Source organism: Anas acuta, chromosome 2 (assembly GCF_963932015.1).
Source record: "Anas acuta chromosome 2, bAnaAcu1.1, whole genome shotgun sequence".
NCBI classification, from domain to species: domain Eukaryota; kingdom Metazoa; phylum Chordata; class Aves; order Anseriformes; family Anatidae; genus Anas; species Anas acuta.
This window is the reverse complement of record NC_088980.1, coordinates 131,324,838-131,469,016: the sequence shown is the minus strand read 5'-3', so window position 1 is coordinate 131,469,016 and position 144,179 is coordinate 131,324,838. Positions and strand designations below refer to the sequence as shown.

The 144,179-nt window shown below is 36.0% G+C and overlaps 1 long non-coding RNA gene across 1 annotated transcript; it reads left to right on the top strand.

Moving 5' to 3' along the window:
* The first annotated feature begins 55,915 nt into the window (after positions 1-55,915).
* Positions 55,916-139,170, top strand: LOC137851827 (uncharacterized). The gene is made up of 3 exons (XR_011093507.1): positions 55,916-56,081; positions 64,713-64,814; positions 135,616-139,170. It is a non-coding gene; the product is annotated as an uncharacterized lncRNA (long non-coding RNA).
* The last annotated feature ends 5,009 nt before the right edge of the window (positions 139,171-144,179 follow it).

Sequence of the window (144,179 nt, the reverse complement as noted above, 5' to 3'; positions counted from 1 at the left end):
TTCATTAGAACTGTGAAAAGGCAGTCAAGCACAAAACCCTAACTGTTAACAACAATCAAACGAGTCTTCTGCTAAGGATCTGTATGATGCACTTTGTTTCATGGCCGTACACAGGAAATTTTGAGGCTCATTTTTATGAAATATCTGCCTGTGCCTGTTTTTGAAGACAATGAGAATAATAGCTCAAGTGGAGCATGGGAGAGTTCAGATGTCCTCTGGCTTGCGCAAGGAAATGACCTGAAAAGGAATGCAGGAGTCAGTCCTCTGAAATGATCCACCTTGTGACTTTGATATGTAATAAAATCTAGGTCTCTGCAAGGGTAGATGAAGTGTATGATATCCAGCAGCTATACAAACAGGGAAGATTTCTTGTTCCCGCTGGCATTTTGTTAGGCCCTCCAGAAGGTCAAAGGTATCAAGCTGACCCGAGTCTGAAAGCCTGTTACGTGTAAGTTTTCAAACTCTCTCAACTGCTGCTTGAAAGAGTCAAGTTACTTTTTTCTTCAATGGCACAGTCACTTTCATCCTAATTGGAGGCAGTGGGAGTGTTTGGTAAATTAAGAAGGCCTGTGCTGTTTAGACAGACTGCTCCAAGCACTTCAGTGAGACTGTGCTGAATTAGTTTTGGCTGGCTGTGGTTCTAAAAGAACATTCAGAGACAGAATCATTTTTTTAGCTCCAAGCTACAACGTATAATTTATGCTTTTAATTTCAAATTCTAAAATGTGGCAGGAGAGGTGGGGGCAAGCTGAAGTGAAGAGTATGTGTGTGTATTGGGGGGGGGGGGGGGGAAGAGGGTAACTACTTGTCAAAAAATCTAAATCAAGGATATTGATCTGGCATATATCCTGACTTTTTTATGTTCTAAAGATGTAAATGTTTATAAAATGTTGGTTTTTCCTTCAGTTTAAGTGCAGGAGATAATTCAGTTCAGATTCATCTTGTGTCTCATTTTGCTGCTGATGGATGAGTAAAAGGAGCATTTTTTTCAAAATACTACACATTCCAGATATCAGAAGCACATAAGCACTTTCCATCCAAAGTCTTATTTCCAGTAGTGACATAGGCACAGGGATGAAATCCTGGCCTTAATGAGCTCAAATACAGATCTCCCAGTGGAAACTGTCTTTTTCCATGAGAGCTTCTAAAGGCAAGGTGCCTCACCTTTGGTCTCCTAGGGGTTAGAAAGCATTTCAGTTATATTTAACTCTCCCTGAAAGGAGGCAGATTCAGCCCTGTTTTCCACACAAGCAAGGTGTATGATCTAAACTTTGGTTTCATGGAAAGTTACTATAGCATAAATGGGAATAAGTAGATCTTATACTATATTGTACCTTGCCTCCAATGGATGGCTGCAAAAGGAAAGAAAGTTTCTGAAAAGAAGTCTTTTTGTTTGGAATAAGTAGGTGAAACCATCCACTCTGATAATCCTAAAATACAGATAGATAAATCTACAATACAGGATACATTGGGATGCTTACATGCACTTAGCATATTCCATGTATCTTCCACATTCCTTCTTGGGCAGTCTGAATCTCAAGTGATTGTAAGAATCAATTAGTGATTCACAAGTGAATTCTTACAATCATAAGTGATTGTAAGAATTGTAAGAAACCTACCCATTAACTCCTAACCTTACACATTTTATATATTAAAATCTAATTAGTCTTTCCCATAAAAGATTTAGAGTGCATAGGTTTTACGGCTGAGGGGACCGCAATGGGAAAAAAAAAAAAAAAAAAAAGAGTCTCAAAACATTATAACAATGCTGGGATGAGCACAGGAATTTTTGGATTTCAGCATTAGATCGATCCATTAGAACATACTGCATCCCACCTTCTGTTCATGAATATTTCTTCTCCATCCTCTAGGAGGAATTAGAAACATAAATCTTCCATGTGCTGATGAGAGAAAACTTGTTCTTTCATCTTACTGTATACACATCTGGTACCTCCTATTCAAACAGATTGATTCTTACTTTAAAGACTCATTATATCCCATTATACAAGAAGTGTTTTGAGCTTTGAGTTATGTTTGTGTGTGCTAGAGCATATAACAAATACTATAAAGATAACGAATACTAACAGAAAACTTTCTGACATTTTTCCCTTTCAAAAAAAGCATTTTCCAAATTTTTCTCATTACTTTTATACTTCCTTAAAATTCAGAATTAGCCATTTCATGGTGGAGATATAATTTTATTACGCGGGGTTAATATCCTCTTTGGCTAACAATATTAAGTATCTGATCTGATTGTTCCTAGTGTCAATTCAACACCAGTTGTGGTTAGTTTGTATCTCAACTATTTTTAATGCAGTAGTAAATAGTTACAAACTTCACAGAGTCAGATACATGGCACAATATTTTAACTTGAAGGTAATTTTCCCAGACTCTCAGATCTTTTTCTCCCAGTAGTTTTCATTCATACACACACACAAAGACACACATATATATATTCTTTGTAGAATATCCTGAGTTGGAAGGGACCCTTAAGGATCATCAAGTCCAACTCTTGACACCGCACAGGTCTACCCAAAAGTTCAGACCATGTGACTAAGTGCACAGTCCAATCTCTTCTTAAATTCAGACAGGCTCGGTGCAGTGACCACTTCCCTGGGGAGCCTGTTCCAGTGTGCAACCACCCTCTCTGTGAAGAACCCCCTCCTTATGTCAAGCCTAAATTTCCCCTGCCTCAGCTTAACCCCGTTCCCGTGGGTCCTGTCGCTGGTGTTAATGGAGAAAAGGTCTCCTGCCTCTCAACACCCCCTTACGAGGAAGTTGTAGACTGTGATGAGGTCTCCCCTCAGCCTCCTCTTCTCCAGGCTGAACAGGCCCAGTGCCCTCAGCCGTTCCTCGTACGTCTTCCCCTCCAGGCCTTTCACCATCTTCGTAGCTCTCCTCTGGACACTCTCCAACAGTTTCATGTCCTTTTTATACTGTGGTGCCCAGAACTGCACACAGTACTCGAGGTGAGGCCGCACCAGCGCAGAGTAGAGCGGGACAATCACCTCCCTTGACCTACTAGCGATGCCGTGCTTGATGCACCCCAGGACACGGTTGGCTCTCCTGGCTGCCAGGGCACACTGCTGGCTCATATTCAACTTGCTGTCTTGTTGTAATGTTTTTGAAAGCTGTCCTACTTTCCTTGGCCATTTTATTGGCCCATAGCTGGGCAAGAAATATAAAAACTGCTCCATAAGTCTACTTCAAAGTATAAACTTCCCATCAACTTCTGTTGGCCTGAGATCAGACATTATGACCATGTTTTCAGGCTGAACACAGACGAGCAGAAGCCTATGTTACTGCTTCATTCCCCAGTGTCGGTTGGGTGCCCAGAAAAAATAACTTGCAAGATTGTCACTGCTCAAGTTTGGTTCACTGGCCACAACCTAACAAGATTCTCAGACATGCTTTAATGCATTTAAAATGCTCCAGTGCCTACCTGTGTACTTAAAATTAACTATGTGCTTATATGCTCTCCTGGAATAAGGCTTATCTTTATTAAGGCAGTGACTCTTTCTACCTTATATATTCTTTCCCTAGATTCTTCATTAAAGGGAGAGGAGAGAGAGAAGGTAGGGTGGGAGTGGAAAACAACAAAGAGAGATTTAAATCACACAAATCACACACATTAAGCTACTACTGATTTATCCGACTCTGCTTCTGAAGAAGCATCTCTCTGTTCTTCCGTGGAATATACATAGGAAGCCTTTATGGACTAGCCTATCAATGCTGATATCCTAAGTATATATATTTTGCCATAGTGTTCAATATCCTTTAAGATACCTGTCTTAACAATCTAGCTAAAAAAAAATAAAAATAAAAAATGTATGGGTATAGAGAGCAAAAAACAGCTTCATAAGCACTCTGAGCATTACATTTATGTATGACTGTCTCCAGCTGTGGCTCTATTAGTTAATTTTCAGAGATCATGTGGCACTTGGCCGGTGTGTGTGTGGCCTTTATAATTCAAGCAGACTTCTGTTCCCTTTTTGCCTACACAGAGAAAAATGGTTAATATTTTTTCCAAAGTGATGTGTTCTTAATATAGTTGTCATTACTTTAAATGCTTTCATAATAATTTTGCATTGTGTGGCAGGAAGCAGAAAGCAGGCCAGAAAAGAACACTGGATGAAAAGCAGATGAATGAAAGCTTCAGTGCTGCTTTTCAAAAGACAGAACAAAGCTTGTTTTTCTGAACAAGTTAAACCAGCATCTCAATTAATTTTACTATACATTCTAGAAAAACAAAACACAAGATAACCACTGAAAAGAAAAATCTTTATATTTTAATGTACATGTGATGGCTAATCCAGTGTGTATGGGGAAGTGTGCTTTGCTACCAAGAACTAAGAATTCATGTCTGTAGAGTGGCACATGCTGCTTGCACTGTTGGGCTGCTGGCATCCTGAAATGCCAGGGGCAAGGAAGCTGTTCCATGATGTATTTCCATCAGGGATAGAAGTTGTATTAAGACAGTTCCTTTCTTATCCACTACTGCTTGTTTCCAACCTCTTTACCTATCTCTTGGTTGCACTGATACATCTGTCTACATTGGATTGTGTCATAAGTCAAGAGTCATCTAACTTAGAAAGTGACATCCAAAAATACTTGGTTTAACTCGGGATATTTCAATGATCTGATAAACAACCCATCCTGCAGGTATGAAATGGGAGATGTGGAAATGCACAGCCTCCTGAATGGGAAGGAGGATATGGGCAAGAACCTCTGAAGCCAGCTTCACTCCTAGGGAAACATATTGAAAAGATAGAGCCTTGGTGCACTGGACATGCAATATCACATAAATCTTCCCTGTTATGTACTGCAAGTATATGTCTACAGAAATAGCATCTTTATCAGGGTTGTCTAAAATATGAGCCAGCAGTGTGCTCAGGTGGCCAAGAAGACCAACAGCATGCTGGCTTGTATAAGAAGCACTGTGGCCAGCAGGTCTAGGGAAGTGATTGTCCCCCTGTACTCGGCTCTGGTGAGGCCGCACCTCAAGTACTGTGTTCAGTTTTGGGTTCCTCGCTACAAGAAGGACATCGAGGTGCTCGAACAAGTCCAGAGTAGGGCGACAAAGATGGTGAGGGGTCTGGAGAACAAGTCCTGCAAGGAGCGGCTGAGGGAGCCGGGCTTTTCAGCCTGGAGAAAAGGAGGCTCAGGGGTGACCTTATTACTCTCTACAAGTACCTTAAAGGAGGCTGGGGGGTTGGTGGGTTGGTCTGTTCTCTCATGTGCCTGGTGACAGGATGAGGGGGAATGGGCTAATGTTGCGCCAGGGGAGTTTTAGGTTGGATGTTAGGAAGAACTTCTTTACTGAGAGGGTTGTGAGGCATTGGAATGGACTGCCCAGGAAACTGGCTGAGTCACCATCCCTGGAGGTCTTTAAAAGACGTTTAGATATTGAACTTAGCGATATGGTTTAGTGGACTTGTTAGTGTTATGTCAGAGGTTGGACTTGATGAGGTCTCTTTCAACCTAGACAATTCTGTGATTCTGTGATTATCAGTGTTCAAGCACCTTTATCAGGCTTTGTCAGGCTTTGTCACCCAAAGGGGGTGTCATGACCCTTGGTTTCTTCCTCAGTCAGCAAGAGTGAATAACAGGGATGTTAGTGTCAGCTGGTCAGTAGGGAAGAAGCACTCCAACAAGTGCAAATGAGGGTTTCAAGGACAAACAAGAGGCACCAAGCCCCTTGTCTGGCTGCTGACAGTGGCCTGGGTAATCTGCAGAAGTTGAGCAGCACAGAGGGCATGGGCACTAATGGGGTCCCCATACAGTAACTGTCCGTTCTCACCCAGGGGGATTTCCTGTAACCCTATCATCTGCCCATCAGGCTTATGTCAGAACCAAAGCTCATATTACTCTTTCTCATAATGTTTGTAATCCTTTTGTTTTGTTTTGTTTTGTTTTGTTTTCTCTGTATAATTACTTAAATTATAGTTGATTAGTCATGTAGTGACCTCTCCCTTAGAAAATTTCCTCAGACATGTAGGGTTACAGCATAGGATTGCAATGTATGCATGGGTGTTGAGCAAAGAGGACCAGATGGCTGATCCAAATTTGGATACCCTCCTTAGACTCCACCCTAACTCAAACCCCTGTTCAAATTAACCATATTTCTTCTCTAGGAATTTTCTGTCAGTCAGTTCAGAAACACTGCTTCTCTGTTTTCTTTTCAAAATGTGATTGTTCCTTGGCTGACAGAACACCTGAGCATACTTTCAGGCAAGAAGTGTGTGTATTACTGAATAGCTTTTTTTTCAGCTGATTTCACCTTTCTGTTTATAAGCCATCTGTGAACAGATTATGAAAGTCTCGATGGCAGTTTTAACATTAAAGTACTGTAGCATTCCTTTTAGAGACCATTTCCATGGCTACTGATAATGCCACACCACTTTCTATCTTGTCAGAACCTGTCACAATCCATGCACCCAGCACTCTAAACATCACGATGATTTGCAACCAATTTACTGAAAAACTCAAAATGTCTTCTAAAGTAATTTCTGACACTGGAAAAATGCCATTTTCCTAAGAGGCAGCTTCATATTTATCAGGCTGTATAACGCTCAGATATAATAGATTGTACATAAGACTACAATAGCTCACAATCTTAAAATCAGGTGTGAGCATCCTAGAAAGGAGTAGGCGATTAAAGCCTCAATGAAATCTGCATTGAGAGGAACTTGCTGGTGCTATATCCAGACTAACACACTTCATTCAAAAGAAAGGTGTGTAGTCTGTGGTGTTACACAGTTGCTGCTATTAGTTATTCCTGTGGTAATCTGGCATCAGTATATAATTACAGATTCAGCTATTACAGGACCTATGCAATTTCCTGAGTAGTTGGCAGTATTTTTTTCTACTCAAGCCTACAAAAGACAACAATTATATGTAATGGAATACATTTAATTTCTGACAACATCCGTAGGAGTTCAAGACAAAAAGGACTACTATAGTAAGAACATGTGAACAACTGTATTGGGCTGGACCAACCATTCGTCTAGCTCAGTATCCTGTTTATGACAATGGTAAATAGCAAATACTCGGAAAATAATAAAAGAAAAAGGTCAAAGATGCAAGAGAGAGTTTTTTCCTCATGTGCCCTTTTTGATTCCAGCAATCCACAAAGAGGTCCTGTGAAGGAGGTTACAGCTCCTCTCTGCATGACATGCTAATCTGACATCCTGAGAAAGATCATTTTTTTGAAGCAGTGGTAAAATAGCAAATAGTATTACAGAAAACAAACAAACAATAGGAAAAACAAACAAACAATAGGAAAAAAAAATCCCCACCTTAACTCTGTTTTAAAGTTTCCAGCTCTGGAAAAGCTGCCACCAATTTTGCGATGCTAAATCACCCAGATTCTATCTACTTGCTGTTGTAGAAACAATATCCCTCAGCTGAATTAGTGGAGCTTCTATTTTCGGTCATTAAATTTTTGTATTACAGGTTGTGACACCGTATTACTAAATATCAGATCCTTTTGCTAGTACATTTACATTGTGACTGAAATGCCACATTTTTATTTAACAATTACTTGTTAAAGTGCAGCTCCTTGATTTTCTTATTATAAGGCATTTATCTATTTTAAATAATTTTGTGGTTAGACTCTCAGTTTTGTAAACATCCTTGAAATGAGGGCACCAGATGAGGGCACCAGAACTGGACACAACATTCAGGAAGGCCTCAAGAAGCCAGTGCCTGCTTTGCACCTCTGTTCTCCAAGTGTGGTTTACATGTTCTAAAATCAATGACTTCCACTTGGTCCTTTTAAATAAGTCTTGTCTTGAACTGAATGGTCCAATCAATTTGTATTACTGATCTGTGGGCTGCACAAGGCCATGCTTTCCAATACATACATATTTTAACAGTATCAATTTTATTTTTTCTACTTTGTCAGAGTTTAAAACACCGTGACAGGATATTTCTTAAAAATATTTAGTGCTGCAGTGCTTCAGTCCCTTTTGGTGACCAAAGCCAACTGATAAAACCCCCAGATCCATATCCTATGTTTGTTTCAGAAGAGACAGTATATCCCACAGCAAGAATGGATTTATGGTCTGACTCATTCTGACCATAGTCATCTTCACAGACTGATCGTTACTGAGATGATTCTCTGTACCTGCTTTGTACATTTTACCTTTGTTTTGTGTAACAAAGATAACCAATTCTCTTAAACTTCCTCTGAACTGCAAGGCAATATCTTACAGCTCTTCCAAAACTCTTAGATCAGACTATCAGCTTCTAGTAATTTCAAAGGTTCTCGACTCTTTTGGGTCTTTTTCAGATTTTAAATTGTAATAAGAATTGCATTATTACTATTTGCCAAAAACTAACAAACAAAAAACCACCACTCTATCTGGCCTTTTTCTCTGATGATATATTAAATATTCACTCACCTTTATGATATATTCACTCACCTCTGATGATATATTAAATATTCACTCACCTTCTTTTGCTTTAATATTACGTGTTCTACCTTTTTCTACTGACTGATACACTAACGCTTATTCATGGCTCCTATTCTTCTTTCATTTTTAAAATCATTTCATGTTGTCCTTGAGTTTGATGGACACATCTCCTGTCCTTTTGCTTCCCTTCTCATTTTTTCTTCCATTTATATTCAATTTTGTTTTGTTACGGCTCACATCAGCTTGCTTTCTTTTTCTCATTTCCCTTTAGAAATCAAAAACTTCATCAGCTGGGCAGGAGGCATGTTCTAATTATTAATTATTTTTATCCTCTAAACAGGGTGACCACATGCAAACTGCCTATTTGGAGTCCTGTCTGTCATTAACAACCATTCTGTGTCAGAGAATAGTTAGAAAAAATGCTGGTTGATGCAGGCCAAAATCACATCAGTGATTATTCTAGCTATTTAGTGGGTATGGACAACAATGTTCCAACGCACAGAAAAGTTCCCCAGCATTGTTTAATTTTCTGGTATAGACATAGTCAGACAGTACCATTTTTTAAGACAATATACCACCATCCTCCCTTTGGAACAAGTGATTTCATGACTCTAATCTTTCCAAAAAAAATGTCAATGATAACACATCAGTGAAAATTACTTAATAGTTAACTAATACCACAACATTCCCTGGCACAGGATTTATACTTTTCACTTTCTGTGATGCTTTGATTCATTTTCTTCTCAATATTTTGATCCTAATAATAAAAAGAAATTTTATTATTTCTAGCTACATTTCCACTTTCTCCTCTTGGTGATAATTTAACACTCTCCTGAGCAGTTTTGCCATGGAGACTGGTTTTCCTTTGACTGAGGTGGAGAACTCCCAAATTTCACAGCTGCTTCTTCTTGCTGAAACTGGTCTATTGCCCCAAAATCCTAAACTCTTAATTTTAGTTTTACCCAGCAGCTGATTTCCAGAATTATCTATTATTCAGAAGACTGGAGGGATCTTTTGATTGAGGGTCCATTCCTTTTCTCCGTTATACTTCAGAAAGTCAATAAACTCTTTTTGATGTTTCTCTTAACACTGAAGAACATATTTTTTCCTCCCATTTATTTTAACACAGAAGTGTGTCTTTAGTTAGTTCAGATGATCTCTATGAGCATGTCTCATGGACTGGACTGAGACAACATCTTAATTTGACCACTTGGCTTTGAATGATAGCCTTTGCAGTTTTCCTTTAGAAACTTCACTGATATTTAAATATTTTTCATCTCGATTCCAGAATTAGTGTTTCTTTAAAATGACATTTTTTTTTAATAAATTGCCTCTGCAATCTGAGCATGATGTTTGATATCTGTTTACAAACCAAGCTTCTGCATGCTTTTGAGACTTTTATATGGATTATGTTCTTAAAGGTACGTACTTCTGTGTTTTATGTGACTGTAAGGGATTAGGTATTATTTCTGGAAAGCTATATTTTTCATCATATGAAGCAACAATAGTGTCTCAGTTTTTAACAGTATTTAAAACTTTCTGGAGTTCATACATATTCCCTACAGGTGGTCACCAACTTTCATAGTCTTTGGGGAAATATACTGTGTGTCAAAGTTGCTACCTGAGCCTTCCTGAAGAAAGGATACCTGTATACAAAGAAAAGCAAGAGAACACAGAAATCATTCTCAGTCTTTTGTTATTACAAGAAAATATACAAATTTTTAGGGAATATTTGAGCTAAAGAATTTTGGCATTGTGAGCTGTGCAGCAATAGCATGGAAATTAGTTGCAGTCTAAAATATATTTAAGAAGCTGAATAAATACTCAGGTTATTATTTGGTTTTGAGTTTATTTTTACCCCCTGCTAGTAGTTCTTTAAACTGAAAACTGATGATGCAACAGAGGCAGGATTCCCAGGGACCCAGAGCCCCATAAACACAGGAGGTCTGAGCCTAGTTTCAGTACAAGCATAAAGCATACAAGTTACAGTATAAGCATAAATAAGAAAAACTTGCATGAAATATCTTACAGTCACTGCGGTTGTAATCAGTATCCAATCTAATCTGTCTAAAAGCTTTTCTGATTAGGGGGCATATTCATGTGAGAAGCCATAATTAAGAAGAGCAACAGGGGGAACTATTACTGTCTGGCTTATGAGATCCCTTGTGGATAGCAAAAGCATTAGCAAAACAATTCGGGGGCTTTTAGCTAAACACTCAGTGCTGTCACAGCAATGTTTTTGACTAGCAATCTATATACAATTTTATCAGCAGTAATATTAATATGTATTTTTTTTCTTTTTCTTTTTAAAAGAATGTGTAGTAAGCAGTGCACAATTGTTTTACTTGTACTTAAACAGGACCCTTATTTGTAAACAGTGAATGCAGTGTCTATATTATAATAATCTAACCACAATAACCAGGACCCTACAAAATATAGCAGTACCATCAAAGACAGAATAGTAATGAGAAATATCACCAGCAGCAAATGGGTGAAAAAATGAAAAGAATGTATACAGGAAGAATTCAATTGAAGAGACAGTACCAGATAAAAGGACAGGCCATCCACATATATCTGGCAACCACAACTCATCATTAAAAGTCAACTTTGATTTGAAAATACCATTTCAGTAATCTGAGAACCAGTTGTCAATTACACTACTTATAAGGGAAAACTGTGGCAGCCTTACATTCACTGAGTAAGATGTCTCCTTCTCAGTTCACTGAGCTTAATGGCGAGGACTAAACTGAAGTTTAACATAAAACAACAGTTTTGATACACTTTGGCAACCCAGAATTCTGCAGTATTTTTGCTTATCTTGTTTCTGACAAGATACCCCAAATGGCTTCTGCCCTTCCATATTCTGCCAAGGTTCTTTGTCTTGATTCAGTCACTGTTGGAAGAAAGAAGAAGGAGGGAGGAAGAGAGAGAGAGAGAGACAGAAAGAGAGGCATAAATAGCTTCCCTGATATGACCAGACACAGAACAATCAATTTAAAAGAGGTTTCTTTTTCAATTTTGAAGGCTTTGATGTTCTTCTAAGAGATTTTCCTATCTCCTACATTTATTACACAGAAAGCTCTCTAAATATCAGCATTTCCACAGGGAAGCACCAAAGTAATGTTCATCCATTTCTCCTGATCAGGAAATCTTGTGGTATTTTTCATCATCTGTCTCTAATATGCTCTTCAAACAAATAGGAGGAATCATCACTGTCTTCACCAAATATTGCAAGTATTCCCTGATATCAGTGAGCTGAAGATGACAAAAGGAAGGAAGGGAGGGAGGGAGGGAGGGAGGGAGGGAGGGAGGAAGGAAGGAAGGAAGGAAGGAAGGAAGGAAGGAAGGAAGGAAGGAAGGAAGGAAGGAAGGAAGGAAGGAAGGAAGGAAGGAAGGAAGGAAAAAAGAAAAAGAAAAAGAAAGAGAAAGAGAAAGAGAAAGAGAAAGAGAAAGAGAAAGAGAAAGAGAAAGAGAAAGAAAAAGAAAAAGAAAAAGAAAAAGAAAAAGAAAAAGAAAAAGAAAAAGAAATAGAGAAAGAGAAAGAGAAAGAGAAAGAGAAAGAGAAAGAGAAAGAGAAAGAGAAAGAGAAAGAGAAAGAAAAAGAAAAAGAAAAAGAAAAAGAAAAAGAAAAAGAAAAAGAAAAAGAAAAAGAAAAAGAAAAAGAAAAAGAAAAAGAAAAAGAAAAAGAAAAAGAAAAAAGTAAAGACTAAGCAGAGGTAAGCCAGTTAGAAACAAAAACAAAACAAAACAAAACAAAACAAAAAGTTAATTCCCTTTGTAATATATGACTAAAATGTAAGAGAAAAATATCTTACTGATAAATTGTGCATTAAGGAATCATAGAATCATAGAATGGCTGGGGTTGGAAGGGACCTCAGAGGTCATCTAGTTCTATCCCCTGACATAGGCAGGTATACCACCTACTAGATAAGGTTGCTCAGAGCCTCATCTAACCTGGTCTTGAACTTCCAAGAGTGGGGCATCCACAACCTCTCTGGGCAACCCGTGCCAGTGCCTCACCACACTCTGAGTGAAGAGTTTTCTCCTAACCTCTAATCTAAATCTCCCCTCTTATTTTCAAACCATTCCCCCTCATCCTGTCAATATTTGAATTTTTGTTAGTGTCCTTCATGTACTGAAAGGTTGAAATGAGGTCATCCTGGAGCCTTCTTTTCTGTAGGCTGAACAGGCCCAGCCTTAATGTGAATAAACATACCATTCATACTGCTGAAGTTGTTTCTCCCATGTTTTCTGTTGTCAAAGCATATTGTTTCAAGTTAAAAAGTCATTGACACTTCAGTTAATAAGCCTCCTTGACATCTGAGACTAACCTGGCAAGTTAATTTTTTAAAACCAGGGTTAGTAGGTGAAAGAGACTGTGAGACTGTGTTAGATCATGCAGTAGTGACTCAGTAAAGATTGGAAAGCTGTATTGAAATATCTGGGGCCCTTGGTACCCTATTTAGAGAGCAATGTCTAATCTATATCACCCAAATAATATAGTTATGTTGATCACAATATCATATTTCATGACTTCCTCATTGTTTGTCAGATAACATTTTTAGGCTTTTTGTAGACATGCTGTTAGGAAGAAATCTAGAGATCTGATTAGGGTTCACCTCATTTAGTTTTCTCTCAGTATTCAGAACATGGAGCTATTTACAGTCAAAGGGAATGATGTTTCCAGATCATGAACTTTGTTTGCAATTTCTCTGAGTATCACTTCCAAATGTCACATGTACAGGAGAAATAAAAATATACAAAGTCAGAGACTAGTATTTTTCTTTGCAGATCTTGTATTTAACTATCAACTTTTATGGCTGGATTTCACTTGCCCTCAGAAAAGACATTTAAATGCTTAAGAAAGGTGGGACTGAAATAGTCTGGAAAAGTTTTGAAAATTTTAATATTTTAATCTTTACATAGAGAGAGGTAGGGAAGAAGTAGGAATGGTGGTATACTGATAGGAAACCAACTATGCTTCTCTGTTACTTAACATTGGCTTTAATTAAACCTGTTGGGTTGCAGTATTTCAATTTCTTTCCCTGGAAAAGGTACCTAAGTAACCTTCAAACAATTGAGAAACTCTGCCATGCTGATCAGCCTCAAGATATTTCCAGAGAGTACCTTTGTACTCATAAATAACCTTTCCAAGTTTTGTCAGGTACCAGGGAAGTCGTGTGTTTCATTAGGAAGTCATGTGTTTCACTAGGCCATGTATTAAGTTTATTTACTGTCTTCATTCCACATATCTAAATCAGGTGCAATTCAGCTGACTTCCCAGCTGTAGACAATGGTAAGTACTTTGACCATATCCTGACTGCATATCACCATAAGATTTGAGTAGAAATTATTCTTCTCTGTGCTTTGAATTTCAACAGAACAATCTCAGTAATCAAAACAAAAAGGAGGGAGCAATAATGCCTCCAGTGACCTGGCACCCAAGGAGCCAGGGCTGTAAACTAAATTTGCAGAGCTCAACAGCTCAGCAGTTTAGACAAAGCCAAGGAGGTGTAAATGGTATACATTTTTTAAGTCAGTTGTGCATAGAAAAAAGTAAAAAGAAAGAGAAATGTAATTTTTACTTCTGTCTTTCACACATAACAATCAGAGGAAACGCTAAGATAATTTTGCAAAGTAGCTGAAAAAGAAAGCTGAGAGAACTTGTTGCAAAAGTCTAAGCCAACAAGAAGTGCAAGTTTTAAGTCAAATGTTCAGAAAAAAAAAAATAAGGCATGATTACTGATGAAATGAACAATTTGTTTTGTGGGTGACAATTTGAGAAATTTTTCTTAGTCGATTTATTTTTTGGAAAATATAGCTATTGTGAGGACTGGGCCTCAACAAAAATGAAACAAAACAAAATGAAACAAAAACAAACAAACAAAAAAAAACTAACACCTTACCCAAACAGCTAGTGAATGCAAAAGAAACAAGCAAAACCTGTCATCCTTCCTCTGTAAAATTGGGAAACTTGCACATGTGGAGGTGTGCAAAAGAAAAAACAAAAACAAAAACAAAAACAAAGAAACATATTTTACTTTTACTTTGTCATATAAATGGCATTATACATTTTAGATCTCAGGAGTACAGTGATTTCTAACATAATGCTATTTAATGAAGGTACAGAAGTGAACTATTTTGTTTGTACCTCCAGTGCAAGACAAACAGTTTAGAAGGTTTATTCTGCTTCCTAATGATGAATTAAACATTCTGAGGGAGGATTTTAAAAGCTTAAATTTAATGCTTTAAAAAGCTGCATTCTCACAAGGTAGATACCATGTTTCTGCGTGCTGATTTGAAGTCAGGTGGGAGATCCTACTTCGCTCAGTCCCATTTCAGTTGGGAATTGGAGGTCAGCTAGAAAACAGCTCTGTTGTGAAACTTGTTGGTTATTTTATAGGCTTTTCAGGTTTCTGGCTCATGTTTCTTTTATGCTCTATGCCTGAAGTTTCCTCTTAGAGCTGTGAATTGCAACAGTCACACTTGACCTGTCCTTTCCTCCTCTCTCTTTTCCTGCCTCTTCCTCTATAACTGCCTCATCTCCACCTCATTTCATAGTAGTCACGTTTACCTGACATCTCAGCATTTCACAGTCAGCCAGATCTTTGGAAAATCAACCTGGGAATTTTACTCAAATTTTACTTCAGGGGTATTGAAACAGCCAGATGCCAACATTCAGCACAAAGTCAGAGGACAACAAAAAATCAAATCAGCAACATCAAATTTATTGCTCACTAGTCAGAATATTTTTTGTTAACACAGGTAAGTGGAAAGAAATCTGCAACTGAATTGTCCTCATACTTTTTGATTATATAATAAAGCAGTGGAGAAGATAACTAACTAGACTTTTACCTCTTCTACCATGAAGCGCAGATAAAGCTGGATGTGACTGGAACAATACCTGTGAGAAGGCCTGTTAGTGATGTATTTTATTTCAGTTTCTGCATGGCTTTGCTCACAAAATCTTCAAGGTTTGGGCAGGGCAGATGTAGGTGGAGCAATAGCTAGAGTAGACACTGCTGTGAGTGGTGGTAATTTTGAACAGAATTTTTCCATCACCCCTGTTGTCAGCAGTACATCACAGAAAAGGCATGAGTATTTTCACAACCGGAATTCTGCCACAGCATTGGTGAGCCTGGCTCACCAACCAATTCACAAGGAAAAAGCATGGACTCAAAGCTTTTGGAAGCAACGTTAAAATGTCCTTTCTCCTCTGATAATCAAACCCTTCCTCCTTGTTCCCTCCTCCCACACAAGCCAACCATGAAAATATTTGCCCTAAGCTAGAACATTTGCCCTTAACTTTGGCACTTTCAGACCATTCATATATTCAAGTAAGAAGACAAACTCAATTTGTTTTATTAGAATTAAAATTAAATCTCACATTTCTTCATCTTGCTATTGTGTTAAGGATTTTACTATGAAGGAAAGTAAGAAGGCTGCACAACACAGCACACTGAAACCCACTTTTTTCCTAGTGAGTGAAAAATAAAACAACTCGCTTTTTTTCCCTGGGGGAAAAAAAAAAAAAAGTGAGCAGCAGGGCCCACTGAAACAATTGAATATTCAGTTTCTAGAGTTAAAGCACACAGAACAAAACAATAACAGCTTGTATGTGAGAAAACCTTCACATTTACTGGAATTTAAAACCAACCAAACAAAGAACTGGTATTAAAATAAATTTCACTGTCAAACTTTTCAAATCAGGTTACTTATGCTAAGTTCCTAAAGGCCTGTTTAGGCAATTAAATTTACATGGGATGATTTCCAGTAGCTGTTGAGCATTCATAAATGTTAGTGAATTTAGGGAAAGCTGTAAGTGATGACTGCCCTTCAGAGTATCAACTAGGATATAGGATTTAGTAACTCCAACTTAGTATACCTGGTCTTAATAAACACAGCTTAATCTCAGTTGTAGCCATTGGCAGTCACACAGAACTCAGTCTTGGAGCCAGGATAGATAGTGCTCAGGGAAAATAAACATGCCAGAACCTGGCCCTCAAAAGGTCAGGCTGATGTTTCAGTCCAAGGAGAAGATGTTGTTATAAACCATATACAGAGGTTTCTTTTTGCAAGCCTAAATCCTCCTTCTGCCAAGGCAGCTCCATACATGATCCAAAACAAAATATTTCCTTCTGTTTTCCACTTAGTATGACATTTTAGCTAAAACCAAAAGTAGGACTTACAACTGGAGCTGCAGTTTTGTGGAAACACTTGCTCATAAATCATTGCAGAGAATTTCATTGTGTGGAAACAGAACTAAACGTTTCTGTGCAGCTGTTTAGTTTAATTTGCCAGGTTTCAGGTATTATATCACTGTTTACATTTTACTTCCAATACATTTCTGCTATCTAAAATCTCAACTATTTTTTCATGGTATTGCATTTTTACAGGAATTTTCAGAAAGTGTACTTGATCCTTGAATGATCTGAATCATCTTACTAGCTGTTAACAAATGAAAATAAGGAATAACAAATACTTAGTGCTGAAAAGTTGAAATACTTTTGGACTACCATGTATTCAGACAGCCATGTGAGCATCAGTTTACAGATTCCCATTCAGATGCCCCATGTAGAGGTATATGGAAGTATAGAATTTGAGTCTGAAAGACCTCTCCAGGAGATTTTACACAGAGAAATGGCATGTTGGTCTAGTGACAGCCTTAGTATTTCCCTCGTCTGATTAACAATTCTCATTCAAAAATAAATAAATAAATAAATAAATGAAATAAGAGAATCACTTCTTGTTATAATTCATCAGGCTATTTGACTAAACTCTTTTACCAGATTTCAAATAAAATATTAAAAGATAAAGGGGATCTTTACTAAATGAAATCACCTTAAAGTCTGTCCAAATGTGGCTTCCAAGGAAGCAAGAAGAGGAAGAGTACTTTCAATGAGTCACATTAATCACAGACACAAGGAAGGTTTCGCCTACCAGCATAAAAGAAAGAGAGATATACAAGAAAAAGTGAAAAATGTATTTCAGAAGCAAATATACTATTTCAGAATGAGTGTTTATTTCAAAATGATGCTGGTGCTTACCTTGGAAGTTGTAGTAGGCCTCAGCTTACAGGGATGTGAGCAACTATAAAAGAACAGAGAGGAAATCAATGTCACCAATGCATACATGAGGCAGAATAACAACTGGCTCTAAGTAATCTTGATCGAGACAAAAATCAACTGTAAGTAGAAATCTGAAGTAAATAACTAACTATCGTTGTTACAGGAAGGCTTGAGATAGAGTTCTGCTCTAGAGGGTTATCTACCAGGGTGTACTGCACACAAATTTTTAATGTAAGCCACAAATTTACATTTCATAGGAAAGTCCCTATCCCACAAATTCTTTCAGGACCATGGTGAAGTCTTTATTGGATTAATGCTTTTTCAGTAGTTCACGGCAGGTACCACCATTGTGCTGCAGCCTCTTAGTATCGTATTTGATTTTGCTTAATCTGGCATTTACAGGGAGAAGTAGAAAAAACTCCAGGCAGGTTGAGATCCACCTCAAGTGTCTGACATATCAGGGGCCATCCAGTGATAGCCTCAAGCACAGCTCTTCTCAATATTAAATGTCCCAAAGCCTTACAGCATGCATCCATGGTTAGGATCAAATTATGTTGGCCACGGATTAACAGAGAGCAGTAATTTCTAAATGCCACATAACCTTCAAGGTTATATCAGGATCTGTCACTGATTCTGGATCAGCTGAAAAAAACAAGGCTGGGCCTATACTATGAAATACTCAGTCTCAGTCCTTCTCTCACACATACACACTTCATTCTTCTCAGCTTGCATTTGTTCCTCCATAATTGCTCAGTAGAAAACAACTTTTTTCTCAAGGGAAAAAAGGGAAGGAAAAGCGAAGCTGTCTATAGTGGTCAACATAACATAAACCAGAAGGCTCTCTCACACTTCTAACACCCTTACCAATCTTGTCATTCCTCCCCTGACTGGGAAATGTAAACACAGACTTGTTCTGGCCTGGCTCCTTCCCTCAAAGGTCAGACAACTAAACGCAGTCTTCAGCTTTCTGCTTTTGATTCTGTGAGAAAAGCTCTCAAGAAACCAGGATCAGCTCCTTCTGATCACTAAGAAACAGAAGCAAATATTATATGTCCTTTTAGGATGCTGATTCCATGCTGCTATGTGGAGGAGTCCCAGCTATTATTCACAGCCTGAAAGGATCTGACAGCTTGAGAGTAGCTGGTAATGTGTCAATGAACCTATGCTTGCTCTCACTGCTGGGTGCTGATCCTAGCTTGGATGACAGTTTGGACTTGACAAGTGTGGCAAAAATAAACTTCAGCTGCATGGATGTGCCAACTGTTTTTCTACTTCCTTTTCAATGGATGTCCTTAAGTTGAGAGGTCTCCCTTTTTATCATGTCCTCACAGAGAGTAATGAGGACCACTGATCCTGATATATCACTAGAAAAAAAAAAAAAAAAAAAAAAAGATAAATGTCTTTGTATAAGCTCAGCTTGTTGAGATGTTCTGCACTTTCATCTCAGACAAACATCTGGTGATAGTTGCCTGCACATCCATCATCTTTGGACTAATTCACTATGTGTTGCTGACAAGGAAGAGAAGAGACTTCTCTTCCCAAGGGAGGTACCAGTGTAAACAGCTGTGCGTTGACTACCTCTTCAGTTATTCAAGGCTTCCAACATTACTCCTGTGCTCCCCAGTCTTCACTGGTTCTTTTCTTAACTTTTTAAACACAGGTTAATCTCAGAACCATCTGATGGATTAAAATCACTTCATTTATTTATTTTTGGTTGACTACTGCTCTTTTTAAAACTCTAATAAGACACCACTTCTGTTTTTCCTTTATTTTTGTGATTCTCTCTTCATTGCCCTCTCAACCTTGTGTAGCAGGCTTTTAGACATATTCTTCCACTTAGCGTAAAAATATTTCAACATTTAGTAACTGATAGAGAGAGATAAGGCTGTGAGGCACTAATTATGTAAAAAGATGATGGTTTCATCTCAAATCCGTTTACTTTTGACTTAGAAATCACATAAGAATAAGCCTCTCACATGCTTTTTCTTTTTTTAAAAAAAAAAAAAGATAATCAAAAAAAGGTATTAATACAGTCAGGTATTGTTAAAGGAGTTGGAAACCTAAATCCATATTTAGATTTTATTTATTTATTTATTTACTTTTTCAGTTTTGATTGTTTTGCAAAAAAAGCCATTACTGTCTCTGGTACTGCTGGGAAATCTTGTAGTGATATTGCTGCACATAAAATTACTTTTTAGGAATTCAGTTGTCTTATAATTGATGTCAGTATAAAGATCCAGACCAGCTGTAAAACTGAAAGTGAAATCCTAGCGGAGCTATTGCAAGTATTTTTAAAGAAATATAAGGTAATTCAAAACATGTGTCAGTATGTTTTAAAGTAGGGAAATCCTTTGAAGATAGACCACAAGTTATCATATAAAAATGCTTACTGTATTTTTAATATTGATGAATTAATCCCTTAAAACATGGTAGTCTTCTTGATTTAGAAAGATATTATACTATGGAATTAAAAAAAAAAAAAAAAAAAAGGAAAAATAAGACACCATTTTTAAAATTTGTCCTACACAGTTAGATGTTGTAGCCTATGATTATAAATTTTTATTTTTGCTGCTTAAAAGTTTTATTTTAAAGCATAATTCAAAATGAAAGGGGTCATTCAAAAATTGCTGCTTCTCTCTGGATCTTGTCATGGAAAATTAAGTCTTAGCCTACGGTGTATACAAAATGCAAGAAGGTATTTGAGACAGACATTGAAGTCATAGACTAGTGGAAATATGTTAAACTGCTCTGAAGACAATTTAAGTTCATTTTCCTTGTATTTTATCAAAAGGTTTATTTTACAAGATTTGTCTAGTCAATAAAGCATTAAAAAAAAAAAAAGTCAGAGTGAATATTAAAACAGAATATACTTGGACATAACAGAGTACATTCTATAAATTATTTTAAGAGCTTATAACAAAAGTTGGTTGGTTTGTTGTTTTTTGCTTTGGGACTACTTCAGGTGATTATGACCCTCCGTTCTGCCCTTGTGAGCCCTCACTTGGAGTACTGCATCAAGGTCTGGGGCCCCCAGCACAAGAAGGATGTGGTGCTGTTAGAACGGGCCCAGAGAAAGTTGATCAGAGGACTGAAGCATTTCTCTTATGAAGAAAGGCTGAGAGGGTTGGAGTTCAGCCTAGAGAAGAGGAGGTTCTGGGTGACCTTATCAATCAATTCAGCTTTTCAGTACTTAAAGGGGGCTTATAAAAAAGATAGGGAGCAATTTTTTTTGCTTAGTCAGGACAAGGGAATGATTTTAAAATAAAAGAGGGGAGATTTAGATTAGAGGCTAGGAGGAAATTCTTCACTCAGAGGGTGGTGAGGCACTGGAACAGGCTGCCCAGAGAAGTTGTAGATGCTCCATCCCTGGAGGTTTTCAAGTTGGACGAGGCCCTGGGCAATCTGATCCAGTGAGATGTGCCCCTGGACATGGCAGGGGGTTGGAACTAGATGATCTTTAAGGTCCCTTCCAATCCCGGCCATTCTATGATTCTATGTCTCTATACTTCAGGACGAAAACACTTCCAAATATTTTCCGAAGTGATGGTAATTAAAAAGAAAGAAGAAATAAAAAAGAAAAAAAAAAAGGAAAAAATGAAAAAAAAAAAAAAAAAAGAGCTCATCTCAACATTCTGTGATCTCTAAATTTTCAAAACAAGAGACATGCTATATCTTCATTTTAATGTAAAGAAGGTTTTTATTATTATTAAATAATATATTGTATTGTTGTGGACAGTAGTCTATTTTAATATATGGCCTGTCTCATTAGAAATTACATGCCCAGTTTATGAATCTAAAAGAAACTTGGTATCCTTTGATCACCACGTTAGAACATTACCAGTTTACATGTAGTTTACTGAGTGTTTAAAATCACTCAGTATCCATCTGCATCTGCAGGTACTAGAACACAGGAAGAGAGGGGGTCTTTTTCTATTACATGGCTTTATGCAGATTGAGAAACAAGTTTTGACATGATGGAAAACAATATTTTCATTAGCTCAGTCAGCAATCCTTCTATGAAGAAAAAATGAGTTTGGTCCAACGCTGTTTGCATAATGAAATCCCTTTATAGAAGTAGACAGAGTTTTCAGTAATTTTCAGCTGTGGTCAATAAAGCAGGATAGCAGTAAGATATTGCTGCAAAGTAATGCTCTTGCGTAAATCTAGTGTCCCAATTGCTGTTTCTTTGCTTAGAATGTGTCTTCACTTATGATATCTGAGATATATTCATTTATGAGAAAATAAAATGAGTTAGTGTCATTCAAAGAGCAATTTACACAAGAAAAGCTTAGTCCATGTTTTCTGCACAAGTAATGTGCAGAAAAGTTTATCAGGAGTAAATACAGTATTGTTGCCACATTAGGAACACGTTAACTGTGATATACGTCATTTCTGAAGGCACACTACTAGGGCTAATTCTTATGGGATATGCTTGATTTTTGGCAGATGATCACAATGGGAAGAATTGCCTTCAGATGTCAAGACTATTAAAAATACAGTTATACCAAAAGGAACATCAGAAAACAAGGTTCATGATAGGAAAATGGAAACTATCAAGTAAATAAAGCAACACATAAATGAAAGCAAAAAGATTAATTTAGAAGAACTAAAATGGCTGGTGAAAAAAAAAAGTGTTCTCTTCAACCTCTTTATCATTGAAAATATTAGCTGCCAGCCAAGTTGATGAGGTGAGTTATGCAGAAGACAGATAGCAGTTCTGTGTCTTCAATGAATACTGACTGTAGTGAGGCAGACTTCATTAGCAGCTCTGTTGACCTTTCCTCATTTGATGTAAATAGGGATTTATAGTATCAGAAAAATGTAGATGAATTGCCCTGAGGCATACGCCAGCTCAGTGTGTTTGTCTTGTAGCAGTGTCTTTTATTTCTTAAGCCCAGAAAGAATTTATACAGGAGAAAGAAAAAACAATAACCAGGACAACTGAATTTATAAACTTAGTGAAGCAGTAAATAGTAGAAATGAGCAGAAGAAGAAAAGTAGTTTTAAAAGACAAGAATGTTTCACTTAGATGTGAAGTAAAAACAGCCTGTTTTCTTATATGTTTTTGGTAAGCCTAATGACCTGGAAAAGCAGTCTAAGTATACTGTATGAAAAGGGTGGTTTATGTTTCCCAAATATAATGCTGTTTTAGAGATCCCCGAATTACTTTCCTAAGGCAGCTCAATATGAGATGCAATAAATCACTCTAAATCCTCCTAAAAATAAATGGAAATTTTCCTATGATAATCTCCCATAATATAGTATTCTCCTAAGTGAATTTTAGCTAGAAAATCAAGACGAGAAATCAAGATTACTCACTGTCTACTATGAATATATCAGTGCACAGGTAAACATAGGCAGACACCAAAAGCTGTTGTTACCATGGCCACTTACCTTGAATGGCCTTAGCTGCTAAAGACCAGTCTCTTAAATGGACTTGGGCTACATTCATGCAAAGAAAGTAAACAATATCTCTTTAGGTATTTGAATTCAACATTCAAATACAGAAGCCATTAACAAAATCTGTCTTGCAAGGGATGAACAACTGAACAGTTTCCATGCTAGATACTGATATTTAGAAATGTGTACAGTCTGGACATCACTGAGCTGGCAATGTTTATGCAGTGCTTATGTCCCAGTGAGAATCACTTTGGTTCACACCCTTTGAATGACTTGCAGAGAAACCCACATACCTGCTACTCAGGTGTGCACTAATTAAAGTATTGATTTTTGTTTGTTTGTTTCTTTTGCTTGCTTGTTTTTCTGCAGTAAAACAATGTTTGAAATAAAGAGGAGGGGAAGAGATGAATGTGCATTTGATAATGAATATTAAGTCTAGCTGCCTTTGAAGTCTGGTAAAAGCCTTCACAGTGCACTAGCTCATTGTAACAGTTAACATTCAAGAGCAATGCACAAGAGAAGATTAAGACTTTTAAATATATCTATATATATATGAATTTGTAATTTCTCCGTATCTTTTGAATGTGGTTAGTGATATTGAAGTATATAAAAGCATGTATTTACATTTTGATTTCAAATTGTCTGGATACTGCTGTAAAGCTGTTTTTTTTTTAGGATTGTCCTGCAAGAAAACTAGAAATCAATCAACCAAGTATGTTAAAGACCACAGTCTACATGCCCAGTACAGGAAATAGGGTGTTTCCTTCACATTTGATTTGCAGGTGAACATCTGGTGTGCAAGTCCAGTGTAGCACATACACAGAATGAGTTTTATTGGTTCATCTTATTGAAGATGTGGATCGTAGAAACTTCAGGAAAAAAAAAAAAAAAAAAAAAAAAAAAAAAACTTTTTTTTCACATGCTTACATGTTTTTGCTCCTAGAAAAGGGATTTTCTCAGTCTGTCCATTTAGAGTTCCAGGACAATGATAAGTGAAATCCAGCTGGCAATTTGTCACCAGTGGTGTTCCACAGGGGTCGGTGTTGGGGTCATCCTCTTTGATATCTTTGTTGATGATTTGGAAGAGGGAATTGAGTGCACCCTCAATAAGTTTGCAGCTGACAGCAAGTTGGGGAGTTGTGTCAATCTGCTGGAGGGTAGGAAGGCCCTGCAGAAACACCTGGACAGGATGTGCCCATGGGCAGAGGCCAGTGGGATGAGGTTCAACAGGGCTAAGTGCCGGGTCCTGCACTTTGGTCACAGCAACCCCATGCAACACTACAGGCTTGGGGCAGAGGGGCTTGAGAGCTGTTTAGAGGAAAAGTATCTGCGGGCATTAATCGATGCTTGCCTGAAAGTGCACTGGCAGTGTGCTCAGACGACCAAGAAGGTCAATGGTATCCCGGCTTGTATCAGGAACAGTGTAGCCAGCAGGACCATGGAGGTGATTGTTCCCCTGTGTTCTTCTCTGGTGAGGCTATACCACGAGTACTGTGTTCCGCTTTGGGCACCTCACTACAAGAAGGACATTGAGGCCCTGGAACATGTCAAGAGAAAAGCTACAGAGCTGTTGAATGGCCTGGAACACAAGTCCTATGAGGAGCGACTGAGGGGTCTGGGGTTTTTTATTCTGTGAAGAGAAGGCTCAGGGGAGACCTTATTGCTCTCTACAACTGCCTGAAAGAAAGGTGTATTTGTTCTAATGCCCCTTGAGAAAACAAACAAACAAACAAACAAACAAAAGTGTTTTGTTTTTTTGCTTTGTTATGTTTTGTTTTGCATTAAGGAAGACAAATATGAAAAGGAGAAATATGAGGAACTAGTTGAAGAGAAAATTGTACAGTACTGAAAATATATTTATCAGATGCATAGTGCTTAACCAGTACAGTTGCTGGGATATATATATTGTTGGTTTCTATTAATAGCTTTGACATAAATGTTACACTGCATTTCTGCAATTTGCTGATGTCATTAAGTTGAAGGCCTCATGCAGATAAATGATTAGAATATTGCACATTGAGAGAAAAACATCCTGAGAACTCAAGTTCACAGAAATGAAAAGAAAATGAAGAACTAATCAAAATAAGGTAAAATTATTTTGTTATTTGTGGAAAATTTATCTGTTGAAATCAAATAAGAGAGCATGCTATATTATCTCGTCATCTAATGAGCATACCTCTTCTGTGTGATTTTAGGATATAACAATATTTGAAGAGTTGATAGTCCATCCTATAAGAACAAAATTAATTGGATTCTACAGTCTTGCTAGACAAAAGCTGAAAAAGAAAACATTTGTTGTTATTTATGTACAACAGAGGCATAAATTCAAAGGTAGTTAGTACTTTAAAACAAGGTCGAATATTGACACAAAAAGAAAGTACTCTATCCTGAAAATAAATGCATAAGGAATAAAATTAGAAAAAGATAAATACTCACCAGGGCAGTAATGTTTTAAAATATTGAGTGTAACTATTTTAAAGATGTAAACGGCTAAGTGCAGTGAAGAGATGCCTGTTGCACCTCTATCAATGACAGAGTATAGTAAAAGATCATAGAATCGTAGAATGGTTTGGGTTGGAAGGGACTTGAAATACCACCTAATTCCAACTGTGTGCAATGGACAGGGACACCTCCCACCAGACCAGGTTTCTCAAAGCCCCATCCAGCCTGTCCTTAAACACTTCCAGGGATGTGCATCCACAGTTTCTTTGGGCAACCCGTGCCAGTGTCTCACAGAATGATACAGAAGGTCTCTTTTAGTCCAGCAGTTCTGGGGTTGCATTCCTATTTTCAGCATGTCTGAACTAATTTGTAAAGCTATTTAGAAATATAGGGTATTCATATCTTTGCACTGAATCAGACTTCCTGTAGTGGGTTTACGTGGCAAGGTTTGGTAGCAGGGGGCCATAGGGGTGGTTTCTGTGAGAAAGATCTAGAAGCCGCCCCATGTTTGGGAAGGGCCCCGTTGTTTTCCAAATCTGAGCCAATAAGCGACGTTGTTTTGCGCCTCTGTGGGAGCATATTTAAGACAGGGAAAAAAACGCTGCGCCACACAGCAGCCGGGAGAGTCAAGGGAGTGAGAAACAGCCTTGCAGGTGCCAAGGTCAGTGTAGAAGGAGGGGGAGAGGTGCTCCAGGCGCCGGAGCAGAAGTCCCCTGCGGCCTGTGGTGAGGACCATGGTGAAGCAGGATGTCCCCCTGCAGCCCATGGAGTACCACGGTGGAGCAGGGTTTCACGCTGCAGCCCGTGGAGGAGACCACGGTGGAGCAGGTGGCCCTGCACCGACGGAGGCTGCCGCCTGTGGAAGACCCCTGCCGGAGCAGATTCCGGGCCGGACCTGTAGCCCGTGGAGAGGAGCCCACGCAGGAGCAGGTGACCTGGCAGGAGCTGCTGCCCGTGGGGGAGCCAGGTTGGAGCAGTTTGCTCCTGAGGGATGGACCCTGTGGTACGGACCCATATCTGGAGCAGTTCTGGAAGAGCTGCTGCCTGTGGGAAGCCCACGCCGGATCAGTTCGTCAAGGACTGCATCCCGTGGGTGGGACCCCACAGCACAGGGGACAAGAGTGACCGAGAAGGAGCGGCAGAGAAGAAGTGCTGTAGACTGACCACAACCCCCATTCCCCCGTTCCCCTGCGCCGCTCGGGGGGAGGAGGTGGAAGAGGGTGGATGGGGGGGGAGGCGCTTTTGGTTTCTTTCCTTTGTTTCTCACTTCTCTAGCTTGTTAGTAATGAGCAATAAATCTTACTATCTGTCTTCTTATGCTGAGTCTGGTTTGCCTGTTACATTAATTATTGCGTGATTTTCTCGTCCTTATCTCAATCCTTGAGCCCCTTTCACATATTTTCTCCCCATTCCTCTTTGAGGAGGGGGAGTGAGAGAGCGGCTGTGGTGGAGCTCGGCTGCCCACTCGAGCGGAACCACGACACTTCCCTAACCCATGCCAAAACAGAAACCACATCTTGGAGCATAAAAATATTTAATTTACCTTTATTTAATTTTTCAGCACGCATTACCATGTATACATTATCATTTTTGTACAGTAATTCTGAAAAATTCTTTCAGCTATGTATCATAAATCAAGCAAGTTACTATGAATGTAGTAACATATAAATGATTTGATTGGTTATCATAGGTTGAGAACAATAATTTAATTTAAAAAATAAACAGTAGAATAATATTTATTGGAGAAGAGGACAAAAGAGAGTGTGTTCTAAAATTTGGCATAGTACCATATATTTTTGCAGTCCTAGATAATGTAGAGTGCTGTCAATCTGTCTAGCTATAAATAGATAATTGTGGCCCTGTAGCTTTCATGTTAACTCCACAAAAGTTAGGGTCAACAGAATTCACAAATATGGTATTTATAAAGTAAATTTATTTCACTGCATGTGATCATATGATTTTACTTTTGCTTAGACTTCCTGTAATTCATGTACTCTTCTTTTTCAATTACTGAAGATAATTTAATAATTATATATTTTGAACAAAGAACAAATATTGCTCAAAAGCCAAAGAATTTTTTTTTTTTTTTTTTTGGGGGGGGGGGGGGGAGTTCTTTTGATTTCTTCAAGAATTGAAATGTCAAAGCAGGTCATGTATAAGATGGCCTTGGCAATGCTTAGAAGGTTTTTGGCTCCACAAATCCATATATAATTGTGCGGAGGCAATGTACCTTTTTAGAACTTGGCTCAAATCAGCAGTTTGTTCCTGGTCCTGCATGTAACTGCCACTGATTTCTAACTTCATCCAGAAAGTGTTCTCAGAATTCCTGAAGGCAGTCGCATTTGAAGTAATTCTGGAAATTTCCAAAAACACATAAAAGATATAGCTATTAGGTTAATCTTTACTGTAACAAACAAAACATTCTTTTTCTTCCTGGTGAGTCAGAAGCTCATGGTTGTTCTTGTGTCTTATCTTTTTGTCAAGAGCAAAGAAAACCATCTTTCTTGACTACTTCATCATTCCCAACTTTTGTGTCAGATGTTTTTACCTATTTTTATTCATTGTTGTTCCATTGCCATTTAAACACTTTGCATATGATTCAACTTCAAATTCCATTATAATTTGTACAATATAACATTTATCTGTTAACTTTAGAGGAATGGTTCCCAGCTAGTTCTTTGCATCATTTTCATGTCTGTTTTATTTATTTTTTGTCCAGATCTTTACATACAGCAAGTAAACATGCTCATAGTCTTTTCTAGTGGATGATCATCTCTGGATGAATTGCATGATACATTTTTGTTGCATCTGTCATAAAACCCTCCTTTACTTATTAGTTCAGTAAACTATTATATTAATTATTTTAAATTTCCTTCAAAGGGAGATAGGTATTCCACCTCACTCTCAGTGATCTGTGAATGAATATAATCCATGATCTCTTGGATCTTGGAATTCATGGATCACCATGAATTCAAGAGTCAGTCTCCAGAAAAGCTTCAGAACCTGTATTTGATTTCAGTGGAAGAGAATTTGGTGTACTAACAGATGTCTTTCTACATCTAATACTATGTGTGTAATGATGGGAGCTATACTCGATAAGGACTACAGAAAGAAATAGTCTTTATACAAAAGAAAATAGACAAAAGATATTGGTGCTTGTCAGAATGGAAAATCTCCCTCTCTCACTCCCTCTCTCCCTCTCTCTCTCTCTCTCTCAAAACTTAAGTCTCAAAAGATGAATATACTGTTTCTTATTTGGAGAACTATATGGATGCTCTCTGATAAAATATTTGTTGTATTAATAAAGGCATATTCTTAAGTAATGATTGAAGTATAATGAGCTTCCACATAAAATACACAGCAAAATATCAGTAACTGTGTAGAGCCTGCTAAGTTAGAAATAAAAAGTGGGAAGAAAATGACAAGGCAGATGGTGCGGTTATCACTTAAAAAATAAATTAATAATAATAATAATAATAATAATAAAAAATCTGCAATACTGCTCCTAGTAAAAGCATCCAATTTAAAAACAAAAATCCTACCAGACCCAGTAGTCAGTAAACTAAAGCAAAGAATTGTAGGAGTTTTGGCACTTGGCATCTCAAAAATAAGTGTCCTACATATGGCAGAGTCTGCAGATCTGCAACACAGACAGACATGCTGTAAAATTTTGCAAAGTAAATAAAGTGCGTACACTCACAAAGTTTTAAACGGAAGTTGCAATTACAGCCACAAAGGAGTCACCTATGGAAACTACGTCCAGAGCAATACTCAAGATTAAAAAACAAAATCAAAATCAAAACAACAACAACAAAAACTCTCTTACAGGTAAACTTCAGATAGAAATCGAGTGCTCATATCAGAAGAATTCTGCCATAATAAACAGGCCTAAACGCAGGAAGGGAGGGAAGAATAACTGGAACAACCAACAAAAAAATCCAGGAATTTGACTGCCAACATTCAGCTTAATTTATCTTTAGAATGGATGGCCTAGGGATGGTGAAAACCTAGTTATTTGGAACTAGACAAGTGCTAGACAGTATAATATAGAGAAAAATGATTGTTCTGACATAAGAGAGAAATGGATGAGCTAATACACATTTCCATCTTAATTTTCCATTTCTAAGCCTTGTGATTTTATGCTTCCCAGATAGTGGAACTATTTTTCCTTTAGGAGTGAAAACTCTGTAAAACTCTGTTATTTTTATTAGAACAAGAAATAATTTCAATTTTTTCTATTTCTATCTGTAGTAGCATTCACTGTGGTGATTATTTTACAGGGACAGGACACAGCCACTGCCTGGAAGACAAAAGCAGCCGAGAACAGGCTGACTTCTACTTTTTCCTTTGCATACAGGAAAGACTCGTGTAAAAAGACCTCTAAAATCCATCTGTGGCACTTGGGGAATATGTGAAAGTTAGGAGCTAAAATCAGAGTTTGGGGGTTAGAGAGGGAACAGGTTGAGACAGAGCTAAAATGTCTAACTCTGTAGACATTTTAAAAGGTTTTGCTGACCTGTAAGGCCTATTATGGGTTCCTCTGTAATTATGGGTTGCCATATGACAAGGATGAAAGCAGGAAAAGACTTAATTTCTTAATCAATGCTCCTTGAAGCCTCTTGGAACAGCACATTTTCCACAGACCCCTGATCCTCACCTTCTTTTGTTGGAGGAATCCTATTTTATTTATTTTTTATTATTCTTAATCTCCTATGTTTACGTTACTGCCAAGAAGTGAATTTTGTTACGTAGATATGTCGAGCACAACAGTGTACAAATTCTGAACCAAGATCATAGGAAGTTTTTATTATAGAGGAAATTATAATCTTAACTTCATTATGCAAATGAAAACCAATTATTTATATGAAAACTGTCTAAGCCAGAGTATTATTATTTACAAAATACTAAGCAGAAGTAAGATGGAAATCAGAGTATTTTTTCCCCTGAATTTCACCATAAAATTGAGAATTTCATTTGAGATTTAAAAGTGTTACCTATTTTCTGCATGATAGACTTGATAACTCTTTTTATGTTATATGGTATTCCCTATCCCAGTGCTAATCGAGTGGTACAGGAGCATTGTTAATGTTTAGTAACACTATTTAAAATACAAGGAAGCATCAGTAATAAATGCTCTCACTAACTTACTTATTTTTAATCTTCACTCAAGAAGGAAAAATTAGGAAAGAGATTTTAGAAGGAGATTTTATTCCTTCTTCACAATTATTTCAAAATACACTTAGTGGAAATTTCTGTAGTCTATTATGAACACAAGTCTTAAAAATATATATATATATATGTATATATATATATATATATATATATATATATATTTAGCCCATGATATACTTTATTACTGCCCAAAGTACACAATTAATTCAGTTAGAAAATCATGAGAATGTATACATTCTTTCTTATTCTAATTATTGAAATGTGATTCGCTGTTCACTGACTCTACTTTTATTCGCTTTTATTTGCACCAGTGGTGCAAACTTGGACACCTAAAGACGAAATATTGTTTCTTAATAATCTCTTTCACTCAGCATCCATCATTTTCTCTCATTTCACAATGTGTCTGGATTGTCCGTCATGTATTTGTCTCACAGATAAATGGTCTATCCTTTTCACATTAAACCATTCCTCTCAAGCATGTTCATCAGCAGAACTGATGCTCTAAACAGCTAATATTTCTATGCAGTTTGTCTTTGTTTATTCTACAAAGCTCTAGCAGTCTACAGAGCTATTATCAAATCTCCTCAGAGATTAGACATATTCTAAAGGACTGAATTAAAACCTTCCAAAACTACAGAGAGCTCTTACAAGAAATCAAAACTGATGTCAGCTCGGTGTGGAGTGGAAGAAACTAAACACACTAGCTATGTCAGGGTCAGTGGGGAGAAATGCACAGGTAGAAAAAGCTGACAACCCATGGACTTGAGTGATACTGAAATGCGATGTGGGGTGACAGTGACTGCCTGCCAAGAAGCACTATCACAATATACAGACTCAGTGCATTACCCACCATGTGGCATCCTGTATGAGGAACAACTGCTTATTCATTCCACATTAAAGCAATCAGTAAACAACATATAGAAAGATGTCTTGAAAATAACACTTCAATAATTCTTGGTTTTCCTGGTCTCATGAGTCTTGCATTATTGTCTGCGGTGACATAGCTGTAGTCAGAAGGAAATGATAAACACCTCTGCAGAACTGATGAGAGGTGAAAATATATGTATGTGATGTAAGTAGAGGTATAAATAGGATATATATAAAATATATGTGTAGCCTAGAGGGTACAATTATGTTCTATCTCACTTATATTTACATAATTAAAATTGTATGACTAAATCTGAACTCATCCTGGTTTCCTTCATAGTCAATGGAGAACAATGTTTATTTGCATCCAGAAGGCCCATCTTGGCTCATCCTAGATAAGTATTAGGCTAAGATGAATTACCATCTACAAGTACCTTTGTCCTGCCTCATGTGTTACTTGCTCAGACTGAAATGATTCAACATTAAACATCTCAATTTGGGCAGAATAATTCAACCCTACATGTCAACCTGCTGAATGGAAAGGAGCAAAATCCTCACAAAAGACATTTACTAATCCATAAAATACTCCTAGATGCTCTCAGTTCAGTTCAGAAAAAAAAAAATATTCTAATCTAGCAGAACTTATTTTCAAATAGTTCACACATCTGTAGTTTCAATTACATGCATATTGTTCTTTGTGGATTGCAATTTTGTTTTACTGCCAACAGTAACAGAAAAGCTATTTCAGCTTTGTCAGTGTGGAACAGCAATGCCATCTGAAATTCAGTGACCTATTAAATACAGGTATTTGCACAGAATGTGTATGTGTGCATTGTGTCTGTTCATCCTCTGCCCACCCCTTTCTCCCTCCCCCCTTTCTCCTTCCCCCCCCCCCCAGTTTAAACACACACTTTTTCTCCCCTGAAAAAGCTTTCCTGAGTCTGAAGCTTATGTGAAACATTAAATGCAGCAGTATTTTGTGTTTCACTTTTAACTATGTCTTGTATCACTAACAAATGTTTTGATTTTCTAATTCATAGTCTTTTCTTGGATGTCTACATTCCACTGTAGAAATGTCTGGGATACTCATGGTATCCAGAAAATGGCAACAAAAGAGGAAATGGAGAATGTTAATGGTTATTGTTTCCAAGGAAACAAAGCATCAGAGAATATAAGAAAGCCAAGAGGGATGTAATTTCTTTTCCCTGAGAAAACAAGGGAATAGAGAGAATAGAGAAGCTAATGAATAAATGACTTAGTTAAATGACCAGCCACTTAAATAAATAAATAAATAAATAAATAAATAAAAATCTGAATTCTATAAGTTTTGTTAAATAAATAATGTTTTTTCATTTTCAACCACTGCCTTATCTTCATTTTTTTTTTCTTTTTCTTCCATAGCACTTCATATTCTGAAAGGAGAAATGCCATTTGTAAGGCATGCTTATGATGTCATACTAATCAATAAATGTTTTTATTCAGTATATTATCAGTGGATATATTCTTTAATTTTTGAAATTAAATCCTTACCGAACATATATAATTTTATAATTAACTGAAAAAAAAAAAAAGGAAAAAAAGTCTATTACAGCTTTCAAACATCCCTGTTTCAAATATCACTTCTCAGTCTAGATAAATACACTCATATCTTTAGATCCATGAAGACTTTGATGTTTTATTATCGAATAATAAATGCATAAATAGCAACATTACCCACAAGTTCAGAGCTTAATAATTTCAGCATTCAAATTTCTGAGTTTTGGAGGAAGAGTCAGATATATGTATAATATTAGAGATCCCAATTGGCTTGAGAAACACAGTTAGGGCAACAGTTAACTCATAGTCCTGAAGAAGGGATTAAAATGAACAGAAAACTGAAGTGTCAATGGGAGAAATGGGAAAATGGCCAGACTTAAGGAAGTAATTCAAGTCAAAGATACCTACGAAACTCCTGAGTGAAGAAGAGGAGTAACAGTGGGCCATGCTCTCAATTTTAATGTTTTGTTTGCAAATGGTTTGACTAAAGACAAGTTTGGAGAGATAGACCGTGCAACAGAATAGGTTTGAACTTTACAACTATATTGAATTTTTGTCAGAGTGGCAAACAACTGGCAAACAACTTTTTTTTTTCCTTTTTTTTTTTTTCTCCAGCTATCCTAAGGTTGGCTAAACAGCAGTTTACAAAATTTTTCTATTACTAAGCAAATAGGAAGTAACTGGACTGCATTATTTAGTGGAAGTTTAAGTCAGAAACATGCTAACTTGGCATGGGCCCAGCACAGATTACTGCACACACTCAGCTTGGGAGTAGAGACCATCCCTAAAGAGATTTGTTTATTGCATTCATTTGTCACATGTTAAAAGGAATTATTGTGTGGCAAAGTGCTGCTGGCAATTTCTGAACTGCAGGGAAGATGGCAGAGTAAATGTTTCAAGGCTTTATGATGATACTGGAATGACAGATGGGAGCTCTTGGAGCTTTTTTGTTTGAGAAAAGAATTGAGGAAGAGAAAATGGCGATGGAGACTGAGACTGTGAGCTTTTTGAAGTACCACTTCAAAAGTGAAGAATATGTCCATGGTGAGACAAAAAACTGTGAATGAGTCCAAGATGCCTCCTCACTAAGCTGTTTTGAAGTAAGTACCCCAACTGGCCACATCTCTTTAATTTCCATTCCTGTATGCAACAGATATTCTGAATATCAACTGCAGAAGGCACTTCATCCTGTTCCTTCCCTACATAGAAACAATATATACTAACCACCCAGCTAACTGCCCAATTATACAGTGCATACCAGAAGGTTACTAGATAAGAAGTTAACATTTATTCATTAAGATTGTGTAATAAAATCTGTGAACTGCTTTCCTTTATTTGCCTGAATAAGAGAATTGCAGGAGCTACTTCACTTTGCCAGTCCTGAAATCATGGAAATAGTAAGGTACTTTCCCCAAAACCTCTGGGTTTTATACTGTCAAAGACTGTAACCACTTCAATTGCAAATACCAGGTTAATTTCATAATTTAGGTCATCATTCTCCATTAACATTTTAAAATAAAATCTTTAAGTTAACAAAAGGTGGAAAGAAGAGGGGATCTACACCTTGGAAAAATGTAGAACAACAAATATATATTTTTTTCAGACTCTACTAGAAGACTCTTTTAAGTCTAAAAATAGAAGTGGCATATGGTCTTATATATTAAAAGAAAAATAATGTGTATATAATGAATATTTTTGTAATGTAACATAGCTAAAAACACACCATGACAAAGCAGAAAAATGTGAAGTAAACATTTTATGTTTTCCTCCGTGTATAAATTTAACAATGTCTCTTAAATATTTTTCTTAGTTTTGATTTCAGTGGATAAAGTTATCTTAATATAAGTCTTTCTTTGAGAAAGTATGTTGAGTTTATGGAAAATCATTTGGAAACCATTATCAAAGTGTTGAATGCTGAATGGTTGAAACCCAATGAAAAGATGAATGCAGATTATTTCATGGAAAATATTGGATATTGAGAGATTGAATACAGTGAGTATGCATGGTCCAGAAGTTTTATATTAGAAAATGGTCTAATGTTCTACCTTGAAATGGGAGCTTTTTCAATTTCTCAGAATATGTGGGATTTATTATGTCTATTTATACCATAAGTGCAAAGGTGGAGATAATATTTTCCTTACATAAGTAAACTGATGTAAGCTGTGAAGAACCGGAAATAAGATGATTATGTTAAAAGTGACTTTCAAATTAAAATTTAATTACACTTTTTGCAAAGATTTTTGTGAGTTTCTTTCCATATAAAATATATCTATATCTATATCTATATCTATATCTATATCTATATCTATCTATATCTATCTATCTATCTATCTATATATCTTGGAATTTATTAAAGCTGAGAATGAGCATCATTTAAATAATACACTAAAAGGCTAAGGACATTAGAAAAGACATTTTATATATATATATATATATATATATATATATATATTTAAAGCAAAGGGTGTTTCTCTAAAATGTCCTGGGAATTGTTCTTCCCCTCCTTTTTTTTTTTTTTTTTTTTTTTTGTCCTCATACAAATACTCTTTTTTGTTTCCACCTAAATTATATTTATTTCAATTGTACTTTGGTATTTTCTCTCATGATATCAAAAGATTTTCTCAGCTACCCAGCAAGTTAGAATCTGATAAAAATATCCACCTCATCTTTTTCTCATCATCACTCAGTCTGCTCAGGGATACTGATTTTTATTACTTTTTAAAGTTCTTAAATAGAAATCTGTAGGGATCGTGTTTAAATAAGTATCAGTACACACTCAAACTAGTAACAAGTTATTTAAGGGTGATACAAGAGGAGATACTTAAGCGGTTTTTTGTTTGTTTGTTTGCTTTATATTTGAACAAGAACACAAAATCTGTTTTAGAGATGTAATAATATTACTTCTGAATTACTCCTGAGTTACTACATTGGAATTACTCCTGAAACGGAGTGTTTTATTTAGTTCTCTAGTTATAAGAAATTATCTATTTTGCTATTCTTAATTTCAAGTATGCTTTGCTGGACTGGAAACCATACAAATTCGCTTTCCTAGAGGGCTTGTTAACATTCAAAGATGCAAGAGCTGGATTTATAAAGACAGTGGTGGATGCTCACCATTGGAGGAGCAACCCCAGCTTGCATTTTAGAGTGCATGTGAGAGCACAGTAAGTGCTGTGAGTGTTCCGTGGAAACATATGTGTGCAATATTTGTCTTTTTAACCTTCCTTTTTCATTGTAAGCATTTATTGTTGTGTGGGGAAATGTAAGAGAAAAGGAGCACTGATGGAGCAGAAGACAATGCCGGTTCTTGCTGCCACTGGGAATTCATCCTGCAGTTTTGATCTGGCATATCTGAATTAGATGGATTTTGTAAAACCTCTGGAGTAGAAAGTGTAGTCTTACATAAATAAAATCTTATTTAGTGTTAACTTGCTTAAAGTTACACAACCAATGAAATGCTTTTGGGAAAAGAAGGGATTTCTTAATTTCAATTAAGTTTAAAATCTGTACTTAAATGTCATCATAACAAGTAAATTAACAACCTTTGATGGGCATATATAGTTGTAGTGTTTTAATTTTTAACCGGTTTCTAAAAGAAAGCAAATAAGTAAATAGTTTGGGGTTTATTGGGCTTTTTGTTTGTTTGCTTGTTTATTTGTTTTATTTGAAAATCGTACATTGATATGCAGGGTATTCTTCATTCAGTAGCTCAGTGGAACTGTTCTGAATCTTCTCTTTTTTAGAGTGCAATGCTAACAAAAATGCTTAAGAGTAAAACATGGTGAAATAAACAATGTATTATGTTGTCCCTATCAATGGACTCATAGATCATATTTAAATTGAAATAACTTCAGAGTAAGTCCTTGTGAAACCCGGAAAAACATTTGATATATTTTAATAATTGGACTTCATTTTCAAAGGTTTTCTGGTCAGCCTTAGCAAATAAATTTCATGAGGTACTTCTAGAAAGTGGGATTCAGTTTTCTAGAGAATTTAAATAAAAACTAGTGTTTCACTTTTAATATATTGATTTACTCGATATTGATGAGAAGACTGAATTTAAAAATATCTGGTGGTGAATTTCTAGAAAATCTTTTTCTAGAAAAATTCTATGCCATACATACATGAACATTTACTGAAAGCCAATGGAGCTCAGTCAAGCAGGACTGAAAGCCACAAAACTTTAGTGGAGTTTCAGATACAAAATATTTCCATCTCTGTGAATACTACAGTACATTTCCAACCTAAGCTTTAAGCAATGCCACGTTCAATAACATATTCAAGTGCTCTACTGTAAACTGATAGAAAGAAATGCAATATATATTGTCTATTGTTATAAATAGTAAAAATTTTCTGGCTTGTAAAACAAATCAAATTCATTTTAGAATCTTCTATTACTACGGTTATTTTCTGTGATTAGATACCATAAATACACATCCTTGCAAACACATGACAAATGTTTTGTTTAGATGGTTCAAATATGGAAACGCTATTTTCACTACTGTCGTGGTTTAGCCCGGCTGGCAGCTAAACACCACGCAGCCGTTCGCTCACCCTCCCCCCTCCCTCTCTGGGACAGGGGAGAGAAATGGAAAGTGAAGCCCGTGAGTTGAGATAAAGACAGTTTAATAAGACAGGAAAATAATAATAACAATAATAATAATAATAATAATGATAATACAATGATGACAATAGTACTACCACCAATAATATGTACAAACAAGTGATGCACAATGCAATTGCTCACCACCCGCTGACCGATGCTCAGCCTAACCCCCAAGCAGTCAGGCCCCCTCCCCCGGCTAGCCACCCCTATATATTGTTTAGCATGACGTCAGATGGTATGGAATACCCCTTTGGCTAGTTTGGGTCACCTGTCCCGGGTCTGTCCCCTCCCAGCTTTTACTGCACCCCCAGCCTGCTCGTTGGCAGGACGGAGCATGGAACTGAGATGTCCTTGGCTTAGTATAAGCACTGCTCTGCAACAATTAAAACATCGGGGTGTTATCAGCACTCTTCTCATCCTAAGCCAAAACACAGCATTCCACCAGCTACTAGGAAGAAAATTAATTCTGTTCTAACTGAAACCAGGACAACTACTAATTCTTCTTTACAAAAAATTTGAAATTGATCAAAGTGATGACTTCAAAATTTTTATTACTAATATTTATTATAATTATATATTTTTATCACCCCTATTTGGGATATTCATTTTGATCTGTTAATAATATTTTTTTTATATAATATTTTTCCCCAGTACTGTCATAGACACTTGTTGATTGTTAAGAAAGTGTTGTTTCAGACTGTCATTGAATGGTGAACAAAGGTTAATATTAATCACCATATAATAATTAGGAACTGTGAAAATCCCCTCTCTTTCCAATGTATAATATTTTGGTTGATTTGAGGTTAGGGTCTCTCACTGACTTCAGCATGACTAGAAATGCACCATGATTTTGTAAGCTTAACCTATCAACATAAGACTATCTTATGCTTCTCTGAATTTATTCTATATTCCTTGCAATTCATATTATACCATCTTTCTCTGTTTCAACATCTTTACTGAACAGTAAACATTATGGTAAGATATTATAAGCAATGAATCTACTCAGTTAATGACAGGCATAGATGTCTTATTAGCCTTCTTTTTCAAAAGAAAACAATTTTTTTGTCTACTTGTCTTGGCCAATTTATATTGCCATTTGATGCAATATTGACACTTGTTTGATTGTCACAGTATAATTAACTGCTGTTCTGTGATAACTGCCTAATTTTTTTGTTTTGTTTTGTTTTGTTTTGTTTGTTGTTGTTGTTGTTTGTTTGTTTTTTATACAGTACATTTGTCACTGTTTTTCAGACCTCTGATGGGATGACTGTTATGCTTGAAATAACTAGAGCAGAAATTTAGTAGAAGTTCAATACAGAGCTGTGCAATTCAAAGCCAGATTGCACCATAAGCTAAAAGAGAGTAAATTCTCTTTGTTTGCAACTCAGACTGCCTGCTTTGAAGTGGAATCCTATCAAGAAAAGCCCTCAAGGCCTTGTCAACAGAGGAGATCAACTGTGGCCTGGGAGCTTATTTAAAGGTCATTATTTTGGAAGTATTTTTCAACAGAAATCACACTGCCTTTTTATAAATAAAAAATGCTATTACTTGTTTTAATATAAATCAGTATTAAAATATTGTGTTGTTTTGTTATTGTTGTTGTTTTGTTTTTGTTTGTTTGTTTGTTTAATTTGAGTTGTTAGTTATGTGGCTATACACAAATTGGGATGAAGAGGATTTTGGATACAACATTTCAGGATGTCATAAACCACAATGGGGAGAACATGTCATGTCTGCCGGAAGTTACTGACCACCTGACTGCAGGTTTTGAAAAAAAAGATCTGCTCCACTCAACAGTCATCTTCAAAAAACTAAAAACAAACAAACAAAAAAATATATCTGGCAATTCTGCAGCATTGGTGGGAATATGAAATTAGAAGTGTTAAAAATAAGGCATTATAGTATAAAAATAATATGGCAACGTAGGGTTGTTACCATTTTGGGGACTGGGCAATGAGTATGTTTACTGTTGAAAGAGTGTTGAAAGATATTAGTGGCATTTGACATTTTTCTCCATAGGTTTTGTTCTTCAGCATAAACAGGCTTATTTATTTTTTTAACCTTGACAAAAGGTGGAACAAAACCCAACCAAACTGTCCACAGAAAATTCTACAGTGCATGGTATTCACCAGAAGACCCAGGAACACAGACAGTGATGGCCTTTTCAGTCACCTTTTCCTTGGCATCTATATGGTCCTCAGGCATCTTATTTGAGAAAACTTACAGCCTAGAATTTTAAAAAGATCTCCATTCTCAAAATTTACTGGTCACTCTGATCAGAAGAAGATTTTATTCAAACGTTCTGCAACGTAATCAAATCCCTCTGACAACTACTGCTATAACCATGGACTACATTGTGAGCTTCTTTGGCATTCTCCATCCAGAAAATATGGAGTAATTAATTAAAACAATATTTTTAATAACCATCTGTTAAAAGCCATCTGTAACCAACCCTTTGGTATCCTCTGGGCAAGGATTTCCATGGTTAGCTCTTTTCAGGAAGATTTCATGATAAGTTCTTATGCGACATATACACAAAATGGTTTTACTGCCCTCTCATAAAATATGCTTTTGGAATGCTGCAATAACGTTATGGAATAATAGTTTCTGCAAAGTAATTGTTGTTCATGAATCAGTCTCAACTATATTGCTTTCTCTAAAATAAGTTTTCAAAGGTCAAGCCTTGCAGTCTTATTGTAACACGTTATTTTAATATGATACAATATGAGTTTGGAAAGAAAACATTGAATCACAATGGATGTATCTACTAAGAATACTTTCGACTCTTAAAATAAGCTGGTTTCAATGGTAGTTTCCATAACATCCTTCCAAACTGTCTCTTTTATTATGTAAGGTACCACAAATGATTTTCAAATATGCAACATTTCAATTTAAAATTTATATGTTTATATATTTACTGTCAATGTGAACTGTGTGTCTGAATTTAGGAACAGTGCAATACATATATTTGTGCTTCAGTTATACAAAGGTCTCTTGAGATATGGTACTGATTTGCCTCTAGAGATTATACTTTCTCTGAATGAGATGCCTATTTCAAAACAGTCCAAATATTAACAAATCAATTATTACTAAAAAATTCTCAGAAGGATATGGGTAAATTAAGCAAATGCAATCATAAAGAAACCTGTGGGAAAATCTGTTCTACCCTGAAAACAAAAGATTGAATAGTGCTACACTCAGTTTAAAATAAGTGAAGTACAGATTTCTTACTTGTTTGCTAGCCATTATGCAACTTTGATATTTTTAAAGAAAATAAACTCTCTTATTTTATATAATCCAACTTTCATTTCAAGACTGATAATTCTTCTAGGACATCATCAGTGGGATCATCATCTTAGAATAATCAATTTTTGGAAAGGAAATTTACTGAAAATAATATAACTCCTTTTTTTTTTTTTTAATACTGGAATGAAAATACTTGATGAGTAGTCAGAGCAGTTTGAAATGTTAGCATAAAGGCTGCCCCAATGAAAAGGGACATGGAATTTCTAAGTTATCAAGTAAAATAAGTGTATTTTCATGAACCATTTAAATAAGTATGGCAGTGAAAATCACTGCTTGTGGCTAATTGGATATAAATGGAAAATTGGTAGAAAGCTGGATGCATTGTTTTGAAGATGTTAACATTTTAATACTACTGAAAAAATATAATTATGCTAATGCAGTGAACTCTAAAACAGCTTTGAATGTTTTCTTTGTCATACATTCAAATGTGAATTATTTTTCTCAAATCCTATTTCACATGAAGAGAATGTAAAAGTAACATAGTCTTGTTTGTAAACAGATCATTGTTCCACTTAAAATTCAGTGTCTGAGGCTTTGAAATACTTTTCATAGTCAAGTAGGCTTTACCATTTTATTGTATTTGTTTATTTATTTACTACAGTGATTATTACAGATTTGTCTTTAGGTGAAGTAAAGCTCCATGGCTGAACATCCCGCCCTTCAAAACCTGCTTTGTCTTCTTCAGGAAAGAAAACAAATACAAAACAAAACAAAACAAAAATCAAACAAAACAAAACAAAACAAAAAGAGGAATTTGCAGTGCCAGGTGATCTCTTGGAGTATTTGTTCCACAACTTTACACAGTTCATAATGGGAGCACACTATAAAAGGCAAGAATTGCTTGGCAAAATAAATGACAACGTATCCATTCCTGAGCTTCAAGATTTGGACTAGTAAATAGGCATCTGGGTGAGGCTTAAAATGTTCATATGCTTTTTAAACTTCATGCTGTTTAGGGTAATTCTGATTTTCTCTTTTCCTAAGCCAGACATATCTCTGGTAGGTGTTATGAGGAAGATTTCACCTTTGAAGTCTTCCCAGATTTGTAATATACTGTCTCCTTGACCAGAATTCACTTAAAAATAAAATAAAATAATAATTAAAAATAACAATAATAATAATATTGCTGTTTCTTACTACCTTTGGGTAGGTAGAGCAAGGAAGCATGTCCAGCAGAAGGTTTTGATTCTCTGAGTTAAGGAAAGATAAACTTTCTCATTATAGTCCCTTTCCTTTTCTGCTTATTTCCTGTTCTGAAACCAGTTGCTAAATCTTACCAAAACCAAAACCAATAATAATGCAAATGTTGTGTCCGTTCTCCTGGAGACAACAATTGCCAGCTTGGGGATAAAATAAATAAATAAATAAGGCAAATAAAAATCATAGGAAACAAGGTTTTTTATGCTAACCAGAAAGCAAAAATCTTACATACTTTTAAAATATTATATATAGCTAATGGTATGCATGTATAATACGCATAATATATAAATTTTCCACATATATATATTTTTATATAATTGTTCACATGCTCCAGAGAAACATAGTTTTTCTTGGAAGATGAGAACAGTAAGGTTTTTCCTGAGTTAGGAATACAGTCCTAGTTCTGAGTGGCCTACTTTACTGATCTTACACTTTTGCTATCTTACACTGATAAACAATATATTAGAATCATAGAATCATATTATTGTCGTGGTGCCTGAAAATTCATGTTGTGCTAATGTGTTTTGTTTGGTTGTTTTTTTTTTAAGTATGCTTATGTGGACTTGAGCCCTTTTTGTAAATGGAAAAGTCTAGATAAAAAGAACTATTAAAATATCTGTGATTGAATGGCTTGGATCTAATCAATTGATAGAGCATTTTCCCTCCTTCCAGAGAAGCTCCAGAGAAAGGCAATAAAACATGACAAAAGATATCAAATACTCCAACATATAGCAGAGTAACATCCTGGGAGCGTGCATTAATAAGAGATTACATAATGCATCTAGAAGTGATATGTTAAGGTATGACTGACAAGAAATACATGTGATGTAAACTGGTTTATTCCCATAGATACTGAACAATTTGCTAATGTTTAACTGCTTTCTTTAGATAGATATATCTATATTAGAAACCTCATTAATATTTCATTATTACATGATATATCTATAATCTTCACATTATTTGAAGTCAACTGCAACCAAAATTTTCTATTTGTATACTAATAATGTTAACAAAAGCATGCTTTTCCTGGCAACTTATTCAAGCGAACACTTATTAGACTGGGTATAAAATGCGATAGAAAGACAAGTAGAACTGATAATTGATAAAAGAAAACTTACAATTTTATCCATGGTGGTGTAGAAAATAAAAGTAAAAACCCTCAAAGGACTAAATAAAGTGAAAGTTCATAGGCTGCACAAGTTAAGCAAAGCCCATAGTAATCTTATATTCATTTTATTTATCCTTCTTTAATTTGTCAGACCCTGCTTGGGTTGCAAATACTTTATAATGCTTTTGTCTCAGTGTCTTTTCTTGGTGTAGATTTTAAAGGCCAGAAGAATTTTACCTAGTAGGTTCAGCATGAAAACACCTATTACTAGTCTAATGGCATCTATTTCCAAAACCAAATCAAAGAAAGTTTTTGGAGCATTTTAAAATATGACAGCAGAGTTGAAACATGTATGCTTCATATATGTAGTGACTTTTCCCCTGTTATATAAAAAGCATTACAAATCCAATTAAGTCATTTTTATTTACAATTAAATAAAGCTTCAAGTGTTCTTGGAGTAAAATGAATATCGAGAACATTTATTTTTATTCAGTCAAAGCTCTCAAGGTCTCCTTAGATATTAGAACTACTGTTTGCTCTGTACAACATACCTGAACTAGTTGTGCTTGTGTCCCATCTTGATTTGCCTTTTGACTTCACATAAATTTATTTCTTTCTCATATGTTACCTTCTGTGAGATGTATGTTACCTATATGTGGGTGTTAACCTCTCTGAAAATGATGCATATTAAGATATGACATCAATGAAATCATTTTTATTGTCACAGCATATGGTCTCCTGCTGCTAATTAAATAGTAAGATATCAGAAATAAAAGTTGAAGCAAAGCCTAGGTGTTGATTCTGTGACAAGACTTAATTACAGTTATCTTATGTTGGATTATGTGATCAACATTGGTGGGATTTTCGGATTTAATGTATGGTCCTACTAGGAAATAACAGTCCTGCAACATTGCTGCCTTTCTTTTCTCTGGTTGGCTTAGGGAACAGATTAGTGAGATGCTTTGAGATACCAGAAAGCAACTTTATCATCAGAGATGTTTTGGCAGCTGAAAAGCTAACAATAAGATAATGGAATATTAATGAGGTTTCTAATATGCAACAGTGGATTAACTTGCTAATGGAAAAAGTAGGGTTGGAAAATCTTTGTTTTATAACCCAGTGAGAGAAATATAGATGGACAAATAAAAGAGAAATTTTGCAATTATGCAAGGTAATACAGCATATACTGTTTTCAATATACAGTACACGTAAACTAGTTACTAATAAATTAATATGACATACACTCAGATCTAAATTCTTAGCTACTTAAAGACTGAGCTTGCAATCTGTGTAATTCCTACAGATCCGAAAAAAAAAGTTAAGAAGGCGAGACCTTTTACATTTTTACTGAGTTTTTAATCAATTACCACAACTAATAATTTATTTAACATTATTACTTCTCTTTGTGTCCTCTGTTTGCATATCCTTTTTCCTGGCTTTGACATCCTTTTTAACAAAACAGACACATTTTCATAGAGAGATAAGACTGAGGAATGTTCCTATATGAGGCATAAATTGAATCTAAATACCAAGTTTGCAGCCTAATTCTATTATAGCAGTCAGCATACATACATATGACACTGACTTATACCTGCTGAGCAGCCATATTTACTTAGACAGAAATCCCAGAGATGGGAGTGCACATTTGAAGAAGGCTGCTGCAAAATTTATGATAACCAACACAGGATGGATGAGTACAGCTGTACTTTTTGACTGTTGTCTCTGATTAGCTATTCAACTTTTTGTATTACCATTGTCTAGGACCTGATTACAGTACAGTTTCATATAGATTGAGTATTTTTAGGCATACCTTGGTAGTCATAAATCACTATAGACTTGCAGTTTTCCATACAAATTGAAGATATTTGCAGTTTAATTGGTGAAATTCAATGACTTTCAAGCAAACAATGCACAGGATTGCTAGGATTATACAAAGAATGACAAAGAAAAGAAGCAACGAAGGGCCAATTCCAAGTATAATCATAGAATTCAATCAAAGACAAACATTCCTAGCTAAAACCCTTTGTGATAATTTCAGGGACAATTATTCTAAGTGCATTTGGTGTATTATTGAAAAAGTATCCTACAGAAGATGACAAACAATGAAACAGACGGTGCAAAGAAAGGAGATACTGGTTACATCCTGCTAGAGTGTAGGTAGCAATTAATGTTTTTGAACTGTAGCTTTGAATTTCACCTTTCTGTTGGTCTTACCAGCTTGCCACTTTTCTCATCAGATTGTCATCTTCCATGAAAAGAAAGAGCTAAAATGGATGAATTGCTAGCTGTGACAATATTTTCTTGGTTACTGGCCTATCTATTACTTTAGGAAAACAAACAAACAAACAAAAAACATAGGACAGTAAAGTGCTATTATGATGGAATTAGTTAAAGGTTCTGGTTGCCAATTTTGAGCTCTTCATAGGATCATAGATTCATAGAATCATTAAGGTTGGAAAAGACCTTCAAGATTATCAACCATCACCCTAACACCAGTATCTCCCACTAAACCATGTCCCTAAGCACCACATCCAACCTTTCCTTAAACACCCCCAGGGATGGTGACTCCACCACCTCTCTAGGCAACCCTTTTCAATGTCTGACTACTCTTTCTGAGAAGAAATGTCTCCCAATTTCTAATCTAAACCACCCCTCCCACAACTTGTGGCCAGCCCCTCCAGTCCTATCACTAGTTACTTGCGAGAAGAGGCTGCCCTAGCTCTCCATACCTTCCTTTCAAGTAGCTGTAGAGAGCAATAAGGTTTCCCCTGAGCATCCTCTTCTCCAGAATAAACAACCGCAGTTCCCTCAGCTGCTCCTCATAGGACTTGTGTTCCAGGCCCTTCAACAGCTTTGTAGCCCTTCTCTGGACATGCTCCAGGGCCTTGATGTCCTTCTTGTATTGAGGGGCCCGAAGCTGAACACAATACTCGAGGTGCAGCCTCACCAGCGCTTAGTACAAGGGGACAATCACCTCCCTGGTCCTGCTGGCTATACTACTGGTACAAGCCAGGATGCCATTGGCCTTCTTGGCCACCTGGGCACACTGCCAGCACACATTCAGGTGAGCATCAATTAACACTCACAGATCCTTTTCCCCTGAACAGCTCTCAAGCCACTCTGCCCCAAGCCTGTAGTGTTGCATGGGGTTGCTGTGACCGAAGTGCAGGATCCGGCATTTAGCCATGTTGAACCTCCTATTGGCCTCTGCCCATTGACCCGTCCTGTCCAGGTCTCTCTTCAGGGCCTTTCTGTCCTTTGGCAGATCAACACTACTCCCCAACTTGGTGTCATCCGCAACATTGTGTCATATGGCCTTGGACTACCTCCAGCAAAAATGTTTGTATTATTTGCTTTTTAATTATGTCATTGTTTTCATTTCACTGACTTATATGCAACTGAGACTACTTCTCATACACAGTAAATAGTTGTTGTTTTTTTTCTAAGTAGCTGTGCATAGTAGACATACAGCCCACTATGTCCCCAAATTCTTAGAATCAGTATTTACTCTTTAATTTCTTATATTCAAAGCCTATTCTAAAAAGTTTATACCTCAGAATGTAAAACACATCAAATCCATTTGATTTATGTTGCTGACCTTCTGACTGGAAGAAAGGAAGTTCTACCTGTAACCTATAAACAAGGCTTATAAAAGATGATTTTATATTTTACTGAGGATGAAACATCAGAGTCCCCAAAGGCTTATTAGGTTTTCGTCACACTCATATGACATTACTCATAAAACAACTGTACAGATGGCTTTTGGGTGACATTTGGAGGTTAGGACGGTATGAAAAATAAAAGAAAGATATTTTTTTCCTCATGAAACCACACATCTTGTGATTAACTAGTCTGTAGGCAGGCATCCGTGCATCTAATTATTGTGCATACTTCCTATTTAAGTCATCCTTTTCGTCCTGATGATTTTCCTCTTGGCAAATTCAGTTCAGCCTGATTAGTTTCAGAACCTGTGCTCTGACGGTTTAAAAAAAATACCTGTTAGAGGAAGAAAAACAACAACAACAATAAGAAAAAACACCTCTATTCATTTTCTCTGCCAAAGTTCAGAAAATACATACATCTTTACTGCATACTAATGCCTTCCATATACTTTGAACTCCTGAAAAAAGAAACACTGAAGTGTTAGTGGAACATTGTGAAGGAACATTATCAGTAAAAGGAACATACAGATCAGTGTCACAAGACTTCTTGTCTTGTGAATGAATGAAGTATACCGTGACTTGTCCTCAATGTTCCCATAGGGCTGTAAGAAGTGTTAAAACAAATTGCTCAATATCTGCTTTTGAATGAAGAGAAGTAAAAGTCTGTAAAGGATGTATTTCATTCTAACTTCCTACAGTTTTCCAGCATATTCAAAGGCATATGTCACAGCAGGTATGCAGTTAGTTCAAGCTACGTTTCCTCAGCAGTGGTGAGAAACCTGACACTGAACCATCAGACAAGGCCCTATACTCTGCAGAGTCCCAGAAGAGTCCAGAAGAAACGATAGTGGAAGGAAGGAGTTCTTAGGCTGTGAAACCAGACTGCAAGTCAAAACTGAACGAAAATGTTAACTTGAATCATCATTTTTCTTTTAGTGAACAAGAATAATGATAAAGAACTCCAGCTAGAGATTACAGTGAGATCGATGGACAAACAGTAGTATACACATTTCAGGCATAGATGTGTGTCATAACTATTTAATTTGGTGTACTTAACAAGTGTGCCAGATTCCTAGTTAATACAGCTAAGGTTTTCCTACTGGGAGAAAGAAACATAATTCCTGAATGTCTTACGTCCTACCAAAATTGCCTGTCACAACACTGCCTTTTCTATTCCTTTCTGTTCATCAAGGATTCACTTTGTGGTTTCTGTTTACTGTTACTTCTCTCTTTAACTTTTTTTTTGAAGTTAAAAAGCTTTGTAGTCTTGGACACTCTTGTTGCACTCTCAATGTTCCTTATTCCTGGCCTGACCTTTCCTCAGTAGCTTTGGTTATCAGCTCTTTCTCCTTGGGCATCAGCTTGTCTATGACATCTCCCCTCAATTAGGTTCCATATGTATAAGGGAAACTTAATTGTATGTACTTAAGTCTATATGGAATTAAATTAATGTAACTCTCCTAATTTCAGTATAGCTATTCAGATATACACTGAAAGTCAAAGGGCAATCAGATGAAAAGACAACAAAAATGTTGTCTTTGTTTTGTATTCTTCTTCTGTACATATACCCTACCTTTTCCTGTGATTTAAGCACATAAGGAATAATAAAGAGACCTTTGATATCTAATACTTACTTGGAGTGCACACCCAAATCTTGTCACCTTTCAAAAAAATTAGTTTCTTTCTTTACTAAACTTCCACCAGGACGTTTGTCTTTTTAGTTATTTTAATCATTTCAATTACTGTCAGTTCCTTATGGCTGACTGTCTTGATCAACATCATCTCCAAAAGATCTTAGAACACAAGAGTGAGAGATATTGAAATCATATTTTTGGAAGATCCAAATGATATACACCCCGTTCTAAAGCCTCTATTTCCCCAACATACAGATTCAACCTATTAATTTGCCATTACTTTTCAAGTCCTTTGTTCATATATGATTAGTTTAGTGTTTTATTCCTTTCCTGCTTTTTTTAACAGCTCATGCTTCTGAATCCCTTTTGTTCACAGATTAAACCTACTTGCCTACTTATTCCCATGTAATGTGATATTTTTCTTTATGTTTCCAAAGCAAAAAAGAAAATGTGTGCATATACATTAATATTCCAATAGTGAAAATGAAGTGGTAATTCATTTTTAATACATCCCATGGACTTTTGTTTTCAAAATTAATAGGACCCCCTACCCACAGAAATGCTGGTTCAAAATCTCTTTAAGTCATTTCAGCATGTTTGTTTGTTATAAAGCAATAATTCACTCAGGTAAATTACACTCCAGCTTTTGCTTGTCATTAATATTAAAAGGGTAAAGCCGCAGCACACTGCAGAAAACGGTCCCCATACTGGTCTCACATTGGAGTAAATCAAAGGAATGACTCCAGTATAAAACTAGAATGAAAACCAGCCCACTAAAACTAAAGTCTTATTTTGAATTTAATTTGTATTTAGCTTGAGATGATGCATTTAGTTTAAAAACAGCTTTATTTTATTAGTAGTATTATTTTTTAATGATAAAACATAAGAAATTTGTCAGTTTAGGGATCCAAATTGCAGACAGTGCTTGGATCAATACTTTAAATATACATATATTGAGAGATTCTTTCACAAATTGTGGGCTCAGATATCATAAAGTGAACTAGTAGGGAGACACTAGGTTACTTTTATCCACTCTTGGAGCAACTATTAAAAAAACTCAGATAAACCATTTACTTTGAATACTAATCTGCTTAATGTCTAACTTGATCACAGGGTATTATTTATAGATCACAGGGTATTATTTATAGATCTATCACAGCCAGGTGCCAGCTTCCTGTGAAAACAGCCTATATGTTTTAGGGTGATTTTTAATCTTTTAAATTTTTTTTTTTTTTTTTTTTTTTTTTTTATAACAGAGGCTGGTGAGCTACATATCTTTTTTTAGCTTTATCTATTGAGTAGAATGAATGAAGACTTTGCAATTTTTGATTTTGCAAAAGTGTTACAGTGACTACCACTTCTGCATGAACACCTGAATGTATTATATTTAGTATGTTTGCACATTCTAGAAAACATGGAAAAATATATGAATTCCCAGATGACTTGATTTCAATAGCACATGAGCCACATTCTTTTTACCGGGGACTGAGTTTATGCTATGTGTTCATAATGGGAACTGTATATAGTTTCTATAGTCTGCAACATGAACAATTGATTTTATTTATTTATTTATTTATTTATTTTGTAAAATAATCTCAGAATTGATGTTTTCATCTGAGCCTCTTCTGTTGTATCAAAAAAGTACTCTTAATTTATACAGAATTTCCTGATTTTTTTTCCTTAGTGAGCTAAAAGGCAAGACTGGACAAATATGAGAGAGGAGAACAGTGCAGTCAGTGGACTAATCAGTCCACTGCAAGAATTATATTCCAGAAAAGAGTGTGACTCAGTTATGATCCAAAGGCTGAATTATCATAGCTGGAGGGTCCTGAGTTCATAAAAATAATCCCAGCATTTCAGGCTGTGCAAAGAGATACTTTCAGGATTTGGCTCCACAGGAGCTTAATTCATACTAAGTCAAGATTGCTGTATATCAGTTCTCTCCCTCATGCTGGTAATGGTGCTCACATGGTTCAGTGAACAGATCTGGCCCGAAACTAATATGTATGTATATATATATACATATATCTGTATGTATTTTTTGCTGTTAGTTTCCAGTTGAATCAACTTCCCGAATCAGCGTCATTGAACAAACTCTGCTGCTCTCCCCCGGACTCATTAACTGTACCCTCTACAATAAAAGATTTTGATTCCTTTAAAACAACATAACCTTCAAGCTGGCAACAGATGCAGTTCACAGACTTCTTGTAATTCTCATCCTCATCTTTCTTCCGTCACCTAATGGTAGAGTCAGTGGCTGAGTCATAAAGTACAATTTCATGGGGCTGAGACAGGCAATTTCTGGCCATTTCATGTTCAGAATCTTCTCAGGTTGGTTTATTTCAGAGCATGACTCTTCCTCCTATCTTAGAATTAATAGTTTCTTACTCCATGATTTGACTGACTCAAATAAATACTGTGAGCTGGTATATATCACGTGCTTAGTATGTAGTGTTTAGTATGCATTGGAAGTCTACATCAACAGTGGCATATGTTTGACAAGTACTAAGAAAGATACCCAAATTCAGGCTTGCAACTTGATGCTGTCTAACTGAAGCTTCATAATGCTCTGGACTGCCATATATACTGCAAAGGCTTTAGAGATTATTACAATATATCATGCAGGGAATCTCCATAAAAATATCCTTATGTCATAACATATAATGTCAAAAATCCCAATGCAGCATTTTCAGGATATACTAATGGCCCATCAAACTGCATCAAGGTTTTATTATCTTTTGTCCTGTTATGGAAGAGTCTCAGTACCGACTCAAAAAAATGCTACTGGGAAGTACTTTGAAATATTTTAGGGAAACCAATTGCTTTTGCTAGTTAATTATTAAAATGAAATAATTTTGGAGTAAAGGCCATCACAGCAGTTAATGCAACCTGAACAAGAAAGCATTGCGTATAGTCTAGGATTTCATAAAATACCCTATCTAATCCCCTTTACATTGTAATATTCAGAAGGCACACTTCTTCCACTCTTTTTTTTAAAAAGATCAGATATATTTGTACTTTTAGTTTTTGGAACAGGATATCTATGGGACTCTCAGTCCTCTAATGCTGAGAAGAATAAATAATGTTGAGAAGAATAAAATGCATTAATAAGGACAACAGAGAGGGAACAAAACCATATGGCCTGCAAATATGACACAACTCAAGGAGAAATCCAGTAAGAGCTGGAAGTCTTTGCACTGGATGTTGCATATAAGATTGTTCATCCCATGGCAGATTAAATGCAGGTAGCTTGTGAAGTTTCATTGCATGCAGCTATAATAATTACTACAAACACCACCATCAACAAAATTTTATTGTAGCTTAATCATTTTATTATATTGTATTAAATGAATGAGATATAAATGACATATTAGAATTTTTCAGTTTTGCAGTTTTTCCTTACAGCTTCGGTGTACTCAGGTTCTTATGGTAATACAAGAAAATTATTTATTAAGTGACTGAATGACATCAGACCCAGAAATGTATAAAAATGAAAATAAAAATACACCAAACAACAAAAACAACAAAACCCACCACCCTTAACTTTGAGGGCTAATATATAATTGAAGTGTGATGAGAGAACTCAAAAACAGGTGAGTAGTACAGGAAAAATAAAAGATTTGTCATTGTTGTTTACTGTGCAGGACATGTCTACAGCAGAGCCTTTTTCAGAGCCTTTTTTTTTTTTTTTTCTTTTTTCTTCAGGGGACAAATGGACAAATATGAATCTTTGTCTCAATCTGAATTATAGAGAAGAGTGGCTTTAAATCAATCCAATAAAATTATAGTAATATCAATAAAAATAAATTAGGTAATAATATATGGTCACTACCTAAAATTGTCAAAGTATTACTTCTGTTATATATTCATCGAGTGTCTAATACTATGATCGATAACACTGTATATCCATACTGGGCAAATTGATTCAAACTGTAATAAAAAGTAATAGTATTAGTAAAAACATGGACAAATATGAAAAAGAAGAATCATAACTGTACATTCTTCTTCAGAAAAAAAAAATAATCCCCACAAAGCTATGAATGTTATTTGGAGGAATTAATGAGCATGTGACTATGTCCTGGTTAACACAATATACTTGGATTTTTAAAAATGCTGTTAGGCAACTGGCCCTGGATTTTTCTTGATTAAGATCAGTTTTAGTGTCTGACTAACAAAACACAGAACAGTAGACCCATTCATTCTGGAAGCACAAAACATTTCCTGTAGGAAACCATCAAAGGAAAACATTCATGCTCTATATATTATCTTTACTATCACTTGCTCCAATGATGAGTGCCTTCAAAATGCATGTATAGCATTATACATCCAAACTCTAAATATTGAATGTATATATATTTTTAGAGAACAGTCTAACAGCATAATTTTGTGAAGGGATGGTTATTTTTAGTGAAGAAATTCCATCCATTACATTATGTATCTTTTCTTTCTGAAGTACTTGAAATCATGAGCACAGCATTTCATTTAAATTGCTTTTATCTAATTCAAATAGCAAGATAGATGCATAATCACTTATTTATGTATTACTGAATGTTTGTATACTTTCAATGTCATTTCACATGTTAGGCAGCAGCAGCTCTGGTCAGGTATCTGGTAGAATCTGGTAGAATTGATAAACACACAAAATTGTACAAAATAGGATAGTCTTGGCTTACTCATGTTGTTTTCTGTTTTGCATTCATTCTGGCTGTTTACAATCTTTCATATGGTTTTCAGTTACATACCAGTGCTAGACATTATAATATAATAATGACTATATTATCGAATACATTTTTTTCCTGTCTTCTAAGCACAGAATTCCTCAAGAAAATCATATTGGCCCATCAGTCAAACTATGCAATATTCTGTATTGATCTGCCCCCAGTTTAATTTCTGGATACCTAGAATAAATAAATGCACAGATATGATATTAGAATGTAGTTTGCTACGTGTATTTCAAAAGGCATTATTGAAATGACATGAAAACAGGAAATGTTTACAAAAGTCTTTGATTTCTGCCTATCTTTCTGACAATGTAGTGACATTTCAGATAACTTATAGAGTTTATTGGGAGGAAAAAGATAAATGGTTCTTTCAGACAGTTCAAAGTAGATGTTGTTTGGAACACTGAGTTGTAGGCATACCTACCCTCTCGTGCAATTACATAGGCAGAGAGGGAAGAAAAGATGAGCAACATGTTGAGATTGAACTGTAATTTCCCATTAAGAGTTTAGCACACTTTTGAATAAGGACAAATTGGTGCAAAGAAAAAATTCTTTGTTAGTGCTGATTAGATTACCAATAGACAGTGCATGGAGCATTTATGAAAGCAACAAAAATAACCTGAAAATATGCAGTAGGAATTGAATGGTCAATTAACGACAGACAAAATATAACAAAAAAATGTTAGAAAGTAGTTTAATTTAAAGAAGACTCTTAAATATTAAAACCAGATAGCATTTAGGATTTGCATTCTCTGAAAGCTTTTGTATCTTTCAGCACATTTCAGCTCATTTGGCAGTTGCTGTTCAAAAAATTAGCCAGAAATGAAGTAGCAGAAAGTGTTTCAAAGCAGATTTGAGGTTCACTGGATCAATTGTTTGGTAAAAAAGCACTTATTGACTGTGCCTGCAGAGACAGTCCAAGAAAACTGAGTCTAGATGCACCAGTGTCACTGTAAAACTGTCATTCATTTCATCTCATGAGCAATGTGATGTACCTGACACTTACTGGCAATATATATAAATGGAACACTATATAACACAATCACTGCTTCTTTGTGTCTAACAAACTATAACCATAAATTTCTGCATTAATTGTATATTTAATCTTTATCCCAAAATGCCATTTATTTCTGGGATCAGACAGTTTCAGTGCTCTCATTCAGTGAGAGAAATGAGGATGAAGCCTTAATAATTGACTAAGAGTTTACATATTTTATCATCATTAAGAAACACTTGTTACAGCAAGGAACCCTAATTCTTCAAACAAGCTCTCGTGGGGAGGAGCATCAAAGCCAGTTTAAACAGGGCAAATTAAAAAAAAAAAAAAAAAAGAAAAGAAAAAAAAAAGAAAAAAGTCTGACAGATAAAGAGTCCGGAGGGGGGGGGGGGGGGGGGGGGGGGGGGGGGGGAGAGGCGGAAGGGGTAGAGGGGCAGGTGCTCATGGCTGCCTAGTAGAATACAACTTCTATTTCAGGTAAGAAGGAAACTTAGCAAAAACTGTGTGTACATCTGGTGGGCCTATGGGGCCTATACTAACCATTTCCTGTGTCATGTGAAAGACATATAGTTACAGTCAAGATATTGACTTAAGACAAGGCTTAAAGGCAAAAACTTTTTCAGAGGCAAGATATGTTATCTCAGGGTTAGTATCACAATAATATGGCCCCATGAACATGTCTCAGGAAAATCAGCAGGAGCAGAACAAGCTCACATTTGTCATCTATACACAACTAAGAAATGTCCCACTTTTGCTTGTAGTGAAACACAGTTTATATGCGGTTAAATATGCACATATGGCAAGTTTAAAAAATCCTTCCCACATCCCCCACCACAAATTGGAATGCCTCATTTAAACTGCTAAATGAAAGTACCGATGGCCAATCTCTTGGGTCCCTGAAGCAAAGCGCAGGTGCACAGAAAGCCACGGACCTGTACGTGGTTCATATAAATAGAGAAGCATGCTTGGGTCTGCTCTGGGAACTGAGGAATGACAAGATTTTCCCCTGAGGTGTGTAGTGGTGAGATGGCTCTCCCCGGAGACTGCTGTCTCAGACACTGTTAAGGATACAGTGGTGCAGCTGTCACAGAGCTGGAACTGGAGCAACAGCTTTCTGGGCAGGAGGCATCCCTTGGAACGCAGCTCCTGCAATTTATTTTTGTCAGCCAAATTACGCTAGAGTTTTGAGCTGCTGGAGTCCATCCCAGGCTGTGCAAAAATGAATGAAAGGTATGAGCAGTGAAGCCACAAAAGATTTTAAAATAATGTGATACAGCATTGCAGTTTCTTGTGCCCTGCTGTTTCAAGGCAGGCATCCCAATAAGTCAAGCTAAACAGCTCTCTGTGTATGTGCAAAGCTAAATTTTAAGACAGGGATCCATAAAAGCCAACTTGTTAATAGATGAGATGCTTAAACCAGTTAGTACAAAATACCAGAGGGAAAAAAAAAAAAAAAAAAAAAAAAAAAAAAAAAAAAAAAAGCAAAGCTTAATTCTCCTCCTCACAGAAAGAGAAACAGCTTACTGAGACCTGGAAGGGGGTGATTGTCTCTGCTTATGGTTGTCTGTGGAAAACCTTCTGGATTTCAGAGAAGGTATCACAATGGCTAATATCTGTTTGTCTGGGAATTTCTACTGGCCTGCTAGGTCTTAGGAAGATACTGAGGACTTAAACACTCAGCTCTTACTTCACAGTGAGTGCTCTGAAATCTGATATTAGGGTAGTTTCACACAGTGTTCTCCTACTTACCATTATTAAACCATTTCCCTTCACAGAAAACAGTAAATATTCATTAAGACAGAATGAAGAATTGTAAAACAGAAGAGACGTATCTAGAAGGGTGAAGCCTATGCTCCAGTCCTCACTTCAGTATTTCAACATTTCATGCCAAGTGAAATAGACTCTGGTAGAAATGGAAAGGGATACCCTATAAATACCCCAGAAGGTAAGTGAAAATTTAAATTCTTTTAGGCTGAGTTAAAAACTAAAACTGGACTTCATGTGCTCAAGCTGACTACTTTAACCAAGAAGTGTTTGCTTAGATGTGGTGATTTGTTTTACTTATCCTTCCAGCATTTTGTGTCAGACCTTGGAATCTATATGGAATTTTAAAAGTACCTTAAGGGGGAACAGAAAATTGGAAACCAGAACCAGTGAATGTTTGAACAATAAAGCCAGTTAAATTTAATCTGCAGTGGTACTATTCTCATGATGATGTGGAATGTTTCAGCATAACTAGTGCATTGTTTCAGAAACAATTAGTATGAAAAGTACTTCTGTTTTAACTGAGTACCAAGTATAAACCAGAGAGGGACTTCCTTTTCTTTTCTTTTTTTTTTTTTTTTTTTTTTTTTTCTGTATCTTGGGGGGGAAAAAAAAAAAGAAAAAAAAAAAAAAGAAAAAAAAAAGAAAAAAGACAGGAAGACAAGATTATGGTCAAAGATTATCACATACAAAACTGTATACACAAAGGTTACCTAGATGGTTTTTGTTTATAAAGCCCAGATGTTTGGTATTTAAAATAATTGAGAGGTTGTTCTAAAGAGACAACAAAGAAAACCTAGGTTAGTAGCATTTCCAGTTGCAGGAAATTGTAAAATAAGACACTGAACAAATACTTTGTATGTATAATGTCAGAACACATTAAGGGAATGAATGCTTGTATCTACTGGAATGCTTTATGTAACTAAAAGGTCATTTCCACATGGTTAAAAATATCCTAGACTCTGTCTTGTGCTTCTGTTTGCTATACTTGCTTATTAATATTTTGTAGTGTAAAAGCATTATTATTTTTCTTATATAATCATGGGAGAGCTCTACCTATCAGCCCTGACTCAATAGAGTGGATTATGTAAGGCTTAAACTTTTTGTCTGGCATCTTTTCTCCACAATAATTCACACCCCTAAATATTTCTGCTTTATCAGCTGTTTGCATGTAGAAACATCCATGTGGACATAAATATATTCCATGTATGTCTCCCATTACGAATTTTGTCACAGAAAATATTCAACTTAGAGGGCTGTCTTGAAACTTTCAGAAAGAGCTACAAGCAAGAATTATAAGTAACCAGTAAAATATACGACAGCAGAAGATTCATACGTCTTAGATTAGGTAATGTTTAAAAGTTTTAGCTATGCAAGTAAACCAGTAATAACAAACTAGGAATAGTTTACACAGGCAAAGTTAGTCCAATAACACAAATAAGCTTTTATTTTATTTTATTTTATTTTATTTTATTTTTAATTTTTATATATAATATAGCACAAAGATCACCAATATTCTCTGTGAACAAAGGAAACACTAACCGACTCTCATCAGCACTTCTCAAAGGAAACATAAGACATTACTATCGAATTTTAGCCAGGAGACACTCAAAGCACAATTCTGCCCCCAGCTCTCCTTTGCTCCCCAGACAGGAAAGCAATTTGCTGCGGATAAAACCTAACAGCTCTGCTCCTTTCTCTGAGGATCCTGCTGGTAAAAGTCTCAGATCGGATCTCAGTGAGTCGGTAGGGGGATAGTCATTCCTTCTCATGAGTTAGGCTCCTAAACTTTGCCATCCAATTTAAGAAGTAGTGAGGGTATAAAAGCTTTTCCAGAGAACAATTCAAAACTTAAATGGAAACTCTGAGATACCACTCTTCTATCCAAAACCTCTTTGTGTTCGTGACAAAGGAAGGTGAAGGCAAGTATGTGCTCAAAGCCAGTAGGTGCGAATGCTTTGTCTTATTAAAGAGAAGCCTAATCCCATGAAAGAAAGGAATCATAGTCCCACCAAGTTCTCCAGCAGATCAGTAAAACAAGGCAGGGTCTTAGTGTTAAGAGACTGTTTCCCCATCATGGAGTGCATACTTACTTGAAGACCTTTACCCCATGAGCACTATGATGTTTAGTGCACATTTATTAAGCCACTAGCCTTATTGAACTCATTGAGGCTAAACACACTTAAAATTCAGCATGTGTGCTGCTAGGATTACTGACTAATAACATATTTAAGGCAGAGCTGCCCTAGAGAGAGACTTGTGTTCTGAGGAAATACAAGTGTCATGTGAAGCTGAAAAGCACTTGAGGCAGAGCACTGTTTTTGTGTTGCAGTGCAATTTGAACATTTTCTTGTTGACATTAAGTAAGACCAAACCATGGATTGTTTACAGAACTGACAATGGGGCAAGATTTTTTTTTATTTTTTTTTCCAGCTTGAGATGAAAGAACAAAACTAAAACTTACTGTCAAGGCCTGGAAGGCCCTGCCACCCTGGCCTGTCTCTGCCAAACCCTGGGACTCCCCCACTCCCCCATCCTGCCTGGGCCCATGACCCCATGCCAGCCTCAGAGTGGTCAGACTGTAACCGGTGAGGCTACAGATGGGCTAGTCTCCAGGTCCCCACAGCTCTGCCCTGCACAGCCAAGGGCCTTGCAGAACCAGGCCCACCTGAGGGGACTAGCCTGGCTTCAGCCTGTCCCTGACCTCAGGGACTGTCCCTGATGCTAAGAGATAGGCCTGTGCCTGTGCCCCAAGCTGCCCAGCTCCTAGCTGTGGTGGTGGGACAGGATGGGCTGCCAGACCCTGACCTGATGCCCCCATGGGGAGCCCTTAACGCTCTTGGTCCTCAGGGAGCAATGGGCCCACACGTTGTCCAGACACTACCACCAGGTTGAGGAGCTACTTTCAGTTCCCATAGGTCTCCACGTGAGAATCAAGAAAATTCTACAGATGACAGCCTTTGACTCATCCCTACAAGCAAGCACTTTTACAAAAGGATAGAAGTCCAGGACTCTAACACACTCCAGGACTGAGGAATTTATTGCAGAGGATCACATTTCAACATTGGCATCATCTGTCTCAGGAAGGTTTCATTCTGCTAAATTTGATCAAGATATAGGTCCATATATTAAACCCAAATAAGGAAATCCATTTGCTCTCCTGCATGTTACCAGGCATCACCCTGGAGCGCCAAGACATTCCCAGAGCCCCAAAGCTTCAGTCTTCCCCTCTCCCACCCACTCTACAGCTGCTGTAGGTTGAGCCATGGTCCTTATCTGAGGTTTGCAGATGGCCCCTTTAGGTGTCAGTCTGGCCCTGTGAAGTGTACTTGGAAGAGCTGGAGGAATATAGCAGAATAATTACAAAAAGATATGAAGGAGCAAAATTTTAATAATTCATGAGATACACTTAAATTGCAAGATTTTAATTATATCTTTATCAGTTCTTTATTTAAACTTCCCATGTAGGGAGGAGAGCAGGAGAGAAAGTTAACATTTCCTGCTGTGGTGCACGATGGGCAAAATTTGGGAACACATAATTTCTGCATTGATTGTCAAAATAACTTTTAGTTCCTGATTAATACTTCACAAATATAGGTGTATGCTTACTCAAACAGTTAAAACACAGATTTCTGAGATTTAGAAAGCATATTTATTGTTATTAGAGCAATGATTACTTTTTTGTTGTTGTTAATCTAAAGTTGTAAATATAATGGAGAAAGGAACAATGTACTAAAGGTTATTGTTCTAAACAGATTAATAAGTTTTGTATAAATTCTTCAATCATTAATTCCATACTGGTGTTCTCAGTGAAATTAACCATTTCTGTGTATTTTGAGGCAAGGTTCTTATACATCAGTACTATTAATAACTGCTGGATCCTACAGTCAGTATTCGACTTCTTCAGTGACTTGTAATATCAACTGCTCACCTCACAGATGAGATGCAGAATCTGTCCCACACCCTGTATTTACATTTTCCAAAGAATATAAACCATTCTAATCATATACAACTTATGAAAATTAATTATGAATTATTTTAAAACTTTTTAATGAAGAATTGCATTTATGTAAAAATTTGCCCCACTGTTCAGTGGTTCAGCATCATGTTTTCTTCCAAAGCACCTCTATTAAGATTGCCTTAAGTGTATTGGTATGATCATATTATTTATATAACTCAAGGTCTTAAACTAAGATGCTAAAGAAAGCAATATGTTATAGGTAGGACTAAGACCTTGTAACGGTAAGGATTGTGAAGCTTTGGGACAGGTTTCCTGGGGAGCTACTGAGCTTCACTGGAGTCCTTTTTTAAGATGTCATTCAAACTTATGTCAAGAAAGACATATGTGTTCTTGATCCTGCCTCAAGGCAGGAGATTGGACCAGAAAATATCCTGATGTCCCTTCCAGCCATATTTTCTTCCGTGATTCTATGCTATTGTGCTTGTGACTGATAATTTATTGTTTGAAATTCCTTTGTTCAGTTTTGCCAGCTTATTCAGATTTGAGACCAGGGGATGATTTTTTCCCTTCCAACCCAGCCCAACTTGCTCAAGGCTGGTTCAATAATTTGAATTTATTTATTTATTTTTTATATTTCCCTGCCAACAGTCTTAGCAGAAACAGATTTCTTACAGAGAACACACAAATCTGGGGGAATTACATTTATTAAGTAATTTCTAGATGCCTATTTAATCAGCCCTTCACAGTCCTTTCACCTGTATCTTATTTTGCCCTTCCCCTCTTCTGAGTTCTAGGAAACACATAACTAGTCACCTCCAGGGATAAAATCAGGTAAATATACATTTACCTTTTTATATAGGTAAAACTTATTTCACTGCTTCTGAGACTAGCTTGTGGTCTTGGTTCCTCTGTTCTTATTGCTGCCAGCTCTAGACCCTTACTGAATCCCTTAGCAATAGCATGACTTGGACAGTGAGGAAACACAATCTAAGGATTATTTTTTTATGAAGAGTTAGCAGGGGTAAATTTAAAGTACAGGTATACAAAAAGAAGGGGAATGATGCATTTCAAACATGGAACAAATTAACCACCTGTCACCAGACACAAAAAGCCCATAAGCTGAGCTAGGCAAAGCCAGAATATAACATCCTTGATGGGAACCTAGCACATTTCTCACTTGGCAAGGTCAAGCCTACGAAAGGTTCAAGGCCCACCTGTTGTTTTTCCTCATTGTCACAGCAATTGGAGCCAGCATTCAGTCCCTCTAGTTAGGAGATAAAACAGAGAGCACTAACTAAAGCAGCAGAATCTTTCCACATATATTGTCCTGCTTTGTTCCCCATAATTCCCTTAATATTCTCTAATTATAGAGGGTCTAGCTAGTCTTTATAGAGGTGTTTTGATTGAATTGCCTTTGCTTTTTTTTATGTATATGTATATATATATATATATATATATTTGTGCTTATGATCTAGTGTTGAAAGGCTGTCCAAACAGCACTTCCAGTCTCCATTTTTAAAGGTAAAGTGGAGCTGCACATAAATCCAGCATTACTTAGAACTTTCATCTGGTTAAAAGTGTGTTCAAGAATAAAGGCCTAAGTTTATTTTACAGGTTTATTTACTTGAACAAAATAGTCATGTCAGATCATTTTTCTCAAAACCAGTATTTACTGAGCCAGCTGCAGCTGGATGGCTAGACATGTTAAGGAGCTAAGAGGTTGATGAGCAGTGACTTATGAAAAAAAAATAAAAATAAAAACAGCAACATTCATACACGTGCAAACATGAAAAAGAAATTCCAACAAAGAGTTTGTCTGCTTTTTAGGGACTGTTTTTTGATTTCTGAACAGAGGTCGCTCCACTCTTAAATGTACTCAGATTGAGAACAGAACAGTTCAGGTCTCCTGAATATTGTTGTGTCATGTGGCAGAGTCATAGCTGTGCTGACTGCTCCTTATCCCCATGTAGCTAGAGGCTGTGCCCACCCCTGCGTTTAAGATGGGGTGGCATTTTTCCCAGGCTTTATACTTGCTGACAGCCTAACTGGCTATTGTTCCTGACTCTTTTAAAAAATAAAAAATAAAAGAGGTTTTGGGTTGCTCCCCTGCCTTTTTGTCCTCTTGCAGATGTCTGTTCCCTGTTTCTGTCAGCTAAGCAGTCCAGCTGTAAGCTTTTGCAATAGTAATCACTACCCACACATTACCCAAAGAACAACATCCCTATTCCCACCCCTTCCCTGAAATAACAGGCTAAGGAAAAACATTGCAGACAACCAGGCATTTTTTTTAATTTTTTTTTTTTCAAGAATAGACTTTCTTGTGAGGTTTCCATCGTTATGTGGTTTTGGCTGGCTCAGTGAGACCATGCAAACAGAAATGCCTCTCTTGCGATTTTAAGGCCAATGCAAGAGACAGCTAGAATAAAAGAAGAAAACAAAAAAAGAAGTGTAATTTTTTTTTTTTTCCCAAGGCTCAAATACAAGTTTAAAAGGTTAAACTATGTCTCAGCTTTATTAGAATCACTTTGAATTCATTGACTCATAAACTATAGACAGGACAATTAAAAGAAGGTGACAGGAGATTGCTAATACATAGTTTAAAATAGTTACAAATATTTGTGTCAAATACTTTATTCCAGTTGATAATATTTATTGTGTTACATACTCACATACTGTACATATATTATTATCATTTATTAGTATTATTATCATTTGTGGTTTACCATTAAAAAAACAGCAAAACTTGCCTAATCAATCCGGAGTTAACCCTTCATCTCAGTCTCTTGCAGATCTGTGCCCCAGCCTCTCTCCTAATGGGCAATATCATAGAATCATAGAATGTCCTGAGTTGGAAGAGACCTCCAGGATCACCTAATTCCAACCCCACTGCCATAGGCAAGGATGTCACCCACTAGACCAGGTTGCTCAGGGCCTCTTCTAACCTGAACATTTCCAGGGACAGGGCATCCACTGTCTGGGTAACCTGTGCCAGTGCCTCACCACTCTCTGAGTGAACAATTTCCTTCTAACCTCTAATCTAAATCTCCCCTCTTTTAGTTTAAACCCATTCCCCTTTGTCCTATCATTATCCACCTGAGTAAAGAGTCCTTATTCATCATTTTTATCATTGAAAGGCTACGACCAGGTCACCCTGGAGCCTTCTCTTCTGTAGGCTGAACAGCCCCAGCTCTCAGCCTGTCTTCGTAGGAGAGGTGCTCTAGCCCGTTGATCATCTCTGTGGCCCTCCTCTGACCCACTCTAAGAGCTCTGAACAGAGGTCACTCTGCTCTTAAATGTACTCAGATTGAGAACAGAACAGTTCAGGTCTCCTGAATATTGTTGTGTCATGTGGCAGAGTCATAGCTGTGCTGACTGCTCCTTATCCCCATGTAGCTAGAGGCTTTGCTCTTTCGTCTTGTGGTGGGGGCCCCAGACCTGCATGGAGCACTCCTCACCAGGGCTGAGTCAAGGGGGACAATCACCTCCCTCGACCTGCTGGTGCACACTGCCAAGTCATGTTGATATCTGGTAACCCTGATCAAGGACCTCAGTTTGAAGTCATCGTCCCTGTCCTCCCCTCCCTCCCCCCAGACCAGCCCAGAGACAGACCTGAATCCAGGCCTTTGCACATCCTGAAAGTGGACATATACCTACCAGTATATGCTGTTTGCTCATGGGAAATACCAGGAGCTGAAAGGTGCCTTTTAATGACTTACACGCAGATCATACCCTTTGTGAAGTGAGTTAATTTTGAAGCTGACTTTGGTATCCAGGTAATTTGCCAAGATAACAAGATCTTTAGATCTCCAGGACTTTTCTGATTAAGGTATAATGTTAGAGTTGGCTGCTGAGGTATGTGACATAGGAAACTTACTTTACCTGTTATACTGATGTGGTGTGACAGTGATAAGGACCAACTTCATGTTCTAATTTACCATCATTCAAGAACATTATAATTGCTGTGACCTTGCACTGGGACCCAGTGTTCTCAGTATTTTTGGTAGTATGTAAGCAAGAGACAGGAAAAAATCTTCCCACTCAAACCTTACAAATAATTTGGTGTTTTACAGTATTTAGAGAGCACTAAACAACAAAACCCACAGAAAACATGGCCTCATCTTTCACAGGAAACTATTTTTGGTTTTGAGTAATTACTTGGAAAACAAGTTCTTGCATACATGTTCCTGTGAAAATTTTCCACAATAGTAAGCAGGTAAGTGAATATATAATGGCTGTGTTCTACTTATTACTGAGTAAAGAATTAAAAAGTATGTTTTTTGAAAGTGACTTCTAGACTTAGTTGTCAAGAAAACACTGCATTAGTTGCAATGATAAAAACAGCTTTTAATTAGTAATGTTCACCGTTTACTTTGTTCAGTAACAGATTTTTAGAGACCTAATTAAACCTACTTTAATTAATAAAAATTTTGCATTTTAATATACACGGTATGGATAACTTGTATTGTATTTAAAGAGCAAGACTTATATATGCACTAAAAAAAAAAAAAAGAAAAGAAAAGAAAAAAAAAAGAATTAGTGCTCTGACTACAACATTTGCAGTTGCCAAATCATAAAAAATATTACTTTTAAATGAAAAATTACTCCCAGAGTATATGAAAAAATTGAGTTCCTATGAGGTCAAGTACTATGCTCCTTCAGTTAAAACAGAATTAAATGTTAGTTTATAACCAAAATAGTTTTGTTTTTTCAACATTCAGGGTAGTGCTGCCAATTCTCATAATTTTAACTCCAATCTTTTAAGAAACATTATCTTTTTAATGTCATGACTCCTGTAATCGTTTGATGAAACTTACTTCTATGTATTATTTCTTGCATTTCTGGTTCACACAGACCTGGAGAAAACTGTGAAAAAGTAATACAAGCATGACAAGGACTGAAGTCAGGAGGCAAAGGAAGAAAACTTGAATAGATCTACCTTAAAAGCTGTTACAGGTTAGTTTGTAATTTCCACAATGATGTCATATGTCTAAAGAAGGTATAATTTCATTTTTTTCAGTAACATGGGAGTTTAACTTTGCTGATTATGTTCAGATGTGGTTAAACAATTCAAAACCTTTCTGAGAAAATATATTTAAATATATTTAAATAACAGGAGAAGAGCATTTGGAAATATAATAATCATCAAGTAAGTCTCTCACTAATGTAATAATGTAATATATTAAATATATTAAATATATTTAATATATTACATATATAAAACACTTTCCACTTTACGCATACTTTATGGACCATGTGCTATTTCTAGTTCAGTGGTTCAGTCTTGGCCAAAATACTGTAGATGGCACTGCAGAGCATATGAATATTATTTTTTTTCCTAATTTTTAGTCATTCCTTTAATGTTCCTTTACTGTTATTATTACTGCCCAGTAGGCATAGGCATAAATAGAAAATGCTTCTTGCAATTTCAGGATCTTTTCAAGGATCATTTCAGAATGTAGCTATTTAGTTCAGATCATGTGATATGTACAAAGCACAACTGATTAAAAGGTTGGTATAGTCAAAAATCTCTTTTTTATCTCAACTGTGGATCACCATGCCTCTCACAGCTGTACAACCATACCTAGTCATCCTTTGCATGCTTCTTATGATTAATAAGCATTAATGCTTGTTATAACAAAGATATTTTTTACAGAATTATGCCAGCTTTTGGACTTCAGAACAAAAGGGATTGCTATGAACCTGTCTATGTCCAGATTAAAGGGTAAAAGACAGTTTACACAGTCATCTCTCAATAACATCCCAAGCAATTACACTGTGAGCTGGACACTTTCTAAACATACCAGGTTCTGAATGTACAATACACAGAAAATTGCAACACAGGACTAGCTGTGAATGTTTTTAATTCTTTCAAGTGTTAGATGTGCGTAGTGTACCAGGTTTATCTGAAAAGCTCAGTGGATGTCCAAGGAGAGGCACTAAGCTCATCAAGTCAACAAACCCAGGGCCAGGAACAGGATTTCATCAGTGGTGGTTTAAACTAAGCTACTTTTACTTTACACTGAAGTGGCCAAGGACCACATACTCCTTGTAGACACAGCAGCAACTTGTCCCTTAAAAATATCTGTATTGCTGGGCATCTTACCAATCACAGCTGTGAAATAATTGGCTAGACAGAGTTTCCTCTCTTGAACTCATTTGCCTTTCTCCCAACAAGCTTCAAGTGCTAACAACATAGACAGAGGAAGCACGAGTCTTGGGCCTGAGATGACATACTAATATATCCATTTTATAATGGAACAGACAAAACAGAGAGGCAGTATTTCAGACCCTTTGAAGACTACTGCAAAGTAATGAAGGAGGTGTTGCATTTTCTAAAGGATACTACACTGAATCTACTTCTGAAAAATACTGTCTAATCGATATTATGTTATAAGCATAGTGTTAATGGTTTAAAACCCAGAAATTGAGTGCTTCACAGTCTTGAAAGTCAGCCTTACATTGATTAAATAGGCATAATTTATTTATCTTATCGAAGAGAAATTACAAGGTATACTTGATCACATTTTGTAAGTACTCACAAGGGAAGAAGATTTTTGATGGTAGGTTTTTTAATCTGAAAGACAAAAGGATAATGAACTCCAACAGCAAGTGAAGGAAAAATTACGCAAATTAAAACCAGTCAGCAAATGATAATTATAGAAGGAAACATGCCTAGGATAACTAACCACTGAAATATATCTCTGGGGAGAAGGGATGGGAGTTGATACTCTATAACCTTAAACCTTTGATTTTAGATGTGTTGTGTTGTTTTTTTTTTTGTTTGTTTGTTTTTTTGGTTGGTTGGTTTGGTTTGGTTTGAAGAGATATGTTATCACCCAACCACAAAGTTCCAAATTTGATGCACAAATTTCCAAGTAAAATACCATATCTTGTGCTATAAAGACAGGCTAGATAAAGGTTCTGCCTTTATAAAGGGTGTTATAAATAAATAAATGATCTTTGAATTTCCTAGTGCTGATAATAAACCTGTACTTTTATTATTATCATTTTAAACAACAACAACTTTGAATTCAAGACAGAGTATATAGATTCTGCATGAAAGTGTGACAGAAAACTAATTTTAATTTATGGTTGAACAGTAATTTTTCTTTTCCACTTCCTTGAATAAAATATTTCACAGGTTTTGCTGGAAAGAAGATTGCAGATATAGCCAATGAGGAAGAAAAAACAAACAAACGTCAAATATATATTTTTAAGAAATGAGACAGTTCAAGACATTTTTGCACAACTGTTTCATGCAAAAGCAAGAGGAGAAAATCTAACTCCAAAATGTTAAGCTTCTCCTGCCTCCTATGATGTCCTATGTAGTTCATTTTTTGTATCAGATTCAGTAAGACATTATTCATTATAGTCCTAAGCATTATTCCTTATAGTCCTAGGCATTAGTCCTTACAGAAAGACTATTCAAGGTTTTGGGCAGGTAAAGATTTCTAGCCAAAATGGTACATCATGCTTACTTCTATATCATGAAATAATGATGGCCAGTCAGCCTGCATTTTGAGGAAAATATAAAGCAGTTTGGGGACATTAATACATTCCTATTTTTATACAGATTACATGACCAGAGCATCCTCATTATATCAGACTTTCCTGCAATTATGGTACCGTTACCTCAATACTGTTGTCTAGAGAACTAGTATTTTGTGATTAAGTCCAAGGATGAAGGGAGTGACAACGTTTTATATCATTTTCATATTCTTCCCTGCACCAGATGCAAAATCACAGGCTATTCTGTCCCAAAGAAGTTTAAGTCAGCTGATTTCTGGTCTCATATGTTTATTTGATTTCGTGTATTTAAAAAAGATGTTACCAAATAATTTTTGAACAGCTGGGAGAAGATGAGAAAATTACTCTCCTGCAGCATAGTCAAAAAAGTATTAAATGCTGCACTATATTTTACAATTTTTTAGTGTATTCCTTATTCAATTCCTCTTAATCAAATCCCAAAGGACTTTTCCACAAAGACCCAGGGAGACAAATACCCATTTCCAAATTGGATGATAAATAGTCATAGAAGTTATTCTTCAGCGAACCTGCTAAAGTACTTATTCACAGGAAAAGAGAAGCAACTGAAAATACACCGTTTGATGAGTATTACTAGGATAGTTCTACAGAATTATCTTTCTCTGTCAATTCAATGTCAAAAAGAACACAATCATATGAAGGGTACCGTGACGGTAGCAGCATCTGTGCCACATGTTTCGACAGTATGATTAGGGAGAGACAAAAGACCAATTTTTAATTTCAAATTTAATTTTCAAATTTTAATTCAGGATTATTTTATATTTTACTGTGTCAGGCCATAAAAATACAGTGTGGATACAATTTTATTTTTTTCTAAAGTGGCATCTGTTTATCACTTTTTTAATTTTTGTAGTACTACAAGTTTGTTACACCAAGCCCCATGCAAAATGCAAAGTGCCTTTTGCAGCTTATGCGTACTTAAATTTAGGGAAGATAAACTACTTTTTTGTTATACAAACAGTTTATTGATATTTACCAAGTATTTTTTTCATTACAAAGATGTTGTGAAATAAGTTGTACTTTGACCCTCTGTACAAATAGCATTTACTGTTAAGACCCTGCCAAGGTGATAGGCCAAGTGTTATCAGCTCTTGCAGGGCAAAGCCTTAGGAAACACAAGTATTGAACACATGAATAGATAACATTTATCTAGTAGCAGATCACTGGAAAAAAAAAGAAAAAAAAAAAAAAAAACAAAGAAAAACATTTCAGACCACTGCTATATGAGTCTCCTCCTGCTATATGCTCTCCACCCTCCTCTCTGTTCTGTGTATCAGTTTGCATTGACTGACCTTCTTTTACTGTTTGACTGGACATCCTAGGGGGAAAGTTCCCAGGTCCTGCTATGGTCCTGCTATATAAGCAAAGAAAACCTCTTATTTTAATTTTTTACTTCAATCTCCAATTCATATGTTGAAAATGAAGGAAAAGAGCAGATAAAGTCATGGGATAAAAGGATAAAGATAAAAAAAAAAAAAAAAAAAAAAAAGAATTCATTAAAATATTATTTAGTGTTCGGTAAAATACTGGTAAAGGAAGTAACTTGAAGCAGCAGAAGAAAGGAAACTAGCAGATGAGAGAAGGAGGTGAAGAAAGAATCAAGATGATTTTAACAGAAACATTTTGAAGGGGAATCATTTGTGTGATGTTAAGAGCAGAAAAATTAAGCTGCAATGGATGAGATATGAAATAACAGAGGACCTTAAGATCCTTGGATTCTGGAAGACCCTGAAAGTTTATGTAGCTGGAAATGGTAAATGTAGAGAAACTCTGCATGTACAGGTCAAGAAGGAAAGTGAAGATTAAGTCAAATATCTCCAGACTGCATGCGTTTGGTGATGTAACCCAAGGTGACAGAGACAAGGAAAAAGAGAGATCAGAGAATTAGGTTTAGGCCTGTTGATCCTAAACCAAATTGAAAATATTCCTTCCATAATTTTGACAAGTTATATACTGGCACATGAGAAGAAATAAATGGAAAATCCAAGGTACCTAACACAGAGTTAGCACAGAATCCATCAAAGAAGGCTTTTCTGGCTCTTTGCTGACCCCTTCAATCAGAAATGATATGAATAATGCCAATGTTTTACCCATCACAGCACTACTTTGTCTAGATATGTGAAAATAGTTTTATTTTGTCTGGAGTACAAAATACTATTCTTAAATGCAAAGCAACAGGCAGCATGTGGCAGACATTATAGAAAACAATGGTGTAGAACATTTCCCAAAATAAAACCACATGTAATAGCTGTGTGTGAGTTAAGTCAGAATTACAGTTTTACATAAATGGAATTATTTTCCTCCTTTTTCCCATTGTTTTGTATTACAGCACTTTGCAAAACATTGCAATGAATTTTTACAGAGTAATTTTGGCATTACAATTACTCTAACCTTTATTAAATGTTACAAAAGAAATGTCAAAAAAGATGTCATGATCAGTTCATATAAATATTGGTTTAGTTAGGAAATCAAAGGGCAGGCAATAGGATAAAGAGGCGAAGAGACAAAAGGCCCTGAAAGATTGATTGATGTGGGCATATTTAAATAATAATAATAAAAAAAGAATAACACGATTCCCTAAAAGGCCTCCAACAGATTTATGCTTAATTCCACACAATCATTTATAAAATAAAGGTATTTCAATTCTCTTTGATCTTTCATCTAAGAAACTAGGTACTGTGTCAAGGCAAAATAGCCTTTCCTTCTCTACTAATAGTTTTATATATCCATCTCACCATGGAAATGAAGTGTTTTTGTTTGTTTGTTTTTTTGTTTGTTGTTGTTGTTGTTTTTAACAAAACAGAAATATTGCAAAGACAGAGCGGTTCCTTTTATCTAAGTAGGTGACAAAAAGAGTTCCAGGAAATCATGAATGGTTGCATTTGTTCATACATGGAAAGGCACTATGTGTTTTATAGGTGACTTCCTTTAAAGTAAAAGGGGAGAAAACAAATAAAAATATAGCTGTAATTCATTCAACCTGAAATTAGTTGAACTTCCTCTCTCTGTAAATACCTCCACCTCCCATTGCCTCACAGCAAGACCACTTCTCACTGGCAGAAAGATTCCTTGCACTTAGAAGGGTGGTGGTTTATTTTCAAAGAGAAACAAAGCAGACAGGCACCATACATCTCCATATAGTTACATGCTCTACACAAGCACACCCATCTAAAGAAAGGAAGTCATTTCCACTACTTACATGGAAAACAACAGTGCTGGAAAAGCGTAAGCAGTAGGCATAGATACAATAGAAACAATAGTGTAGTAACACAGAGTGGATTTCAGCCCAAAGCAGTTCAGCACAGTTACCAAAAGCTCAGCCAAAGAACACAATAGTCCTGGAACTCATGTGATGGGATTGCTGCCTACAGACCACAAGTATTTTGGTTCAGTCTCTAGTTGTGGTCATGCACAGAGTGCTCCAACAGAGTTCAAGGAATCATTTATGAACTGAAAGTTAAGCATATGTTCATCTGCCTTCACAGAGTGGACCAGAGTGTTTGGTGCTTCTCATGCTTGAGCCCAGCATGAAATCAGGCACTGAACAGATGCCTGCACTGTGTGCCTTCATTCCCACCCACTTATTGAATGAAAGAAAGAACGTTCCTCAAAGCAGACACCAGAATGCCTCTACTATATAACCAAAATACCCTGGCAAAGTCCTTACTAAACATGTTTTCTAAAATACCAGCAGTATGGCAAATGGTTATATGTTCAGTTTATACAAGTTATTCCATCACTAAACTCTAAAGATGTTTACTGGGGAATCCACTTGCTCAGTTTCACTAACCTTGCTTAGAAGACCTCTGTGCAAATCACATTTAAAGCTGCAAAGGTAACCAAGAACAATATGAAAATGAGGCACTATGAAAAGCAGCTTATAGTATAGAAAAACAATTATTTTGTCTATTTTTGCCTCTTGCAGTTTAACAGATATATGTACATTATTTGAATTTTCATCCCTGAACTCATCCTCTCTCTCTTTATAAAGTCTTGTGTTGGTGTCACAGTCTCATACATGTGACAGTTCTTTTGAGGCTGATGATTGCTGTCTCATTACAAAATTTTCTCCATTCAAAACAAATGATTAGCAGTCTGTTACAAAAAGTGTTTCAAGTGATTTAGCATAGTTTTTTCAAAGCAAGGCAGCTGAAACACCAGGTAATGATTTGAAACCTATATCATGCTTCCACAGTTTGTCTTTGACTGGCATTTTTAGCTTCACTAAAAAGAACCAAAATAGCCTTGTTATGCAAGGCCTGTCTCTTCAGCCGGTAAGGTAGCATTAGTTGAACTCTCTGTATTTATGGAATAGCAAAGAACAAGGTTACAATGGAGGAAACGTACCAGAGAAACAGTGGGTCATTCTCAGTGATATTGGATGCATACATATGACACACCTGTTACATATTTTTTCTTCCCCATTACAAGCTCTATGTGCTATAATTTGACCCACAGAAAGGTCTGTTCATAGATTTGCTTTTAACTTGTGGTGTGACTTTTGGCTGATCTTCTTCTGTTCCCATTTCTGTATTAAGCCTGTTTTGATTTTGGTCTTTATTAAGAATCTAAGCCTAAATCTAAACAGAAGCTGTTACTCATTATGGGTTCAGGCTTTCTCATGACAGTAGAAACATCTTGCTGTTGCTGTCTCCACAATCAGAAAAATAATCCTTTAAATAATTCTGTAATGCAATCAATTAGGGTGGTTTAAGTGCCTATTGCATTGTTTTGTGTATTTTCTACAACAATAGTAACATAAAAGCTCAACAGTTGAAGTTTAGTCACTTATTAGTCAATTATAAACACGCGTGAACCCTTGTAAGCCAGAGACAGGCCACCATTAGCTTTCTTTCAGTATCAGACTTCAACAGTGAATACAGCTTCATTTCTTGCATCTTTTAGGGCTGGACCAGGACCCTAAAACAGAGAAACATATTCCTGCAGCTAATACCCGCTTTCTTAATTGTAGGTGAAAGATAGTACGTGAAGAATTGCTTTTGGTCAGGCGAATAGATAGCAGAGCTACCTTCTCTGACTGCACCATGTACAGATGTTCCATTGCAACATGATTGGAGCAGGGCAGTTTCCTGGATTTATTTTGTGGAAAAAAATAAAAAATAAAAAAAAAGGCGTTGACACTAACAGGTGAGAGGCTTCTGAAATCCCTCAAATTAAAAATGCTTTGGATTGAATACAGCCTACCTTTGCTTCATATGTCTGCTTACAGTTTGTTATATACATATTTTATGTTGTCTTTGTAAGCCTGACTATTCTGGTTGCTGCTCTCTGTGCATCAGGGGAACTCCCTGGCAGCAACAGAGCACACATGTGCATCCAGCAGATAGTTCTGAAATACAGTTTGGGAGACAAAGCAAAAAGTCTGCAGGGACCAGCAGCCCAGCCTCTGAGATGATGGAAAGGCAGACAAACCTACAAAGTTAAAAGAGATTTCTTGTTTGCGAAAGGGTGCTGGACTGGACTGCTATCCTGAAGGAAGTTGGCAATCCAAGTGTTCATAGGAGATTTAAGTTTCATGGTCTGAAGACCTCAACTTTCTCTTATTCAAAAGGGATTTTTTGCTAGTAAAGCCCAGAAACACTGACTGCAAAATCTTTTAATCTTCTCATATTAAGGAAAAAGCTATGGACAGATTCACCTCAAGGTTCTGACTTTCCCTGAAATAAACTAACTGCAGAAAATGTTGATGATTGTAGGTCTTTCCTTCTTGTGCTTGCTTCTAGGAAGAAATCAAAGGAAAGTTTATTTAGAGTTGAGTATAATTCATATGACATAGCAGTTCATCTGTTCATTTGTTTCTTTCCTTTTTTTTCCATTTGGATTGGTACATTTTTTCTTAATATCTCTTGGTTTCTTATATGACCATTGCCTACCTCTTCGGTAGATTAGATCAAAGTTTTAAAGTTATATACAGTATTTAAATCAAATATTGACCCACATAATCTCTTTGCTTTCTCTTCTGAATAAATAAAATCAATATTATTATTATAAGAAAAATATTACTACTGTTGCAGTGAAATTATTCTACCGTGCACAAATATAGTCTCTATTTCTATTTCTCTCAATAAATTGGTCTCTAAAGAAAAAGGCCTGGCAAAATCATTGTACAGTATATACTGTACTAATAAAAAGCACTATTTTTTTTTAATTCATATGATGAAGACTTGACACTAGCAACCTTTTTATTATTATTATATATTTTATCAAGGAAATTCTTTGTTTCTTTTAACCTAAGTGAACCATAATAATATGATTCTGCAAAGTCTATATACTTCACAAAAATCTGCTGCATCTTATCTTTTGTGGTAAGTGTATAATGAAGACATGTTTCTAAATAATAGTTGTTGACAGGCAGCTAAATACTTTCAGTATAGTATTTTATTGTTAAGGAGTTTTGCTGAAAGTTTTTAACTATACAGAATATTTAAAGACATTTAAACAGAGTATCTTATAAGGTTTTGAGGTATTTTCCTGGTCTGTCCAAAACATCACATCAACTCCAGCCTTCAAACATTGACCAGCAACATTTCTGAGTGGGGGCTAATAGACACAGTTAAGTCTCAAGCCACTGTATTATGGAATTAGTATTCTCCTTTACAGAAAGGATATTCAAATCCAGGAACAAATTTCTGACCTAATATGAACTTCCTTCATTGATCTGAATACTCTGGTCAAATATTGACATCAATGCAGAGAGGAGGACAGTCAATGAGAAATGCAGTTTCTCAATTGAACTTTCTGCATCTGTTAAAAAAGGTCAGTGCAGTAAGCTTGCGGGTAATCAGCGACAAGCAGTTCAGTTGTGATGTCAATACTGTACCGCAGATCCGTTGGAGGAGCTCTGCTCTTTTGGTAGGCAGACCAAATCCTCAGCTACAGCAGGCTGAGATATTAGCAGCAAATCCTTATGAAGACCACCTGCATGCCCACACCATTCCAGAACCCCTGATTTTTTTTTTTTTGTCTCTAACACAGATGTAAAAATGACTAAAGATCCCCATTCCTTTATTCTCCAAGCTATTTCACAAATGCTTTTTAAGTGTTTTCATGCATGTTTAGGGTCATAAAAATGACTATTGAGGTAAGAGAGAGTATATTTTGTCCAGGAGAAATTTGAATTTTCCCTAAGAAATTGAGATCCCAAAGGCAGTAAGGTATTATCATTGCAACAGATAAGTTCATTGAAAAATATATTATAAATAAATAAATTTGATACAGCAAGAGATACCTGAAACTGATCTAAGAGCAAATGAATTTCCTTAGCATGGGGTGTACGTATAGACCTTCCCATTATTACAAACTCCATAACATATTTTTTCAATAAATGTTAGCAAAGAAAGAGTATAAGCAGCTTTACATTTTAAACAGTGTTTTTTTATAGATTAGAGAATAATTATTTTGCAATAAAGAAATATATTACTTTTTCTTCAGGTGAGTCACAGTCATATATTAAGACATGCCACTTGGACTGAAAAAGCTTATTTAAATACTTTTAATTCAATTCTGCTAGAAACAGAATTCTCAAGGGAAATGTTCTTTTGGTTTTTGGTGTTGTTTTTTTTTTTTTTTTTTTTTCTGATAAGGGCTACACACTTGTTATGCTGATGTGTTAATAAATCTAGATCTGGCATACTCTAAAATTTTTAATTATATTTTTGATCAGAATATGTCACAAAATTTTGAGCTGAACACCTCTATTATTCTGGATTTAATATGTGTCCTGCTAATATGATAAGTATCTATGGAAGCAAAAAGTCTGGTGTTTTAACTCTAAGTAGTCCAACTCAAAATTCAATTTTCTGCCCAAGAATAGACATAAAAGCTTAAATTAGTGAATTGAAGAATAGATTATAGGATGCGATGAATTATCTAAGATTTTTTTCAGAATTGTTTCATATAACAGAGGGAACTATGTGAACCTGACTTCAAGCTGTCTCAATTTTCTGTGATAGTGCTGGCAACCCACAATGCACTGTTGATCTGCCCCACAGGCTTTGCACCAGATGGTGATGCAAAGGGCACAAGTTTTACTAATCCACATTGCAGCATGCATTTTGTCAGTACAGCTTGTCGCTAGATGGCTGAAAGCATCCCATGAAGCTATCTGAGCATACATGTTCTCAGAAAAAAAACAAGAACGTAGCAGCTGGGTGCTAATACAAATGCTAGAACTAGTGATTTCAGAATAAATGTGGACTTGAAGTTACAGTGCAAATGTGTTTTCCATTGCCAAATGGAGAAACAAAAACTGATTGTAAATACTTACACAATTTCTGCAACAACTAAGCAGAAATAAAAATAGCATTTCCATGCAACTGAGAAAGGGTATTCTTAAAAAGCAGTCAGTATAAAAATAGAGTAAATTAGAATTACATCAAAGTCACACCTGGATGAACTTGGGCTAACAGAGCAGACTCTTACCAAACTCTCTTTTTGAAGTTAGGTAAAATTTTATTTTTGTGTATTAACACTGAGTCAGCTTTCCCCACATGCTTTCTTCCTCTGTAAAATGCACGGAAGGGAAAACATAGTCATAAGCTAGAAAGACTTCCACATCAAGTCTATGAGAAATTGAGAGAAAAATTGTGACTGTAACTAATCTTCCAAAGTCTTAATATCCTCTTCTAATATCCATGTCATATTGCAATCCCGGTTAAGTCTAACTTATTCAGCATGACACTCATATGACTGATGCTCGCATCTCATGTGCCTACAGTTCGCCTCTGAAACCTGACATAACTCTGTCTCTTGTACAAGAAGGTGATAATATTGGAGTGACAGCAAAATGCTAAGCACTTCCCTCCATTACAGCATAAAAAAGGAAAAAGAGAAGAGAAGAGAAGAGAAGAGAGAGAAGAGAAGAGAAGAGAAGAGAAGAGAAGAGAAGAGAAGAGAAGAGAAGAGAAGAGAAGAGAAGAGAAGAGAAGAGAAGAGAAGAGAAGAGAAGAGAAGAGAAGAGAAGAGAAGAGAAGAGAAGAGAAGAGAAGAGAAGAGAAGAGAAGAGGAAGAGAAGAGAAGAGAAGAGAAGAGAAGAGAAGAGAAGAGAAGAAAAAAAGAAAAGAAAAGAAAAGAAAAGAAAAGAAAAGAAAAGAAAAGAAAAGAAAAGAAAAGAAAAGAAAAGAAAAGAAAAGAAAAGAAAAGAAAAGAAAAGAAAAGAAAAGAAAAGAAAAGAAAAGAAAAGAAAAGAAAAGAAAAGAAAAGAAAAGAAAAGAAAAGAAAAAAGCAGAGTAAGCTTATAGGATATTCAGTTAGAAGCAAACAAAGCAAAAAGTAGAGTTTGCATGATCCAGGCTTGGGTCCCAGATAATCCATGTTAGAGTTTTCTCTGTCACCCACTGTTCACTCCTCTTGCTGCCCTCACCTTCTCTCTTTCCATCCAGTGTGAAAAGTACTGCAACAGAAGAGACACCCTTTCACCATATGGCAATGTAAATAGTGGGATTTATGTCTGTATATTTTTTAAATTCTTCTTTGCTAAAGAATATATACATATATGAATGCATACATACAGATAATTTTGAAATTCTTAAACATTTTGCTTTTCAGGATAACATTTACTTAGAGAAGTGGAGGAAATAAGGACCATAAATCTCTCTTCCACAATCTAGAGTCTTTGCCATCCTCTTCTGCAGTAATTCTTGCTCAGTATTCAGCAGTTCAAGTCAGTTGAGACATCAGCTTCACTGTGAGAATACTATTAATGACTTGTTTAACAAACATAAAAAGAGGCAGTCTCCCTGCAGATATCTAGTAGCTGTTGGCTTTAAAAGGACATTATTATATATATTCATTATTATATATATTCTATATTCTGTTAGTTTGTATATATAAAGTGTCTAAATTTCATCCAAAATGTAGTAAGTAATTCATACTTACTAATCTTCAAGATATGGAAATTTAACATCTATGTGAAATGTCCCTTGTGGACAACAGGAGGGCAGTAGGAACAATTTAGAAATTTAATTCAGTGAGGCTTTCTGCTATATAAGAAGGCAGGGGGAAGAGGTAAGGGATGGAGAGAGGCAGAAAAGAGGTGTTTCAGGAAGTGGTTCAGGACACCTTAAAACACTCTTGCTGACTTTTGTTCCTCAGATGGATACAAAATAAACTCACCAGGAAAAAGTATGCTCTTTAGGGGGTACTTCTGAAAGCTTCTTTGAAAAAAAAAAAAAAAAAAAAAGGCAATAAAGCAATAAAAAGGCAAAGGCCTTAGAACTGATACAGATTTACCTCTTTCAAAGGTACTTAGAGTCAGATACATGTTTAGGACAGAAGTGTTTATAGATGATGTATGTATTTCCTCCATGGCAGTACAGATTTTTGGATGTGGTTGGAAAATCCAATAGTATAAATGATGGTGAGCTGGAAAGTTTGTATTGCTTTTTTAATTACACCAATTAATAGTTTAACAGAATGAGTTTCATCCTAAAAGGACACCTTGCCCTAAATTACAACTCACTGATGTCTCTGACACAGCCTAGCATTTGCTGTCAAGTTAAAAAACAATAAAAACTACCAACAAACCAACCCTGAACTATCAGTGATATTGTGCCCACGCCTGTGGAGGATGTTATAACCAGGCTGGAGCTATTCCTGTTACCCAGCAACTCATCAATCTTTTTCTCCCTGACAAAACATTTAACCTATGTTTTTTTCACAATAGGTTCTAAAACAGGCAATTAGACAACAGGACGTTTTCCTCAGGTTGATGCATTATGTACTAAGACACAACTGACCTTCAAGGTATGAGAAATACCAGAAAGCAGCTCTTAAAACACTGAAATGAACTCAGATGCTAGAAAGGATGCCTTCAACCACCTATCTTGCCCATGCAAGTAGTAGATGACTGTGTTCCTTCCTTCCCACACACTGTGAACTGAAAGTAATATTTAACACTATAACTAAAGTTAAACTGGACTTCAGGGCCAATATATGATTTCTTTTGACTGCTGACAGTCTTTGAGTTGAGAACTGCACTTCTGGTTTTCCATTGAAAGGTTTTTAGATTGCATGCATAATGAAAGATATTAAGTAGAATGAATCATTTGTATTTTTCACCATTGTCCAAATTGTGGACACAGAGATACCAATATGTGTAAGGAATAGCAACTGGAAGAGGGAGTCTGGTTAGACACATGCACTTCTGTCAACCTCTTAACAGAGTGTCAGGTTTGGGGAATATGATTTTAGGTTATGTTCCAGGCAATCTGTGTGACCTAGCATTAAATGGCATACAAAGCTGCTGGCCTTTAGACTCCAGCCACTCATTAACTCTTCCTCTTGAGAGCAGTGGACAGACAGCAGTTTCCCTCCCAACTCTCTTCTTGAGGGACACAAGGGTAGAAGCTAAGTTTTCTTTCTAGCTTTCACTCCAAGTCCGCATCTGACTTGGTGCGAAGTTCCAGGTTCAAGACCACCTGATGAAACTGAACAGGTACAAGTCTATGGGGCATGACAACATGCATCTCAGGGTCCTGAGGGAATGGGCTGATGTAGTTGCCAAGCCTCTCTCCATCATATTGGAAAAGTCCTCGCAGTCAGGTGAAGTCCCTGGTGACTAGAAAAATGGAAAAGTCACTCACGTTTTTAATAAAAGTAAAAAGTAAGATGTGGGGAACTACAGAGGGGTGAGCCTCACCTCTGTGCCTGGGAAGATCATGGAACAGATCCTTCTGGAAGCAATTTCAAGGCACATATAAGAAAATAAATGATCCGAGATCACCCATAGGTTTACCAAAGGCAAATCATGTCTGAACAATCTAGTGGCCTTTATAATGGAGTGACTGTATAAGCTGACAAAGGAAGTTGTGGATGCCCCATCCCTGGAGGTGTTCAAGACCAGGTTAGATGAGGCCCTGAGCAACCTGATCTAGTGGGTGGCATTCCTGCCTATAGGGGAAATTGGAACTAGATGATCTTTGAGGTCCCTTCCAACTTGAGCCATTCTATGATGTGATATTCTATGATAAGAAAAAGTCCTGCCTATAGCAGAGGAGTTGTACATAGATGATCACACAGAATCACAGAATTGTCTAGGTTGGAAGAGACCTCAAGATCATCAAGTCCAACCTCTGACCTAACACTAACAAGTCCTCCACTAAACCATATCGCTAAGCTCTACATCTAAATGTCTTTTAAAGACCTCCAGGGATGGTGACTCCACCACTTCCCTAGGCAGCCCGTTCCAATGCCTAACAACCCTCTCAGTAAAGAAGTTATTCCTAATAACCAACCTAAAACATCCCTGGCACAACATTAGCCCATTCCCTCTTGTCCTGCCACCAGGCACATGAAAAAATAGACCAACCCCCGCCTCACTACAGCCTCCTTTAAGGTACTTATAAAGAGTGATAAGGTTGCCCCTGAGCCTCCTCTTCTCCAGGCTGAACAATCCCAGCTCCCTCAGCTGCTCCTCGTAAGACTTGTTCTCCAGACCCCTCACCAGCTTCGTCGCCCTTCTCTGGACTCGCTCGAGCACCTCGATGTCCTTCTTGTAGCGAGGGGCCCATGATATTTAAGGTCCCTTCCAACCTAAACCATTCTATGACTTTATGAAAAGTGCTTTTATTTCCACACTAGGAACAACAGAGTTAAAACTTAATCTGGCTGTTAACATATCTTTTGTGAAGAGGGATTGTCATTATGATGTTTTAGAGTGCTTCAGGGGTGCAGAATGTGATCAAGATGTTATGAATTGGTGTTTCTAGTTGAAAACCAGTAAAGGTCATACACATTGTACAAATGATTCTGATGCTGTCTAGTAAGTGGCATAAGAATAAATTGGATGAGCATAGAACTATCTTTTTTTTGTTTTGTTTTGTTTTTGAGCCAAAAAATAATAATTTTGTGCCAAATGTAGTTTTTATGCATAATTTCCATTAGATATTATGGAATTAATTTGAACATAAGACGTGATTTTGAAGTAGTTATTTCCAGTTGTATCTGTTACTTTGTAGCTGCATTTAATTACAGGCTGATTTTGGAGAATTCAAAAGTCTAATTACCTGACTGTCAAAGCAAGATACAAAATGGAAGTGAACTTGCAGGCTGTAATTTCAATCCAGAGTACTTAAAAAGCTCCTCTTAGGAACAACTACCAAATGTTCTACACCTAGACTAAAAATCTACTGTGGGCCCAAGGTGATGTTAAGATCATGCTAAATTTACTGTGATTTAAGCAGAGCATTGTGCAGAATATAAGCAACAGAAGTACTGTTTATACAGGAGGTTTTGTTGTATACAGTATTCAGAAGGTTTTGGTGTCTACTCCTAGCCCGCCACTTCCCCCAAAAAAATCTTGTTTTAAAACTGGCACAAGCACTTTTAGTGCCATAACACTCATGCTGGGCAATTCCTCTGTGGAAAAGCCATTCAAATGATAGTCTAGTTTCTTTCAGACCAACTGTTGTCACAGCTGCACTGGTGGTTCTTACACTCTCTTTCATTAAGCAGACACCACACAATTGTGAGAACATTGTCCTTTTAAATGCTTCCTCACAGAACATGTTGGATTCATGACAATAGAAGGAATCCTGGTGATGGTCCAATATTACTTCTCTAGACTCCTCTCCTGTACTCTCCTTGAAGATGTGTCATTACAGTATCACATATGTTATTCCTTCAAAGTTGGTTGATTTAGAGGACAACAGAGTAGGCACCATGCTAGTTAGTATCCCAATCCTTTCAATATAAAGAGCTTCAAACTACACATTAGCATATAGCAGGAGGTCATACAAAAATCCAAGCCCATTTCTGGATAACAAGAATAAAAACAAACAAACAAGCAAACAAACAAACAAAAATAAAACTATATACCACTTATAGTCCTGATTCTCTGAAAAGTGACTGTATAATTTTGGAGGGCCTAAGAGTCATAAGATCATTACGTAGATCTTCAGTCTTCACTCACTCATGAAAAGTTAACATGAAACAACTCTGCAAGTTGAAAAACAGGACTTTTGCTGAGGCTGTTTTCTTAGACTGAAGTAGGGGACAAAATTAGATCTCTTCCCTCTCTTCTCTGAGATTTGCTTTAATTTCCCAGTTCAGGGAGGCTTTGGATCCAAGGCATCTCTTTGAAAAGTCAAAAGCAGGAAGTTATCAGTATTCTGCACTGTCAGGTGGACATAGACTCATTTTGTACTTTAAGGATCATGGTGCATTGACCTTGGCCAGTGGAAAAGTGTCCACATAGCCACTTGTTCACTCCCCCTGCACCCAGGATGGGGGGTTAAAAAAAAAAAAAAAAGAAAGAAAATTTGTGGGTTATGATAAGACAGTTTAATGACAGTTTAATAGGTAAGTAACTTCGTCTAGTGGATGATGTCCCTGGGTTGGAATGAGATGATCTTTAAGGTCCCTTTGAACCCAAACCATTCCATGATTCTATGACGTGAAGGAAAAACAAGAGAAGGAAATAGCTCTCTCCCTCCCACAGGTAGACTGTTGCCCAGCTAGTCTCTAAACAACAACCACCTTGGATACCCCTTCTTTTTCCCCTACCTGTTTTTTTTTATAGCTGAGCATGAGATTATATGGCTGGAGTATCCCTTTGGTCAGCTTGGGTCAGCTGTCCTTGCTGTGTCTCTTTCCAGCATCTTACCAACCCCTAGCCTGATCACAGGGGCAGAATGGGAAAAAGAAAAAGCCCTGATGCTGTACAAGCACTGTTCAAATGCAAAACTATGGTGTGTTATCTGTTTTTTAGAGACAAATGCAAAACACAGTACCATATGAATGGCTATGAAGAAAGTTAACTCCATCCAACCAAAACCAGTACAAGAATACAGATTCACATTATGTTCACATCATCTGATCTATTTGACCACAACAGAGGACCATATCTTACGTTGGTCTCCTTCTCTTTCCTAGGCCTAATGACATTTATTCCCAAATGTTTCTTTTTAACAGATCTTCTGTCTGTATATACATGATAAGTGTGTATGTGTTTGTGTGTGTGTAAATATACATTTAGCGGGTTCTTTTCCTTTAGATAGGTTAGGTGATCTGAATGCATGATAGAGGAAAGAGTAAGATTATCTCATTCATTAACTGTACTGGATGGAGTGTAATGTCAAACTGCATGCTATGTTGCTCCTTTTGAGTTGGCTATCACAGTACATGACTTAAAAGAGATGGGGTCTGGTTAGGAAGGCTGTGGGGAGAAAGAGAATACACTGAGGAATAATCTGGAGAGGTCCCAGTAGACTGGAAGCTGGAAAATGTTGTGCTAATTTTCAAGAAGGGTAAGAAAGAAGACCCTAGCAATTACAGGCCTGTCAGTCTCATGTCAGTGCCTGGTAAAATTATGGAGAAGATGATTCTTGAAGTTATTGAAGCACACCCAGGGGGACAATGCAGTCATTGGTCCCAGCAAAAATGGGTTCATGAGGGGTAGATCCTGCCTAACAAATTTGATTTCCTTTTATGATAAGATCACCCATCTAGTTGACCAAGGGAAACCAGCTGATGTGATCTTTTGGGACTTCATCAAGGCTTTTGACATGATTTCCCATAGGATCCTACTGGACAAAATGTCCAGCATACAATTTAACAAAAACATCATATGATGGATGAGTAATTGGCTGACGGGCAGGGCTCAAAGGGCTGTGGTAAATGGAGCCACATCTGGCTAGCGGATGGTCACTAGTGGGGTCCCCCAAGGCTCCATTTTATGGCCAGACCTCTTCAATGTCTTTATAAATGATTTGGATGTAGGACTAGAAGGTGTTTTGAGCAAATTTGCCAATGACACCAAACTTGGAGGAGTCGCGGACACGGATTAAGGTGGAAAGGCCTTGCAGAGAGATCTGGACAGATTGGAGAGCTGGGTGATCACCAACCACATGAAGTATAACAAAAGCAAGTGCTGGGTCCCGCACCTGGGATGGGGCAACCCTGGCTATATGTACAGACTGGGCAACGAGACACTGGAGAGCAGCCCCACAGCAAGGGATCAGGGGGTTGTGGTTGACAGCAAGTTGAATATGAGCCAGCAGTGTGCCCTGGCAGCCAGGAGGGCCAACCGTGTCCTGGGGTGCATCAAGCATGTCATTGCTATTCAGTTGAGGGAGGCGATCGTCCCGCTCTACTCTGCACTGGTCTGGCCTCACCTCAAGTACTGTGTGTAGTTCTGGGCACTACAGTACAAAAAGGACATTAAACTGTTGGAGAGTGTCCAGAGGAGGGTGATGAAGATTCCCCTCTAGGGTGAAGGGACTAGAGGGGAAAACATATGAGGAGCAGCTGAGGTCACTGGGCCTGTTCAGCCTGGAGAAGTGGAGGCTGAGGAGGGACCCCATCGTGGTCTACAACTTCCTTGCAAGGGGGAGTGGAGAGGCAGATGACCTATTCTCTGTAAACAGCAGTGATAGGACCTGCAGGAATGGTGTTAAATTGACGCAGGGGAAGTTCAGGCTGGACATCAGGAAGAGGTTCTTCACCGAGAGGGTGGTCGCACACCAGAACAGGCCCCCCAGTGAAGCAGTCACTGCACCAAGCCCGTCTGAATTTAAGGAGCGATTGGACCATGCACTTGGTCACATGGTCTAAACTTTTAGGTAGACCTCTGTGGTGCCAGGAGTTGGACTTGATGATTGTTATGGTTCCCTTCTAACTTGGGATATTCTATCATTCTATGATTCTATGATAATCCTCAAGGAATCAGAACTAGAAGGAAGTTAAAACCTGAAAGACAACCATGAGTGATGAAAACTATTTTATGCTTAGCAAGTCACTGACAAGGCAATGATTTGCAGGTTCTAATGAATATGTCTTTTGTGATGTGCAGAACTGTGCTTCACTTGAAAGGGCACCAAACCTGCTTTCTTTACTATTGTTTTTAATAAAAGAATGGCTTATCTAATTGAAGCACTTTGTAAGGAATTCAGAAAATTATTATCCCTGCTGCTTTTAATAATGTATAAAAAGTGCTCTCAGAGTAACTACATGTTTCAAAAAAATATACAGGTTCCCTGTACTATTTTTTTTATTATTATTTCTCTCATTGTGGGGGGAGGGAGAGGGGAAGAAGTAAAAACAGATTGAGAAATCTAAAGAGATCACAGTGCAGGAGGTAGAAGGAGTAAGAAGAAAAATAAGATTGCCAAGGAGAAATAATTAACAGCTGCATGCTAGTCTACAGAAAAAACAGTGGGCAAAATGGTTAGTCTGGGAGGGCTGCTGGGAGAATAAAGGGAACAGTGCAGTGAGATTACTGCTGCCTTTCACTGCAGTCCCAAGCTTTTTAGGGAACAATTTAATTTAAATAGCAGCTGTGTGATGTCTGTTTGTTCATATTTGCCTTATTTTTCTTATTGACTCACTTCATGTCTTCATTTCACCAAACCAGGGCTAATTTCTCCATAAAACAATACCTCTTGCACTATTCTGTCCTTTAAAGTGTGTCAAAGAAAATGAGAAAGTAATTGTATGAAATTTAATGTCTAGCTTTGGCTAAACTCAGAGCAAAATCTGTTCTGTGTTACAACCTTCTTAATTCAATATACTCCAGTAAGAGGCATGGAAACTTGATTCTTCTTCCACTGCTAACACTGAAGTATGTTGGGATTAAGTCTATGGCAACTGGTGCTAATACACTGGTTTATAACTTGAACATTACTGCTCAACTGCAAAGAGCCTTCAGGTTTCACCATTTTATACTGAACATGCCAGAAGGGACCTGGAGCTACCTCAGCTTTTGGTGCATCCCAGTGGAGATTTTAAATAGATGACAATTCCCAAGCACAGCAAACCCTCCATGATTTTGATTTCTGACTGCAAATTGGGAATACCTTTGTATTCACAACAGTACTGTCACCACAAAACAGGCCATTTGATGGAAGCAATAACGAATCATCAAACCATTTAAGTTGTTTTTGTTGTGTTTTTTGTGTGTGTGTGTGTCAGTCACTGTAAGCTAATTCTTGCTAGAACTGGTACTTTGACATTTAGGTCTTGTAGTCGTCTTAAATTCTTAAAGCAGCTCTTGGTGTTATTTTGTTTGTTTGTTTGTTTTAACCTATTTATTTTTGTATTCACCTATTTTCATCTCTAGGGCACTCTATCTCACTTTGTTCTGTTTTTATTATGAATTAAATTTTCCTTTTATAATGTCTTCAATCCTCACATAATGCACAGAGAAGGCTTTGTAGGACTGATTGTTAAGATGAGGGTAAGAGTTTGGTTTTAGGTGGAGTTTTCATCATAGAGGTATCAGGTCACTTTTAAACTGAACACTGACAAAACTTGCCCAAACACAACATGTAGTGAGTTTTCTGTAGAATATTGTATTGTATTTCATAAAACTAAAACTTTCATAAATGAAACAAAAGTTTGGGGGATAGTTCTGGAGAAAAGCAAAAACATTCTGGTGATGCAAACACTAATGAGACATGAGTTTTATGTGCAAGAGGGAAATGACAGTAGGATATTGCTACCATTATGTCTAAAGGACTGTATTGTGGCAACCACAATTTAAAGAATAATGTAAGTATTTATGCAAATGTCACTGACTGAGCTAACTACTGCATAAACAAAAGGAAGTTTCCTTTACTTCTATTATCAAAGCTTTCTAAGCCATATCCACATATTTATTTTTAATTACATGAATGTTAATATTCTCAGTGTTGACCACTGTGGATTTTCCTGATTGCTGGGTTTATTCATAATTAAAATCAAAATTATTATTATTTAAAAAAACAACAGCAACAACAAAAACAGATTTTATTCCTTTAAAACAAATAATACTTCTTACCAAATTAAAATAATTAGAAAGTAGCTTTTGTTTGGATTTAGACTACACAGTACTCATAAATTTCATAGGGTTCATAAAAAGATATCCTTTAAATACCAGTAACACTTAACCTCAGATAAAAATTTACTTGATATAATTAGAGATCCATATTTACAAAACTTCATAAAGTTACTCTATAAAATATTCCAGAACTATAGTAAGATGATATAATTCCCTAATAATGAAACATACTTTTTAGTACCTTGATACTCTACTATTCTCTTTGCCCTTCTCTTTTTATGTATTCAGAGTTGACTTTCTCCTGAATGAACACAAAATAATTCTGATTACTCAATCCTTTTTTCAATTATTTAGTCTTTTAAGATCTAATTTCAGTTACTACATTATTTTATAATCCCTTCAATACTTTGTTATTTAATTTATATACTGCTACACAAAATATATTACCACAAACCACGGACAATAAAATTTTATCAAATAATGAAATGTCTTAAGTAACAATTCTCTACAAATAATTCAGTTAATTACCTGGAGAGGCCACAGCCATAAACAATGTTTTCCTCCAAGAGCTTAAGTTTACCTTTTTCTCCTACATATTTTTAAAATGCAATTGATGGTAAAGATTTTTTTTAAATACCTCAAATGTATTTCTAAACCAAGTTGAATGCAGACAGAATTTAAAAGTCCAGTAGATGTACTAAGTGAGCTCATTAATTTAGGATTAGGCCAAACATTTGTCTTGTTAACTCTCCCCTTGTTTGGGGGGTTCTGGTGACGTAATAATTTCAGGCCTTGAGTAAAATTCAGTGTAGAAAGAATGAAATCTATGACCAAAAGAACATTAAAAATAAATAAATAAATAAATAAATAAATAAATAAATAAATAAATATCCTTGGTACAGAATGAAAAAGGAGCTACCAGCAGAACCACTAAATCTCCAGTCAAAGTAATCCCTGCTCCATACAAGGGGAGGACAAGGACAGCCAGTATGGTAAAGTGGTGAACCTGAAGTTCACATCAGTTGACAGCCACTTGTATCTGACAGCTAGTGTTGCTTTCAGGTGGCTCCACAGGACTGGATGGAGAAGTAAGGCCTCTCTGGAGCTCAAAACCTGTCTTTAATAAATAAATAAATAAATAAATAAATAGGCAGGAAAGGAGGGAGGGAGAAAGAGAAATAGAGAGAAGGGGGATAGAGAGAAAGAAAGAGGGAGAGAGAAAGAAAGAGAGAGACAGAGAGAAAGAAAGAGAGGGAAAAAGGAGACAAACTGTGCTCCTATTCATAGTGTTAACCACAGTGGGCAGTAGCTTGAGATGAAGAAAATGTGTGGGTGGGAAGTAGAAATATAAGGACAGGGGTTTCAGCACAGATGAAATCTGCCAAGAGTCCTAGAAATTACCTTTTTAGCTCCACTGCAGGGAAAATTAGAGCTTACGTTTGAAATTTTGGATTTGTGAACTTATCAAAGGCAACAAGGGAAGTCAGAGTAAAATAGGAATCAAGAATCTGGAAACTGCAGGCTTCAAGTCCATTCTCTTGCTCTAAATGTCAGCTTCTTGCAGTGTATGTCTGTGTGTGGAAGCAATTTCCATTGGTTATTCTGCTGAGATTTTACCCTTGAGAGGAATGGCTGAACAGTTCAGAAAAGACAACAGAACCTTGGCAAACAGCTCAATAATTGTGTCCTGTCTGAGTCACTGAAGGTTTGATAAGAACTCACTGAATGCTAAGGATGGCTTTGTGCCAGGCTATAAATACACTTTAGAAACATTTAAAACCATTCAGAATAAACCACTAAGTTTTACAAGGATGGATAGCAGAACAGCCCTTATAATAACATTATTTTCTCCTTGTCATAAAGTGCATAAGAGAGAATATTCATATTCTTACCTCTCAAAGCATTATAATGGTACACTCCAAATGTGGTTTAAATTACTTTTCCCACATATGTTGCTACCTAAACTAAAATGCCCATGATTAATCACCACTACCTTTCTTTTGGCATTAATTAAAAGCACGATGAGAGGAAAGAGTAGAGAAAGGATTATTAATTTCAAGTAAAAAAAAATAATATTAATTTCAGGTAGAGATGCTGTTAAGGAGAAAAGTGGAAGAGTTCTTGGATCCATTAGGTATTTGACATGTTAATCACCAAAATTCTACATGTAACTGCCAGATACAATTAAAGTGCTATCAGCAGTCACTTTGAGCAATTTCTACAGCAAAAGAAGATGAAGTGTCAGCTAGAAAGGATGTAAGTTACTGTGCCAATCACTGGAAAGGATGAAGCAGTTCATAAGATGAGGAATGTAATTTAGATGGATTCTAAATAGAACACTGAAATAAGTAATGATGTTGATTTATAATTTTTAAACCAAAACAAAAATAATTTTCTGTATGCAAATGTGGTAGAAGTACTAAGTACTACTCAAAAAATCTGCACATTGTTTTGAAAACTATCTAACATACTCGTGCCTTTGTGACATAATATTGACATTAACCATTAGGTGTTAACATGAAAAAGGTATTAAGACTTTTTATAAACATGCTAATCTCCTTTTTGTGTGTTTTTGTTGTTGCTGTTGTTTTTCTTTCCTTGATCATGCCTGAAGTCTTTTATATCTTGTCTCCTTACCCTGTCCCCATCATTTGTAACTTAGTTTCCACTCCTGTTACTTTAACTGAAAAGCCCGACTTTGCTTCTTAGGTCAGAATCAGGCAGATTGTATTTAGATATATCCAGACATTAAAACTAAGATGATCTACATTTTCCTAGAAAGCCTCTCAGCTCAACATGTCTTTCCAAGAAATATCTGAACTGCTAAAAAAACTTGTTCTCTTTTCCTTAACCTAACTGTGTCAGTTTGGAACCCAAAATAAACATAACCAAATCATAAACCATGCTATGACATCTACTCACACTGCACTCCTAATAATCAACTTGCAAATCTCTAGAGCAAAATGTGGAAAAAAAAAATCAAATCATGTTACATTTCCCTAGCCAGAGAAATCCCTGCTGGCTCCACATCTGAAAAAAAAAAAAAAAAAAAAAAAAAAAAAAAAAAAATCGAACAGGCATATTGTTTCTTCCAAAGTCAATGTTAATACATGAATGCAGAAGACAAGCCAAGTTTTGTGTGTGTGTGTGTTTTATTCCCTCCTTCTCCTCTCCCTCCCCCCCCCTTTTTTTTTTTTCCTTTTTAATGGTATACAAAGAATTCTCTGTTTCTGGTGAACCTAAGAGATCTGCAATCATAGATGTGGAAGACAAATCAAGAGATATATGTGTTCCATAGGAAAACTGAATTTCAGGAGACAAGTGAAATGGGATGAGGCAGCTGCCAGCATTTAAATTTCTCAGCTTGAAATTTAGAAATACAGGGTTGATCTCTGCGCAATTTAGTATTACAAATGTTAATAGTTGACATTTTTCATTCTCATTTATATGATATGAAGGAAAGGGTATCTCTGCTGTCAACACTGTCAATAAAAATATTCCTTCTGAAGAATTCTATAAATAGGTAAGTATCATTAGCTGCTAAATCTGGCATTCCAGTGCAAATATAATAGTAATTGCACTTGAGAGGGAAGAAAGGTTACCTTTGTTTTCTTCTGTTATCAGAACATACCGAACATTTTCAGAGAATGTAACTTAGTAAGGTTGAGCAACATCAGCTGGCCTTTTTCTTGTCTGAGCTTAGTCTCTCCAGCCCAAACTGATATCATATAAAACTAAAAGATAGCATCAGCAACAAAACCTAAACATGATTTTACTCTTTGTAGTTAACTCTCAGTGGAACTATCTTCTCCACGTTTAGTAGTTTGCCTATAAGAAACACTTGAATTACCATTAACTGAAAACAATAATGCTCTGTTAACTCCTTGTGTTACTCCTGTTACTCTGTTAACTCCTATAGTGTTACTATAAAAAAAATGACAAAATAAGTGAGTAACTTTGTAAAATGACAAAACAGTGAGTCTAACAATGGATAACATAGAAGAACAATAGCTGATATCCTGATAAATGCCACAAAAATATAATAAAGAAATTACAAGCCTGTGTCACACAAATGAACCTTCAGTGTATAAAGATGGTCTTCCTTTCTCACAGACCCTTGGGAGAGAAAAATTACCTGAAAGATGCTTTAACATGACACATAAACTTCCTTTACTGTATTTAATATGTCTGTGTTAAGAGACTTCTTTCCTGCTTTCTTTTGGTTCTTAAACAGTAACTTCAAAGTCCATTCTTTTCTACATTTTTTTTTAAACAGGGATTGAATGGAATGCAGGTACTTGTGTCAGATTACAGCATGAACATTATTTATTTATTTATTTTCTGCTGCTCAGCAGAAAATTATGCCTTCTATTTTTCTTGCACATTTCAAGATAGAATCTGCATACTTTCCCTGTATTTTCTGTCTGTAACTGAAACAACATGAAGGTTTACTCAGTGGTTGTGTAAGAAACAGTCTAACAAATGATTTCCAGGGTTTTTCTGCTGGGTCAGAAGTTTGCAAACAATCTTTCAAATTCGTAACATTAAAATATTTTATTTCCCCAGCAGTCTATGGATAATAAAAGGAAGAACATCTGTACTTAATCTTTTTTTCCCTTAGGAAAATCCTTCAGAATATATGTGGGAAAAAAAAAAAAAAAAAAAAAGAAAAAAAAACACAAAACTCTGCTAGTGACCAGTTATTCCAGATGTCCCTTACTGCTGAATGTTTTCAGTAGGAATCTGATTATTATACTCAATCAAAGAAGTTAAAGTCATTTTGGGCTTTCATAGAATGCATAGTAAATATGACAGTACAACAAATCTTGCTGCTGTAGTGCTCCTACAACACTACAATACCATCCTATTAAGAATCAAAATTATATGTATCATTTTCTATTCTGATAAGCATATATTGGGCTAAAGCTATACTGAATATACTGGTCTGTTTCTCAAGTATAAGGGAAACTGCATTTCAGAATACTTGATCTTTGGGCCAATTCTTGGTAATCAACAGAGATCTCTAACCTTTAGAGATCTCTCTAGAGACCTTTCTAACCTCAGTTAAATCTATGATCAAGTTCCTGAATAATACGAACAAAACCGAGCTTAAATTGCTTAAATAAAGAATTAATTAATTAGCCTATATATGACATCAATTAAACCAGACATTTACCAATGCAGTTGTGTTCGTTTCTGAAGATGTAATCCCCTCCCCTACTACGATGCAAGCAGGATGCAAGCAGGTGCTTAAAGACCCAAGAGATATTTCCGAGAATCATTGTGTAGCTGTCCTGCAATGAAGTGCCAGAAGAAACAATGCTAGCCACTTTCTGTAGGTGCTGGGAGCAAAGCTGGGGGCTGCCTGCTTACTATAACAGCTCCTACAACCTGAGCAACAGAAACCACAAAGATTACTGAGACCTCCATGCCTGGACAAAACATGGTATTGTTTTAAAGTATTATTGGTATCATTTAACAAGCTCCAAAACATCTGCTAAAGGCAAAAGCAAAGTCATCTAATTCCATGTTTCCTAATAGCAGGTGTCCAGGAAAAGAACCTATTGTTACTGGATGTCCTTAATGAAAAATAAATAAATAAATGTTAAACCAGAAGAGGTATGTTCTTGAGGATCTTGAAGATACAGGAGACCTCAAATATATGTGGTTGATGAGATAAAAAGGATCTAATTCAGACTGTGTTAGTTTATTGATCAGACAAATGGCAGTCCTGTAGCCAAAAGAAACAAAATTTATACTTCTAGTGTGTCCCTAGAAGTCCAGAGACAGAAACAGTGCCCATTTGTTTTCAACTCAGAAAGCTAAGGGCACGCGAAGATTGAATGTCTGAAGGTACTTCATCACAGCAAGTCACAATGGAGAAAGGTTTAAAAATCCTATTGTCCTGTCATGAAAATATGCAATATAATCTACATACTTTAACAAGAGACCAAGAAAAAAAAAAAAAAAAAAAAAAAAGAACTGCACCAAAATCAAGATGGAACTTCCATGATTTAGATTCCTACAAACATATTACCAAATATCTCTTGTTTTCACTATAATTAGGTAATCAAGCACAAAAGCTGCTTTTCACATTCAGTGCAGAATATATAAGCTGTTCACAGAAAAACATGAAAGTAGGCATACTTGGTCAAGACTGATTTAGGGAAATTAATTTATTTCCTTGTTATAGTGCATTATACCTTTGCTCCATTGGTGCAAAGAAAAAAAACATATAGCAAAACAGCTTATATTAAAAAGCCAAGGTAAAGTGCAGTGACATATATTCAAGATAATATTTCCAATTTTTGCAGAATGCATTAATTCAAGTTTTATCTGTTCAGTCATGATAGGCTTTCCTGAATGAGACCTGTATTACCAAATACAGTATGAATAGGACTGGACATTCAGCATTGGGGCTCCTACAGAAATTAGCGTATGGTCATAGATCTAAGCTAGTATAAATTGGAATATGGCCTTCCATCTCCCATTGCCATTTAACAATCAGGTGTTTTTTTTTCACTAGAGGTAAGTGAACTCTTTTTACTTCTGCCTTCTCTGTCATTCTTTTCTAGTAATTACACATCGAATCAATGAAATGTTTAAGCATGTTCTAGGCTCCCCAAAGCAATTATTTTAGCCCTTCACATACCTGGACTCAGAATGGTACAGAACAAGCACAGCTTTCTGTTAGATTACTTCTGATGTGGTATGTGATCATTTATGGATGCACAGTACACTTGCTTTCTTGACAAACTGAGCGTGAATTAAACTGAATGTATCACTTTACATTATCACTTCACATTATAACAACATATTGGTTAGCAGATATTAAGCACACTGGTAATGTAATACCATATGTATTTTGACCAAAAGCATTTTTTTTTTTTTTTTTTATAGCTGAAATCACAGTTGTACAGATTAAGCAGGTGCTTATTAAGGAGGAGGCATAACTAAATGATGCTTTTAAATAGCATTAATGAAGCATAGTTTCAGTACATCAAAGGTATTGTTGAAAGTGTAGTTTTGAAGTCCAACAAACCATGTCCGTAAGACTCATCAGGTCCACCAGTTTATTAAAGAAGCCTGAAAGGACCTCTAAGGACCTATATGAGCAACATAATATCCAAGGCCTGCAATGCCTAATCTGTGTGGGTCTTGTCACCTACGTTAATATTCAGCCTTGTGCACAGGGAGACTTGGGCACTGGTGATGTTTTCAAAGACAAGGTGATGTCCAGTCACCAAGAGTAAAATAAGAAGATAGTAAAAGAATACAAAGGTAGGTAAGTACAAAGCCTGTCTTGGCATCTGCCCAGTCAGATGTCCCCAGTTATGATCCCCAGCTTCTTGACATTACTTCCTATAGGTTTTCAGATTTATTCTTGTGTTGTGGTGATAAGCCAAGATCTCTGAAGCTAGTTACTCTCAAAATCAGGTTGATTGACCTTAATAGTTTAAAATACTATTTTTGTTGTTGTAGTTTTGTTGTTGTTGTTGTTTTGTTTTGTTTTGTTTCATTTTTTAACACAGCTAATTTTCCTTAGCTAGCAGCAAAAATAGAAACACACATGCGCATCTGGCAGATTGGTTGTGTTAAGTAGCTGGAGGAAACAAGCAGATAAAGATCTGTTTCTTGAGAACAGTTGTTTGTAGATACACTGAAGAATATACAGCTGTGTCTGTCCCACAGTGGTATTGTTAAGTATGAGCTATTATAGCAGCTCATCTCCCACTTAAGGTGGGTGTGATATTCTCCTGTCCAGGAATGGATATCTACATCCAAGTCAGTTGTTCAGAGTCCCTGTGTAGTAACTTGAGCAAAGTGATCCTTGTGCAGCACAGTTCTCCATCATTTTATTACAGATATCTAACATAGTTCAGATTAATTACATTCTAAAAGTTCTTGTCTCTTTCTGTTCCTACAGAGGAGTCCTGGAGTAATTAGCACAGATGCAGAAATCTGCACTGGAGATATCTAAAGATAGGGACATCTATTTTAAGAATTAAATCCATCCAAGACCACACTCAGCACTCAGACCTTATTCAATTTACTACTATATATGTAGCCTCGGAGTCTTTTTCTTTCCAGACAAACACCTTAAACCCTGAACTATAGTTTTCAGATTTCTCTCACTTCCCTTAGAATGAAACCTGTCTTGTTATGCCATGCAAACTGTCTTCAGGGAGAGATAGCAAACATGTTCTGATAAAGAACACCTTTTTGCTTGATGACTAAGATACTTTCTGAAGACATAGATTGAAATTTCCTTTGACTGTAGTGGCTCTGTAAATCAAGAGCTGGAGTATTTGCCCAGGAAGTGTGCTATCAGACAGTTACCAATATGTTTTACAAAGAAACACAAAAAGAATTTCTCTGAAGCTCTGAATCTCACTTTCACCATGGAACTTAACTGAAAAAGCACCTCAGGTTCAGAATGTCACTTTTCTCTTTCCCACTTCTATCAGTGTATTCACATTTCCCGGTGCTCAGCTGTGGTGGTTTTACCATGCTCGGCAGCTAAACCCCACAACCGCTCTCTCACTCCCCCTCCTTTAGATGAGGAGGAGGAGAAGTAAAGCAAAGAACAACTCACGGGTTGAGACAAGGTTAATTTAATTAAAGGGAAATAATAATAACAATTAAATAAAGACTACCATGAACTAAACAATTTAACTAAGGGGAAATAAAAAGGGAAAAGGGAAAAGGGAGGGGAAAAGGGAAAAATAAAAAGGGAGGAAAATAAACAAACAAAATAAATGAAGGCTATATGGAAGTGCAGAGGAAAGAAATTACTCTCTACTTCCCACAAATGAGCGATGATTGACCACGTCCTTGAAGCAAGGCCTCAACGCACACAGCCGGTGTTCGAGAGGAAGACCGACGTTTTCCCAACGAGAGCCCACCCCTCCCCTCTTCTTCCTGTTTCCAACTTTTATTGCTGAGTGTGACATCACATGGTATGGAATATCCCTTTGGTTGGTTTAGGTCAGCTGCCCTTGTGATGTTTCTCTCCTCACTTTTTGCCCATCCCCTAGGAGGGTTAGAGAAAGGCCCAATGCTGTGCCACTGCTGCTCAGCAGTAGACACAACACTGGTGTGATAACACTGCTGTTCCAGCTACAAGTACAGAGTACGGCACTGTATAGGCTGCTGCTGGGAAAGTTAACATTCCAGCCAGCCTCAGTACACCAACATGCTAATATTCATTAATCCCTCCATATGAGATTAAGAGAAGCTCCACATACTGAGGCCCATACAGCATTTGAAGACATTGAAATACTGAGCATCACCATATCCAAAATTCTTTTTGAACTTCCTTTCAATGCCCAAAATGGCAATATTTCTCTCTGGAGGGTAAGAGACCTAGAAGCAAAGCAAATGCCATCTGCTGTGTCCAAATGTATTTACATTGAATTCTGCTGGACAATGAAGATGAATCTATTATTTGAATCCTAGGTTCACTGGTTTTTCACAAGCATGTATGAAATATCATACTTGTTTGAAGGACCCCATTTCAGGAATATTAGATGCTCAAAATGTTATCAGACCAGCTGCCAAATTCTTAACGTGAAGGACATAGAGAGATACTCTTGAATATCCTACTAAGTGTTCATTTAGATGTCTGCATTTAACTATAAACTGGTTATTACCTCCCATAAAATCACTTCTCAAGTTTGGATTCAGGTGTTTTGAGTATTTTATCCACGATATTGCTGTATCCTGTGTTATATGGTTTGATCTTTATACAATGTTCAAAAGGCAGAGGTACTATAACACTAGCATTAGAAAATTTCTATAGATCAGATATAGATCAGAATAATAGAATCATAGATCAGAATTTTTCTAACTCTGTAGTGACCATATTCTAACACTGTCAGTCACATGAAAGTATCTTAAATTTCAAATAGCCACATTGATTTAACTACACTATTCATGGTGTTCATTGCTATTCGGCTTAACACGGAAAAAAAAAAAAAAAAAAAAAAAGATGAAGTACATGACTACGTCATGTAGTCATGCAAAGCACTACTTTAATCTTACTTCGAAAATAATTGTAGTATCAGTGGATACTAATATACAATCCTAATATAGGTATCTCTTCCAAAATAAGATAATGTACAAGTCTATCAAACTGAAAAAAAGACAGATACGCTTTTAGATAATTGTGCATTTGCTGCTGCTGTGCAATTTTGAACATGAAAAGCTACTGTGAACAGTTACTATTGCAGTAAAAAAAACGTACTCTAAGTTTTAAGTAGAGTTTTAATTGACACCTGGTATTAAAAACATGCAAAAGCATGAAAATAAATATGACTGGAAAACAACTTCAAAAATCAGTTTTCACTTTGGGTTTGTGACTGCCAAATGCAGTATGAATGATTGGGATATTTTTTTCAGTTTCTTCCCAGCTGTGCAACACTCTTAGACTTCTAAATTAGACCCTTTTTGGCAAATCAATAACCATTCACATTTGGAAAACAGTAGTACTCATCAAAAGAGGCCAGGTTGTGGGAAAGTAATTACTCGTAATGTGGAAGAGAACAAGAAACCAAATCATTGAAAGAAAGACGCATTAATGAATCCATTTCCCACAGCTTCACAGATGAGGGGAAAAATAACTTGGCTCAATATAAATTATAATAACCATTTGTATCGTGACACAGACAGGAACTCAGTTCTTCTAACTTGAAGCTAGCACAGGGTTTGACATTATTCTTTAAAAATAAGGATAAACAGTTCAGGCCTCTAGTCCCAGGAAACACTAAAGCATTTGGCTTCATTTGGCTTCATTGCTCTATCTAGAATCTGGAAAGATCACTTTTGAATTACTCAAATGGGAACAGTAAATGGTGTTGTGGTTTTTTATGTGTGTTAGGACTTTTTTTTTCCTTTTTTTGACTAATGCTTCAAGACTCTAAAATATGGTTTCAACACCTAGGAAAGTTACCAAAATAACACTTAACTATTTACTGTAATTTTCATAAATCACTGGAAACATAGCCTAATGGGATGCATTTTGTTGATTACTTACAGAAAGTGAGTTTTGAATCAGGAGCTGATGTGGTTTTAGTCTCTAATGTCTAATTCTACATATATGATATATATGATACCATCCAGAAAAAGAAAACCAAATTTTCATGTATGTTCTCACTAGGTACCATACAGTGCATCCTTCTATTGTTGTCCAGCAAAGTGGCATTCAGTATGACTGTGAAAGTCTTGTCCATGTAAACTTCTCTGGGGGTTCAGGATGCAAATATAGAGCAATGAAAAGAAAATCAGATTGATCTAACCTCATTATTCTCATGAGATGTCCTCCAGCTATATTTTGAACATGAAAAATCATGCCAAAAGTACATGCTATGTATCTTCAAAAGAGACACTGATTGAAAAATAAATAAAATATAGCTTTCCAACAGTTTACATTTATGCTTCTTCTCTTGGACAATTTACAAAACAAAATTTGCAAGGAAACAGTGTTTATGCAAAGTAATTACAGAGCAATGTATGGGACTTCCATATTCCCTTCTCCATGAGATCTGTATAGCAAACTTCTATAAGACATTTTACTAATGAATGGTAGGATACAAAAACACCTAAAAAGCTAGTCACATTCCATCGTTCAGACATTTTATCTATGTTTAATAATCATAACATACCAAGTAATATGTTAAAATATTTAATTATAGCTAATTTTATTAAGTTGTGATTTAAAATACAACTGATTAGCTTTTTAACAATTTTTTTGGAGTGAAGAAACAGACCCAAAAATACAAGCTCCATGATTTCATAAGTTGTTCAGGGGACTTAAAAAGAACTAGATGTTTTCACATCTTTATGAGCCAGCATACGTTGTCATTTCCAGCTGTAATTGTTTAATGTGAAAAACAATAGCTTTCAGTTAACGGAGACTTATACAAGATGGCAAAATTATTTCCACTCATCACTTCTGTAATACATGTGTAGGAGTGGGAATGGTTATGAACAAGTTATCTTTCCTTTTTAAACTTATTTGATATATGGTAACTAGTTATTGAGATTTCAGTTCATAGAGGATCTGGATGCTCTTTGGGGAAATTAAAAAAAAAAAAAATTAAAAAAAAGCTTTTACAAAAAACAGAGCACCCAAATCCTGGCATTTCATCCCACTACTCTGAACTGTGCATAGAAAATACAAAAGTCAGTTTGAGTGACAAAACACTTGTAAATCAAATTTTTCAAATGGAAAAATGCAAGACATGAAACTCATAGGCCTTAAGTTTCTCTTTCTTAAGTTTCTCTTTCAAATGCTCAGAAGAAACCTCTCAAAAGTCCTTCCCTGGTAGACCAAAGGGTAATTCTCTAAAACTGAATTTCTCTCTCACAATAGTTTCTCGTCCTCTTGTTCATCTTAATATAGATATTACATTATCATGACTTTCCCTATTCCTACACTGGCTTATTTAGATCAGTGGTGATATCTGTAAGCACTGGTCTGAGACAGGCAAATATAATGTCCTCTGGTGTATTATATAGCTAAATTGTACCTATTTAATCTATGATTCCCCTGAGTTATTGAAATTGCCCCAGACTGCAGTGTGTCATTCCAGACACAGCTTTTTCTGTACCCTTTTCCCATATATAATTACTGTAGCAAGCTGAGACTGGGACTGCTGGGACTGGCAAAGAGCTATCATGACATTTAAAATATTTCACCCCTCTGGCTTCAATCCTCATGACTTATTTTTACTTCCAGTGTACTGAAATAGCAAGGCTTGTTTTTTTAGTTTTCCACCAGAAATATCTGCACCCTTCTGCTTTTTTTTTTTTTTTTTTTTTTTTTTTTGTGGTTGTAGTGTTTTTATACATATTTTTAACAGCAGCTTATAAGTGGAGTAGAAAAACAGCAATGGTCAAGTGAATTCACCCAACTGCAGACTTTATCTCTATGCCTGTCAATCAATAATCTCTCATGAGCTCTGAATTCCATGCATACAAAATTTTCTGCTGACATAAAGCCTATGTTACAGTCTTTAGCAGCTGAATAGTTATAGCTGTTACTAACTTGTTGGCATTGTATAACTTCTAGTGTTAAATAATCTACTTTTCAAAATGTAACTTGTTTTACGTTTGTAAAGTCCAGACTACACTCTTCCTTGTAGTATGCACTGTATTTTACAAGAAGCACTATGCCTGCAACACACATAAAAACAACCAAACAAATAAACAAACAACAACAACAAAACACTATTAATAACTTAAACAAATACTGATGTCAATGGTGCTAACTCTGAGAGGATTTTTGGATATCAAACAGGTATGGATTAATCTGTTTGTCTTCAGGAAACACTACTGTTCTTAAAAGGTATTGCTAGTATTAACATGCACCACTAAAAATCTTATGAGGATGCCAGTACTTTTAACTTTGGTATCTTTCACAGGTTTGGGATTTCAGAGAAGTAACTTTGTATTATGTATAGTTGAAAGGAAAAGTTCCGAAATCTCATATCATAAGATGTGTTATGTGGACTGCAAATCATCTATTTTGTATTACACTTTGTATAAACACTAGCTGTTTATAAGCTGTTTAGCAGGCCTTGGACTGTACCTTTTGTCTCACCTGAGATTAAAAATACTTTTAAAGGTATTTTTAAACAACAGAGGATCTTCAAACAGACAGGTGGAATCTGCTTAATTGGGGCACATTTGCTAAAACTTCTCAATTAACTGACCCAAATAGTGAAGCATTACTTTCCTTTCCTTTGTTTTTTGTTTGTTCATTTGTTTTGTTTTGTTTTGTTTGTTTGTTTTCAAGAAAATATTAACTTAACCTTTTTCCTGACATTTATTATTTGTACAATAGTGCAATTTAAAATTCAACAATTTACTTTGGATATTAACAGCAGCAAATTAATGCATAGGAAGGAAGGAATTAACAGATTAATGGCATGAAACAAGAAAAAATAAAGTTGTTGGAGATTTTCAAGATTCTCTTCCGCTGGGTACCTCAGACTGCCACACCTACTGTCCTGTTAACTAGAACCATGTCACTCAAGACACTTACAGTGAACACCATAAAAGCAGTTGTCAAAATCGTTAAAGGAGTTACAGATTGATCATGACTTGGTATATGTAAGTACACTGTCACCTCAGCCACAAAAAAAAATAAAATAATTTATCTAGCTGAAACAATTAACAAAGACCAATTATGCTCTTAACTCAAGATCAGGCATCATTGTGAAACAGTGTAAAGTAGATAATCAAATTAAGCCTGTTTCACTTTATTTGAATCTAATGTACTTCTCTTAGTTCCTGTTTCATTTCATCATCGCATTTTGTGCTGAAAATGGATTGGATATGTTAACCACTACTTGGTGGCATAAATATATCCCCAATGCTCATTTTGTTGATGAATTTAGTAAGCTCCTACTATCGAAGCAATACAATTTGCACATGGTTTTGCTTGATGCAAAGCAGCTTTATTTGTTTATTTAATTATTTGCTTGGTTTAAGTATCAACACAATAGTTACCCCATCTTTAATTTTCTTCTGTAAACAGGCTTCATAAAATTCTACTCTCCATTATCGCTAAATATCTCTTTCAAACCAGAAAAAAAGAATTACCTTTCTTGATTTCTCCATTGCTTTTGATATACTATGCTAGGTCTTTCTTCTGTAAATCATTGTTCCTCTTCGAAAATTCATTCCTTCTTCCATTACTTATTACTCTTTTATCATTCTTCATTTAGAGGACTACTTTGTCCATCCTCATCTAGATGTTTGGCTCTTGGTACTCCTCTTCTTTCCCCCAGCAAATCTGTCACACATGCAGGTTTACTGCCAAATATAAATTCAGGTATCATTTTATATGCTGAAAATCCACAAATATACTTCACTATTTCAACCCTATCTGTTCTGTCCAAATTAAATAAACCTTAATCCTTTCCACACTTCTCTAGTTACTTTTGGCCATTGCTACAAGGCCAACATGGGGAAAACTTGCTAAATCCTTTCCATTAAACCATTTGTTTTGTGTCTTTTATTGATCTCTGTGAACACCTCCTCTTCCACTCCACCTGCTTCCAGCTTTCTTCTTAATTAGGACTCAGGGCTCATCTCTCTGTAAGCTCAAATCCAGGTTATTCTAAATAGTGTAAACTGTTTAACTCTCAATGACAACCCTAAGATTATACTTGCTTAGTCATTTCTTAGACAAAACTTGTCCATGTTGTTGTTGACTGTTCACTTGCTACTACAGTAACTTTATTTCTTGACCTCAACACCCATATATTAGCAGAATATTCTAAATTAATTCCTAACTATTTGTGCAGTCATACCACTTCAATCACATTGTATCAAGTGCAAAGTCTGTTTTTCAGTGCTAGCTAAAACATGTACACTGTTCTATTTATTGAGTTGCTACCTCACAGTCCAATATAGGGGAGCATCATGGACTGAATCATTTTTATTCTAACATTAGATGTCATTTTATCCTGATATAGTGGAAGGCAATCCTCAAAAGTATTTGGGAAGATAGTGTACTCTCTGTCTTTAAAGACACCTTAAAATTCTTCTTTTCTGTGATGCCTATGAATAACTTTATTACAATTACACCAGAAACATTCACAGAAGTCACTACAAATCCCACTGACCAATACTATCCTATTTTTCCCCATGTTCTTTCCCATCTGTCTGCATTTGTCTGTTCTTTGTGTTGTATTTAGTTTGTAAGGTTCTCAAGTCTGTGACCATGTTTTGCTCTAACTCTCTGTAACAACTAGCTACCTCCAGTAATAAAATCCTGGAAGATTCAAAGGAAATGTAAAGATAAAAATTTCCTTTATCTGCTTCATCAGTGCTTTTGATGCAGTGACTTCTGAGAGCTATGAACTAGAACTGGGTCCATTAGATTCAATTTATAGGTGAACTTAAAGCAAGTATTAGGGAAATACTCTGATGCAGTGATTCAGCGGACTATATTTTTTTAAGAATTTACTGTGGCTTTTCAAGCAAACTTCATCTGATAACATTTACATGTCATAAAAATATGAAATTGAGTATTTCTGTTGTGACTAGTTTGTGACAGCTCTGAAAATTTATTGTAAGTTCTTGTGCTGTCACAAAGCATAGCTGCAAGCAATCCCCACATACTTACATTAGTAGGCAGATGAATTGACACAATAGCTCTTACTCACTTTGTGTTTCACTTTGCATTATTTTTCCCAGACAAATGCAAAAATATTGATTGCTACAGTCGTTTTCAGAATATTATACTACTTTGTGTTCTTAGCTAATGTGTTAGTATGCAATGAGCCATGCAGGAAAAAGAATACTCTCATCATAACCTTGTTCAAGTCTAATTTCCTCTTGAACAGTTTGAGGAAAATCCTCAACTGATACTATTATAATTGCACTGAGCTTAGGCTATGTAATTTCATTTATAAACACATAGAATCTGCAGATTCACTTACCTGTATGGTATTGCTGAATATTGTCTTAGCTCTTTGAAGAAGCATTTGAGCTACTTGACACAAACCTAAGGGGGGGAGAAAAAAAAAAAAAAGTGTGGTCTAATAATTTCCACGAGTGGTATATCTTAATGCCTATTTTAACTATTCTGAAGTCTGAATGCTGAAATGTACTGTGTCTCATTGAATTTCTGTCCTATAAACAATGGTTTTGGTTTGGTTAATCTTTGGTTTGGTTAATCTTTGCACTAAGATAGCATTTTATTTTATAGCATAAAATAACTTTAAGTATAATGGAGGCTAAACATGGAATACAGTTTAATGCAATGATGGCATTATAAAGTTATATATTATGGTGCAGCTTAAAAGACTCTTCTTCAGTTTGGGAAATAGCAGCTGTTTGCTGTTAGCCTATTACAGCAACAAATTACGGTCCTACATAACTTGCTGACACTAATTCTTCATCACACCCTACCTAGTTCCCTCAGGGGCCAGGGTATAACAATGTTGGAATGTGTACAGTGCCAACCTCATCACCTTCACCAACGTTGAAGGGGATTTTGGTTTTCCCTTACAAAGGGGATATATCTACCCCTAAATCTGTTTGGAAGTCCCATAAAAACAGCCTATTTTTCAACTCTTTGAAATACTTCCCATAAAACTATTAATATAAGTTCTGGCATATGCACATATGCAGGCAAGGTGAGATAAATTGAAAAAGCTGAGACAAGTCTCCATTAATGTACAGTTTCTACTGTTTTAAAACAATGTGACTTAGAATGGAATCTTGCCCAAGATTTTTTCCTTACAACACTTCACTCTAAAACAAATTTATAGGTGTAGGTGCATCAAGTAGATAGCAAACAGCAAAGAAACAGTAGAGAACTGTCAGGTTGCTCAGGGTCTGATCCTGCAAACATGAACAGGCATGCAGATCTTCATGAGAATTTGTTTTCCAATGGAGGCTGATAATATTATATGAACTTACTGTTCATTTACCATGTAATATTATACATTGTATAATATTGTATATAATAATATACATAATATATATGTATATGTATATGTATAATAATATACATTATAATAATATTGTATTATACAACTCATGTCTGCAAGATCAGATCTTTTTAGAAGATTTTTTAATTAGATCTTTTTTAGAAGATTTTGTAACTTCCAAAGTCATATCACAATAAAACTAAAAACACTGAAATCAACTGTTTTGCCCTATAATACAGGAGAGAATAAGCTAAGAATAGTGATAGCCACAGACAAAGTGAAATACAGGGTATAGGTCTGTTGAGTGGAGTAATCTGTTTTTGGCTTTCAATTGTACTGGCAGAGGTCATCCTCTCGGTGACAGAGAGATTAGTTGCTCCTGGCAAGGAGATTTACAAATGTTTATATCCAGGATGTTCTATGACTCTATTACATAACTATAGGTTAGCAGTAGTCATGGTTTTTGTCAAAGCTATGTAGATTATTAGATAATCATTACTCTCTTCTAGTGACAAGAATGCACTGTCCAGTTTGAAATGCTGACAGGTAGGCATGTGATGGATGGAGCAGAGGTCGAGCAGGCTTGTAATATAAATGGTGAGATAAAGCCAGCACATTCTCAATCTCTTCCTTTATGATGTTGACCCAGAGCCCCAAGCATGGTTGGATTGTCATCTAGGACATCATGAACCACATCATTTCTCAGAGGAAAAGACTTCAAGAACATGTTTATCTCAAGGCAGATCAGGCCAAAGGGCTTTCACCCTTTCTTTCTGCAAGTACCATCTTTTCTTTGTAACCCACTGCCCCATCTTACATGTGCCAGCCTAAGATCAAAAGGGCTGACTGTCTCTTCTGAGGCTGTAATGCTTCCCCAACCCAGTCATTAAGAAGCACTTGAGAGTGCACAGGAGACTGGCAATTTTATGATAAACTCTGTATCAGAAGAAGCAGTCTAAATGCTGAGCTCTGGTTGACCTCAGAGTCTTCCATTTTGTACCTACTATATCATTTTCTTATCTGTACTTCCACTTGTAGTGATGTCCAAGTGTACTTCTTCCTTTTACCTGTGACAAGATGGTTTGTTTTCCTCAATAAACAATGACTGACAAGTAAGAACCCCATTGCCATTTCCCATCACTAACAGACTGAACAGCATTTAATGGATCAAAATTCTACCTTACTGGCTAAAGTAAATGTCATTAAAACAAATAAACAAAACATGTTTCTTTTTATTTTTTTTTTAATATTTACTAAGCTGTGTCAAATAAAACTTATTCTAAGTAACAATTACAGCCTTAGTAACATTTGCTGATTTCAAAAGTAAAGCATCTTGCACTACTGACAAAAATTTAGCAATATGGATAAACATTCAGCAAAATATAAGAACTACTTCAGATTTAAAAACTCTTCTCAGCAGAATTAACTCCATTTAACCATCTATAAGTAATTAAATAGTATAACAGAAAGAAGGAATAAATACAATTCAGAAAATATAAACTTTCCCTTCTACAAAAAGGCAAAAAAAACAAATGTCTCAAATCATGTAACACAAAATTACTCAGTTCATAGATTAAATATAAAGAGTAGAAAATAACTTAACCAAGGAAGAGTAATAACTGGTCTGTTTATAAAGTACCTACCAATACTCCACTGAAAAATACTAGATGATATTTAGGAGTCCTTAAAAAAGCAGTATTACTATTTTTCAAATGGCAAAAAAATTACTAACTATAATTAATATTAGCACTTCAAAAACAGAACAAATCCTGATGTGGTTGAAAATACCTTTTTATTGAGTACATATTTAGCTGTTAAAAACAAACAAACAAAAACATTCTAACGGATCCTACTTATCAATACTATTTTTAATGAAACTGCAGAAAGATGAAAGTATCTACTTCTAGCCATATGAAGTCAACAAACTCCATGACTCCAACCTTGTCTGGCTTTTTCTAAACACCTTTAAAAAAGCAACTGGCAAAAATAAATAAATAAATAAATAAATAAATAAATAAATCAATAAATAAAATCTTTTTCCTCCAGAGAATTTCTTCTTAGAAAGCATTTACAAATATCCACTGAAAGGACATCATCTTGCATTACAAACAGCCACTCTACCATTTCAAAACTGGTTGCAGTGCAGCCCTGAAAAGCTATGAAGGGAACTCATATTATTGGGAAAGAAAGTTACTTGCCCTTCTCAGCAGTGTCACACCCAAAGATCCACAAGGAAAAGAGAGCTGTTGGAAGTAACAGAACTGAAATGAAAGGGTCTTTTTGCAGATGAAACACTTCCTAAAATTAGCCTCTACATGTATATGCAGCAGAAAACATGCGAAAGAAGAAAATACATCTTTAGATTTAGTGCTTATCTCAGTGTTAGAAAAAATAAGAGATGTTGACTGTGTTATATTCACTGTCAAACCATTTATCTTTATATAAAAAGTCACAAGGTGAAGTGTGTTCTGAAATCAATGACAGAACTCACAATGGGTTCAGAAAGCCCAGGACTTCATCAGCCTCATAGGCACGCATAAACACAAGGTGGCTGTGACTTTTATTTCTGAATTTCCCCCCCTTTTGGAAATTTTGCATCCATTTTATACTAAGCTTTGGCCAATGTACATACCACTGTCAATAATACTTGTGTGACACCTATTTGAAATCATGTCTGTTGTGGAGACTACAATTCATTTTTTGACTGATTATTGCTTTTTCCATTCTATTCCATTTTTATTTCTAATTCCAGGTCTTTTAAGCAATATGAATATTTCAGTGTGTAGAAGAGGAAAGCCTTTTGTCTTTTGTGGCAGACATTCCAATTTGTTATCCAAGATAACCTGAAATTCTGTTCTCATACGTTGTAAATATGGAAAAGATTCTCTTAGTACAACCATTCCCAATGCCATTCTATTGGATTTTTACTTAATAGATGTATTACAATATATTTCACAAAGCTTTAAAATATTTTTTTTTTTGAAATGTATAAAAGTTACACAACAGTACTTTTTTCTCAATGTTTAACTCAGCACTCATCTTTGCATTTTCTTATGTTTCAAGACCAGTAAGTGGACAACATGTGAAAACATATAGCAACATGAAAAAAAGAAAATGAAATAAGAAAAACAATATAGTTCTTACATAAACTTACAGATTATCAAATATATTTAGTGGGCGTATTGATAACCTTGTCTCTAAATGCTTTTAGGCCACTTCCTATTAACTCTTGGTAAGCATCTATTAGTCACAGTCTATTGCAGCTAATTCCTACTATTGATCTTCCCTGTTGCATTTTTAATCTTCTGCAATGCATTAAATTGCTTTTATCTGTACTTGTACAAGATCCCTTTCAACTATTTTATTTACCTCAGTTGCAATAGCATGTCTGATATCAATGTAAAATGTGCAGTACTCAAAGGAATCATTGTCAATATAGAGAATATTTCAGTATGACTGAGCCTAATCCCATTTCCAATGATTTCAGTAGGAGAAGCCTTTGTATTATTTCTCACCGTTGGCTACATTCAATCAACTGTCATAACGTATATATTGTTATTGGCTGTCTAGAGTCTGGAGTTTTCCTCTTTTTTCTTGTTTTTAGGAAGAAAACATGGATTTTGCAATATCATCTTAGACATATAAGGGGTTCAAAAGAGAAATTCATGCAGTTGTCAAGACAAGAACTCCTTTTAGTGTCTCAACTTTAAAGGTGGCATGCGTAATAGTTTATGTCAGCAAGAAGAAAAAAGTCATTTCCGTTCATGAAGTATCCTGAATAGCCATGAGTATGACCAGTGGGAGATGAAAAGCTTCATTACAACACATGTGCTTATCAGAATCTTACAAAGTACGCTTTCTGAATCTAGTTTAGTATTTTAACTATTCTTATTACTGCACCTTGGTATGCAACTCCAGTGTTAAGAAGCATGTCGTCACTCAAAGAAAAAGAGTATATATATTTATACTTCTTATCCTATTTTCATTCCTAGGTGAAAATGTACCCAGGAGTATTTTCTGTGTGATATATATTCATACAGAATGCCTTTTTCATTCTTACAGAAGAAAATGAAATTTAGTTTTAATAAGAAGGTTACTAGAACAAATATTTCAGTTTTTCAGTAGTTTATTTTATTGTGTTTTAATCATTTCTTTGAAATAATGTGTCTATTCAAAATTGACCTTGAATAGCTATGTCTATTTTTAAAGAATAAGTCATACTTCTAGAAACCTTTATTCAAACACTGGCTTATCAAACTTTAAATTTCTTTTGTTTGCATTGAGAAGGCTGAACCGATTTCCTACCTAGAATACCTAAAGACTGAATGTGCATCTCTTTGATATTTTCTAGAAAATTTGGTGGAACTCGAAAATTCACATTACATCTGATATTTATCTAGGATTACTCTTTTTTTTTTCTTTTTTTTCCTTTTTTTTTTTTTTTCTTTTTCATAAATTTAGTTTACCAGACTCAGACTCGGGGAATTCCTGAAATATATATCTGCTTTCTTTACACTATTATAGTTGTTCATGTCTACTCTTAATGGTTTTCCCCTGTGTTATCTCATGTATTGCGGCATCCCCCCAGTTGGCCTATTATTCTAATTATCCTTAGTGCCTGAGAAAAGAAAAGAAGAAAAATGTTTTCTGGATCACCAGGAAGGTCTGGCTGCACTTTTCAATGCACTAACACAAGCACACTAAGCTGCACCCTGCCACAGACTATCAGCTGAGGAATATGCCATGATTTTAGGTTATAAATCCATGAATGCAAGAAAGAAGGAAAGATAACTTCATAAGGAAATTGTATCTTTGAAAAAAAACACTTTGTTGGGCTGGTGGGTGTGGGATACTGTGGAAGATATTTTAAGGAAGATACAATGATTTTAAGCAGAATCTGGGCTGAGTACAGCCATAGGCCTTGATTATAGAGGCATGTATGTTAGCATGAATAACCACTATATTACTATATCACTAGTTCACTGAGCACAGCAAACAGATGCAGCAAATAGACACAGAAGTTTGCATGGCAGGGCACAAGAGGGCACCTTTGTTTCCAATCCTAGTAGCGTATGCTTTCTCAGATGTAGTCATGACACAACACAGACCATATTCCCCAGTAGCTGCTGGAGTCGCTGCATCAGCTACTTTGGAGGTCTCAACCCAGAGAGACCCTCTGACAGCAGATACATCTCTTCAGGTCTCAGGCTGCAGGGAGTGTGTGGGTCCTCTCTAGGAGGCCTGTACTGACAGCCAGCTCTCCTGCAGAAGCTATGCTGTTGTCCATGAGCTGTGTCATCAGGTGAGGGAGTTACAAGAGGAAGTCAGCAGGTTGTGAAGCATCTGAGAAGATGAGCAAGAGCCAGACAGGGTGTTCATGGAGACCATACAGCTCCAAGAGTCCTAAAGTCCCAACGCCATACAGCAGTGGAGTTGTAAGAGGGTTCTGCATGACATGAGGCAGTATGTCATAACACTACAGAAGAGGGCAAGAATTTGGTCACTCCTCGTAGGAGGAGAAAGTCTCTTACTCTTCCTGAAGCCTTGCTATTGAGGAACAGTTTCATTGCCCTCCAGGCTGAGGAGGAGCTGGGCAAGACTTCAAGGGAGGCAACTGGGCTGAGAGACCCTGTGCCTAGCAGGAACACCCAGAAGAAACTGCAGGTGATTTTTGTGATTGACTCCCTGCTGCAGGGTATGGAGGCACCTATTTGTTGACCTGACCTCATCTAGAAAGGTTTACTGCCTTCCAGGGGCTCAGATAAGAGATTTTTCTAGGAAAATATAGGTCTGCTGCTGAATGGGGTGGGTGACCTGGTGCTGAAGGATACAGAGAAGGCAGATTTACTGAATGCTGCCTTTGCTTCAGTCTGCACTGCTAAGATCAGCCCTCAGGAATCTCAGACCCTTGAGACGAGGGAAAGTCTGGAGAAAGAAATTTCCCTTGGTCAAGGAGGATCGTGTTAGAGCTCATTTAGGCCAACCTGACACCCCCAAATCCATAGACCCAGATGGGCTGAGTGCTAAGGGAGCTGGTGGATGTTAAAGCTAGGCCACTCACCATCATATCTGAAAGGTCATAGAGAACAGAAGTGTCTGAGGACTGGAAGAACGCCAGTGTCACTCCAGTTCTCAAAAAGGGCAAGAAGGAGGACCCAGGAATCTGCAAGACAGTCAGCCTCACCTCCATTCCTGGAAAGGTGATGGAACATCTCATCCTGGAGGTCATTTCCATGCACTTGGAGGATAAGCTGATCACGAGTAGTCAGCATGGATTCACCAAGGGGAAATCATTCATAAGGAAATCTGATAGTCTTCTATGATGGGGCAACTGGCTGGGTAGATGAAGGGAGAGCAATGAATGTTGTCTACCTTGACTTCAGGAAGGCTTTTGACACTGTCTCCCATAACATCCTCACAGACAAGCTCAGGAGGTGTAGGATAGATGAGTGGACAGTGAGGTGGGTTGAGAATTGGCTGGATGATAGAGCTCAGGGGGTTGTGCTCAGTGACACAGAGTCTACTGGAGGCTTTTAGCTAGCAGTGTTCCCCAGTGGTAAATTCAGTCTCGTTTCACTTCTTCATCAGTGACCTGTATGATGAAACAGAGTGCACTCTTAGCAAGTTTGCAGATGACACAAAGCTTGGAGGAATGGCTAACACACCAGAGGGCCATGCTGCAATTCAAAGAGATCTGGACAGGTTGGAGAGTTGGGTTGAGAGGAACCTCATGAAGTTCAGCAAAGGCAAGTGCAGGGTCTTTCACATAGGGATGAATAACCCCATGCACCAGTACAGGCTGAGGGCTCATCTGCTGAAAAGCAGCTCTGCAGAGAAGAACATGGGAGTCCTGGCAGACAACAAGTTAACCATGAGCCAGCTCTGTGACCTTGTGGCCAAGACCGCCAACGCTATCTTGGGGTCCATTCAAAAGAGTGTTGCCAGCAGGTCAATGGAGGTGATCCTCCTCCTCTACTCAGCCCTGGTGAGGCCACACCTGGAGTATTATGTCGAGTTCTGGGCTCCCCAGTACAAGAGGGACATGGAACTACTGGAGCGAGTCTAGCTACAAAGATGACTAAGGAACTGGAGCATCGGTAATACAAAGAGAGGCTGAGAGCTAGGCCTGTTTAGCTTGGAGAAAAAACTAAGAAGGCATCTTATATAAATATATATATATAAATAGTACATAAATATAAATATAAATATCTCAGTATATAAATACCTGAAGGGAGGGTGTCAAGAGGATGGAGATGGTCTCTTCAGTTGAGCCCAGCAACAGGATGAGAGGCAACAGGCACAAACTGAAACACAGGAAGTTCCAGCAGAATATGAGAAAATGCTTCTTTATGGTTTGTGTGACAGAGTGCTGGAACAAGCTGCCCAGAGAGGTTGTGGAGTCTCCTTCTATGAAGATATTCAAAACCTGCCTGGATGCTGTCCTGCACAATGTGCTCTAGGTGATCCTGCTGGCAGGGGATTGAACCAGATGATCTCCAGAGGTCCCTTCCAACCTCAATTATTTTGTGATTCTGTGTGATCCTGTGATTCCTACACAGATGTATACGAGTGGACCACTCTCAGTGAACCTTGCTGACCACTGGATGAACTTAAGTCATTACCTGCAGCAAAAATCCTTTTCATGGTTCTCAGACAGTACAAGTGTATGACACCCTTTACCTTGTCTGACCCTGAGATTATGCAGTTTATCTGCATGTAACAGTCTCTTATCTGACAGCATAAATTATGAATAGATTTGTTTACCTCTGTGGAAACCCAATAAATCTGTAAAGACCACAATGCCTCATCACAGATGGGATTTGCACAGTGTGCCATGATCAACATGAAGGGGCTTGTGTGATATTAAAACAGGTGTGTTCCCATGACCAGCAGGGACTATGCTATGATTGCTATGCTGATATTGCTATGATCTTTCTGATGCTTCCATTAACATCAGCAGGGACATAAGATTGTTATTACCTTTACTGCTATCACATTTTCTACTATACCTATGCTTTGAACAACAGTTAATTAACCTTGAGTGTCCATGCTTTTCTTCTTGATACCCAAATTTATAAATATATAAATAGACCATATAAATTAACCTCAAAATTGGTAGGACCTCCCTGTGGGAAAGGTCACTACCACATCACCCAGTTTCTCTTATTGAAACTAAAACCTTCTCCCCTTTAGACCTGATGTTTATTCTTTTCTGTGTAGACAAGCTGCCATATACTAATTCTGTGACTTTGCTATACAGCATAATGAGCATTACCAAGTATAAATAAATAAATAAATAAAATACATAAAGGAATAAGTCTGTATTTCCAGGCACTTCTAAAAAATCTTTAGATTACATCCTTTGTGATGTTCATAAAATAATTCAGATTGATCATTAGTTAGTTGCCAAGAAGGCCTCAAGCAAGAACAGTATCAAAAAGACACTGTAACCATGATAAGCTTCTATATGTAAATTAATAGGAAATAGAAATACATTTGAACAAGCTGGAGATTATTCATGGATTTTTGCTGTTTTATTTTTCCTAAAGCTGTAGAGAGTTTTGTGGCAGTTTCTGACTTTTATTCACAATGTTTTTTTTCTAGTTTGTTTTTGATTAAGTAGGAATTGATTACAACTCTAACATACAGAGATAGTGGGACGAAAATATCATTTCCATCACAGGAAAATTTGTGATGCCTATGCACTTGATCTCAAATTTTCACTTCTGTTCAAACTGCAAGACTTCGGGGTTTGGAAAGTTGTGCCAACTAAAAATGTGTTTTTTCTTCATAAATCACTCTGCCCATTTCAGGAATCATTATAAATTATCTCAAATAAAATGAGGAGAGAATGTAGTGATTTGGATCACTGATCTTTAAAACACTTTAGCTGAGTATAGCTTTTTTCTTGGATCAATGACATTAGAGGCTGAACACAGTGGATGACATGGAAAATGAGAATGAAATCCAAAGCCTTACCTAGGAAACAAAATCAGATGAGTTAAAGTTTTGTTCTATATCAGGGTCTTAGGTATATGGCTAAGTTATGAAATACCATTGGATCTGCAGTGCAGTTGCTGGCCATGGATCTAAAAAGATCACTACAGATGTGATAAGTTAGAACCTCAGTTATCACTGGAAGATGATCTAGTTTGAGTTACTTTTCCATTTTCCCATGACTGCAGTATGTGCAAATACAGTTACCACAGATCAGGAGGCATGTGGGATAAGTGTCCTCAGGGCAACAGGTTCATTCCTAAGTGCCCAGAGAAGTCCTTGCATTAAAAGGGCAGATCTGTTCTAACTGCATACACAAAGCAAAACCTTACAACTTCAGTGGTTGAAATAGGTGTTAGTGTTTTGTTCCCTGCCTAGACCTACTGAGCCATGCATCTTGGAGGGAATGAGATGGATTTTAATGTTTAATAAATGTGAATCCATTACCACCTGTTCAATCCCATTATCTTCAAGTGGCGTGTTAAGGCCTCTCTATGTGAGAATTTACTCTGGAACAGGCATATTTAAACTGCTCTTCCTGATTAACTCCATGTGTGAAATTCTTGGTTTCTGGAATAAGAGATATAATTGGATAAAGACATTTTCAGGAATCAGAGAATTGGCAGATGAATTTAATCAAGAGGAGTTAAGCCAGTTTAAATTTGCAGCCTACCTTATTCCAAACAAGTTTTCGTGCATATGGAATGATGAATCCTTAAGTCACGGTTGGAAGGCAAAGGATTTATAGTGAGTTTGGGTGAAAAACATGTTTGCTCTCTCATGAGAACAGTCAAGATTAACAGAATATTTCTGTCATACTATTTACTATAAACATTTTAATCTCACAATCCAGGGTCCAGCCAATTCAAACACTTTATTATACAGAGTTGCATAGTTCATTTTGTATTAAGAAAAAAAAAAAATTATTTTCATATATCTGTTAATATTTTTCTCTACTGGATTATTCCTTTTACCCATAAAAATAAAAAAAAACTGAACATTTTAAACTAGAAAATATCAAAATATATTGCCAACACAGGAAATGTGTTAAATGGCATACTCTGTAAAAGATAGTAAAGGCAGCAAAGCAAAAGAATTCTTTAAGAAAAAGAAAGTATCCTTATATCAAAGAAAAGGGAATTATAAAATTACCATTAATTCATTCCTTATATTTGAGTCCAGATTCAAATTAAATAACTAAAAGGATGCTGGTGAAAAGACACTTTTTTTTTTTTTTTCCTGGTAATTTCCATAGTCATTTCCTTTGTTTAAAACACAACAAACCCCTGATGAGTCACAGTACTATTTTTAATGGTTTTATGGAATTAGAAGTATATATATTAGGCACAAATCATGAAAGGATTAGATCCCAAATCTCTGATATTGATAGAACAGTGAAATTACAGGAAAACATCAACCAAAGTCATTGAAAAACTCTTGGGAGGAGCCTGACAAGTGTAATAAGCGTTGTGATGAAAACAGAAATTTATAGAAACTATGTGGTATATGTAACTTCATCTCTACCAAAACAAGTGAAAGCTCTGGACACCTGCTAATGCCTAGAAACTGAACCAAACCTTAGAAGAACACAATGTCAATTTCCTCTTTCTTATACAAAATAACAGCCACTTGTACAATTGTTGATTTTACATTGAATACAATTCTACAATGAATGGAATTTTAGAATACATTTTCAGGTATTATATGCATGTTCAATTCCATGTATAAGAACAGGTCAAATTCTAACTATTTGTACAGAGAAAGTTAAGCATAGTCAATTTATTTTTTTAATTTATTTGCAATAATTGCAAAATATTTCCTTTAAAAACCCGTTATCTCCTATCTGTCTGCTCCTCAAAACTCTAAGGGACCTGGGGGATTTGCTGTGGTTATCCAGCTTATCCAGGAATCTTAGAAAAGGTGAAGAATCTTAGGAAAGTTTCTTATTTTTCCAGGCATTGCAGGACAGGTACATAATTTTCTATTACAAGTAAAACTTCTCTATTTGTCATTGGATAAATCAGCTATAATTAGCCAGAATATCTGGCTGAATACGAAAGAGCACTCCAGCTGAATATGAGAGGGCACTTCTTTACTGTGAGGGATGACAGAGCACTGGAACAGGTTACCCAGAGAGGTTGTGGAATCTTCTTCTCTGGAGATATTCAAAACCTGCCTGGATGGCATCCTGCGCAATGTGCTCTAGGTGATTCTGTTCAGCAGTGGTATTGTTCTTCAGAGGTCCCTTCCAACCTCAGCCATTCTGTGATTCTGCGAGAATTTGTTTTCACTCCATCTCTGCATTTCATATTGTTATACAGAGTACCTGCACAGCTAGGGAGCAATAGAATCTCACAGTGTTACAACATTATGCAGTCACTACCATTATCCTGCTTAATAATGCCGGCATCTGTCATGGCAATAGATGAGAAAGCTCTGTATTTCTGTGCAATAGAAACATTATGGCACCCATTAACTATTATTAGCTTGGGATAACTATTCAGGACTTACACTGTTAAGGAACACTGCTTTGTTTTCTTTGTGACATAGATCACTTCAGTTTCAAAGACTAAAACTCATATTGGGTTTTATGTAGGTGTAATAGCCCACAAAATTTCACACATCCCTGAGATGGGGCTCCAGCTCTTGCTGTTCCTAGATTGGAGTTGGTTCCATTGGGAGCAGAAGAGATCCTCCTTGACCAAAAGCCATCACATTTCCCTCAGCAAATATTCCTCCAGCACAGAATGTAACTCACCAACCTTTATGCAGGTGCAGAAATATCAGTCTTACATAAAACTTTGTTGTACACTGTCTCTGTTGAGCAATTTTAAATGTTGCATAAACATACACCCAATGGTATTAACTCTACAGTATAACCTTTGAAATAAATGAACAGGAAAGTAGTGGAAGAAAAAAATATCCAAAATTATGCTGCATATCTTTTCAAACAATTAAACTGACATTGTAGAATTAAGCATACTAATTAAAGGTTTTGTGAAAGCCTAATTTGTCTCTTCCAAGGTTATACAAGGAAACAATGAAAAACAATGTTGATTCAGGTCTTCCAATAAAACAATAAAAATAAGGCCAGTTATTAGTAAGGCGCCTAAGGCCATTACCAGCAGTTGGGTGCTATGCAGGTACTCTTCAATACTGTGCAATAGCACAAGCAAAAAGCATTATTTTTTTCTTACATGTATGTGATTGCAGTGGTCTGATTATTCTTCTGAGAACAGGGGCAGAAAAGAGCATTGGCTTTTTTTTGTTGTTTTTTTGTTTGTTTGTTTGTTTGTTTGTTTTCTGTGCCATGAAAAGGTTATTTTATGGTATTTTATACTAGAGAAAAACAGATTACCTTATATTTAAAAATTACTCATTCAGTTTATTATAAAGGAAATAATGATTTCATATGTAGGTCCCACCATTTTACACACAAAGCCAATATAAAAATACAATGGGTCATTAGTCTCTGAAGGATAAATACAGATTATTTTTAACAAGTTATTAATTGTGTGCAATATAAGGCAACACCAAGTTGTTAATTTAATTTTACACAACTGTGAAAAGGTGAGATATCTTTTAAATAAATGTTATCTTTTAAATGTATATATTTTAAAGAAATCAATATTATAACATTTCCTTATAACCTACTGTTATTACCTTGTTTATGTTTAGTCATATCTCCCAAAAGTAGTAACTATGTGTTGAAATAAAACTGTACATTTTGTGAGTATTATCAGTGTGTAAATTATTGAGGTGAGAATTTATTCTTTTTTACATCAAAAGGGCTATTGTTAATAAATAGGCAACTTGAATTTATAATGTACCTGTTACTCAGTGTTCTGTAAAGTACACATAAAAACGGACTGTTCCCTAGGTATTTTTTCAAAACATTTTTTTTAGGAAAATAAAGTCATATTTAAAGTTTAGTCCATTACATTATATCTATTAATAAAAGTAAATTTTGTGTTTAACTGGTTGTTGGTGATCCCCAACTATCATGATCCCAGATTATCATAATGACTGAAATGAAACACTCTCAAGAGCAAATAGGGAAAGTAGTGCATATAAATCCATAGACGCACATAACACCCGGCAAATGCAACTGTATCAATGAGAATCCTGAAATGCACTTTACATATTTTTTCCAGCTATTAAGAAGTATTTGCCCAATTCAACATGCTAGGTATTTCTATGAAAACCGAGAAGCTGGACAAAGAAATCACTTGTCTGTAGCTGTGTATGAAGCTCTGATTTTTTTTTTCATTTCAGAAAAAAAAAAATAATAAAAAAAAAAATCACCCTTCACACTCAATTGTAGGAAGTCAACCACATTTATTTATAAATCTTTTGACAAACTGAAACAAACCTTCACTTCACTATCACTTCCCCTCCCCTCATGATTAAACAAATCTAAACAAAGTGAAAAAGCCCATACTTCTGTATCTACAACAGTATGTTTCCTTTCTGGTTTTCTGAGAAATGTAGAAAAAATAAAAAAAATGAAACCATATTCACAAAGCTGACAGAACAGGATGAGAAGTTATTTTACACATTTTTATTTTTATTTTTTTATCAATTGCTTAAGAGTAGGAGTACACAAATTCTTTTCCTCGGAGTGTTTGAACCCCAGCTCTCACTTCCCAAGAGGCCAATGGATTAAAATACATTAGGAAAAACAGCAGAGAAAGTGTCCTTAATCTCTCTTGTCTAGTCTGTTCTATATTGTATAAATAATTTAATATTCATTATGATTAGGAATGCAGGCTGGGTACCTCATCTTTCCAAAGAGCATCAGATGAGACTTATTCCCACTTTCTTATTCCATATTGCAGTGACTATTAAAGTACTTTATCTGAAAGGCAGAAGATTCAGAAAGGGAGGAATAGGAAAGTCTCCAGTTATAATATCTTATATAAGAAAATGATTGATTTAAGAGTTAAGAAAACATTGTTCAAGTCTTTATGCTGACAGAAAAATAATTATAGCATATGTCACCCACAGGTCATGTAGAATTCTCTACCCTACTCAAATCCATTCTTGGATTATCTGAAGATAATGATTTCATAAATTACAGGTTAAAACCAAGTCATTTTAAAGAATACATTTATTTAAGGAAGTAACACAGGATCTATGGCAAGTGGAAATGGGATAAAATCCAAAGTAAGTTATCCAAGAGTCACTGAATCAGATTAGCATGATATCTGCAGCCTACAACATAACATATGTGGGGAAATAACAATATACCTAATGTATCAGCTATGTGGTAAAAAAACATCTGATAAAGTACTTAAGGGAATTAACAAGTGGGAGAGCATGAGAGCTGGTACAAAAACTGTGTGGTGGATAGTGGCTGAAAAACAACTGGCAACTGATAGATCTGAGAAGGGAATAATCAAGCTAGGACCAATTACGAATACAGTTAGTCAAGGATTAGCCATGGTACGGATCTTGTTTAATATTTTTGTTATGTTACATTTTATGTAGACATAAAATATAAAGGCTAGCTGAAAAAAAAAAAAAATGTTAATAACACAACATGAAGAAGACCAGAGTATGACATATAAGCAACTGAAGCAATATGGCCATGGAGAGCTCTAATGCAAGCTGATAAATTTGAGGAAACAAAAGTAACTGCTCTAAACTGTGAGCTCATCAGTTGGAAGAGAAAGAAGAGTGATGTGGCTCAGTTAATTTTTGCCAGTAATGTGACATGTTCATCAAATAGCAAATGTAATTCTTAGAAGTATGAGATGAGAGTACCACAATCCATATGCAATAGACAAAAAGATCTTGTTTTGTTTAATTTAGTAAAATGAAGTGAGATGTGATAAGATTGTTCTACATAAATACAAGTATACGAGTGTTTTGGAAAAAAAAAAAAAAAAAAGGCTACTTAAAATAAACAACAATGTTGACCTAATAAAAAAATAAAAATATTTCTATATGAGCCATAAATACATTTGGGTTGGAAATTAGAAGTTGTAGTCTTCAGAGCCAGAAGATTCTGTAACAGCTTTCCAATAGGAATAGCAAAGGCAGTAAACCAAGCTAGTTTTAAGATGAAGCATGTTTCAGAAATAAAAATGTTGTATATAAACATCTGTTTCAACTAATGCTTGCCAAAACACAGACAAGTATCCAATAAAACCATAAAATAATAAAATCCAAGTATCCCTAGTAGTCTTGCCAAATTGCCCTGTGAATTCCAGGAGAGCAGAGATTACTAGGGTCTATGACTCTGAGATGACTCCTCCATGACAACTACTTGGAAACTGCAGATTTTAGAAGCTTTAAAAGCTTCATTTTTTTGAGGATTTTCTGCTTTTCAAAATTCAAAAGCTACTTGGTAGTTCAGGAAGTTCAATGTTGCATTTCAGATTTCCTTTTGTGGTGAGGTTTACAATGACATTTGGAAAATTTTTGGTAAAAAAAATAAAAATTTAACTATCATTCAGGCTGGGAATTAAAATTCATCTTAATAACTGCAACTTAAGGGGGAGGAGAGAGAGTGAATCTAAAATTTAGGTTTTAGGAAGCAACTTAGATTTGGCAATTCAGGAAGATCTTTACAAAGAGCAAGCAAAATATTTGGCTAAATTTTCTGTGTAACACGGAAATTACATCAGTTGATAAGCCTGCAAGAATGTTCAGGTAGTAAAAAATACAGACACCAAGCAAACCTTTATAGTCTTTTTAGCAAAATCCATTACAGAACTGGCCACGCTCCCACAAGATGTCAAAAATACAGTTCTTACAGAAGAATCAGGTCCAAATGCTTTGACAGTCTACAGCTCCTCTCAAAGAAAACCAGTAGAATTTAGTTATACTGGAATTAGGTCTTCATTGACATAAGCACCGATGAGATTCAGATTTTTTATTATCTGAGAAAGCCTAGTTTTCCAGAGAACAATGCAAGATGTCTTTGTCAATCATAAAGCCAACATCCAAACAAGCATAAATCAACAACTGACACCATACCATTCAGATACAGTCCCAAGATGTGTTGGTGCAAAGTTGCCTCAGGAACAGCTTTAAGAGAGAGAAAGAAGTACTTCAAAAATGTACATCTAGGTTAAGAGCATTCACTCAGAATAGCGTGTCTTGTCCTTTGAAATATTGTGTTGGATGTGAATGCATGTTTCTAACATATTTCCAAACCCTATGGGATATGTACATCAACATGAAAAGAACATCAGAATTAATTTTTGCTGCTCCAACCATGAGGAAAGCTTCCTTCTTTTGACTGTCAGAGGCAATGTCTTTTATAGACACATCTTTGGCTCCTCATATTGTCATTTTAGAAGTCATTTCTAACCACTTTATTACCATAGGTAATAAATGGTCTTCTGTTTTTTGAAGAATATGGCACCAGGCTACTCTGTCTGAAATTAAAAGCTAATGAAAAGTTCAAAGAAAAACGAAAAATTCAAAGTCTGTAGAGCCATAACATACTATAGTCTTTATTTCCATAACATAGAAAGACATGGTTATACTTGTTGAGAGAATTTATGATTTTCCAATAACAGATATTTACTCTTTATATTCATTAAATTAGCAAAAAATATGATCAGTTTTAAATGACTAATTAAATGAGTGCAAAGTACTTGCACGACTCATATGCACACCATCAATATACTCTTTCATTACAGACTGGTTTCTAAGTGATGTTTATAATAACATGTTAAATGTGAAAGTGAATGTTAAAAACAGGTTGAATCAAGGGGATCATAGTAATTGAAATTTATTGATTAACATTTCCTTCCTTAAATCTAAAGGTGAACTGTTGGTATGACCTGATGATTTTTTTTTTTTTTTTTGTGATCAATGAATTTCAGTACTTTACGTAGACCTGTTTTAACTCTCATTATACACAAGTAGGAGTGTTCATGTAGTCTGCTGTCACATTTCAGCTGTGTGGTAGCTTTTTATTAAGTTGTGCCAAAACCATCATCGGCAATTTTTTGTCATCTCCTTATTGTTAAAAATACATATTTTCAGAGGGAAAATGCAGATGACAAAAAACGAGTATACTTCTTTCTGCTGTTACATATATACATACATATACATATATATACATATATACATATACATATATATATACATATGTGTATATATATATATACACACACACCAAAAGCAATCACATACTTAAGCTCTGACGAGGACTGGCTATTGTTCACATTGTATCTGCAAAATCACAACCCTAATTGATTTGCTCAGAAAAAAAAATAATAATAATTAAAAAATAAAAATAATAAAAATAATAATAATAATAATCACCCATTGAAAATGTCACTTTAAAATGTTCACATACTTTGCTATGAATTTTTATTTTTAATTCAAACCAGAGAAATGAACAGTGACTGAAAAAAATCAGGTAAAACCGAGATTCACCATAGTAAAATTACATGACTATGTTACATAGACAGAGTTTCTAATAAAGTATAAAGCAGATTAGCAATGTTCAAAAGCAAGATTTGATCCTAATACCTAAATTCTAAATGAAGAGGTGTGTAGACCCTGATAGCTCCTGATAGTGTGTAAAGTATCACACTTTGCAAAAAGATACAGATTACAAATAGAAAATAGGATAAGGAACGGAGATGGTAAGACTTAAGGTAAGATCAGCATTCATAATATACCTATCAAAATCCCAACATAGTTCATGGAAAAAATGTCCTTACACAAGAGAGTCTGATGAGTATTTTAGTGTGTAGTGGGACTGAGCTTGGCCAGCTGGAAGGCACCCACCTAGCCCCTCTCTCAATTTCCCTCCTCAGCAGGACCAGGGAAGAAAATATGATGCAAGAGCTCGTGGACAAAGACAGGGAGATTGCTTACCAGTTTCCATCATTGGCAGAACTTTATTCCTGATTCGACTCCCTCCTCTGTCCCCCACCCTGAGCAGCACAGGGGGCTGGGTAATGGGGGGCGGTGGACAGCCTGTAACAGTTCCTCTCTGCCCCTCCTTCCTCCTCACACTTTTCCCATTTCAGCTTAGTGCCTTCTCCACAGGCTGCAGTCCCACAAGATAAACCTGTTGCACTGTGGCTCCTCCACAGGCCACAGCTCCTTCAGAAAATACCCACCTGCTCCACCATGGTACTCTCTGCAGGGGAATCTCTCCTCCAGTATCTGGAGCATCTCTTCCCCTCCTTCTCAAACCTTAGTGTTCCCATGACTGCTTCTCGCACTTTTTCTCTCACTCCTCACTGCCTGAGCAGCATTTTCTTCCCTTTCTTAAAAATGTTTTCCCAGAGGCACCATCACCATGGTTGCCTTGCTCGGAGGTGCCCCATGGTGGGGCCATTGAAGCTGGCTGGAACCAGCTAGTACCAGCTGGAACTGACCGTGTTTGGCATGGTGGAGGCCTGGCCTCTCCTTCAAGGGGAAGCCGTGCAGCCCCCACTGACAGCACCTTGGCACTGCCACCCATCTGCAGTGTTACAGTGAAGTGCTGAGGTGTCCATTTAAAAATATGAGTGGAAATAATCACAAAACCCAGATAAAATAAATAAATAAAATTTAAAAAACAAACAAACAAACAAACAAACAAAACAACTATGTATCATGTTGTGATAAAATGGTAAACAAGGTCCAAAGATTATTCCCTTTTCAGGATCTATTTTTTTAAAATGTGCAAGCTATGACAGCATCCTTATAGAAAATGGTGAGCCTAGTAGGACTTAAAAATTGAAACCTGAACAGGTCTAAAATCATCATTGAGCCTATTCGGTGGGTGAATCTGCCAGATGGCAAAGACTTTAATATATGTTTAGAAAAAGCACCTTCATGTGTGAAATGTTCATTTTTTTATAAAACAGCCTGATGTGTATTTTTCTTGCATCAGTTAACCTAATTAGTATAGAGAAACAACTGTATGATAGAAAGAGGTATCAATGCAATGGTAAAGAACAGATAATTATCTCAAAATTGCAGTGGCATTCAAATATTCTTCTCTTATTGTGAATCAACACCTATAAAAATTTATTAGATGATTTGTCATATTCTCATAAAGAAGCTTCATCATTTTTGTCTGAGGATGAGAATACGATGTCAAGGGTATGAATAACTTCATGAATCATAAAATAAATTACAGTTATTTACGCTGAACAGAAACACAATATTATAAAAGACTAATCTTGTGTATTTTCTGTGACTGCAATTAACCATGTGCCAAGGGCTGTTACATGCTATTTATACTATATTAATATCAGAAGTAAATGAAAGCCTTAATGGAGTGGGGAATATCAGGGGACTGCACAAATTAACCCATTTCACACGAGATGATGCTTGTACCATGTCAGCCAATGAGGGGTAGAGGAGTGAAAGTTCTCCTTCCACCCTAAACTCCATCCTCCAGTAAATTTTCATCTGAAAACATTCAAAATGTTACACAGGCTTTGAACTAACCTGCAACACAGTGACTGGGGAATGCCGTGTAACAGGGAAAAAGTCCACATAAAATTATTTGACGTGAGAGAAGCTTGCAAGATGAAGTCCTAAACATCTGTTGAATTGCTGGCCTATTTCTCATCCACTGCTGCATTGAGACCTCATTCCAGGACTCCAACAAATTTAGATTTTCTCATTCTTACATTGCAGTCAGAGAAAATATTGCAGTCTAAATCTCAGAAAAACATGACACCAGGATTGTGTATATCTGACAGGAAGACTATAACAATGTTATGTGGCATGCAATGGGAGATTTATCAAGTTTTTTCATAACCTTGAAAGGAGGAAGAACAAGGCTAAATGTTCTGATTAAAGTCAGCTATGTGGACTGAAAAACAGTCACATCTTTAAGCTTCTCTCATCTGTATGAATGGGCATGCCAAGAACAAAAGCTTTACTGCATACTCAGCATGTTATCAACATTGAGAATCCACATTTTGACAGCTGCTGTGGTGACGATTTCTTCTCCCTTATTTTTCAAACCTTGTTGAGAAACAAATGTCTCTTTGTTTAGCTTAACGTAATAGCTATGAAAAAGTCATGCACTCTAAAAGAAAAGAATAATACATGTATTCATATACATTCACACACATACATACATACTATATATTCTGGGGGCTTAATACATTTTACTTTAGATAATTGTACATACCAAAATGTTAGTGTTTTATGAGAAAAAGGGTCATGAATTTCTGGTTTTGTGCCTGAGAAAATTAATACAGTATTTATTTTCAAATTTCAATTCTAAGTCCAAGTAATCCATGTTCTTATGATATCTTCAAAAAAGGGCAACAGCCATGCATTAAATGTTGATAGTTTTGTTTTATTTCAAATTTTTATATATTTTCCCATTTGACATTAACCATTATTTTTCTTGATGACAAATCCATGAACATTATTGAAGTAATAGAGATAATGACTTTGAGAAAACATTATGTGATTTGGCCATCTGAAAACTGTAAGATATTGCTACAGTCCTTTTGGGGGAATAAACAAATCAAATTTCATTTACAGTGGCCAGCAATATCTGGGTGCACCAGTTTGAACATGGTTTCTGATGCAATGAACTCAGAGGACAGAAGGCAACTTACGAAAAATGTATCTTCTCCCTAAATTAATACAAGACATTAATGCAGTGCAATTAAAAATAAATAAATAAATATATACATTCATTTCAAACATATAGGAGTCCTGTGTCCCAATCTCTATTCCCTGATAATTTCCTCCATGCTCTTAGCCATGCATAATTTGTAGAAATTGAACAGAAAAGTAAGTGAAGTTTAAAAGAAAAATGGTACCTGTGATTGCACAGAAGACAGAGTGGCAGCTGAGAAAGTTTCTGTGCCATTACCTCCAAGAACAGTACCATTGCTATTCTGCAACTAGTGTTTTCAAATCTGACATAGGCACCACCTAGAGCATCATAAAACTTACAGTTTACATTTAAATTATGAAGCAGAAGTAGCCTATACACCTAGCTTGAAGACAAATGTACCAGCTGTTGACATCGTTTACCAAGTAGTGCATCCTAAAATCTGGCTCTTGGTAATCCATACTAATTGACCAATAAGAAGGGAAAAGGGAGGAAAGTTCATGCATGTCCTATACTTCAGAATGCCTTCATGTATGTATCCATCCAGAACAGGCAAGTAGCCCAGAACTCTGAGTGCACTGACTCAAGGGCCCAATACCTCTAGAGCTCATATCTTTTGTTTGCAACAAGGCCACAGAGCTTGCAATAAAGAAGCAAGAACCCCTTTGGACCATCCTAGAAAGTGAAAGACTTCAAGTCTTAGGACTAAGACTTAGGATCTAAGACTTCAGTCTTAGGACTGTCTTAGTTAATTGTTTGCAATTTTTTTTTTTCAAAATATCTTACAAAAGGATTTTATTTCCCTATCACATTTTTGTTTGTTTGTTTCTGATTTGGGATTTTGTTTTGGTCTGTTTTATTCCTTATTACTTTGTTCCAATACAGAACAATCTTTTCATGGATATGTTGACATTGCATTTGCTGCAATGGCCCCTAAAATCATGTCATCACTCTTCAGAAGCACCTTGTTCTTCCCACCCACTCTTATCACTCATGCTTGGGTGTTTCCAGATGAGCTGACACATTGGAAGAATTCAGCAGTCACAGATTGCCTCCAGCTCAGCTGAGCTCTTAAATTACCCTTTGGGTTTGTGTGGAAGATCTGATGTCCATGGGGAGATCTTCTAAGCTGACCCAGCCACAGTAAAGTAAACAACATTCAGCTTCTCCACACAGCTCACCCTCCCACCTCCATGCAGCATCCATCTACAGAACCATTACCCTCTTTTTGGAGAAATGTCTTTCTTTTCTGTTATGTAGGTGGAATTCCTTCTGTTACCACTGTCACTGCTGTCTTTTCTGGCCTTATTTGTTTTATGAGAAGTGCAGTGGGTGCCAAAACAGCACTCTGGCTATTCATATGGGCCATATTTCTCCTGTAAATAGATACCCTTAAGAAATACCAGCTATAGAATTTCAGAAATTGGAAACAAAAAAACAGCAAATCTTGCATGTGAGAGGATAATTCACCTTAACATATCAAGCCCACAACTTCTGTTTTATCTATTACATATATGTTATAGAACTATAGAGTGCTGATATAAAGTTCTTATTTAGGATGAAATTAATCAGATCTCTGAATAAATTACTCCACTATTTAATTGCCCTTGGCATTAAAAAATCTGAGATTTGTTTTGTTTCTATGTTTTAGTTTCAACTTTCAGTCTTGAAATGTAGTCTTCTCTAAATGATTTTTTTTTTTTTTTTTAGCAGAGTAAGGAATTATGTTCAATCAGAAAACTCTTCTTCATGCAGGTATTTAACTTATCAGATGACCTGATATTCAGATCAACCCAGTAGTTCAAAATTCTTTAATCATAATATAATGTAATTTCTGGATTACAACTTTTTTTTTTTTTTTTTTTTTTGGCAGGGGGAAATGTAAGGAGAATCCTTTTTAGCTACTGACAACATTTTGAATTTGTTGATTACCAAAATTGAAACAATGGGACTTATCAATGACTACTTCAACTTACTACAACTATAATGTATTTTAGCTATATCTATGACTATTCTTATGTCCATGCATTCAAAGACCACATTAGGCCACTTGCTAATCATGCTGAAAGTAAGTTTATTATCCTTGGTTCTCAAATCCTTTCCACAGTTGTTACTAACAAGAATAGGTTCTTCCATTTCATGTCCACAAAGCTTTACAGTTTTTTTTTTACATGTCCTTTACAGCATACAAATTGCATTCTGCTTGGGAGTTATAAAACTTATCTCACAGTCTAAGCTGGATTGATCACTTCATTGCTTCAATATATGTCGTGCATTGCTTCAATATATGTCGTGTCTTTTTTTATTTTTAATTTTTATTTTTATTTTTTTGATATACAGTAAATACATGGGTAAACTCACCAGGAAAGTTCTAACAAGAAGAGTGAAAAAAAAAACAACAGCAAATAACAAAAACAAAAATAAACAAGAAAATGAAACAAACAAACAAAAGCAAGTAAAACACTGATTCAAAACGTTATCGAACTTATTTTTTTTCCCAGTGGTTGCTCTACAAGTACTTTGACTTCTCTGTAAGTATTACAGAATCAAGAGCTAATAAATCCTATGAATGCACTTATTTCAGCTGGTTTTGCTAGCTATACAACAAGAAAGGCATGTGCAAAAAAAAAAAAAAAAAAAAAAGCACAAAAAAAAAAACACAAAAAAAGACATTGTAAGTTCTCTTGTATCAAAAAGAAGACTTATAATGCATTGTGAAAATATATTTTATATATACACTAAAGCTATATTATTAACTCTCTATTAACCTGCATTCAGTTATACTATCAACTGTTGGCATCTACAGGACATCTGTGGGGAGCCATTAAGATGTCATTAATTTAAGGTCAGTATCTTAACTTTACCAATAATTACGGTATAGACTTGCTACTGCAATAAAGCTGTAATAATAATACACATAAATAATAATTGACATGTTAAATTACAATGTATTTAGGTATATGCCATTTCTTAACAAAGCAAACTGATACTCCTAAAGAAACAGTAACACTTTCCATTTTTGACTATTTTTCTCTTGAAGGTTAAGACCATTTTATTAACATAAAACACTTGAATTCCAAGGTATTCTAACTTCTTTCTTTGCATCATACCACAACTACTAACATCCACAATGACAAAATAAAAGTGCTAACGCTGTTCTAATCTCACAGACAACTTATTTTCTTAAAGTGGCATTGTGGTAGTTTTACCTGGGGCAGCTAAACTCCACTACGAACATTCTCTCACTCCCTCTCCTCAGAAGAAGAGGGGAAGAAGAAAGTATGATGATAAGGATTGAGATAAGGATAATTTAATTAAAGGGAAAAGGAAGAGGGGAAAAAAATAGCAAAGGCTGTGTGGAAGCACAGAGTAAAGAAAATCTCTACTTCTGATCAATAAGTGATGTTCAGCCACATTCCAGGAAGTAGGGCCTCAATATGGGTAACGTTTGTTTGGAAGGACAGATGTCTTCATAACGAGAGCCCTGCCCCCTCTCTCCCCCTTTCCCACCTTTTATTGCTCTGTGTGACATCATATATATGTAGTATGGAATACCCCTTTGGTTTGTTTAGGTCAACTGCCCTGCTGATGTCCTCTCTCCACCTCTTGCCCACTCCCAGCCTGCTGGCTCTGGAGGGGGTTGGAGGGTGTCTTGATGCAGTGCCAGTATTGTGCAGCAATAGACACAACACTGGTGTGATACCAGCACATTGTAGCTGCAAGTGCAGAGCACAGCACTGTACGAACTATTGCAGGGAAAGTTAACTCCATTCCAGACAGACCCAGTAAAAGTTAATTGAAGTTAATTTAAAACCTGCAACAGAAAAAGGCTTCCTAGCATTTTTTTTCCAATCAACTTCTTTTTTGTAAATATTGCTTATAAATATTTGCTTTTTGCTTATCTGGCTTTGTCCATCCCACTTCTATGCCATTGGAAAAATAATTACTTCATAATTCTGCTGGACAGACATCCTTGCAACTCTATTTGTTTACTTAGTTATTTTACTATTCAAACTACATTACCACTACTACATTGGCTATTAGGCCAGTGCTAATGAAACAGGTTGAAGAGACATACAATTAATAGAAACACATTATGTTATTCCAGTCTCTTTAAATCAAAACCAGAAGTCATGATACTGGGCAATGCTCCAGTTAAGTTATACCACCCTACACCAGCTGTATCCTAAATTTCATGAAATAAGTGTATTTCCCCATAGCTGAAAAAAGAAAACTAATAAAATTAGGCATAGGAGAGCAAAATGAATAGCTAGTATAGTTTTCCTATTCGGTGAGTTAAGCCGTTCTTAAGCAAGTTTAAATAGCCAGATGACCCAGGGCTAGCATGCTTTCTTGAGAACCAAAATGGCTTCCTTTTTTTGTCTCTCTCAAAATAAAGAAATAAGAATAAAGAAGAAACTGTGGTCTAAATCCACAAGTTTCAGAGACTGGAGATTTTTTGGATGACCTCCGGAGTCAATGGGAGAAAAGATGAGACTTAACAAGACTTAACAAGACTTAAAAAGACTTAACAAGTCTGAAAGACTCACCTGTAGTCTCCTTTAAGAATCTGAAAGGCATCCTTGCAACTGATACTGAGAGAAACAACTGATGCTCAACTAAAAGTATTGATACCAATAAAAAGGAATCATTTTGAGAATCATATAATCAGTAGAGAAATACTTCCTAAGCATCAGGGATTCATCAAGAGACTACATGAAGCTGGCAAAGATATAAAACTTATGAAGAGACAGAAAAAGAAATATAAACTGTAAGGGGAAAAAAAATGGAAAATAATGAAGCATGTGATGCATTTGTGAAATGACGCAATGCATAAATTAAAGCAAAAGTTTGAAATGATGAACACCTAAAGAAAATACATTAAACTCACATTTCATAAGCCATGAATGAAAAAGCTAACAAACTCACTGAAATGAGGTAGAAAACAACATTTGATAGATCAATTATAGAATTCATTAGTTTAGAGGAAGACAATGATTATGTTTTGAGCTCTTGCTGAGGAGATGTCTAACCAAATAAAAAAGCTGGAATTTCTAAACAAGGGAAATAAGATTCATCTCAAATACTGTAAGATTGTGACAGGGCAGTTAGTTTACATTTACTGTTAAAGCTCCACCTCTAGTCCATGTCTACAGGTGAGCACTGCAATGAGGTGATTCATTCGCACCATCCATAACTAGGTAAATAAGATCAATGTCATTGTTTGTTCTTGGAGGAAGTCCTTCACTCTGTTCCCTTGTGACTATAAAGATGGTCTAGACAACTATGTCAGTATCAAAAATGAACTTTTACTTGGCTAAAGTTAGGTGAGATATGTCTGATACTGTTCTAAATTTCAAGAAATTCAGATCAGCTTTCCCAGGTTTTTCCCATTTGAGAAATCAGACAATTAGCCAACTGGAAATAGAGAATGGAACTTCATGGCCATAGTTACAACTCCAAAAAAAATATATATATATGTTTATATATATTTCATATATATATATATATTTTTTTTTAGATTAATTTAGGTGTTAAGTAGATACTGCTGTTGGTAAATCATCATGATCCTAGCTCACTGTTTTATTTATAAAGATACTTTAAAGAAGAATTCCAGATTAGATTATCTTTGATTTTGTCAAATTTAGAATGGGAAAGAGTTGAATATCAGTAAAGATTTCTAAAACAAAAACGTAAGTACCTAATTATCCTAAGTTATCCTACCTTTTTATTGCATTTGCATATGCCTTTTATTTTATAGGTGACTAAAAATGCAAATATTATCATTTGTAGCCTTTCGTGGTAAATACAAATGTCACCATTTGCCAGGTTATTAATTCATATTATAATTATGTGAATTATTATATTAATTAATTATATTATAATCAAGGAACTTTCATTGACTTTTGAAGTATTTTGTTTTAATCACAGACTACACATATTTAGCATTAAAGTTAACATTAAATCTGTAGTCTATAGCTATCTTTACTTCATCTATTGCAATGCTAGCCTCAGCTCATAAAGAAAGGACTTTGCTTATGTAATATGAAAATGGTGCAAAGGGTCTTCTGCCTTCCTGTATCACACTTTTTCCCATGGTGCTGATTTTCATTCAACCTAGCATGTAGCTCTAGAGCTTTGAAAAGAATGAACAGCTGGAAGAAATGTGACCAAGAGGTTCACTATTCTTAAATGCACTAAATAAATACAACAAACAAGAGAATATGGGAACAGCAGTACTACTGTGTATTTCTGATATACCCTATATATTTTAACAGAACCCCAGCACACCTTTGAAAAGATCTCACTTCTAAATGTATAGCATGTACAGAATGTACAACGGGGTCATACAACAAATTGTTTTATTGGAGTCTCTCTTAGGACACATTATGCAACGTCCTTTCAAATTTATGCAGATCAAAATCTTGATATTACAGCTTCATGAGTTGTGTGTATGTATCTGTGCACATACATACATATGCACAGCCACAAACATCATAAAAATCTTTATTATCTCCAAAACCTTTACATAAATTTTCAACTACTATATAAGCCAGTTTTATTTTGCCCATGTGGCTATGACTAAGCTTGACTCATGCCAATGGCAAATGTTTCCATAACAAAAACCATACTATGAAATGTGGAAATGATAAACTATTAAAAAAAAAAAAAAAAAAAAAAAAAAAAAAAAACAGTAAAGTAACTTGAAAAATAAGCAACAACCTGAAATAGGTTATGGTTATTATAGGTTATTAGAATAGAATACGAAATGCTCATTTCCTTTATATAATTTAAGGTACAATAGTTGCCTGACTTGACAACTATTGTCCACCTAGCAGAGACAAAGGTGTTCAGAGAGCTGGAGCACCTCTCCATTGAAAACAGGCTGAGAGTTGGGGTTGTTCAGCCTGGCAAGGAGTAGACTCCAGAGAGACCTTATAGCAGCCTTTCAGTACCTAAAGGGGGCCTAAAGGAAAGCTGGGGAGGGACTTTTTGTCAGGAAGTATAGTAACAAGGAGTAACAGCTTCAAAATAAAAGAGGGTAGATTTAGATTAGATATAAGAAGGAAATTCTTAACTGTGAGCATGGTAGGCACTGGCACAAGCTTCCCACAGAATCTGTGGATGTGTCCCTGGAGGTGTTCAAGGCCAGGTTGGATGGGGCTTTGAGCAACATAGTCAAGTAGAGGTATCTCTGCCAAAGACAGTTGGTTTGGAACTAGATGATCTTTAAGGTCGCTTCCAACCCAAACCACTCCATGATTCTATGATTCTGAGGAGACTTTGTTGTCTATCTATCTGAAGGAGAAGAAAAGTTAGTTATGGAACAATGTCTTCATTTCAAAAAAGGAGGCATCATGGACATTGCATATTTCTCGTTCTCGGATATTTAAGTGAAAATACTTCTGGAAAAGTAAAGGCTGCCTAACATTTCTTTCACTAATCCTTTCTTTTTCTCCATCTCTTGTCCAAATATCAAGAGCTGATACCTGTTCAAGGTTTTGTTTTTTGTTTTTTTTTTGTGGAAATGAGAAGAGTGAGTCAAAACAATTCAGAATGAATTAAAGTTATTGAACAAAACACTTTATTCATTATACATATTACTGTCACTTTTTGCATACAGACTTAGCACAGAAGTAGTTGGTGCAAGCTGAAATCTGGTAGAGACATGCTGATTTGCCTTTCAGCATGCCAGTGAAGAAGCTTTGATTTAGCCAAAAAGAACATTTTAGTAGCAAGAGTCATATGCAAAATAGATTTTAAAACAGAATTCTTTATAGTAACTATTTCTCCTGGATATCAAAGTGAAGAATTGGCCAAATAAATGTCAGATGTCAGGAGCTAACATGTTTGAAGTGTCGAACTGATTGTTGTACAACACCACACACAGAAAGGAACTTTCTTAAATCTCCTACACTCTATTTCAAAATTTTTCCTGTCTCCTGATGTGTAAATTACAGAAAATGACATTGGTTAATATATTAAAATCTATATATAGTAGAATAATAAGCTATGGTAAAAATGAACTTTTCTCATGCTAAGGATGTTTACATGTAGGAAACTGCAGTAGAACATCCTCTCATGTGAAGATATTAACAGCTTTATAAAATACTTACAGCAGAGTCTTCTTATAGATAAAATAGTAATTCCCCCAGGTTTCAATTAGCAGAAATAATTTTCAGAACCGTTCTGTATTACACAAAACAAGTATGTCCCCAAATATTTAATCTCATGATCTACAGTATGAATTCCTTCAGTTTGTACAGTAAGGAATACATATATTTACCTGAGAAATTTTAGAGGGAATGGGAAGGTGATTGCAATAACAAAATGTAATTTTTATTTTAATGACAGAATGGTTGAGTTTGAAAGGGATCTCTGGAGGTCATCTTGTCCAAAACACCTGCCAAAGTATGGTCACTTAGAGCAAGGTACCCAGGACCATGTTCAGAAAGCTCCTGAATATCTCAAAGGATGGAGACTACACAATCCCTCCAGAAAACCTGTGTCAGTGCTTGGTGACCCTCACAGAAAAAAAAAAAAAAAATAATATATATATATATATATATATATATGTATATATAAATGTATATATATATATATATATATATATGTGTATATATATATATATAACCTTGCTTCTATTTTGAAAGGTGAGAAAGTTCACTTTATTTCTAAGTGTTTGCTTTGGAAAGGGTAAAGGATTGGTTGCCTTTGAAAAGAAAACAACAGCGATCTCTAGTTACAGAGAATGACTCAACTGATAACACTTTAAAATAGCATTTTAACAATAATTTTCTGCATTTCTTTGGGATTTATTTTGGTGGTATAATGGACTTGATTATTTTTAATACATACATAATGAATACAGGATTTCCATTATAGCTCAGCTTGAATTTAATGCATCCTTATTTTACCTCCACCAATAATGATATACTAAATCGAATTAAAATACTCAGCATATCATTGATATTAGAACACAGGGGAAGTACCTGCAAAGAACCTAGAAAGAAAACAAAATTTCCTGTTTTGTTCTGTCTGTATTCCACCCTTCTTACAGGCATTCCCAGACAGTGGCTCACATTTGCTTAAAAATCACTTCTTCTTATCCTGTACAATAATACACTGCCTAGTTGTGCATGAATGCGGTGCTAAGCCATTTCAGGGGTGGTGACCACTAATACTCTTATATTAGATGGAGACCACTGAAACACATCAGATGGAAAGGTCTTTTATCCCCCATGTCTCGTGACAAAAAAATGCAAAGCAGACATACCCTACTGTTGTTCTGTTTGTTTTTAATTACATTGCAAATAATGTGTTTTGTTTTGTTGTTTGTTTGTTTGTTTTTCAGCCTTTATCATTTGTACAATGCAGTCTTCATAAAAGCACAGTTTACTGTCAATTTTCTAATGATACTTGTATAATTTGGAAACATATCACTATTCACTGCATCACATTAAAAGAAAGCCCATGGTGAAATTCCTGTGCATTTCTTAGGAATTTTATCCACATCCTTAATGAATTACTGTATTGTGGATTCTAACAGATTTAGTTTGTATCTAATCTGGTTACATGCCCAAATTCTGTAACACAAAATACATGTTTAGAATAACACCCGACAGATATTATATCAACTCTTATTATCGAAAGGTCTTGATAATGTAATTTTTTATCTAGTCCACACTGAAATTATACTTTCAAATGTGGTTTCATTTATGTATGCAAATATGAGAAAGCAGCTCTTAGTTAAAATAGAAAAAAAAATTAGTCATGCTTTGTGTTATATGTATGGAACCATAAATGTTAGTTTTGAAACAAGTTGTTTTCAATTACTAACACATTCATCTTTCTAGTACCTATGTGATAGGGCAGTTTTGTCCCTGCACACATATAAAATGAGTCTCCATGGACTCATTTATAACATGGACTGCATTGTATTTAATTCAAGCTGACACCAAGTATTATCATGGATACTAATCATGCATCTTAGAATTGTAACATAACATGGAGCCCCAATGTGCTAGGTTCTTTGCTTAGAGAAATATATGGGCTTCTGTCTGAAAAGGCTGTGAGCTAAAACAATTCAAACAAGAAAGGTAGAATGGGAAAAAAAAAAAAAAAAAAAAAAAAAGAATAAATTATCTGATAGCTGGCTACAGTGTTTTAATTCACTTTTTAATAGGGGTGAAGTATATGTAGAGTTAGTTGAAGCTGGAATGAAAGGGAAGGAAAAGGTAATGAGAGAAAGTTACAGCAATAAAAAGGATAAAAGGGCAAACATGGAAAAGAAATTCTGAATGACATTGAAGACTGAAGTAAACAGTCAAATCAGAGTAGGTAAGAGTCTAGTCAAAACTATGCAGGGCTTTGAGTGAATGGAAGTCCAAGTTTTGTTTGCTTCTGCAGTTGATATTTATGTTTCTTACTGATCTTCTCAGCTGCCTCTCAAAGACAGTGATAATACACTATTTTGCTATCTTAGGGCCTGGACAATTTTCCAGTTTCATCTTTATTTATCAGTTTTTCTTCAAATAATGATTAGATGTCTGTGTTTTCATTTATTTTAAAGATGCCATGAATTCCAATACTGTAAGGTACAAAAATATTAAAGGAAGATGCCTATGCTACTTTGGACTACATGGTACATTTTCATTAAAAGTAATGGCCTTTCAAAGATGAATAAATTGGAATTTACCTGGTAAGCATTACATGAGATGTTGTCTTAATTACACATAACTTCTGAGAACAGTTACTGGCTGTTTTCCCCAGGTAGTACACTTAGGACCTGATTCAGCTCATGCATAGCACAAGTAGCTCATGCATGGAGTGTAAAAGGATTCTTTTACACTCTCCAAGGATTCTGGTACTAGTATTTTGGAGGATGACTGCATTCATTGCAGAACAGACTAACTCTTCCTCTAAAATCAACCTCTCAGTTGTGAAAGATTAAAAGCATACTCCCTCTCCCCAAAACAGTGTGTTGTTTTCCTTGGAGATGCTTTAAAAGAGTATTTCCTTTAAATTTCCTAACTGGTAGTTTACTGGTAATATTAAAAGTATAAGCCTTTCTTATCAAAGTACATAACTGTTTCAAGCCTCACCAAACTCCTCCTATTCAATTGTTGGTTTTAAATAGTCTGTTAATATTTTCCAGCTTATTCAGAAAATCATCATATCCTCTATCAGAAATTCTATAAAATAATTACTAAAGAATATATACAGAGGCAACAAAGAGCAGATATTTCCTCAGAATGAAATATGGTTCTGAAAGTTTTCAATTTATGTAAACTGTGTTATGTTGGGATTTTTTTTTTTGAAATTCCTATGAACTGCCATATACCAGTGAGTTTCTAAAATACTGCTTCAACAGCACCCTCAGTGTATCTTCCAGATAAACACTCAAATCTCTTCATCTCTGTATTCCCTAAGGTGCTAATGGAAGGGAACAGCATGAATGGAAGCTTTGCTGCAGGAAGCTGACTGAGTGCCATTGGGGATACAGGAGGAAGCCTGGGAGAGAAAAGCTCTGTCTATTATTTCTTTGTAAAAGCCATTGAAACAAAATGAAACACTAATAAATATGTACAGTGAACAACTACCCAATAGGTAAATATTTTGAAGCTAAATATATGTTGTGTTTTGTTCTTTTGTTTTGTTATTTAATGTGACTTTTCATGTGAATTATGAGGGCACTGCAGCCTTGTGGAATGTATTTTAGTTTGATTCATGAGAAAATGAATCAGGGAATGGGCCTATTTTGTTAAATCAGTCTGTGTTTCTACTGCGTTTTGTGTTTTTATAAACTGAAAAAGATATTATTAAGTTGATTGCAAAGATTGTTTTCCAGACTTATATGTATGATTTTGGAATTAGACCTAGTCAATTTCAGTACAGAATATGTAGAATAAGTTTAGGCTTGCTAGCATTTTTGAGTTCCTTATTTTCATATACTACCCCCAGAAATGTCATCTTTTCCAGTATATTCAACCTCTGTTCTCATTAGTGTTCTCTTTGGTCTTAAATGAGAACTAGATGTTTGAAATGACACAGCAAAAACTTACGAGGAAAAGTAAAACTAATGTTTGAGTTTTGAACATATGGAAATTGAAAAATTTTATTTACAAAATTCCAAGAACACACTTAAAATTAAGTGTCCATATTGGCAAATTTTGAGACTTAAAAAAGGCTATCCTGTTATGGATCAAAATGAAAAAAAAAAAAAAAAAAAAAGGAAAATAACAAAACCAAAACAAAACAGGCAGAATAATTGCAAATGTTTCATTTCCCTAGCTGTGATTGTTACATGAGATTATTTTTAAAATGTATCATAACTAGCTATAACTCAAATGTATCATTTTGACATGAGAATCTTAGGATTTTCATTGAAATTGTCTAAAAAAATGTAACCTAACCAGACCAGTTTGAAAAATCTTCTCTGCTGTTAGTTTGAGATCTTGCTGTGTAGGTCAAGGTCTCCATGAGCTTCTTCTGACTCTCTCCACCCATTTGTGTGACAAACATGAGGAGGGCCTGCACAACACCATGTGCCAGACACCTGTGAAGAGCAGCAGCTGCTAGTGCCTGTCGGAGGGGAGGAAGAGGTGCCTGGTCACATGGATGCTCTTCCTGTGAAGCAGCTTGGGCTGAAATGAGGAAGGGACAATTTATACTGGTACAGAGTGAAGGGAAGATCATCACACACTTAGGAACTGTCTCAATTACCCAGTGCCATTGAGCAGCTGAGAGGCAGCAGGATACCTCTTAGCAGTAAGTGCTCGATTCAAAGCAAAGGCAAGCATGTCGTCTCAAACTAACCTCAGTGATGGTTTGAACTGATATCTAATTTTTCCATGAAATGGACTGTAGGTGCTTACAGAGAGAAGCACTTCAAAAAGCTGTTCAAGGCATTCATCCTCCATGTCTCTCAAAGACAGTTACTGTCTGTTGGTTCAGAGGTTGTGCGCGAGCATCATCCATATAAATGAACTTAATATGGGTAAACATGTCAGATACAGACATATATCTGATATATCAGAAGAAACACTGTGACAAGTTTGGCAATAAGTGAGTTATATAAGCATTCAAGATGAAGCCAAATTTCATTCAACTGTCAACATATTCTGTCTGAAATAATTTACATCCAAGAAACCTTCACAAATATCCAGGTGAATGAGATCTGCTGCAGAGCACTGGGTAGTAAGATCTAGAGACATTCATATTTCAGGGAGGCTTTTAACAACATAGAAAAAAAGTTGGCATATTGAGCTCCCTATTTTATTTTATTTTTTTTTTAATTTTTACAAAACATTTATACCTGTCCTCTTCAGGCCAAAGCAAACTCCAAAAAGAAGTAAAAAAATTCCAAAGAAAAAACAAAATGTATTGCCACCAAGGTTTCTAAGGACCAAACAACTTTGTATACATGCTCTATTAGAGCAGAAAATAAAACCCTTTGATATAATGACATAACCGTCTGTGGTGGGCTGACCTTGGCTGACTGCCAGGTGCTCACCAAGGTGCTCCCTTGCTCCTCCTTTTCAACAGCACACAAAAATAAAATAAAATGGAAACGCTGAAGGATTGAGATAAAGACAGGGAGATCAGTTACAAATTGCCATCATGGGAAAAACAGTCTTGGGAGAAATTAATTTATTACCACTTAAAAATAGACTTGGATGTTGAATAATAAATACAAAATCTAAAACACCATTTCTCTACCATCCCCTTTCTTCCCTGTCTCAATTTCACTTCACTCACTTTCTGCTTCATTCCTGACTCCTCTACCCTGCCTTGGCAGTGGGGTTGGGTAATGGGGGGAGGGATTCTGGTCAGTCCATAATGGTTCTTCTCTGAGGCTGGGACTGCCCCATCTTTGACATGTTGTGCCAATTACTATCATTGTTAAGAACATGCACAGAAGGGCACCTGCTACAGTGATTGTGTATTTATGAAGGCTCTTCTGTATAAATCTGTATAATATAATCTGTATGATTCAGCTGAAAGTTAAGGTGCTGCGACGGTTAAATATTTTCCCTGAAAGTGATAAATCAGAGACCTGTTGCTTAGACGATGACAAAAAAAAAAAAAAAAAAAAAAAAAAAAAAAAAAAAAAGTGATCCAAATAAATGTAAGAGAAGAACAAAGTTTTCAGTCTGCCTTAATTATACATATTTATCATTTAGCATTTGCTGAAGCAAATATATAGGATGTAGGGTTTGGTGAAGGTTAAGTGCACAAACACTTTCAGTGCCCATGGAAGATTATAACCCTAATGGTGGTTCATTTAACCTCTGCTTTTCCATTTTATCACATCAAGAAAAATAGCACCCATCTTCAACAGATTCATCAATAGTATGACTTCTTGTCTCATTCATTATATACATATAATCTTAGGCAGTGAGACTATATGTTTATTGAAGAACTGAAAAGTACTTTTAGTAAATGAGCATGTGTTTGGTCCATGAAATTTTCTATTTTTATAAGTTTGTTGAATTAGGCCCCCAGCATCTTACACAAAACTTGGTCTGTTGGGTGTGTTCTGAGAAAGCCTTTTGGCTGGCATAAATATGAAGATAAAGTCAAACACTGCTAGTAATGAATAAACCTTACATTGACCTCTGTGAAACGCTTTAAGGGTAAGTATCAGAAAGGTATCAAAACTATTTTACCTTGCACAAGACTAAGCAGCATGGCATTTACTACACAATGTAATGGGAAAGTTGCTTCAAAGCAGGAAATGCATGTTAATAAAAATAATAATAAAAAAGAAAGGCTACTTTTAGTTCACCATGAAGAAAAATAGTAAAAGCTTCCTTCTTGTATTTCTGTATGATACATGACAAGGATAGGTAAATTATAAATGGCTGATTATTACATAGTAGTGAAATGCGTATGTATTACAAACTTTCCTCCCTCCTCCTCCCCCCAATATTATGACACTATTACAAGATCAAAACTATAAAATAATCCCCAATGGGAACTGAAGTCTTTACTGAATTAAGCAGACGTATATTTGCCAAGTGTGACACAGCATATTAATCACAGAATTCTCAGTGTTCATTATTGAATTTAGCGTTTCCTTAATCTACCAGCTGAGGTGTTCTTTTATACATATATAGTATATAAACAGCAAGATTTTAGCAATTGAATTGATGTTTAAAAAAATAGAGGCTGGAATATATACATGATTCTATGCTGTTAGAAGGAGGAAGTTTTTACTTATATGTGCCTTTTGTAAACTGCCAACAAATTAACTTGTCTCTAAAGACAGCAGGACAAAAACTGATGTCTCGAGGTCATTTACAGTAATCTAGCAAAAAGAGATAATAATAATAATAAAAAAAAACTAGATATAATAATTTGAACATCATCCTTTTCATATGAAAAAATGAAAGTTTATATATATGGTTTGAAAGATAGCATATCTGTTTTCTTAAACCAAAGAAATACATTTGGTGCAACTTGGCCTTGATGATGGAACACTAGAAGAAAATTGTAAGACTGTTTTACATAGGAAGTCAAACTAAACACACTCAAAACACTTAAGTAGCTCTCAAACAGAAAATACTCATAGTTGCAGTTTCCATGGTTTGTATTTGTCTCCAAGTGTGACACCTTAGGGTACTTTAGGATTTCTGTCATTATTCACAGAACAAACTGCTCTGGCTTTTACATCTATAAATGGGTCCACACACATGCAGACCATTGTGCTATATGGTCTCATGGAAACCAATAATGCTCCAGGTAAACTGATACAATTCACATAATGAATAAGCAGGATCAGGTCTCTAATGAGTTTTCTGCTATTCTCTTTTACCAATTAATCACACTGCAGTTGGATTGAGCGTGTGAGATTCATCCTAACAGAAATCAATAGAGCTATACGAGGAATTAAATGAATGCAGAACATTTAAAATTGTCTACGATATATTCTATGGCCCAGTTAGTACATTTTCTAGAGAATATTGATTAAAGGAAGATCAGGTTTCACATATGTAACCTTTTACAAGGTTGTTTATATATATTTTAAGGAAGACAAAGTATTCAAAAAGTACAATAAGGATTTGCAACCATTTGTAACACTAGACAAAACTCAGCAGAATAATCAGATTCATGCAGTTTCTGATGCATCAAGACCATCAAGGTAAAAACAAAGTGTTATGACTTGTCCCTAAGTGTGCATCAATATATGAATATAGCTATCTTGATGACAATATTTCATCATTTACACAGTCCAGAATTTAAACTCTCTGGCTTCGACAGATTGTTTACTGTAAGTGAAATAAAATATGTTGTTAATAGATATAATCAGAGCAGACAGCAATTTAATTCATTTGAAACTAATGAGTCTACAACTTCTTTTCTCCAAAGAAAAAGATATCTGTTTTTATATCGATTCTTGTATGTTCCAAAGTGTTGCTCATATACATCTTACATAGGATCTTAGTAAGCAACAAAAAACAACATAAAAGGAAGTGTTGTTATGATGAGACCATATGCTGCTAAGGGAAATTATTCTAATTTTGGAGATATTGAGAAGGTAGAGATTCCATATCTGCTGTTATATAGTGCAATGGTTCCTTTTTTAAAGGATTCCTTCCACAGTCATTAATATAACAAGGTGACCTAACAGAGTATCAAAGGTAGAAAAGCTCTTTAAAGAAAAATCAGTTCAGAAAAGAGCAGAAAAGCAGTAAAGTATTGAAACTGCTAAAACGTTCTTTAAACTTTTTTTCTCAAAGTGAGAGGAACATTATATTTTAGTTTCCAACCATTATCAAGATGAAACAGTGGAGAAGAAAAAAAAAAAAAGTCACCAAAAAGCACCTGACATTTAAAATGTCTGCCCACAGGAAAATTCTTATTTTCAAGAAAGTTAAACAGAATTAGAATGGCATTAGTAGTGCCATGGCCACATACAGACTTACAGAGAAGTTATGGATACAAAGCTACATATACATGTATAATGATCGATATAATAGAAAATTTTGGAAGAGAGTTTTCACTCCACTTTCCCAGTAAAGATATATGCTGATTAATAAGAGACATCCTTCCTACTGAGGTTTCTACTGAGGACTGAAACAAATAAAAGCAACTCAGTTGAAAATATAGACTCAAAAACCTGTATGTGCTTAAGTCTGAAGTTACCAACAACATATTAAGACTGTTTTTCGAATTTTCATGCTCCCAGATGTCTATGGTTGCTTTTCAGCTTTGACATCATAAAGCAATTAAATGTGAGTTTCATCCTTAAACTTCCTTAGTATGTACATAACTATCATGTTCTTTCATCTCCCTTGAGAAGCTTAAATCCAGTAGACAACCTCAAACCACAGTGACTTGACTCCATTCCACACAGAATATCATTGCAGTTGCTTTTTTTCACCATTTACCACCGTCACTGCCCAGCTGATTGCCTACATAAATATGGTCTTCTAATTCCCTTCTGTTACTCCTGAGTCTAATAAAGTCCATCAAATTATATTACTCTTGCAAAAATGTCTCCATACCTGCATAGGAAGAATAAGCAGTGGAGAAGGTAGCTTTTTGTTTGATACAGTGTTGTTACATTGTCAATCACTCTTTTGTTTTTTTATATTTATATATACTACATCTGTAAATATATACATATATCTGTATATATATTTATAGAGAGAGAATCATAGAACCATTAAGGTTGGAAAAGACCTCCAAGATCACCTGGTCCAACCATCCCCCTACCAAACCATTACCCTGGGCAACCTCTTCCAAGGCCTGACTTTTCTGAGAAGAATTTTTTTTCCTAATATCCAGCCTGAACGTCCCCTGGTGAAACTTGAGGCCATTCCTTCTAGTCCTATCACTAGTTATCTGCAAGAGGCTGACCCCCAGCTTCACACGCCTTCCTTTCAAGTGTGGGGAGCAGAGAATAATAAGGTCTCCCCTGAGCCTCCTCTTCCACAGACTAAACCACCACAGTTCCCTCAGTCACTCCTCATAGGACTTGTGTTCCATGCCCTTCACCAGTTCCATAGCCCTTCTCTGGACACGCTCCAGGGCCTCAATGTCCTTTTTGTATTGAGGGACCCAAAACTGAATACATTACTCGAGGTGCAGTCTCACCAGAGGAGGGTACAGGTGGATGATTGCCTCCCTGGTCCTGCTGGCTACACTGTTCCTAATATAAGCCAGGATGCCATTGGCCTTCTTGGCCACCTGGGCACACATATATATTAGTCGTTACATTTATTCTGGCTTCATCTTCCAGCTCTTATGCTTTCTTCACTTGATTGATGCATCATTTTATTAAGTTTTGGAAAATGAAGGTAGAAAAGTTCATACATTCTGATCCTCTCTAAGATCAAGGACAAAGAAGGTTACAGGAAAAATGGTTCTGTCAATAAGCAGAGTGATGATGATTATTTCCTCATCTGCTAGCTCTCAGTTTGAAATGACCAGAAACTCTGTTTTGTTTCTTTTCCCAAATGTTGGTACAAAAGCATGAAAGAAGACACAAAGCATAGCATTATTGATGCCTCCCTAGGGATCACCTCCACTCACATACAAACGGTAAAATTGAATTGCGCATTGAGAAAAGGAAGTACAAAAAGCAACAAGGAACAGAATGAAATAAGAGGGGAAAAGAAAAAAAAAAAAAAAAGAGAGAGAGAGAGACAAATATGGATAAATGTGTTCTTTTTACAGAGAATCAGCTGAAATACTCTATGAAAAGAAGGACAATCACATCTTTTATATTAGACAGAATTATCACTGGCAACAAAAATATAAATTTTTGCCAGTAAAACAGACAACTGCAGGAAGAAAAAGTCTCAATCTGTATAGGACAGAGATGATATTCAAATGAAATCTGCGGATTTGTCACTGGTGAAGGTCCCACAGAGATCCAGATTTGACAATGTTTGAAAGAGATATTTCATTCAATCTCTGTCTTCTAAATTTGTATTCACGAATACCTAGACTTACTTAAGACATTGAGACCCATTAGTATACTGTTCCTTAAAAGAGTAGGTAAAGAAAACCACCGGAAGAGAATCTTTTACTGTACTGCACATTGTGCCACAATTGCATGGCTTTTTGTTTTCTGTGTAGAATTGGGATTCAAACCATTTCTTGACTAGGAAATGTTTATTTCCTCACCAGAAAACTAAAAACAAAATAATGAATAACAGAAGTGGACTATGGCTACATGTGTCTTTTAAATAACCCAAGTATTTTCTGGGCTGTGTATGCTGAACTGGCTCAATATGCCAAAGAAACGTGTATACAGTGAAAACAATTCAGGAGCTGGTAAAGCTGTTCTCCAGAGTAATCAGTGCAACTCTATTTTAAATTTCTTATAAGAACATTTTCATTTGGAAGCCCATTTTTATGAGACCTTTGGGTGTTTATTTAAATTTCATCTAAGCTGCAGAATCATTTCAGTAGAGTTAATCTCAAATCAAAAGTGCTCAGTACTTCAAAACTATTGACCTGAGGATATTTCTTCTTCATATTTATCTCTATTATAGAACTTAATCAGTATTTTAAAAAAAAGGAAAACAGAACTTGCATGAAGAATTACATAATATTTTAAGCAGAAATGAAGCTCTTGTGGCTAATGTATGGTTTACTTTGTTAGTTAAGAGAAATCTTGTGCCCTTACCCATTCCCATCCAAGCTAACATAATAGGAAAAGGACAAAACAAATATTATCTTTTTATGGTTCAGACTTAAAACCAAAAACAAAGAAACAAACAGAAACACAGAGTTCAGGTTTGATCTGAAACTACCTTTTCAGACAAGTTCATTTCCAGCACTTCCTTTGCACTATCCTTGCTAAAAGTTCTGTGTGCGTAAAAAGCTGTGAAGGAGCTGTGATTATTACAAAACAACACCCTTGTTCGTTCATAGCAATAGTCACAATGGGGTCTTTCTTCCAGACAAAGACCTGGCCCTTGCCTTAAGGAGTTCACATGTCACAGACACACAGAAACTGGGGAAAGGGCAGGCTATAG